Source organism: Sycon ciliatum, chromosome 6 (genome assembly GCF_964019385.1).
Source record: "Sycon ciliatum chromosome 6, ocSycCili1.1, whole genome shotgun sequence".
NCBI lineage: Eukaryota > Metazoa > Porifera > Calcarea > Leucosolenida > Sycettidae > Sycon > Sycon ciliatum.
The window spans coordinates 28,987,104-29,131,282 of NC_088648.1; the positions used below are offsets into that span (position 1 = coordinate 28,987,104).

Below are 144,179 nucleotides of genomic sequence, written 5' to 3' on the forward strand. Positions count from 1 at the left end.
ACCGCCCGGCACCGGCGACGGCTATGGAACAGGCAATGGCGGACGAAGCTGCTCCAACCATGTTCCAGCCTAGGCGGGCAAATCGCAAAGCAGCAGAGAAGGCCCGTGAGCGTATCGCAGAGTGGCTAAGATAACTTTCGTTGTCGGGAATGTCATGAATGTCACCACATCATGAAGACTACTTCATATCAATTTGAAGTTGCAAGTATAGACTCCCGCATTGCATGATCATATCGTAATTAATCAACAGACAGTCCAACTTGCCATAACATTTTATTATCATATTCCAAATACATTTGAGTTGGGACTTACGATGTCCAACGACGACTCTGATTACCCAGCTGATGGCACGCGTACATTGTGAATCCGAGTATTCCCAATGTCGCCTCCATCTCATCATATAATTATACTCTCCTGCATGTTTGTCTCTGCTGCTCATCACAAACTACTTACATCTGAACTTGTTTTCTTCTTCTCTGAATGCACTCGTTGCTAGCTGCCGAGATTTGTTTTCTTGTAGTTGCATCATTGCATTCCGCATGATCCGCGCTTGCATGATGCACGCACGCACGCACACACATACGGTGGTGGTTGGCAAGTTTTGATTAGGGTTGAAGGTGAAGTTTTTAGAAAGGAAACTGTGGTATGAGAATGAGTCTGATGAGTCTGTCTTCCCCTACCGTTCTCGACACATTTTGCAGAAAAGAAAAACAAATCTTGCTTGCCCTGTTGTGCTCTTCCCGACAACGGATCGTGCTTCAGCAGTGTTTCAGGAATAAAGGGCTCTTCCAGACATAGGATCGTGCTTCAGCAGTATTTCTTTTACTTTCATAGCTTTGCTGCCAGCCCGAGTGTCACCTCGACACTGTATTTCTTCAGTAGGTCTGACTTCTGTTTTTGGTGGACAAAATCATCTCTGGCGTTGATTGCTTTCTTGCTTCGACTTCTGCGGCGCCTTTGTTCTCGTACTCCCCTTTATGTACAAGTGTTGTGCAGACCCTACTTTAATATAGTCTGTCTCATTTTGTCCTGAGATGCTTTGATGCATAGTGATTATGACGCTCATCATACGCTCCCTTGTCACTGGACAGTTCTGTCCGTTTGGTGTTAACGAATTCAAATAAAGAAAACAAACAACAAACAAAAACCTAACTGTCGACACTGTCAAGGCAATGCCTTGCCAAGCCCTCCTCGGCGAGCCTTCTCAGCGCGGCTTGAATCCGAAAGGAAACTTAGTAAAAGTATTTACAGGACCGTTTGCTGGCACAACTAGCCATTGGTAGTGAGGTCTGCTCCGGCCAGGATAACCAGCAACATGACAGTGCGGACACAGCTCGCGAGCCCAGAAGCCCGACGTGCACCAATGCATCCTCCGCCAGCTAAGGTGACGCGGGCTCAACGGATCTCTGCGCTCCCGTGCGGCACGAGGTGTAGTCGGCTTTGTCGGCCGCCATTTTATTATTATCGGAGAGCATTGTGCCGCTCCTCACCCAAGACCAAGGCAATGCGGCTGCTGCCGCCACTACGCCAGGTCAAGCTCCTGTAACCCACCCGATCAGCCACCTGCACCAGCTGTACCCAAGGCTGTGCAAGAACGTATCTTGCGAGGGGAGTTCGTAGATTTTTCAAGTTTGTTGCCTGAAATTCTTGCACACTTCCGTCCCAACATTCCGGCTGGTGCACAGCCCAAATAACGATAGCCAGCTAAATATCGTTGAGTCGGATGACGCGAAGCAGGTACGTCGCAAGGTTCATGATAATTATACATGTAGCTACCCGGCTCGAGGCATGGACCACATACATGTCCGTTATCACGGCTGCTGCCCTACACCGCACTGCTGAACTGATGAACTGATTGCGTACCAGCAGTTGATCCTGACTGCTAACCGCCAGTTCTTCCCAAGCGCTTGGCTAGAGTACGGCCGCCAGCTGCGGATGCTCGTGGCCCAGTAACAAGGCACGAAGAGGTTGGACGCCATCCACGTGAACCTATGGCAGATAGCTGTCACAGGCCATGTACACCCAAAATGCGCTCAATGTAAGACGGTCCATCCAGGGGCGGTTTGTGTCCTTTTCGTCCCCAAGCCAGCAGCATTTACCTCCAGTGGTCGCAACCATACCAGCGACGGCCAAGAAATCTGCCGCAACTTCAATGGAGGTCGCTGTTCTTCGTCGTCGTGCCGCTTCTCCCACACCTGCAGCCAGTGTGGCAAGGACCACCCATGCATCATGTGCAACCAGCAGCAGCGCGGAGCCAATCGGCCACCCCGCCGCTCCTAGCAGAATGGCTACTGAATCGCTTGACTCGGTACTTAGCTTCTTTCCTATACACTCTGCAGACACCACACTGCTAGCTGACCACTTTGCCCGCCTGTTACATAACCACTGAGATCAATCATGTGTTGCGTATGTTCTCCATGGCATGCGCCGTGCCTTTACTCTTGGATCTGCCGGCCAACACGAAATTTCGGTTTTCTCTAATAATCTACCCTTGGCTTTCACTCACTCGGCATCTTTATCCGAGCAATTAGCTGCTTCCTGCGCCCGCAGCGAGACCACAGGCCCATTTCCGTCACCTCCATATCAGTTCATGCGCCGCTCTGGTATTGGTGCCATCCCCAAAAAGAACGGCAAGCTGCGAATGATCCACCATCTGTCTAGTCCGGAAGGCACCAGCGCGAACGACAGTATTCCTGCCGAGCCGCTCTCTCTCTGCACTACGCGAGCCTTGACAACGCCATCAACATCATCATGTCATGCCCACAGCCTGTGTATTTGTCCAAGCTCGATGTACGCAGTGCATTTCGGCAGATCCCAGTCCGCGGTCAGGACTTCGCTGGGAAGGCTCCTACTACTACGAGCGCTTTCTGCCTTTCGGCCTCCGCTCCAGCCCAGCCGTCTTTGACTCAGTAGCCACAGCAGTCAACAGGTTCATGCAGCACGAGTTTGCTATAGATCACCGCCTTCATTACCTCGATGACTTTCTTGATATCTCCACTGGTTTGGCTGCAGCCAACCGGCAACTCACCATCCCCCTCCGGGCATTCACGTATCTCGGTACTCCTCTTTGCTCCATCCCAGCTCGAAGGGCCATCACCACCATTGACCTTCCTTGGTATTGTCCTGGACTGCGAGCGCCACGAAGCTCGGCTACCAGAGGACAAGCTGTCCGAGATCCGTGCGCCACTCATGACTACCATCAGCGAGCGCAGCATCGGCCAGCGTCAACTCCAGTCCCTTCTGGGGAAGCTCACTTCTGCTGCCCGAGTCATCGTTCCGGGACACACATTCATGCGTGAACTATGATCATCGTGCCCTGAACTGTATCTGTGTATGCGAGTGCGGTGCATAAAGCCCACCTTGAGAATGAGTTTGCCGGCCCCTTAGTAGATGCGTGGCTTCTAAAGAGGGTGTTGAAGGGCATCCAGCGATGCCATGGTACGGCTGTACTCACCCATCGCCTTCCTATAACTATGCCAATCCTACGACATCTGACGGATGCACGCCGGAAAAGTAGTATCCTGAATGGCCATGACAAGCTGCTCTACCAAGCCTCCGTGCTGCGTCTTTGGATTTCTTCGGTGTGCTGAATTCTCTAATGGCATCACACGGGGCTGTACTAGCTCCCCTGGTGACGGACGCCTGCAACTCTTCCTGCTTTCATTCAAGACGGACCCATTCGGTAAAGGCGTTACTAGTGACATTGGCCCGTCTGTACCGCGGTACTGCCCGGTCCGTGCCATTGTTAGCTACCCATTTGTCACTCGTCGCAAGGGACCGGAGCAACTCTTGTTCGTACTCTCGAAAAGACAGCAGCTGACCAGGCAGTCATTCAAAGTAACAGTATGGTCTCTTGTCGCTGCGGCCGGTGTACCATCCCAGTCGAACTACTCCGGGCATTCAGTCCACATTGATGCAGCCACCACCGCTGCTATGGCTAATGCCACCGACTCCTTCTTTCGAGTGGCAGGTCAGTGGAAAGAGCGATACGTGTCTATGCTACATCCGGACTACAACAAGCGCTAAGCGGCAGCTACCGTCCCGGCTTGCTGCTCTGCCATGGATGCCATGATCCCCAACTCGGGTGAGTAATGAGCTACTGAACTCTAGCTGCGCAATGCTTGCCTGTGCTGACGTTAATTTGACCCTTGCTGTGCGTCAATAGTGCTTAGCTAACGGAGTGCTGGGTTCATGGGTCCACTCTCACAACTGGTGTTATCTAGCTATTTGCTGCGGCTCTGCCATGCGCTATATTACATCCATTTAGCATTGCAGCTCTACGTTGAGCTAACAGCAGCTCTACTTTGAGCTAACAGCAGCTCTACTTCGAGCTAACAGCAGCTCTACTTTGAGTTAACAGCAGCTCTACTTTGAGCTAACCGCAGGTCTACGTTGAGTTAACAGCAGCTCTACTTTGAGCTAGCACGAGCTCTACTTTGAGCTAAGCGCAGCTCTACTTTGAGCTAACAGCAGCTCTACTTTGAGCTAACAGCAGCTCTACTTTGAGCTAACAGCAGCTCTACTTTGAGCTAACCGCAGCTCTACTTTGAGCTGACCGCAGCTCTACTTTGAGCTAACAACAGCTCTACTTTGAGCTAACAGCAGCTCTGCCCTGAGCTAACACCAGCTCTACTTTGAGCTTCAAACCAGTTGTTTCGAAACCAGCACACCTCAATCTAAAGATGCTTCTTTATTGACTTGTTTGTGTGAGGGATGGGGCTAATGGTGTACTAGCTGTGCTAGTACTTGTTAGCAACAATCCGAACTAGCGCACACACACTGCACTGCATTGCTTTGTACTGCATTCAGGACTGACGTCATGCGCTTTGTTTTGCTGCGTAATCACAAATGGCACCAGCCCATTTTGCGGAAAAGAAAAACAAATCTTGCTTGCCCTGTTGTGCTCTTCCCGACAACGGATCGTGCTTCAGCAGTGTTTCTTTTCCCACCATCCCTCCCTATCCAACTTATTCACACCATCATAATTATCGTACCCACTAATCGGGTCCACTCTCACAACTGGTGTTATCTAGCTATTTGCGCTATATTACATCCATTTAGCTTTGCAGCTCTACGTTGAGCTAACATCAGCTCTACTTTGAGCTAACAGCAGCTATACTTTGAGCTAATACCAGCCCTACATTGAGCCAACCGCAGCTCTACTTTGAGCTAACAGCAGCTTTACTTTGAGCTAACAGCAGCTCTACTTTGAGCTAACAGCAGCTCTACTTTGAGCTAACCGCAGCTATACTTTGAGCTAACCGCAGCTCTACTTTGAGCTAACTGCAGCTCTGCTTTAAGCTAACAGCAGCTCTGCTCTGAGCTAACACCAGCTCTACTTTGAGCTTCAAACCAGTTGTTTCGAAACCAGCACTCCTCAATCCAAAGATGCCTCTTTGTTGACTTGTTTTTGTGAGGGATGGGGCTAAATAAAGTTATGCACTAAAAGTACTTGGACAAATATTCAAATTTCGAACTCTCCAACGGCCATGCATTAGCCGAATCCAACCGCGTTAAACCTCATTCCATGTTGACTTATTCCTACGGACCCACTTTACCGCCGTTCTCCTGTATCTGGCGCAGAGACATCCCGTAGCACTGCCGTTCGACCAGGTACGTCTTCATCTCAGGTCCGCATTGATCCAATATTGCCTGCTTTGCCATTGTTTGCAGCACAGGGGCCATTTTACCGATATCCGCGCTGTACTTGGTGTCCACCTCGCTATCTTCCGTCATAGAGAGTGTGGCGCACACGTCGACCTCTCGACAAACACGGACAACGTATTGGTGAAAAGAATCATCTGACCGCTGCTCGCCTGTCCGCAATGTCTTCCACGCTTTATCCGGAGTCTTTCCGAGCGAGGCAAGCAACTCTCGCTTTGCTTCCTCGTAAATATTGCATCCAATACAAATCCTCTCGACTTTGCTACCCACTAGCGTGATGCACAATCGCAGCAGCCATTTGCTTTCTTCGAACTCGTTCTTGGAACAGATGTCCTCGAATAAGTTTGTTTGATTGTTTGTATTTATTTTGATTCGAAAATTCAAACGGGCATAGAACCCAGGCTGCAATAGACATATTCATAAATGACATATCTTCAATACCCATGAGCTACACTGTATATATTATGATATAATTATCATACTCTTTATTATCATCGTTCTAGCTCATTTTTTCCCTGTCATAGTCCTGTTTATCATGTTCAGCATAAGCGAAGTTGTGGATCATGCTTGCATGGTTGACTCCAATGCATACATGCAAGTAATAATAATAATAATAATAATAATAATAATAATTAAAAAGCTTACGTGGAGATAAAAATGTAATCAACGCAATAAATAGAGTAAGCTGCGCACTCAGTACAAACACCATTAGCAAAACTTGTTTTCATGTAAATAACTAAGTTTGTTCCTAAACGTTTTCGTCGCCAAGCTTAGTTATTTACATGAAAACAAGTTTTGCTAATGGTGTTTGAGGGAAAGAGACAAACGGGAAAAGTCTGAAGAAAAAATTGACTGTCACCACCAGGACTCGAACCAGGGACCCTCGCTTGTAGCCAGCGATGCTGGGTCTACGACAGGTCACAGCGAGACAGCTCACAGCGCGCCAACTCACAGCGAGACAACTCACAGCGAGACAACTCACAGTGTCGTCAACTCACAGTCAAGACAACTCACAACCTAGACAACTCACTGCGCGACAACTCACAGTGTAGTCAACTCACAGTGTCGACAACTCACAGTGTCGACAACTCACAGCGAGGCAACTCGCAGCGTTCTTATTTTTTAATCGAGAAATAATAACCTATACAAATGTTTCCAACAATAAGTAAGAACCTTCAATGATTTCCCGGATAAAACAGAATGAAGAATGTAGTTGATATTTGAAACTAGGACGGAAGCAGAAAATATTACAAAAAATGTATTGTCTACGCATGCATCTACGCAAGAATCACCACCAGTCAATTAGGACATGTGTCAAAAGTATTGAATGTTTTCGTTCCCTTCTTGTCAAAATACTACAGGGAATGATGGAAATAAGCTAAACGACTACAACTATAAGGAAAAGAAGTTCAGAAATACATCACTCCAATTATGTCACTTCTACGTTTTGTAGATAATTTTAATATTATAATTGTTATTGCTAATGGTAATGAAGAATTGTGTTACGTATTCGAATACCCGGTCGATGATGAAACTGGCAGTAGCAAAGAGTAATTCAGTAATTTTGCAATGCTACTTTCCTGTAAGAATCACATAATTATATGAAATGCCAAGTTCGCAGCAACTCCTCGTAGAAACTCATCCTTCGTCCTGGTCTCAAACGACCGGAGTATGGCACGAAGTCGCTTGTCCCGATCTTCATACTTCCTCCTCTTCTTCGGAGCCTCATGACCTGCATTTTCCCTCTCCACACACTGCTCCATCATTGCCTGCTCGACAAAAATGCCATCCAGGAATTTCCAGATTGTGGGATGATGGCAGTCGATGGTAGACGAAAACTTGCGGAATATGTTCTGGCTGAGATGGAAGTAGCAGCCGTGAATTTGACAGTCTGGGAACTTCATCTGCATCGCGTTCATTGCACCCTTCTCAAAGTCCATCATCACTGTTTGAGGTTGGATGCCGTCTTTAGCTTGTATGATGACGTCCAGAAGTCTCTCGTAGGTCTGCTGGGTCTTGTTGGGAAGCAAAGCGTATAGAAGCGGCAGGAAGTAGCCATTCTTCTTAACTGAAATGGTGTACAGCTGGTAAAATAGGCGAGGCACCGTCTTGAATGTACCATCACCATACCAGCTTCCACACTCGTCAAGCATGTCGAGGTTCTCCTGCGTACAGAACACAATAATTCTGTTGTCCGCAGTTTCCGGTCCACTGTCGTAGAGAAGGAAGACGTCCCCACCCTTCGTTTCTTGATAGCGCTCCGGAAGCTGGAGGTCTTGCAGGGTGCCTGGGTTCGGTGGAACGTTCTGAACCCGCAGGCGATCTTGTTGCGATTGCCGCTTAAGTGACTTGGAGTCTGGCAGCTGCACTGCCACTGCAAACGAAGCTTCCGCTAGCGCGCCGTTCACAATTTGAGACGTTGACTCCACTGTCTCTTGGCTATGTACAGTAATGGCATCTCTCACAGCAGCCACCTCCTGCCTCTCAGCCTCTGGGGGATGGTTGTGGTCACCGACCAAGGCCACTATTCTCCTGTCCGACATCTTCGCTCTCCCTTTACAATGCAGCTCGTCCTTCCGCTCACACCTCCAGTAACTGATGTCTCTGGGCCCGTCTTTATCTTTCACGTAGGCATATCCACGAAAGACTACTTTCTCTCGTCCTCGCTGCGTTTTCGTAACGTAATCTGATAAAGAATCCATGGTATAGTGATCTCACCATGACACTCGCATCCATTTCTGTTCAAGTTCAACTGTGAGCTTTTATAGCCAGAGCATGTTCCATCAGGGTGATATCAGAAAGCTACATGTCACGCTTATTGAGTTTTCTCGAATTTGCACCTTTGTGTCATTATTTCAATTTTCGCTGTTTACTTTAGCTATCTTCTTTCTTTCTTTTTTTGCGCTGCTTTACCACCTTCTTACTGTATTTAATCCACTGTTCCTGTTCCTTTTCCCTTGCCTGTATTTCACCTGACGAGAAGGCTTGAAAGTATACTTGTGAAGACAAAACTTTCAAGATGTTTGTAATGAGCCTGAAGTGTGTTCTTTTTATGAGTATTATCGCATTTTTGTCTCAGAGGAAACTGTATAATAATAATAATAATAGAAGCCAATAACATGAAAGCGAATATGAAAATTACAATGAGAATGAGAATTAAAATACTTAGATCCTCAGCGTAGAGTCAGCGGTACATCAGAGGGAGATCGGGTACAACAGAAGGAAAACAGAAAAAACTGAAGATTTCGCTTGTCTTCAGCATCTACAGGGCACAGGTATAGGGGATCACCTGTGTACGAAACTGCTGAGCGTGATGGATGGCACGGAGGTCGCTGGGGAGGGCATTCCATAATACAGCACCCTTGCAAGCAAAGCGCCCCCACCCCGCAACCGAATGGGAAACTGGCACGCACAGGCCAATGGCAGATTGGAGCCGAGTAAGGCCGGTTGCAGCGGGGGTTAGCAGGGCTTGCAACTCTGGACTTGCCAGTGCATGACGATACCGCCACATCAGGTATGCTAGCTTCTGATTGAAGACTTCTGCCACACGGAACACTGCCATGCGCTCCAGCAGATCGCGGGTAGACGATCCCGGAGGGCGGCCAAAGACAGCACGAGCCCCACTGTTCTGCAGGACCTGTAGACGGTCGAGATACCTTCTTTGCAGTGAGCTAGAGTACGCGTTTGAAGCGTACAGCAGGTCAGACATGATCAGCGATCTAAAGTTGGTCATGCGCGACTGGTGATTCAGGCAGCAGCGCATTCGCCAGAGTGCTCCGATCTTCTGCGACACGCGTGCAGAACAGTTGTCAATGTGGGCGTGCCAGGACATGCCGGAATCGATTGTGGCGCCAAGATAATGAGCACTTCGCACACCTGGCAGTGTAGTGGCATGGCAGACGACCTGAAGATCAGCTGTGTGTTGACGACCGGCAGGAATAGGCACTACTTGGCTCTTGCCAGCATTGAGCACCAGGCCTCGATCCTTCAGCTAGTCTGCATAGATTGAAACCGAAGCAGATAAGACATCGGATACCTCCTGTGCTGTTCGCCGGCTGCACGCGAGCGCAATGTCGTCCGGGAACTGAACTGCAAGCTGATATAGAGCTAGTCCACGACCCAAAACAGACAAGTTGAGTGCGACCGGATAGGTAGCTGGCGAACCTCTCCAAGGCCGAACCGGCCACCCCAACACTGTGGAGTTCCTGCAATTGCTTGACATGTTGGACGTTATCGAAGGCTTCGGACATGCCTAACAGGCATACACCTGTGAATAGGCCCTGGTCTTTGGCTGTTAGGATGCGGTTTGACATGAGGACTAATGCGTTTTCGGTGGGGTGGCCACGCCTTAACGCAGACTGGGTTTTTGAAAACGATTCTGTTATGTCCAGGAAGGATATGAGCTTCTTCTGAACCAACTTCTCTAGCAGCTTGGAGAGTATGGGTAGAAGGGATAAAGGGAAGAAGATAGTTGGTCAAGATAACGCTCCAATAGCTGCGTTCCATCATATGAGGGGATTTTCATCAACGGTTTATGCCCGCCGCTGTGACTGGGGGCTTCCGCTGTACCTCCCATCGCACTCTCACTGGCGGCTTTACCATCACCCTCGGCTTTACCATCACCCTCAGCACTGCCGTGCTGGGGTAGGTAGATACAAGAAGATTCAGAAAACTAGTCAACACACGGTCTTGTCATGTACTACACTCGTATCAGACGTATTGTACAGTCCAGTAGTCAGAGATCGAGCGTTTCTCCTTGCCGGTGCCGGTGGTGGCGCTTTGAGAAAGAAATTTTAGTTTTCTGCTCCCGCCTCATTATTTTATGCTACAGCGATGAGTGCACAACCGTGACAAGTGACAAAACAGCGAACAGCTCCCGAACCTAGAGCTTTCAGATCCCGTAGCGTTGCGAGCGAAGAGTCGTGCCCGTGGTTCAAAGAGCCTGCACTGTTCTCCGATTGAGTACTAGTAGTCCGAAATATGCCAAGTTCGCACCAAAACTTTACCATGTGGCAGGCTACTGGAGTCTAAGCGAATCGGTATGGAACAACATTTAGAGCACTCGCATCACTCTTCTCCATTTTGGCGACTCTGCTCTCCAGCGATCTGATAATTATATCATCCTCGTCTGCAATACCTGCTGCTTCTTCATCAGTCGGAAACTCAGTAGCGCTCACTCTTGACCGGCCCACGCGGCCATTTCTTCAGCTGAATACCGAGGTTCACAGCCCCTGACCGAACTCATGAAGGTCAGCCATGGCTGCATCCTCACTCTCACAAGGAGTTACGTCTTCGGAGTCGTTGCGTTGCACCGCCCACTATGGGTCGCCAAATCATTTGAAATAGCACTGACACTATTGATTTCACGCACTCCTTTTGACCTAGCTGCACGCTATGACGTTGGGGAGGGTATGGCGCGGCCGCATGACGTCATGGCGCAGCCCCCGAAACTCAGTTTTTCAAACGGAAATATCTCGAAGACGGTTTGTCGGAGACACAAGGGACCAACACCATTCGACTCAGCGGCCGAAACTCTACCGACCCTGAAATTTAAATTTTTCACCAGACTTCTCCTTTAATCCTAAATGCCCGGAAGACACAAGTGCACTTCCTGTCTACGCCACATATTACTGACCACCAAGTCTACTGTGTTAACACTCAACTAAACCACATATGTGACATATCAACACAAAAGGAATAGTGCAGAATGGAGGTGTTCTGAAACTACCAGACACAACTATCACAAGTGCTAAATCATTCACAATGAGAAGGAGAGGTACACAGGAATAGGTTGCGCTAGTTTACACGTCTCAAAGGGTACAGAGGTAGTGACAAAGACAGTTGAAAAGTAGACGCCAAGTGAAAACCAACAAATCATCACAGACGTCTAACGTCACATCTGAAGATTGCTAGCGGCACAAGACAAATACTTCACAAACCTCGATAATTGAAATTCAGCCAGCCAATATCTTTTCTATCAAATAGGATTATTCAGCTAAACCCCTTCCTTCAACAAATGCTTCTCCTCTGATGAGTTCCCCATTATTATCTCTATGGAACTAAACAAGACTAGTCAGGAGTACTTCTGCTTTCGTGGAGTGTGGCTGGTGGACTGTTCGTGATGTGATCTGCAAGCGTCGTGTGGTCTCGTCGGGTCAAATGAAAAAACCTATTACTACTGTATTTGACGGACCTATTGAAGATGGCAACAAAGAATTAAGACAACAGTAGACAAACTCGACAGAAAAATGTGAAAAGATAAGAATAATTACTATAATAGACTATTGGATAGATGATCATGTCCGCGATAGAACGAATAGTTGAGGCAACAGAAGATGGGCGCCCAATTCTGCATAGTTCAAAGTCATAAGTACTGGCGTTCGGTACTAGCGTTCGGGGCCTTCTATTCGGTACTCTTTGTAGTTGTATTTCTGTACTGTTGAGTTATCCGATTTCAAATAAACACTAAAAAATAAAAAAGCGTAAAAATGCTAGGGATCAGGGTAACTGTTTCCTAAAAAACGGGTGGGGTTATCCGCACAGAAAGCTAGAGGTTGTAAATCATTACACAGCTTAGCACATTGGAAAGAAGCGCCATGATGGGCAAAGGCAGTTCTCAGCATGGGCAACTTAAGAGTGCGTGATATAAGGCAGCGCGTTGCAAGACCATTATTTACGCGCTCCCGACTTAATGTGACACAACAGCGGCCTTCCAAATAGCACCACGTCAAATACAGTAATTTCTTGCAATATAAGGTTGCCAAATAATATAGACCAAGTCTCGCAAAAAAAGGACTTGATGTACTACCAAAACCAGTATCGTACACTGAACGCAAAGCTCGCTTTAGCATTCGTGCAAGCCTACCTGGGTTAAAGGGGCACTCCGGGAATTTTTCGGTCGTGTGTTCTCTTCATGGTGGCCTTATATGGCTCTCAAGACATGGGGAATCACGAAAACTAGACCCAAAAAGTCGATATAATTAAGCCAGGGAGGGCCAAGTTTGTCTCCTCTTTTGATAGTTTTGATGACATCAGGTGTGATTAGTATTCAAATTCTCTGCATTTGAAGATCTTAGTTTTTTTAATTTTCTGGTGATGAAGAACGATGTTTGGTCGACATTCCTAAGCTTCACAACTGTGGACTTACTCTAAGCGACCGGACGCCCATCCCACTTGTTAGCCGCCACAAACACCTTGGAGTCATCTTCGACTCAGGCATGAGTTGGTCCCATCATCTGGAGTATCTCGAGCGCCGGACAAGTTCGGCTGTTGGTGTTCTATGCAGTCACATGAGCCATTTACCACTAGTATGTCGTCGGGCTTTCTACGCCTCCTATATCTTACTCATCATTTTATACTGTAGCATTGTGTGGTGCAGTGCTGGAACAGGAATGCTTACGTGGGTTGAACTAATGCATGGCAGGATTTTGAGAGCGATATTTCGCTTACCACTTGACACCCCATTAACAATTCGATATCCCCAATGCAAAACCTGTCCTTTACAAACCATAATTAGCAAACTCTGCTGTAGATTTATCCATCAGATTAAACTGCTGAAGGCCCCAATGCATATTCAAAATGCGCTTAACTGGGTTAACTCCTCTTCGTTAAGTCGTAATAAACTAAGATTCCCTATTTCAAGAAATAACTCAATGAGTCGCTCGCCTGTTTTCATTAGCTATTGTTTCTGGGACACGTTTCCCCGTTATTATATCCATGGAACGAAACAAGACTTGTCATGAATACTACTACTTGCTTTCGCGGAGTGTGGCTGGTGAACTGTTCGTGCTGTGATCTGCAAGCGTCGTGTGGTCTCGTCGAGTCAAGTGAAAAACCTATTTCTACTGTTGTCTGTTATAGTCACCACTATAATATAAAATCCAATCCAATCCACATATAAAAACTGGGATGTTAAAGTCCGGTGGGTTGATATAATGCCTCCGGTAATTCTAGGGTATTTGAAGTTTTGATAGTTCTAGTGTTAAGGAAGAGGAGAATCTGGCTAATGCATTGTCAACATCTGGTGTGTCCATGGGATCAGTTGAGCGAGGAAAGATACATATTTACTGCTACCCAGACAGAAGGTGGCACTTGCGCAAAATTGTATCTAGCTGTCGAACTACATGCAGGATAGCATGGCACTTTCCCTGCAGGTAGGGTCCAGCGGATTCTGCCGGCAGAATTCGGTACTTTTTCTGGTAAGGTTCGTGCATGTTTGGTATGTGGATAAAGAAATGGAGCAAAATTCGAGGAATTGCCCGCCATAAGGTTTGTATGGTTCTGCCAATTTTACTGCTTTTCGAGCAGAATCTGCCACCTTTTTGAGCAGAATCCGCCGGCCCCTACCTGCAGACGTTCGGGTTACAGTTGTGTCGAAAAGGGTGGTAGCTATCAGTGAATGGTCGAACGCACCAAGCGGGGCAGCATCGTCATCAGAAAAGTTGGGGATGATTAGTAGCGAGCAAGTCTAGGCACCACAGGGTTCCATTAGGAGAGGTGTGAGTGGGAAAGTCTACCATCTGGGGAGACCGAAGGTAGAGAACATTATGCGAAAGTTCCTTTCAAGCGCGTGATGTAGGGTCACCGTTCCAGCAGTCAGAGGTGTGAGCATTGTAGTCACCAGTGAGGAATATACCAACGGATGAGATTTCTACAGACCGTAGAGTATCCGACATCATTTCACAAGATGAGGTACGCTCAGGTAGGGATTGCCAAGGAAGGCGATACTGACAGCAAATGAGTATGGGATTAGCAACCAGGTCTGCAGGAACTCCAAGATTAACCCAAGTGGTCTCGCATTGGGGAGAGTCAAGGTCTGAGCGCTGGGCTGCATGCAAAATTTCCAATTTCGTACAAAGAATGGCAACATCACCATAATCTCGGAACTGGGCCCTTTGGTTCGCTGGTATTGGCCTATCTCGACGGAAGCATGTACCGGGTACACTGAGCATATGTTTTCGGGCAGAGTCAGGTTTCTGTCAGACATAGAATAGTCGGTGTGTTGGATCGACCTAATGCATTGAGTTAGGGGATTTTGTTCGACACATCCTTGATGACGGCCAGGATAGGTTGGCTCTTCTCGCAGTTTGATTGCACAGGCGCAGGATCGACCAAGCCGGGGTCGTCCGTACGGGTACGGGTTTTGTGCTGTGCAGAGCCAGAGGCCACGTCGATCTGCCCTGATTGTTGTCTATCGCCTGCATCGGCTTGGTCGAGCTGACGCATTGAGATCGCGGGTCCGAGGACTCCACACCGTATCCGCTTGATAATTCACCCTTTCTGCTCTTCAGTTTTCCAGCTAGGTTGGCGGCTGAAGGTCGACCTCAAGGCCGTTTTTTTATTTCGATCAACTTCTCGACGATCTCTTCTGTGATCTTGATTCAGCGGCCGCCACATCGTGAACGACTGCGAGAGAGATCAGCAAACTGGACGGAGCGATTGTGATGCTTTGTTGTTGTTGTTGTTGTTGTATACTTTATTTATAGTGCACGAGTTTCTGGATGACGCATTTGCTGAAATTCTGCCATGGAAACAACGATTGCCAGGCGATTTCAATCCGCCAGGAAGCACTCGAGAACGATCGCCCAGGAGTTTCGGGTACTGAGTGACAATCACAAACCGCAGTGGGGTGTTGATTTCAGCACCATGCCTTCTCTGTGTTGCGCGAGAAGCAACAGGACTCCTCTGATGACAAATGTTGGACGCAAAAATCTCGAGTCGACTAGGATCATGAGCCGCTGCCTCCTTAGGAGTCGGAGCCATTTTCTTCTTCAACATCACAAACTGACAATTGAAGGATAGTGTTAGGGAGCTGAAATGTTTATTCCGTCCTGAGATTACTTGAATTTGTTTGGTTGACGTTCGAAGCGAAACGAACATTTTAATAAGTCGGATTAAGAATATAATCTGTTCAGGTTGCTTGTTTGTCAGGATTGAATTGCTTGGATTTATTCTCTCTATAGCATGTTTTGCTTGTAAAGAGCTCCAGAATGGTGGTTACCATCCTTTGTACATGTATATCTGTGTGTCTGTGGGTGTGGTTGCTATATGCAGAGATCACATGCACTTCTCCATTAACTGCACCGGCAAATGGTGCTGTAACCGTCGGTGCTAATCTATTTTCATCAGTGAGTCAGTACAGTTGCAATGAAGGTTATCAATTGAGTGGTACGAGTTACACAATATGTCAAGCCGATGGGTCTTGGTCAACTGCCAATCCAATGTGCACACGTGAGTACCATACTCTCCACACTATTATTCTTCGCATATAGCTGGTACTAGTATCCTGTAGAGAGTGACTGACGAGAAGCAAGGCCCTGAGCATTAAAACAAATCAAAATTTGCACAACAGGAGAACGAATGAAGGAGATGGCGAGGTGCTTCCGCGACGCTTTCCCGTACTTCTCCCTAAGAAGAACGCTATCAAACGTTTTGCCATGGGTGGACCAATCAGAGCTCAATATATAAGTTGCACACTGTTGGTTCGTGTATTCCCGACAGTATGCACTTTGTAGGAAGATCGGGTTCAATATCATAACATGAGTAAAGAAAATAGTGGTAAAGACTTCGGCGATGTTTACATAGCTTTTCCGTTGACGTGATTGGAGGAAGTTAATTGTATGTTGTCATGACTGAATTTTAATCCCATTGCTATGATAGCTATCTGAAAGTTGGAAATTGTTGCAATATGCTTGGACTTCTACTCTGCATAGCATGTTGTGCTTGTAAAGAGCTCCAGAATGGTGGTTACCATTCTTTTGTTGTACATGTATATCCGAGTGTCTGTGGGTGTGGTTGCTATATGCAGAGATCACTTGCACATCTCCACCAACAACACCGAGAAATGGTGCTGTAACCGGCAGTGCTAATACATTTGCATCAGTGCGTCAGTACAGTTGCATGGAAGGCTATCAATTGAGTGGTACCAGATACACAATATGTCAAGCCAATGGGTCTTGGTCAACTGCCAATCCAATGTGTACAAGTGAGTACCATACTCCCCGCACTACTATTCTTCGCATTTAGCTGGTACTTATATTCTGTAGAGAGTGACTGATGAAATGCAAGGCCCTGGGCAATCCAACAAATCGAAATTCGCACAACAGGAGAGCGAATGAAGGAGATGACAGGGTGCTGCAGCGACGCTTTTTCTACTTCTGTTCATTATTTGCGAATGGGTGGTGCTACTGATGTCGTATTTCATGGGTGCGTGGGTGATCACATGAAGAACTTCCATGATTGCTTTCCCATTGCTTTTTCGTCTTCAACAGGAATTCTGTGCTCGGCACCGATCCCATCACTAACAAACGGTGGTGTAGAAATGGGAGGGACCACATATTTGACAGTGCGTGGATTTTTTTGTTACCCAGGCAACGCCCTCAGTGGAAGTAGGTACACTGTCTGTCAGGCTGACGGTACATGGTCAACAGCAACTCCAAATTGCACAGGTAATGATATTTGGGAAATGTAATTTGGGGTCAGCAATTCAAATGCGATGGTGCATACTTCAAGTACATGGAACAGAGAAAAGGCCAATAACGCGTTCCGCTGAGATGTGAAGTTTCTTGTTATCTATACAAGTCTCTAGATAATTATATCTCATTGCCCTTATGTCCACAGCAAACACATGCTGGAGTCTATCAGCCCCTAGCAATGGATATGTATACATGGATGACACGACTTTCGGTTCAAAGGCAAGTTTCAGCTGCATTGCTGGATATCAGCTGACGGGTGTGTCCAGTGTTACGTGTCTCACCGATCAGACCTGGTCTGCAATCAGTCCAAGATGTACAAGTAGGTAACAAGCACTATTCGATACATAATGTTACACTTTTCTTAACATTATACTAGTGTGAGAGCAGGTTCAAAGACTACCCGGTGTCAGTCACAACAAGATACAGACCGAGTTAATTCACCCTGAATCACCTACAACAATAAAAAGCCCAAGAAATGCAAGTTGAAGATCAAAGGGGAATTTAACGTACGCCAGGATTCCCGATGTTAACAGGTAACTTTGACAGAACGTGTCTAAACGCATTATTCACCATATCAATGGGTGCCTTCCTGAATGTGCGACCAAACAAACGTTTGAATTTTTGACATCAACCAAAAATGCCTCGTCATCTACAATGCACCTCCTTCTTGGGGCTCTCCCTTTCGATCTATGGGTGGGGACACCACACACCATGGTAGGTTTCTACCGGCAGAAATGTGGGTGGCGTCCTTGTGGCCTACTCGCCCCCTGACGCCTCCTCTGATCAGCACTGAGTCTGATTATGTACTCTGGCTACTAGATACCAGGAGCTTATAGAGATTTTTTTCGTATGCAGGAAGTACACCTGAAAAGTGTAGGACTGGCACCATTCGTGGATATTTAAAAAGGGTTCTAAATTAAGCCTACTTCGAAGTAGTTGACATTCGATTCAACTGTCACAGTACAGGATGCAAGGATCCGTTCGGTTTGATGAGATTATGAGGAAGATATTGCACGGTTTGCATAACAGAACATGTAGCAGTTGTTGCGATGTTCAACGTCGAACGGCCTGAATCATCGATCATGGTCCGTGACAGAGTGACTTTCGAGCTTACCTTGCTTTTTTTTTAAATTATTTCTCTTCCAATGATGCACGGTAGTACAATAGCGCTCTCATTTCAAGTGTTCACATCAGGCGCCGTCAGAAAGTCCCATCGGTTCCCATAATCACCTATATCGTGTCCAGTTGCAATACTTGGAATGTGAATGATGCAGGCGGTCTTTGGCGGAATTTTACGGTACTGTGGGGATGAGGTTTGTGGCATGTATGTAAAAATGAATGTATGATTTCAAAGATTAAATTGAGTGGCGTAACCAAACTAGATTTTCTGGAATGGTGTCAGGTGTAGGGTCATTGATATGGCGATTCTGGAAAACAAAATACAGTGGTGCTCAGTGAAATCCAGTCGTGTCATTCAGGTTTGCTCCTTGTATTATTCTGCAGCACAGTGTTCGCAGGGGCTGCACCCCGCAGGCACGTACTTGAGTGGTGTGACTGGATTTCATTGAGCAACACTATATATTGTGTGTATCAACTTGCAGAGATCACCTGCCCAGTGCTGGCTACACCACCCAATGCAATATTATCTCCTGGAACAGTGGATTTCCAGGCCAAACGTACATTCTCCTGCACTGATGGATATACCCTGTCGGGGGATTCACAACTGGTCTGTCTTTTGAATGGATCTTGGTCTGCCCCGTTTCCAACTTGTTCCAGTAAGTGCTTGTGGACATTCCACTCTCACCTTTCAATCACATCAGGATTAGTAAATATTCTCGCATGACACTGGGTATGATCCTCCATGTGCTGGGGCCTTAATTTAATTTAGTATGCATTTATTTATTTATTTCTGCACCTCGTGGCATGTTAAGACAGCCAATTCAATTGAGGAGGTGAGACCGACCACGGAAGAAGAGAAAAAACAAATGAAGAGCACCTACACAAAGTGGGAAGGGATTAGCAACTTACAAAGCAATGGGATGCTCATCGAGCTATGCACCGGAAATGGGGACTGTGACTTTGTTTACTGGGAGATACTGAAGTGCTGTCTGATGAGGGTACGGAATTTGGGCAGATCTGGACCTTGTCTAACACTGGGAGGCAGTTGGAGCCACGTGGAGTAGGAGGAAAAGAAAGGGGAATTTACGCAAAGGATAAACCTAGCTAGGGGGAGACGAACGCAGCTTTGGGTGGTGCCACCTGAATTGAACCAATTAGGGGACTGTAAATGAGTAGAGTGCTGGTCAAGAAAAATTGAAGGTGCCAGGGTGCACTTGGAAGCATCAAGGTAGTGTTGCAGAGTGGTAGTGGATGCAGCAGCATACAAGTCTAGATTTGAGATATAACGATCAGTTAGAAATATGGTGCGCAGTTTACGGCGATGGAGAACTTCTAATTATTTACCTATGTGGGTTTTGCTAATGGTGGACCAGGCAGGGAAGCCGTACGTGAAGAGTGGAAGAATGTATGATTTATAAAAATTAATCCGGCAATTTTGGGGCAAATGGGACAAGTGACTTGACATTATTCCGACCGATCGGCATACTTTGGGCGACACATGATCAGCATGGTGAGACCAAGAGAGGGCGGAATCTATGACAATGCCAAGGTGTTTATGGTGGGGCGCTACAGAGAAAGGGTATAAACCTGAGGGACCGATTGCCTTGTCATGGATAGTGAAACTGGCCGAAATGGATGAAAGGCACAACCTGACATGCTCCATGCGAAGGTTTGGTTTGGATGCAGGGTACAAGGATAAAGCCCTATCTTTTTTACCCGGTTCCATTGATCTCGCCAGGGATGATTATAATCTTAGGTGGAAAAGCGAGGCCCTGAGTTGACTTGCATCGAGTGGATTAAAACTCTCAAATGTCCCGCTCAGCGGTAAATATCCATGGTAACCACGTTCTTTGCAAATTTTCCCTCAGTGTGCCCTAACTTCCACTGGCTTTCTTTGAGTTTCCTTTTTTTTTTTATTGCGCTATGAAGTGGAGTGATACCCTAGATCTGGCCTGATGCAGCTCTGGCCCATGAGCGGCGTTGACAGACTGCCAGAAGCGAATGGCGCCAAAAAGTAGCTTGTGCAGGTCAGATTGTTTTCATTGTGCGTATCCAGTAAAGCCGTGATGAAAAGTAGGAAGAAAAAATACTTCCGGTTTATGATCTGAGGATTGTTCCCTCAATGTGATTGAACCCTTAGACCAGCTTCAAGAATCAAGGTACAGATGCAGCTACTAAAAATTTACATAATATACGGAAATCGATTAATGTTTCCTTTGCATGGCTTTCCGTGTCCTCTAGAAAATGTAATGGCATTAGGATAGCAATAGTGTCAAAAGTATCACCGAAGTCGTACCAACCTCTTTTTCACAATGGTGACAAAGCCTCCAAAAATAATTATATATCACACAGGTGACCCCACATTGTATTTGCTTGTGTGTGCGTGCATTCATGCCCGTAATCGATTTCTCCTCCTTGCGACGGATTAGAAAGGGGGAAAGGTCTTCACTGTGACCATCAGTATGCGTATATGTTTTTGAATGTGTACTAGACTGATAAAACAGACCCGCTCGTTTGACTATTCAATTTACCTAGACATGCTCTGGCCCTTTCCGGACTGATGCCGCACATGTGGGTCAAAACGTCACACCCTGATTTCCTGATGCCGCATATGTGCGTCAAGTAAAAGCGCATACTTGTACAGTGCATATACATCACTGTTCAAATTGTCGCAACTCCATTGTCCTGTATCCGATTGTCGCGAATGATGGCTCATTGGAAAGGTGAGAGAATAAGCTTTCCAGTGGTATGTCGGTGCGGCATCACTGAGTATCGAAGAACGAAACACGGATACGCTTGAAATTGTTTCAAAAATTTGTATGCAGAGCGCTTCAAAGTGCGTCGGCGTGCCTCAAACGGAGACTTTCTCAGTGACTCATCGCTGCACAGCGCATGCGAAGTAGAGATCAAATGAATCGCATGAGCTTCATGAATCTGCAGGACTTTGAATCATCGTTCTACGTTGAGCAAAAATTGAGAAACGATAAAATTTGTGGAGGTGGGTACAGAATCTCGCTCAGGCGCAATAGGGCAGCTCTCAACAGGCTTGAAGGCGATTCTGTTGCTCCTGCCGGATGTCTAGTGGCGATAATCAGAGAGAGAACATCTGTAGCTTTCCAATGCGACCAAAAAGAAATAATTACGAAACTGGTGAGTGAAATTAGATAATTTTCAAATGCATACTGGGACTATTGCGAATGGCAGGGCGGCCGGTGGCAGGAATCAGGGGATTTAGCACCAGGGCGCAAAAGGTTAAATCCAGATGTAGTGTTAGTCAGTGATATCACTGCGCAACACTACATCTGGATTTCACTGGATTTGTTGCTTACCTGCGAGTGATCGGCAAAGTCACACAGTATCTTCATTATCTTCAATTTTGCAGACCATCAAAAGCAAGCGCGGTGCAAAATAAAATCGATGCATGGGTCCATTTGAAATTGAGAGCCAACAATGTTGCTGAAAGTTTTTATTACTTGTTGAAAGTTGGCATAAATGCGTGAATGTGTGAAAACGCAGTGTCTGTTCATACTTATAATGCATATGTTATGTAAATTTACATAACTTTCTTTTTCTTTGGTACAGAGTTGGCCGAATGCGCTCCGCTAACCATTGGCAATGCCGCTGTATCCAGTGGCCCATATAGAGTGAACAGCATCGTCAACATCACATGTAACGCAGGCTTTGAGCTCTCAGGAAGCGCAGTGGTCATATGTCTGGACAGCTTGAAATGGTCTTCCTTGCCGATTTGCAACCGTAAGTGCCGAGTCATTACTACTATTCGAGTAGAAAAGTGTGACATTCATATATCCCTCTTAATCTAATACTTCCCAACGACCTGTTTGTCTTGTTCTTGTTTTGTCGACTTAAAGGAGTACCACTACTACCAGAATGCCCTGTGCTGGTTGTTTCCAATGCAACTGTGTCAAGCGGCTCAAATAAAGTTAACAGTATCCGCAGTGTCTCATGTAATGCCGGCTTTGAGCTCTCGGGCAACTCAATGGTCATATGTATGGCCAGCAAGAGTTGGTCCACCTTGCCTGTTTGCAACAGTAAGTGTTGTCTCTCTTCTGTTTTGGGGACATGTGTAATAGGTGTATGTATGCTACGACCTGAATACTCACTATTTGTATTTCCCGCTCGTTCCCCTTGGCAATGAGCCACTCACATAGAAGAGCGCATGCTCCAGGTTCTGTTCTGTTGTAGTCTAGTCTTGAGTGGTCGTTGTCCTGTTCTCCTTGTCTACACTCTTCTCGAATACTTCTATAAATTATCCAATCATATAAAACCCCTTGTGTTCCGGTGTGAGGGGGCATCATTAGCCGGGAGCAGCTAACACTGGTGGCAGCGGAAAACGTCCACCACTACATCGCTGGCGGAGTATGTACGCCTTCGGAGATCGCCGAAGGCCCACGCAAGTGAAACCATATCCTCATCCACTCTCTTCGTCGATATTTTCCTTTCTGCATTGTGTTTCTTTCTGCTCGTCGTTTTCTTGTTGCATGCATTGTTTACCATGGTTTACAGAGTCCATAGGTCAAGCATTGGCGCCAACCTGTCTGGCCAAACATTTTCGGAACATTTTCTGTGTCCGTGTTTTGTGCATACTGGCTGCCGTCTAGTGTCTTGTTAGGATATCTGCTAGCTGGGTAGTAGAGTCTAGCTACACTGTGTCCGTAGAGTACATGTAGTTGCCTATTTGGAATTGTCTCTGCCAAATTTAGTTGTTTGCCGCTACGCACGATAGGTTACGTTGAGATCGATAGTCGATCGAGTCCACGGGAAATTTTTGCAGATAATATTTTTTTTCGAAAATTCAAAAATACAAAATTTTTTTTTTTCACAATGGGCCGTTCAGCGAAATCCAAGAGACAAGAAAAGCTAGAGCGTAGCTTCGCTGAAGCTGGCTGTGACATGAGCATTGCTGAAGAGCGCGAGAGTTCGCCGGTACAAGGGTTGTCCCATCGTTTTCGTTTGCCGGACACAGACACACCACATGCACGTCCACTGCCGAAGCCAGTCTTGCTTCCTGAGACATTCGGAAATCAGCCAGGCCAAGATTTCACCACGTACATGAGGCATCTCGTCCACACATGCGAGCTGAGTGGGTACGACGACGACCAAAAGCTACGGCTACTACCTGCTCGCCTTGTTGGTACAGCTCATGAGATGTTCACCGAAATTCTAACTCACACGCCTGACATAAACTTTTCAGACGCAGTCGAGGCTCTGCATGTCCGTCTTGAGCCGCCCCAGCAAGCATTAATGCACGAGGCCAGTCTTCGCCAGCGAGTGAAGCTGGCGAGTGAAACTCAGCACGGGTATGCCACGGAACTTCGTCGGCTCGCTCGTCGAGCCTACCCAGGACAACAAGGTGCACTGCTTGATTCAATGCTTTTGCAACTTTGTATTGATGGCCAGGCATCGAAGGATTTGCGCTTGGCGTTGGCGTCACCTCGGCCCACTGATTTGGATGCGGCGGTCCAAAAGGCCATCGAGGTAGGTGCTATTTATGCTCGCGAGCAGGCCCGCACCGTACCTCACCAGTACGCACAGCCCGTATTTGCTGCTGCTCCGGAAGTGAAGCCCGGTCGCACTGCTCATGGTCGTGACCCCTACACAGCAGTCGGTCCACTGAAGTCGGAATCTGAGCGAGACCAGTTGGCTTCGCTTTTGTCGAGATTTGATTCGCGTCTCTCTGCTTTGGAGGCGAAAATGGAGAGCGTGAGTCTGTATCGCCCCACCCGACCCCAGCAAGACCATGTACGTTTTGTTGCTCGTGGTGCTGGTGCTGGTGCGCTTAGCCGTGGTCGTGGCCAGAGTTTTGCTACAAGGCCTGTGCGTGGAGTGTGCCATGGATGTGGTGAAGAGGGCCACTTCATTGCATCTTGCCCGCACGCAAAAAACTAGGTTGGACTGGTGACACGGGGCCGCCGTCAGTCGTCCGAGTGGAGCCCCTCGAGGAGGTATGTGGTGCGATCTCACCCATTATTGTGCACGTTGATGTTTGTCTTTCGTCTTCGTCTTCGTCTCCTGTTGTTGCTCTTGTTGATTCTGGTTCAAGTGTGTCGTTAGTGCATTCTAAATTGTTGCCTAATTTGACAGAGCGACCTCCTCTAGAGTCTGCTCCGCGGTTGTGTGCAGTCAATGGCGCACAACTTCCTGTCGTTGGATCCATGGATCTGTGTATGTCGCTAGGAAATCTGTCTTTCCAGCACACGGTTGTTGTCTCTCCTGGTATTCACTGTGACATGATTCTTGGTTCCGATTTTTTGTTGCAGCATGGTGGTGTATTAGATATTGCTCGTGGTGTTGTGATGTTTGGCGATGTGTCTGTTCCGTTGCATGTTTCTGGTTCTGGGTGTCCTCCGTCACGTACGCCCTATGATCGTATTGTTCCGCGTAATACTTCCCCCTCATGTAATACTCATACTCCTCATTCTGATGCATGCTCCGACGATGTACCTGTTTCGTCGTATTCTTCTCGTGTTGCCCTTGACGATTCATTGTCTGCACGGGTTGTTCACCCCATGGCTCAACCTGGCGTTGTCCCGGCGTGTGCGCCCGAAAGTGTGGCCGACCCTGTGGTATACTCATCTCGTGTGGTGTTTGAGATGGAGTTGTCGGTACCTGCAGGACATGTTGTCTTGGTGCCTTGTGCAGCTGTTGATGTGTGCACGGTTGCGATGGATTGCGTGGCAGATCCATTGGAGTCCTTTATGGCGAAGCATCCAGATGTGGCAGTGACTCCTAGTCTTGTAACTGTTGGCCCTAACCAAACACGTGTGGTTGTGGCTGTTGAAAATCATGCAAATCATCCTATACTCATTCATAAAAATACCAATGTTGCCGAACTTCATCAAATTCCTACAGATTGTGAACATATTGACGACACTGAAGCTATGGTTTCCTCAGTTTCACCCCACCCGATCCCGCTAACTGAGCAACGCACGAAAGTCATCGATGAATATATCAACGCACAAAATCATCTCTCCACAGAACAGTCTCGCACGCTCACTGAACTACTTCATGATAACCACGATTTATTTATCTTGCATGATGATGACTATGGCTACTGTGACATATTCCCTCATAAAATTAACACAGGACAAAATAACCCTATAAAACAACACAACCTACCAGGCGGATTCCATATCACCGCCGGAAGGCTCTGCAAGATCTACTGAATACGCTGTTAAAGCAAGGCATAATACAAGAATCGATTAGTCCGTGGGCATCACCCATAGTATTGGTGCCAAAGAAGGATGGCTCTCTTCGACTCTGTATCGACTACAGGAAGTTGAACTCTGTCACCGAGCCTGATGCTTACCCAATTCCCCGGGCGGATGACATGCTTGATTCCCTGTCTGGCTGTCGGTATTTCACGTCCCTTGACTTAGCGTCAGGGTACTGGCAAATAGCAATGGAAGGAAGCGACAAGGCTAAGACGGCATTTACCACGCCACTTGGCTTGTTTGAGTTTAATGTTCTGCCGATGGGCTGCAGGAATGGCCCAGCGACATTTCAGCGCGGAATGGAAGCAGTCCTGAGTGGCTTATGTAACACACCGGCTCAGCCATTCTGCCGTGTGTTCTTTGATGATGTCCTGAATGCCAGCGAAACGCTGTCTGGTCAACTCCAGATTCTGCTGCCCGTGTTCGCGCCAGTTCGGTCCGCTGGACTGCGGTTCAATCTGAAGAAATGCTCCTTCTTCCAGGAGGAGGTCACTTTCTTAGGACACCGCGTGTCAGCGGAGGGCATCTCCCCGGATGAGGCCAAACTCATTGCGGTCAGGAACTGGAAGACTCCGAAATCTGTCACAGCTGTCCGCGAGTTCCTTGGCTTCGCTGGATATTATCGCCGCTTCATCCGTGCGTTCGCCCAGCGTGCTGCTCCGCTGACTGCTCTGACAGGCAAGAATGCTCGCTTTGCGTGGTCGAAAGCTTGCGAAGCGGCGTTCCAGGCTCTGAAGCGTTCGCTTTCCAGTGCGCCGGTGATGGCGTACCCCCAGTTTGAAGATTCAGCAGGTGCATTCATTCTGGACACCGATGCGAGCAATGTGTCGATTGGTGCAGTCCTCAGCCAGATCCAGGATGGATCTGAGCGACCAATTGGGTACGGCAGCCGTGTACTGACGAAAGCTGAGCGCAACTACGATGCTAGTGATCGTGAGGCCCTTGCTCTGGTCTATTTTGCGGAGTATTTCAGGCACTACTTGTTGGCACGACCATTTGTTGCCAGGACAGACAATACTGCGTTGACTGCACTCCGGAACCTGAAGGAACCCCGAGGACGGAAAGCACGTTGGCTTGACTGTTTATCCGAATATGAATTCCGAGTCGTCCACCGTCCACGTCGCCAACATCTGAATGCTGATGGTCTGTCGCGCTTGATAGCCGAACCTGAAGCACATGTGCACAGTGAGTCTCCGCCACTGGCACCAACGCCGCCGCAAGATGCTGCCCCGTCTACTCCGCCGAGTCCGCCGCCTCTTGCCCGTGATGTTCCGCTGTCAGCTGCTGATGAAATGCCACTTGTTGCTGATGTTCCTCCGGCTGCCGAGATTCTTCCTCCGGCCGCTTTTGTTCGTCCTCCTGGTTCCTCTGCCGCTGGACCGTCGTCGCCTGATTGTTTCAAGCCTCAGAGTCTTCTTGCTCCGTGTGCTGATCCTGCTCTGTCTGAGTGTTTCACCAGATATGATGCTGTCACTGGCAAGTTTGTTCGACCGCCTGAAGCTGTTTCCCGTCCTCTCGACTGTCAACCGCCTGCCGTTACTGCTTCTAGTCCTGACCCGCTGCCTGATGATGATTTGCCGCGCTGCGTTCCGCCGCTACAGCCGCCGTCGTCTGATCCGGTCCGTACTTCTTCTCCTGTTTCTCGTCGTTCTGGCCGTGTCCGCAATGCACCTGCTCGACTAGCTGACTATGTCCTGGACTGAGTTTATTATTTGGTTTGTTTTCTTTTGTTTGTTTCCTAGGTATTTCGTTCATTCCCGTGGACGTGAATTTTAGCTAGGGGGGCACAGTGTAATAGGTGTATGTATGCTACGACCTGAATACTCACTATTTGTATTTCCCGCTCGTTCCCCTTGGCAATGAGCCACTCACATAGAAGAGCGCATGCTCCAGGTTCTGTTCTGTTGTAGTCTAGTCTTGAGTGGTCGTTGTCCTGTTCTCCTTGTCTACACTCTTCTCGAATACTTCTATAAATTATCCAATCATATAAAACCCCTTGTGTTCCGGTGTGAGGGGGCATCATTAGCCGGGAGCAGCTAACACATGCCTATTTACTGTGAAGTGCATTGGAACTTCATAAAATCGAAATTTTCGGGCAGGACCAGTGTAAAACTGGGGCAGGTGGGTAAATTTATTAATTTTTTTCCTAAGTATATAATGCATGCGACGCTGTACCTTTTTACCGTATTTCCCGGTAATTTTATTAAGTGTTTTTATACAAAACAGGTATGCGGTTTATCCGTTCAATTTCTGTATTTTGGCCAACGAATGCCCTGATCTGTACATCAGGGAGTCATACAAGCCCGGTTTTGTGTGATTGCACGTCACCCATCTTCTAATATGATCAGAACTGTACATAAAAATAAATTAAAAATTAAAAAGTGGCGTTGGCTCAATTTTGGTACGGGAGGGCCCGGGAATCTCATTTTTGTAGGTCTCGCCCACATTCTACATTTCATTCACCTTTGTTGACAAATAATTTGGGTGAAAAAACATCTCTTGTTTGACTATCCAGGGGTTACAAGTAGACGTGAGTAACGGTTAGGCTGTCATCACACAACTGTACAAAGAGTTTTTGAGGTTGTATTCCTGCACGTGGTGAAAAGAGCAGAGGATGGGAATGCGTAGACGTGGCAGAGTGCGGTTGGGGAATGATGGGGTTACACAAAAAACAAACAGAATAACAAGCATATCACACAAGGAAGTGACAACGAATACAGGGCAAGAACTGAGCATTCGTGACGACACAGGGAGTCAATGAACGTATTGTGATGATGGACAACACTATTAATTTGTTGCAACTCATTCCCCATGTGACTGCATACTTTACGCCAAGCAAAAATACAAACACGTTATCCTACCGGTGTGAGGGTTGGCACTAGCAGAATATGTACTATGCTGTATTTTCTTTTGATCTTTTGTGTCACAGGAGTACCAGAATGCCCTTTGCTAATTGTTAATAATGCGGTCGTGTCAGGAGGCTCAACGAGAGTTAACAGTATTCGCAACGTCTCATGCAATTCCGACTTCGAGCTTTCGGGTAGCTCTTTGGTCACATGTCTACCTAGTGAGGAGTGGACTACCTTGCCAGTTTGCAATCGTAAGGATTTGCTATTTTCCGTGTGTGCGAAATAACCATGTTACCATATTTTCAAGCAGAAAATATTTTCAACCTGGAAATAGCTCAGCTAGATTGGGATAATGATTATGAACTTCCGTGCATGTATGCAATAAGGCAGTAAGTGTGCGATCCCTGTTACTTTAGCGGGATTTACACAACCGTAAGATGGTCAGGCAGGCATAGTGGGATGGTCTAATACCATGATTGAAAATTTCACGGTTCGCGTGAGACTCGGCTGGAAGCCGGGTTTTCCGCATCCGTAGGAACGCCACCACCCTTCAAGGATCAAGGCGCAGATGCAGCTCCTAAAGCGGTGGGAGGTGAGTAGATCAGCTCACCAGCAAGTGGTCAAAGACCGAAAATCCCATTCACTGCATCCATGTTTTCCTCGTGCCAGGCCACGAGTTCCCAATTACCTGTGGGTCGCAGCACGGCTGGAAAAAATCCTTCCGCTTCCAAGCAGGACTTGAACCTGGTACCCTCTGTTTCTCAATCATGGTATTAGCCGAGTCTCACGCGAACCGTGAATTTTTTTTTAAAGATGGTCATAAGAAGCGGGACAAACGTAGCATGTTTTAGGACATGCGACTGCCAAAAAATGCAAAACTACGCTGCTACGACGGTGGTATCGCTTAGGGCCTTTCCTTTAGATCTGATGCTCGAAGCTGATTCGTGGAACCACCAAAACATACTTGAAGTACCTTGGCAGCCATAACACTTGCTTCAATTTTAGAGTCATTGAAGTAGCTGAGGAAGTGAGCAATCGGGCAGCTGGTTGTAAATTTGGCATTGGTTGAGTTTCCATACATGAGCCCCGGCCTGCGAAAACCAGCACTTGTGTACTTGATATCAATCATCAAAATGTGACGTCAAAGTTTGGGACGCGCAGTGAGCTGGCTTTTGAAGATTCTTTTTCGATCGAGTGGGTGTCTTTGTTGTCAAAGGAGTTTCAAGTGTCTTCAAATGTCTCTGGTCAATTGATTTCAGCGCTACTTGAGAGCTCGTCACAGGGAGGTTGAGTTTCGACACAGCGATGGCGACAGGTGTCGCGACAAGGACTTAGGTCCAGAGTTGTCAGCGTGAGACTCCCTGTACGAATCGGCGCTGAAAGTTAGTTCGCGATCGGAATTATTTCTCTGGTGGCGATCTCGCTGAGTTTGTCCAGCAGTGGCGAGTCTCATATGCATAGCAACGAAGAGCCCTCATAAAATCGACACTGGATACTGGTGGCGACGATAGTGAGTGCTGGAGTAATAGCGACGGCGAGGAGAAGCTGAATGTCGACGCTGAGCGATCCGTATTTCTACATCGACAACAATGATGTTGCAGACACTGATGGAGGGCTTCTCACGGCGCAAAACAGAGCGTAGTATTATCAGTACTCTACCTTACCAGACGACGCCAAGCTGGCTGCTGCCTGTGCTGAGAAAAGGGATCCCTAAAAAGTCAAACCGGCTGAACGCTTTGGGGCAACATCTTCACGTGCTACAAAACGCGAGTATTCGCTCATATCATTGAAATACAATTATGCTGAAATCATGGTCTGAGTGAAAGTGTGCAAGGGAGTGGATGTCAGTGGTATTGGTCAGTACATCTATCAGTATGGCAAGCTTTGGGACAATGCTCAAACTGCCACCACAGAGGTCCCTGCACACATTTTGGAAGGCCAGCCACCAATCATCGTTTTGCACTCTGGCGTTGTAAAGAAGGTAGTGGTGTACATGTATACGGAATATCGTCACACTTCTGAACTACTCATGCCTGCAGCACCAAGAGGGCAAGCCTGACTTGCATTCCATTTACTTACATGTACCTGTTCCACATCACAATCAGAAACTGTAGGATCAACTTGCATTGAGTCACTGGGCATGGATGCTGTGCCAACTGTACGGAATCTTGACCTGTGTGACTTCAAACTCTATTTTCCTTGCTTTCGCTTATCAGATTGTCACCAAACTTGATAACTTGAATGATTAATAGTGTAGAATCAATTTCGAGCAAAAAAATAATTTTTGAAAAAATTACACATGTTCAGGTTTCTGCTGGCTGGGGCTCACATTGTATGCATTTCGTGACAGAACGCTGTCACTATGGCAACATACTGTGTGTGCAGCAAGTGAAGGAGGCAGTGTGCACACGATTATGGTAACATATCTTTACTTCCGGATTAAACTGGTCAATGTAACCTCTTGTATCGTGGGTCAATAACCAACCCAGGTGTATCAACACCAACACGTGAACGAAACCTCTCCTCAAACCCACTTCCCATCCTTCTGCTACGTTAAACCTTACACAGGATATTCCAAAATACGTTCTCTCTGCTGCATACGTTGCTATAGTATAAATTATAAAAAATTGTTATGTTTAGTGACATATGCAGCAAAGATACCCTATATTGTAGTGGATGTACCCTATGTGTAAGAGGCTGCAATGGAGTCTGCGGGTGGTTAAAAAATGTTTTTAGTGATGTGAGGAATATCAGAATTATTCGCACATTATGAAATATCAACACCAGAAAGAATACTCGGATGCAGGCAGCATTGATCGATATTCGAAAATTCCAAAACTTGTCACTTTTTGGTTGTGGTATTTAGCTCCAACCTTGGTCTTCTGAACAGTATTTAGGATGATAGTATAGAAATTAAGTATGTTCTGAGAACTGGGAAGCTTGTTCTTGGGAAAAATCTACTCTGTAACCAGTGGGAGTGATATCTGTATGCAACATGAATCTTGAGTCTGAAGGAGTGCAGTGATCGATGCACAGAATGTATGTTGGACTCAGAATAGAGTCCATGCACTGTATGATATCCAGCACTTTATATACAGTTCAATGACCAAGTCCAAGAGTCCGTTCAATATTGATCAGCTCCGTCCAGCTGCGGAATCCCCTATAAGGAGCACACTTTTTTCTACAAAACCCTATTCACGGTCCAGGGGTCCAGTTTATCCAGCTACGTCGTCCTGTGTGTAGTGCCAGAAAGAGAACAAAACCTTTTCAGTTTTGCTTGCCTCATGGCAGCGCATTCCTTTCTTCACTTCAGCCATGGCTGCCAGTTCTGCTGTGCAGTTGCCGACAGTAGTCTGTCTCGAGGTAACCAAGGAGGAAAAGGAGACGTTCAAAATCCAATCTGGAAAGCGTCTTGTGTTTCTCTGAAGACGTTCCAACAGTGCCCGGGATGAAAGCAGAAAGTTCAGCACAGTTCCAATCTGACGACTCAGTACACTGACATTCTCTTTCGTTCGACGCCACCGGGATACCCTGTTTGACTGGGCAAGAGCTGCCTGTACCACTGTGTCAAAAGGCTGTCCAAATACATTGCGGACGATGACTGAGGTAAGGAAGCTTTTAATCTTTTCGATTGGTCTGCTGTTCTGTCGTTATGCTTGAATTGGTTTTCCATTCTCAAGGAGTGTACGCGTTTGTTTGATGTTGCTTAAATGAATGCCCAGAAAATAATCAACGACTTCGTAATAGTTGCGTGACAACAATATCAGTTCTCAGGAACTGCAAGGGCTTTGCATCAATCGTGTATGATCGTCTAGCTATCATCAATTATAAATATTATTTCATGAGAAATGTATTTTTATCCCTGTGATAATTATGTGAACTCCACGACACTCTTTCTCACGTATGATGTCAAATACAACGAGATCCACAAACGCATTGCCGGTGTACAAATAGTAGGAGGAATATTGCTTGTATGCCGATGACAAGAAAAACTTCTCAAGATAATACTCGTATTCCATGAAGTAACCGTTTTGATGTCACAACATGACATTGTGTCAGTGTAATTGCCTCTTGACAGCAAATCATTGCATTTTCATTTGGGGAAAGACTGTTTGACTGACAGTACCGCTGTACAGATTGTTTAAATCATCTCATTTCAATTTAATTTCAGTGGTGGTAAACACTGTGGAGTACACTACATGTATGTCTGTGCGTCTTGAATGTGCACAACCGATCTTATTCCTCGTATTATTAATAGATTATTCTCACCACCATTACCTGTTCACAGGTCTTTGAGTAGATGGATTTTCATTGAGCATCACATTCGTTGAAAACTTAGTAGTTGCGTGCTCCCATGCATCATTACGGTAATAAGCGTATCCGTGTGCTTTCTATTTGTTGCAGGTGTGCTGATCTTCAGAAGCTTGCGGAACAGAGTGCTGCTGAACATTTGCATGGTCATGAGCAATAACGAAGTTTGATATTGCACTCTCGGCATGTGCTAGTATTATGCTGACTATTGCACTATGTTACTCTCTTACACCACTACATATGTAAACGTGTGTGCACTCGTCCACGTATGCATTTGCTTCATATAATTACTTGTTATCCCTCTTAACTTTACGTGAAAATGGTCGGACGTTTGCATGGCTGTTGGAGCTAATCTTTTTGCGGTGATTTCTTGGCGTTGTATGACTTTGTGTGTGTGTGTGTGTGTGTGTGTGTGTGTGTGGGTGTGTGTGTGTGTGTGTGTGTGCGTGTGTGTGTATGTGTGCGCGTAAAACTATTGTGTACGCTTGCGTGCACAATATAAAGGGGTTAAGCCAATTAGCTTGACTCAAGGGTTGATGTCCATCTAAACTTTGAGCTCACTGGTAATTCCAAGTTTGGACTCTGTACGTTGGATTTTGGACCGAAGGACTTTATATAGGGGCTGGACGCTCCACTGAGTAGGCATTTCCCACATCGGCCGGCCGAAAAATTGGCCGAAAACAGTGGTTTTGAAGAAATCACAGATCTATTCGTGGAATACGCAGTTTTCTTCTTCAACTCGCCAAAAACCGATGTTTTAGTACCTCAACAGCATGCAAATACAATTTCTGTAGCCATTATCTGCGAAAAATGATTGCGACTTCAGGCATTTCCGAACACGGTCACCAGGAAAAGCCACCGAAATCAATGGCTGCCACGAAATCGTCGATAATTGCACCGAATTTACAAATTCGGCGGGGAATTCCCCGTAAAGGGATGTTATAGTGCCTCCACAGCGTGTGTGGTAACGCAAATGGTTGCTGCGAGAGGTGACTTCAAGAACCGCTTTGAGCCGAATTCTTACTTTGGGGCTCATAATATGGCCAAATTTGGACATTTTCTTTGCCGATCGAAAAGCCCTCAGGCAAAAATCGGGCCGATTTAGGAAATGCCTACTACTGAATCCAAGGTATAGAAGATTCGTTCGTCAAAGCAATATTCGAGAGGATATTCGTTCGGAGAAAACACAAATCATTACATCACTATGTTTTAAATCCTGTGAATTGAAACCAATATATTTTGCATGATCAAGGGCCAAAATCCATAAGGGAGACCGTACTTTGTCTTGGTCTCTTGCCTTACAGGAGTGCTTCAATGTCCACCGTTAAGCGTTAGCAATGGAATCGTGTCAGGGGGCTCAAATACAGTGAACAGCATCAGCAGCATCACATGTAATGCCAACTTTGACCTCTCGGGAAACTCAATGGTCATCTGTCTACCCACCGCGGCTTGGTCTTCAACTCCTGTGTGCAATCGTAAGTGTGTGCTATTTTCTCTATGTGAAACGTGCCCATCTACATTGGAACTTTTTAACTCCTTTGCTAAAGTCACAGTCCACTTTTTGTGTGAAAACCCACTAGCAACCTGCCAGCGGATCATACGTTTGCTGTTCATTGTTTGTCCGTATTTTGTGTGCATTTCGTGACAGAAAACTGTCAGCGATGCAACAAACCGAGGCAAGTGAGGGAGACAGTCTGCACACAAATTATAACTTGGTAGATGTTTGTACTTCGTGACTACAAGTTTCGTGCGGGTGGTATAGCGACCCACAGGTTTACCAACAACTCATATAATTTCAACTGTTCTAGATGAAACCGCAACTCATGTGTCTTCAAGTACCGTCAGTATATACCAGCAGACATACTTGAGCCCATACAGAACTAAGCGTATTTTAGATTTGTTTGGCTCTAAGCTAGTTTCCAACATAGCGAAACACATCCTCTTGACAATCCATTTCCCTGCTGTAGCTTTTGAGGAAGTAGAAAGCTATTTGCTAATATTGGTGGTGCGGCACTAGGCTACAACAAATTAAGGGTTTAAATGCTTGGGGTACGGTAGGATGTATCCAGTGTGCTGACAATGCTCAACACCGCAAATGCTTTGAGTATTACGAATCCGCTTGGTTGATCACTCTTTCCGGTTTCTGTCAACGTTGTCTGCATTCATGAAAAACTCGCGGTGCCTATATCAGCTAAAGCACTCGGACCTTGACGCATCGAGCTTGTTTACACGCCCTGTCGTTGATTAGACGTCAGTGCGAACAGGTCGGCCAGTAACTTTAAACTTCACTGAGGATATCTAAAAAGATTGCAACAAACAAATTGCACTTTGAATGCTCATAAAGAACAACTTCCTTCTTGGCCCTGAACCAGGCTCGTTATTCGCAATGTGATGGCGTTTCTACTTATTCTGCTATGGCAGGAGTGGTAGAATGTCCGACGCTCACTGTTAATAACGCAGTACTGGCAGGCAGCTCAAATACAGTGACTAGTGTTCGCAACATCACATGTAATGACGGCTTCGAGCTTTCGGGTAACACAATGGTCACGTGTCTTCCCGGTGCGGAGTGGTCTTCCACACCATCTTGCAATAGTAAGTGTTGTGTATCTTGTATTTGAACTGCTTCCACTCGGAGCATGCTATATCCATCAACAGTTGTTCTGGCCACTCTTTGATCTGATCAAAGGAGTTCGGTTTGCAAATTTTCCACATTTACGAAAATGACAGAAATAACCTGATAAGGCACGTCAACTAATAGGCCGCTCACACGACGTGTAAACACTTTCACGTGTTTGACCAAGATAACACTGGCAAACCGGGTTCCAGTTCACGCGGTCTTGGGCAAACTTTGCAACCGTCAATGTTTCCAGGTTGCTTCTCAGATACAACTCTATTCACCGGTATATTTCCAGTCTCAGGTTTATGCTACTTTTACATTGAGATTGATGGCGAAAAAGCACGCTTTATGTTATAGAGGTCCTCTCTGCGCACTAAGTGCTCAATGCCTAAAAGAGCAGATATTTTCCAAGGGAATAGGTTACGGACTTGCACCGAAATTTTGTTCCACCTTACTTCTTCCTCTGGAAACGATAACTTCGTGACTTTTTGACATGACTTTTCAAAGAGTTACGTGTTCCACAAAAGTGTTCTTTTGGGAGAGAAACACTTCAACATAGACAATCGACGTATCTACTGTTTTGGGTGTATCGCACAGCAACCATCCAGGTCCGACAACAACAGAACTACACACACCGAAAAAGCTTCTACTTCATTTCGTGCAAACAAACTCCAAACTAATGAAAACCAGAATAAGCATGATCAGTTCCTCGCATGCGTACCTGAGAGGCCCGCATGCTCGGAGTGTAAAGACCACATGGCGGGCGTGAACACGTGTCGCAACGGCATGTGCATGCATACAAGTAAAGTGCGTAAAAGAGTTCATACTAAGTCTCCCCCCTCCGGGGAACTAGAGGAACTAAAGATGGGAAAGTGAAAAACATGCGGAACGGTAGAAACAATACTGAGTAAGACGGCGGGCCAATACACATGAGAGAACAAGGACTCTTGCAATGTGTTATGATTGAGCGACCCGGAAATAGGAGGTTGAGAGTAGCGTCCTAATCCAGGATCGTCCAACCAGAGCGCGAGGAGTCAAAGCCTACTATTCAGCCGCGTAAAGGTACTACTTCGAAGTAGCAATAGGAATAGAGAGAAAGCGAGAGAAAGACAGACACATATCGGCACGCACACACAAACGCACGTGCATACGTGCTCGAACACACAGTGAGAAAGTGACAGGAAGAGAGAGAGAGTCAGATAGCGATCAGGTGATGCCGGGTTCGTCGTACTTGTCCGGATGACAACTGGATTATATAGGATCGGGGTTCAGCTGATCTTGCTACCACTGTACCCCTCTCCCGGCGACCTGGAGTCGAGACATCGATCACGGCCGCGCCTGAGGGGAGAGCGGGCAGGATAGTCGCTCTGTGCCGCAGGTCGTACTGAGCTCAGGACTTCTGGCGTTGCGCTGTGTCCGCTGCACGGAAGGCATCCGTGTCCACTGAGCTGGGCTGGAGCTGGGCTGACTGTGATGGAACCGGCGTTGCGAGGCGGCGACCCATGAGTAGCTCCGCCGGGCTGTACGGCGGGAAACTGAGGGGTGTCGACCGATATGCCAGCAAGGCATCATGCAAGTCAGCTGCTGAGGCGGACTTCTTCAGGAACGCCTTCACGGTGCGGACGGCACACTCAACCTCGCCGTTTGACTGTGCGTAGTGAGGGCTACTCGTGATGTGATGGAAGCCGGCCCTGGTTGAAAACCGGGCAAACTCAGCGGACGAGAACTGGGGACCGTTGTCCGATCGAAGGACTGCTGGAATGCCATGTCGGGCGAAGATGGAGTGGAGATGGTCGATGATCCGTGCTGATGTCGTGGAAGTGAGGGACGCAATTTCTGGATAGCGGGAATAATAGTCCACCACCACCAGGTACTGAACGCGGTCGAGCTGGCAGAGGTCCACGCCAATGGTGTGCCACGCGCGAGGCGGTGTGGGGTGAGCGAGCAGTGGCTCGACCGGCGGCGGGCGGAAGGCCTTGCAAGTGATACAATCTTGCACGAGAGCCTTAATGCGTGCGGTGATGCCAGGAAACCAGACTGACACTGTGGCGTGTTGGGTTGTACGGGTGACGCCCTGGTGACCGGCGTGAAGACGCTGAAGAGTATCGGCCACTAAGCACTGGAGAATATAGATCCCGGAGCCTTTCATAATCAGGCCATCGAGCAGGACGAGGTCAGAGCGGACAGGCCAGAACTCACGGAGGGGCTGCGGTACATCGCGGATAGCGGCGGGCCAGCCGTCGAGGATGAGGGTTCGCAGTTGCTGACATGTAGCGTCCTGTTGCTGGGCGTCTCTAACCTGCTGCGTCGGGACGGTCTGATCGGCTAGATTCTCGACTGCGATAGTAGCGAACACGTCGCACTCAGCCTGAATGGTGATGTCATCCCGACTTGGGGAGTCGTCTTGAGGGGCGCATGAGAGAGCGTCGGCGCTGGTGAGGTAGCTCCCTGGAACGTGAATGATCTGGTAGTGATATTGTGCCAGGCGGAGTCGGAAGCACAGGACTCTCGCTGGGAGATCGTGTAGGCGCTTCGTGCTGAGAAGAGGTACGAGAGGCTTATGATCCGTCTCGATGAGGAAGCACGCCATGCCAAGCAGGTAAGTGTCAAAGCGGGAAACAGCCCAAGTGATCGCGAGAGCTTCCTTTTCGATTTGGGCATAGTTGCGCTCGGCCGATGTGAGAGACCGGGATGCGCAAGCGACGGGACGCCACTCAACAACTGAGGACCGGCGCTGGTAGAGCACTGCGCCGAGGCCATAGGACGAGGCGTCGGCAGATAGTTTGGTGTCGTAGTTGGGGTCGCAGCGCTGCAGACAGGCTGGCTTGCAGAGCTCTGCCTTGATGTTGTCGAAGACTGCCTGCTATGGTTGATCCCAAGTCCATGCGCGACCTTTAGACACCAGCTCTCGCAGTGGCTGGCTGAGGGTGGCGAGATTGGGAGAGAACTTTCCCAGTTGGTTCGCCAGATCCATGAACCTGCGGACGTCTGAGACGGTTTGAGGCTGACGGAAGCACTGGATAGCAGAGGTCTTGCTGTCACCTGGTTGAATGACGGCAGAAGTGAGCCGCACTCCCAAGAAGGACAGGTCAGAGGCGGCGAACTCACACTTCGACGGATTGAGGGTGAGCCCTGCATCCATCAGGCGTCGGAGCACCGCGTAGAGACGACTATCATGCTCGGCACAAGTGCGGCCATGGACGAGGATGTCGTCCATTTGGCAAACCACGCCATCCAGGCCAGCAAGGATCTTCGACATGCGCTGCTGGAATATCTCAGGCGCAGAGGAAATGCCGAATGGCAACTTCGTGTAACAAAACCGACCAGCGGGGGTGATGAAGGTGGTTAGAAGCTGGTAGGGACTGTCCAGCGGGATCTGCCAAAACCCGCTGTTGGCATCGAGCATCGTGAACACCGTTGAGATGGCCGATTTGGCCAAGAGTTTCGTCTACTGTTGGCGGCTGATGGTGTGACCGTCGGACAGCTTCGTTCAGAGGTTTCAGATCAGCACAGATGCGTACCGTGCCGTTGGACTTAGGTGCGGCCACAGTTGCAGCACACCAGTCAGTGGGCTCCACGACAGGGCGGATTACACCAAGCTGGTGCATGCGCTGAAGCTCGGTAGCCACTTTAGAGCGGAGCGGCAGTGCGATGTTTCGCGCAGCGTAGAGACACGACGGCTTGGCATCAGGTGAGAGCTCGATGTTGTACGGCTCGTTGAGTGACCCAAGACCAGAGAAGAGTGACGGAAATTCCTGCCGTATGTCTTGTGGGATAGCGTTGCTAGGTGTCGTCAGAGGCAGAGGTTCTGACCCGGCGGGAGCTGAGGAGTAGCTACCCGGCGCATCGTCCGTGGATTGACTGGGCTCCGGAGCGATCGAAAGTGGTGTAGCGGACGCGGTGTCGCTGGAGAACAAACGTTTGATTAGACCAAGAGCGACGTAGTCAGGGCCCCCTAGGAGACATACGCGCAGGCCTCTGGCAACGTACACGGTGCAAGTGTGTGAAGAACCAGAGGTGGGAAAGACGAGCCGCGCGGAGAAGATGCCCAATGTCTCGAGGTTTTGTGTTGGCTGCACTGACGAGAACGTGCCGGCAAGGCTGGAGCTGCGGGGATGTGCTAAGGGAGTTGTAGACCTCCTCGGAGATGACGGACACATCGGCACCGGTGTCGACTTTGAATGGAACGGTGGTGCCATTGATGGTGAGCTGAACCTGCCAGCTGGGAGGGTGCGCGGATACGGCACCAACGTAGATGGGGACCAGATCAATAGATTCCTCAGACACGGAGCTGGGAGAAGCGACGGCATCGGTGCCCGGCGAAGACTCGGCCGATAGCGCACGGGCTTGGCGAGATGAGCGGCAGACAGCGCCGTAGTGCCCGCGCTTGTTGCACTTATTGCATGTATCCTCAGGCGGTAGAGGTGGAACCACGTTCAGAGGACGTAGGTTTGCCAGACGACACACGATGCTGGACGGCGTGTACTGTTACTGGAGCACCTCCTAGCGGTGGAGCAGTCCGGCTCAGGTCTGACTGCGCGCGCAAACGCGTCAGCCAGCTTTGTTTGTTTTGTTTGTTTGTAAACTTTATTTAGAGTGGGAAGTCCAAAACAGGCCCTAGCCTAATAACAATGGTCCCACTAGTGAGGGAATGCTGTATATCTGTGCATAAGTATCAGTGAGTGTAACAGCAACTAGTAGGGAAAGAAAAAGAGAGAAGAAAAACAACTCAAAACAGGAGTTGCGACTTGCATAGGGAGAAAATAACGTAAAGAGCAGTGCATACAGCATTTGTAAAAAGGCTTATTTATCTGGTAAGCAAAAAGGCAAGAGCCATTGACTTAAAGCGATTGCGTTTTCTTTCTTGCCTGACCGCAGCGGGGAGCTGGTTCCATAAGATGGTCCCAGCATAGGTAACACGTTTGGCAAGATATGCAGTTGGGCTGGCTGGGACAATCAGTAAATTACTGTGCCCACCACGAGTTTGAGTGGAATTACTGCGGCTGAAAAAGTTAGCGAACAACATGCTGATGTTAGAGGAGTCATGGAGACAACGCCAGATAAAAACCAGAAGGTGCATGTTGGCGTATGTGGTCAATGTTTGGATGTTCATGCGCGTAAGAATATTGCTTGTGGGTGTCCCGGGAGGTACCCGACAGACTGTGCGTACAGCACGCTTGAAGAGCCCATTAAGCCGTCTACTTTGATACGCCGTGAGAAATGGTAAGTAAGCAGAAGCGGCATACATAAAGTGTGATAAAATGAAAGAACGAAAATAGGCTATGCGACATTGAAAAGGCAGGAACGTAGCGTATCGTCTGAGCACGCCAACTTTCGACGCGACGCCCCGTGCGACGTGGTCGACCATGGTGTTCCAGCTCATGTCCGCATCAAAGTGGAGACCTAAATATTTCGCAGAGCGAACAGTTGGCAGAGGCAGTCCATTACATTGCACTTGCAAGTCAAATGTTTGAGATCGTACTGGCGATATCGACATGATCTGTGTCTTCGTTTCATTCAAGATGAGACCGCGGTTCCTAAGCCAATCGGCGAGGTGCTGGACAGCACTTGAGAGATTTTGGGACACCTCATCCGTGCTCATGCCGCTGGATCTAATTGAGATATCGTCCGCAAACTGCAGGGTCGCAACGTTGTAAGGGGACAGCTCTTTCGCAATGTCACGGACGTAGAGAACAAACAACAGGGGCCCGAGAACTGACCCCTGTGGTACTCCGGAGAAGCTGGTGTATGGTGAGCTCTGTACCTGACCGACTTTGACATACTGTGTCCGATCTGAGAGGTAGTCTGCAAGCCATTGCAGCACCGTTCCACCAATTCCAACCTCGAATAGGTCCTGAATAAGGGTTTGGTGCTTCACCTTATCAAATGCTTTTGACATATCTACGAAAGCAATCCCCGTGAAGTACTTTTTTGTCTGGGCTTGGCATATGCCCTCAACGGCTAATACAAGGGCATCACATGTGGAATGATGTGAACGATAGCCGAACTGAGTTGGTGGAAATAGATCATGTCGGCACAAGTACTGAGTGAGCTGATCATGGATGACTCGCTCCAAAAGCTTTGCAACTATCGACATTAGAGACACGGGTCTGTGATTCTTTGCTATGCTGGGATCACCACCTTTAAACAGAGGTGAAATGCTGGCCACCTTCATAGGAGCTGGGAAATGTCCCTCCCTCATGGATTTGTGGAACAGTAAGGCCAATGACGGCGCAAGAACATCTGCATGAGCTCGAAGAAGGGCTGCAGGGATGCCGTCACTGCCAGTTGCCTTCGTCGGATTCTGTTGCTCTAGAAGCTTCCGGACTTTTGCAATAGATACAGGAACAAATTCCACAAAACTAGTTGCCGTTCGTGGCCCTTGGGGTAGGTGAAGATGAACTGGGCGGCTTGGATCTTCCACGATCTTGGCGAAAGCACTTCGAATTGCCTCAGCTGAGCACTGAAGCGGTGCCGATTTTCTTTGTTTCCCCGTCAACTGGTTGATGATTCGCCAGGTTTGTTTTACATCACAAGTCGCAAGCTGAAATTTTGTACTGTAGTACGCTTCTTTCAGCTTCCGGTTACAGGTAGTGGCCTCCCTTCTCGCCGCTTTGAATGTGGCGTACCTTTGCTCAGATCTGTCTGACAGCCACTTTCTGTGAAGCCGGTTGCGCTTACTCAAAAGGTGCAAGAGCTGGCTGTCCATCCACGGTACCGATTGTCGCTTGTGCTGCTTACAAGATCCAAGAGGGGCATGAGTGTCAAGCACCTGCAGGAAGCGACTATTCCACTCCGTCCACATGTCTGTTGGGCTGCCTTCGATGCTGCAAAAATTCTGCTGAATCAAGTCAGCTTTGAAGCGTTCATGATTGATCCTTCGGTAGTTCCGGCACAACATTGATGTCTCGGGACTCCTTGTCGGGTCAAGGTAGAATTCACTTATGACCGCTGCATGGTCGCTGAAAGCCACGGGATGGATCGTTGCCACATTGTGCTGGTCAAACGTATTGAAGAACAGATCCAATGTGGTGGGTGTGGAATTAGATGCAAACCGTGTCCGCTGATGAACGCCCTGGTGGAGACTGTAGCTTGCCGTTAGATCAGACCGGAAATGGAGCTGATGATCTGGAGCCGTTGATGGATCCACATTCACATTTAAGTCACCGCACAGTATAACGTTCCTGCCCGGAGTGATAGCTGAGTGTAGAAGACCATCAAGGCGATCCCAGTAGCCAATAGGTTCAGAGGGAGGACGATAGATTGTGCCTATCAAGCAACTCCCACCAGTACAGGGAATCTCGCCCCAACAACTCTCAACCCCAGCAGCAGCTATATCGCATCTCGGCTGGAGAGGCAAGGATGTTCGGGAATATAAGCAGACACCTCCACCAACCTGATCCTCTCGATCAGCACGCAAAACATTGTAACCTGCCAACGTGATTTCTCCATCAGTAATGGAACTATCCAGCCATGTCTCGTTCACACAGACAATATCAGGACAATGCTGGCGGGTGAGTTGTGCTAGGTCATTAATCTTGTTTCGAAGGCTCCTGATGTTTATCAGTAGAACTTTCAGCTTAGCGTCGCCACTCAGTCCTCCCCTGTCTCTGAAAGGTGCTTTCGGATGGCGCAATCTACCCGGAAAGAAAGTTGGAGCCTGCGCATTCAGTATCGAGGTGTTCATTGCGCCTCTGCTTGGTCGGACCTGAAGCGCCAGTCACGGAGAGTGTATGCAACTGTTTCAGGCCAGAAAGACTTTTCACTAACTTTGTTCACGTCCTCAGCGTCAACTGTTATTCTCGCGGAGGCCGTTCTGAAGTATTCAGAAGAGTATATAATACATTGCACTATCTCCACGTCCCGATCTCTGCACCATTCAGCGATGGACTGTGCCTGGCAACCATACGGGATTTGCCCCAGGTAGAGAACTTTCCGCGGGCCTCTGGGGACGGTGTCTAACGAAGGTGTCGGGTTGCTATCGGACGTACGTTCCCGGATGTAACGTGAAGACTCGTGGCGGCGGATGGGATTTGTCTGCGTTTTGCGACTGTCAGTCTGCCGTTCTGCAGGACTTGTAGCCTTCTCCGTCCCGGAAGGTTCTGATGCTAGCCGCCTCTTGAAGCGTCGACGCTCTTTCCTGGACATGACATCCTCGAAGGGCGCCTGATCAACCGATATGTCCATTGGAAGGTCGATTGGGGCAGCATCTCTAGATATGGCCTGTGAATACAACTCCTTGGGTTCATTCCTGGCAACGTCTTGAAGCATTGATCCTTCACCTGGGGATGTGGCATGTAGGTCTCTTTGTGCTCTTCCAATCTTCGAATAGCTCGCCAGTGGAGCAGTCACCTGCGGCCGGGCATGCTTGTGCTGTTTCCCGCCGCTGGCCCTCTCCAAGTCGCCTACTCTGTCAGAGAGAGATGCCAGTTCCCGCTTCACAATCGCTTCAACCTCTAGTAAGGGGATACCCTTCTCCTCTGCAGCCGTGATCTCCCGCCCCTGGCTGTCTCTCAGCGCTGCCAACTCGTCACTGATGCCAACGACAATCTGCATCATCTCACCCAAGCGCTCAACGACTCCAGCAGCTGATGGGTGTAACACACCCACACCAGCCTCGCGAAGTTTCCCGACCACCTCCGCGCGAGCCATACTGTCCAGGCCATCAATGCTATGCCGCCGAGCTAAACCTCGCAGTTCCTCGAAAGTGAGAATGGCTAAGTCTACAACGTCACCCAGGTTCATTTTGCACCAGACTACCGCAGACACGGCCGCAGCAAGTCGCGAAAATAGCGTCGTGAAGACAAACCACCAGTGTGAACAGAGGCGCGAGCACTCCACTCCAGCGCGTGATCCAGCTCGTGAAGCAGCGATGTAGCGATGTAGGTAATACAGCTAGACGCAACGCACAACCCAGCCCTCGCGCTAAGGATTAGACGAGACCTGGACCAGGACTTCATCCAATGGCAGGGCACTGCCAACTCAGCCAAACTGAAGATATAACAGCAGCCCCAGTCAGCTCCAGACCAAACAGCAACCAAGCAACTCAGCAGCCAAGCAAGCTTCTTCCTCCTACCAGAGCGTCCAAAAGTCCAGCTTGGCCGTGTCAGTAGCACTCACTCGTGGTTGCTCCTGTACATGCCGGCGCACTTCCGCAGGCAGGGTGGAGAGCAGCTGCTCGCGCACTTTCTGGTCAGTCAGTCACGAACGGAACATCGACTGTGCCCCCGGACGCAACTGCGTGAGTGATCCATTTTTCGAACAAATCCCTCTGCCGGTGGTGGAGTTCCATGTACGTCTCGCCAGGCGAGGACAAATTTATGGACCTGAACATACTCCTCCGCGTCCAATCGGAAACGCGCGAGTACTGCAGTTCTGATGAGAACGAAATCCTTCGAGTCACCCACGGGCAGATTATTGTAAGCACTGCAAGCTTTGCCCTTGAGGTGGGGTACGATCGCCAAGGCTCGCCGATCGGGAGGCACGCCGTAACCAATGAGCAGGCGTTTGGCGGTAAGGAACCAAGCCTCCGCATCGTCGGTGTCCTCCAAAGGCTGTAATTTGGGAAAATTCCCGGGAGAAACCGAAGCCGGAGCGGGAGGCTGACTCGGCTGAGACGGATGCTGAAGTAGAGCAGTCGAAACGGCGGTCTGCTGCTGGAGGTGTTGCTGCTGCTGTTGCTGTTGCTGTATCAGAGCCTGCAGGAGCTGAGGCAGCTGCGAGAACGCGGAGATATCTACGGCCGGATTGGCGGAGGCAGTTGCGACGGAGGTAGAACCTTGAGACTCCGAGTTGTCAGAACTCATGGCACCTGGACGAGGTGGATTTACTTTCGTGACGTGAGGCTTGGATTTTTTCGGACCCATCCGCGGAAAACGGAGACAGAAAACCGAAAGCTAGCACCGCGAGAACACCGCTGCCACCCTGTTTTGGGTGTATCGCACAGCAACCATCCAGGTCCGACAACAACAGAACTACACACCCCGAAAATGCTTCTACTTCATTTCGTGCAAACAAACTCCTAACTTATGAAAACCAGAATAAGTATGATCAGTTCCTCGCATGCGTACCTGAGGGGCCTGCATGCTCGGAGTGTAAAGACCACATGGCGGCCGTGAACACGTGTCGCAACGGCACGTGGATGCATACAAGTAAAGTGCGTAAAAGAGTTCATACTACAATATCTACAGGGTTGATTAGTGGGAGTAGAGTCTCAGTCTGGGTGGCCATCACTCGACTCAGTAACGCTGAAACCGTTCCAAGTGGCAGGTCGATCGACGCAATGTTGTATGTCACGGAGAAGCTTCTCTGAGTCCCTGATCATCTTCGCTGTTACCTGAAAGCTTTCTCCAACATCTCGGCCGAGACCATGGTAGCGCAGCAGAACTGGTACTCATCACCGCCTCCGCTCTCGCTCGAGGATACCCAGGAACAAAAAAACAACGAACATGACAAAAATTTAAAATTTCCTCCCTGGGATATCATAGACGTACCAGCACTTCCTGACTGCAGCGAACAGATCTTGTCTTCTCCTTTGCAACCAAGGACACATCATCGAGGCTGCTCCAAAAGGCGAGATCATCCACGTTGAGGTCTGGGCTCTGCAGTGGCTGAGCGAATACTATTTTGAGCTTGTTCGTCTCGCTCTGCTGCGCAAAGTGACGATTGTCACATCTCTGCGTTTTGGAGTTGTGGACCCAAAAAAGCGTATGAACTCCATTCAACTGCATCATAAAGTATGGACGGCTTCTCAACTGACAACGACTGTTTCAGTTGTTACTCATTCTCAGTAAAACAGCTGAGTTATTATACAAATATTGAGTCTTGATCAGCATAAGTAGCACCTGGTTAGAGCTGTTGTCAGTTGACAAGCCATTCTTTCTATTTTCTATGTGTATACGTGTAGTTTGGACGTAAAGTACTGTTCCTGTCCTCATTGAGGGTTTCACATCGGACGCGTTCCATCACGCAGGTCCATCCATTTTATAATTGGTTACGGTGCACGCGCCAATCGAATACACAAAACTCTCCGCCAACTCGCCAGGCAGCCTTATGCGGCTGCACCACACATCGGAGGTTTAACGTGTAACGCATACACTATACTTCACGCTGCCCGCTTTGCTACTTCACATTTGCCTTGGTTGGGTCGTGCGAAGAACACAAGTGTTCTCATTTCTCATTTTCGGCTTCCGGATCTTGAAACAGGCTCACCACTAGCCATACCTTGACATAGTAGTAGGAGGACTCCCGTTCCCGAGGAAGTTGCCTATGCTTCCTTTTAATTTTCGAGCCTGGCCGATGCTCGCGCAATGGATCCGGCATTGCCAAGGAACCTTCCGTCAGCGGCGTCCGTTTTCCTGAGCACGTATGCTCCATAGGTTGCAGCGCCCGGACCCCTTGGCCTCGCACAACAATCATTGATCCCTGCCGAAAGCCTGCGAGCCACGATCACAAAAGTGCTGACGGAAACACTACCAACGCTTGTGGACTCTCGTTGCGCCATGGCTACACTGGCTGCATCCGCGATCATCAATCCCATAACAACCAAATGTTCATTGGAACCAGTCGCAGCTGCCTGGCAGCCACCATCAACAGCCACAATGTACCGTTCGATGACACAAATTTCTCTGTCAATTCTCGGAATCCAATTCCGTCAATTAATTACTACTTCCTCCGCGTCATCGAAATTGTCGCAGTTTGACTTTTGATGTAAAACGCGGTATTTACTCACCAGCACTCGTACCAGAGGCAAGGAATCGGACATAGGCGATAGCCATCAGTATGGGGTGACGGCAAAGTTCTATTTTCTGTTATTGGAAGCTTGAATTTTTGAACTAGACGCAGTTTCTTCGCTGATGTCGCTGCGCTGGTAATTTCGACTCGCTGAGATCAGTCAGGCGTTGCAGCCTGCACATTTCTCGAGCTTATGGCCATTCACTCAAGCCCCATCACTGTTTTACCTTAGCTGGGGTGAGAATGGCTTCGTGGAACAAGTGGCAGCGCTTGGAGAAACATCGAGGGGTCGGCAAACTAAATGCCTGCAACAATATTTAAAAAAAAAACAGCGATACAATTTGTCGCTCTGGCTGAGACACTCAGTACCAGTACAGTGAGTATCGTTTATAAAGTGACCGGGTGTAACGATATACCGGCTATAATGATCGAACTCGCCAAAATCAAAATCAAATCACAAAAAATACAGCTAAAATATCACTATACACACTATTATCGGTTATACCGATATATCGCTTATTGTGATGGGTTTCAGGAAGCAAACCATATCAAATGCACAGGAAAATATCGTATATACTGATCAAGAGTGATGATCACAAAACAATTGTTCTTCAAATTTAGTTCATTTCTTCCAAAACTGATCCAGTGTTGCCTGGATGCATCTGGCAGCAGACGTGATTGAGAGAAAATTCTTCCCTGTATGCTGTACGCAGCCACATGTACACGTGGCTGCTTTTCATGCTTTTTCCAGCGTGTACGCATCATTTCATGCACAGTCATGTGCCATGTGTCAGTCATACATGCAAATCGGCTATAGTGATGCACCGGATATAGTGATAAATTATCGAAAATCAAAGGGGCACGTTATATCCACTATTTACTGTACATGATTGTACCTGCAAGAGCCGTGTAGACCAAGTTATGTACTCGCGTACAGTGTACAGAGCGGATGCAGTTTTGAGAGCTCTGCATCCTTTTGTGAATGTGGTAGTTTTTGGATCCTTATAAAGCATATCTAGGGCGTGCCCTTATAACCTTACCACCAATCATGGCGAGCACTGGTAACTCGAGACCCCGATGGATGGCACTGACCTCGGAGCAGATGCGAGAGACGTCCGGGAAATTCGATTGCCCACTGGGGACCAAAGTGGTGGATGTCGCGAACGCACTGGGAGATGCTGGATACAACGACCTCACATCTGTTCAGATAAGTTCACAGCATGAGTGCATTGTAACCTTCATGTCCACTGCGAGTCTAGAGCGTGTTGTCCGGGAGGGCTTTTCTCTATTGGATAAGACTATTTTGGTTTCAAACGTACTGGATTCGATCCTCCAGCTGCATATATCTGACCTCCCTGTCTGGATCTCGGACATTGCATTGACAGACGCTCTCAAACCGTACGGTAGTCCCGCTTCAACAGTTCGATACGGGCAAGTCACCACAAAGCATGGCTTCGATGTTACAACCGGGGTACGCTTTTTAAGCTTCAAACTAGGGAAACAATGCCCCTCCATTCCATCCTACGTTCAAACGGCAGGGGGTCACGTCTTCGCCGTACGGTATAAGGATCAACCACGCACCTGTAGGGTATGCGAGTCCCCAGGCCACCTGGCCGCGGACTGCCCCACCAGGCCACGCACCCCTCGTGGAACGTACGCTAACAGGGTCAAATCGGGACCCCAGAAAGGGCGCGAGGATCAGCCACTGCATGAAAGCCTAGCCTCTGCAGTCAAATCGGGACCCCAGGAGGTCATCGGTTCAGACAAAGCGCGCGAGGATCAGCCACAACACGAGAGCCTGGGCGCTTCTCCAGCTGGTCAGGTCGACTCGAGACCCCTGGAGCTGGAGGAGGGCACGGGTACACATGGCAGTCAAGACTCAGCTTCTGCCGTAACTGTCAAAATGCGACCTGAGCATGATAAACAAAGCAACCACGTGGAACTTGACCTGACTCTGTCTCCTGACAGCAGCTGGGCCGAGGAGTCGGACTGTCCACCTGAGGGGAAACTCTCAGGGGGCGATGAGGCTAGAGCATTGGCGATATTGGCAGACTGCTTTCACAAGAGGCCGCGGGAGTCGACCTCCCCATTGGTAGTTTCTAGTGATAACCAGAGGAAGAAGAAGGCGAAAAAGATCACTGCGTCAAGCAATAAGCAGATAACTTGGCGCAGATAACATCTTCTCCCCTGTGTAGCCCTAGGTATACAAACACAATCTGGTTTTCCCTGTCCTACTTCAACCTCGTGTCTTCCTCCAGCTTCCTCATTCTTATCTTTAGCTTGATCCTTTTAGGTACTTCATTAGATTTTAGGACCCTTAGCCATACATGTAACTATGCACCCGCTTACGCCAAATGTCCCTCCCCTTTTTTAATTACTTCCTCCTGCAATGAAGGGTAGCAAGCATCTTCGCATTCTCTGCACAAACGCTTTCGGCCTAGCCAGCAAACTTCCCGACCTACAGCACGCACTCCTGCAGCATCAGCCCGACGTAGCAATTGTGACAGAAACGAAGTTCACTGCGGAGAAAGTGCTTCCCTCTGACATTAGCTTCCCTGGATACAGCTCACCACTTCGGTTGGATAGAATGGCACATGGGGGAGGGGTAGCCATCTGGGTGAAGTCGTCACTCCCCTCCATGCTCATCCCTGAACTCATGTCCCCCGCACATGAGATCATCTGGGTTTCTCTCCAGCTGGCCCCAGGTCTCCGCACCGTCTTGGGAGCAGTGTATCGGCCGGGGTCCTGTGCCCCTGGCGATCTTACCTTAATCGATCATCTCGACAACATCCTCCCAGAAGCTAGACACCAGGGCTCCCACATCATCCTAGCTGGCGATTTCAACGTGCACAACCGGGCTTGGCTGAACAGCTCGAAAACTACGCCTGCAGGCGAGGCTCTCGAAGATACCTGCGCTGCCCATCTTCTTGTCCAGCATGTCACAGTACCGACTCGTGGAGACAACCCGCTAGATCTCATAATGTCAACGTTCACATCCCCAGTAACTACACGTATACTTCCGCCCCTCGGTCGATCTGATCATGCAGTTGTACTGTCAGACTTTTCTTCCGTGCTCCCTAGACGTGAACCCCCTGTTAAGCGAACAGTATTTCGCTACAACAGGGCAGACTGGAATCGCCTCAGGGCGCACCTTCGCAACGTGGAATGGGGTGATATCATCACGGAGGACCCAGAAACTTCCTGTGAGCAGGTTACCGCTTCAATTACTGCAGCTGTTGCACAGTTTGTCCCATCCAAAGTCCTGGAAACGAGGCCTTCCGATCCGGTATGGTGGACGCCTGAATGCACCCAGACCGAGAGGGAGAAGGAGAAGTGCTGGCGCGACTGGAGAAAACACCCTTATGACCCAGCATTTCAGCAGGCATTCACCGATTCCGTGACTGTAGCGATCGCCACCCAGTTCCGATCACGACGTGCAAAGGAGGACAGCCTCCGTCGCAGCCTCTCAACTGGGTCCCTCAGAGACAAACAGTGGTGGACGAAGTTGAAGAACGCTGCTGGCAACCGCACACAGCCCGAAATTCCCCTAATTGTCGACTCTGATGGCCGCGAGTGGGCAACGAGCTCAGAGAAAGCAGAGGCATTCGCTCGCTTCTTCTCGAAGAAATGTAGCGTTGCCGGTCCGGACCTTGTGGAGGCTGACCTACCGGACCCTGCTCCCTCAGAGGCTCCACCTCTTCGCACCATCCGCTTCCGCCCACAGGCTGTCCGCCGCCTCCTGGCAAGGCTCGACGTCTCCAAGGCTACCGGGCCTGACGGTATTTCTGCTCGCGTCCTTAAGGAATGTGCTCATGAGCTCGCAGAGCCACTGTCCAAGTTATTTGCTTTATGCTTCCGGTCTGGAGTGCAACCTAGGATGTGGAAGACGGCCAACGTGGTTCCGATCCACAAGCGATCTTCCCGTTCAACCCTTAAGAACTACAGGCCCGTATCCTTACTGTGCATAATCTCGAAAGTAATGGAAACTCTTGTAAACAGACACATCGTAAACTATTTTGAAGATCATCATCTGCTCACGTCGCACCAGTTTGGATTTCGCAGAGGCCTCGGAACATCGGACGCTTTGCAAGCTCTCCAAACTGCCTGGGCAAGCGCTGTGGGCTGTGGAGGGGCGGCTCGTATCCTTGCTGTGGACATCGCAGGAGCGTTTGATCGTGTCTCGCATGTCGGCCTCCTCCACAAGGTACGTAGCCTAGGCATAGATGGTCCGCTTCAGAGATGGCTGGCGTCATACCTGGACACCCGCTCCCTACAGTGCCTCGTTGGAGGGCGGACGTCATCTAGGTATACGACCTCCGCTGGAGTCCCCCAGGGAAGCATCCTTGGACCAACGCTTTTCCTGGCCTACGTCAACGACGCGCCAGATGTTCTCGCTGACGGCGCCAGCTTGGAAGCCTATGCTGATGATACAACTTTGTACAGCTTAGTCACCTCCCAGCAGACCCCAACAGTCGCCGCGCAGTCACTGCAGGTGTCCGTTGACCGACTGCACGAGTGGGGACGTACATGGAAAGTGATGTTTGAACCGACCAAATCCCAGGCCATGACAGCCACCCTCAGACGCACTGGCTTAGATCTCCCCCCACTCCTGTTTGGTGGCACACTGGTGCCCGAGACAACCACCATCACCCTCCTTGGTGTGAAGGTGGACGCAAAGTTGAACTTCAGCGATCACCTACGCTCCGTAGCCACCCGTGCACGCCAACGGCTTGGGGTCCTAAACAGAGCCGCCCACATACTCACCCCCGCCGGCCGGACGACCGTATACAAGGCGTTCGTACGACCAGTCATGGAGTATGCGCCTCTTGTATGGATGGGAGCTGCGCAGAGTCACCTCCAGCGTCTGAACAATGTTCAGCGCCGCGCGCTTCATGCTATCGGCCCTGGGGCACACCTACCCAGCCTGGCCATCCGCCGCACTGTTGCCTCGCTTGCCTGCCTGTACAAGCTGCACTACTTGCCTGGTCCTCCGCAGCTGCTCTCTGTGTTGCCACCGCGCCACATCATCTCTACCAACCCCAGAACTCGCAGCGAGCACGGTGCTGTCAGTGGCCATGACCACCAGCTCCAACACCAGCTGCCTGCATCTGCCCCGCTGGCACTGAAGCGCTCGTTCCCACACTGCAGCATCAGCGATTGGAACTCCCTCCCTGCCGCTCTCCTATCCCAGCCTCCCCACAGCAAGAGAATGCAATCATTCAAAACGAATGTTTACCGCCATCTTCGCAGCACAAACTGGCTCTGGGCAGTCGATTCCCTATGAATAGTATGACGCTAAGACAGTTTCTCCCCCACAATCGCTCGTGTTAAGCCTTGGGTTTTTGCATCTTTCTCACCTGTACAGCTCTATCTTCTTCTTTTCTCATTGTTTTTGGTGCGTGTTTTTGGCCGTGACGCCGAGACCTCAGGTCGGCAGAGTCATCAATGCCCCATCATCACTGCTGCGTCTCGGTGTAGCGCCTGCTCATTAGTTGTCACGTTTGTCCTAGTCTCCGTACCATTGTCTTTCCTTGTTCTTTTCGAGCTGGTTATGTGAACGTAAAAAAAAAAAAAAAAAAAAAAAAAAAAAAAAAAAGAGGCTCTACACGTAGTTTTAGTGATGCACGCGCAGGTGCCGTACCATGGCCAGTGATGCTGAAAAAGAGGACGCGCCGGACGTGATACTACACTTACCTGCATGAGCTGTGGACATGCCACGGCTAAAAAAGTTCATTTCAAGGTCGAGGTGATTCCGAGGTGATTCCGCCGACGGTAATCAACCGACCTCGCAACGATCGTGTATTCTTACTAGGCTTCGTTGGTGGTGAAGTAGAAATCATCCAGAGCTAGCAGACAACAAGCATAGCAGCTCTTGTCCTGTGGAGAAAGTCAAAGCATTTGAGATGAGGCGCGACGAACTTTCAACCTTCCTTGAAATATTTCGGAACGATATTTTTGCGTCCATTGACATCAGCGACGACGAGGACTTCATCTCTGCATGAAAACTCTCAGTCCAATTGTCCTGGAACATTACTCTAGTCTTCAGACTATCATACTGTGTAATAAGTTTTGAATGGTTTAGTTTATGGAGTTGTCAGTAACAAAAGACAAGTCACTAGTCAAACGGCGACAATTTCGATGACGCGGAGGAAGTAGTATGCAGTGAGTGCGAGATTTCTAATTCTCCCGCCAGAATTTACGCACTTGCGCTACACTCTTTTTGGAGGCACGCGCACCTGCTGGCCATAACGGAGCTTGTTAAGTACCACTCAAACCAAGAGCTTGGGCATGGAAAACAAAACAGCTTTCTTCTACACAAAATCTGCAGCCTTGCCGAAGCGCTTTGCGGCAGGAGAGATTCGTCCTACTGAGCTCTACGGCTTTCACTTGACTCCCTTGATGAGCAATCACCGTCCCAGTCTGTCATCATGTGTCGTGATTGGCGTCAACAACGATTGATGCGCGTGGGTTATTCGCGTCCCGCGATCGTACATATTCCCCAGCAAAGCGCAGGTACGTGGAGTGTCCCAGTCGTGTCCCTTCATTGGCCTGGGGCTTGCCTAGCTAGTTAGTAACTGGTAAACAAACAAACATGGGCTTGTCAGGTGTAAAGAAAGGCTAGTGACAAGAAAGACAGAAAGGTTAGGATGGAAAGTGTCTAGGTCCGCGACTTTTCTTTCGTCCGTCTTCAACGTCACTTTTTTTATCAATATGATATCAAAAACAAGTGATGGTTTTCGGTGATCCTGGCTCGTGTGTTAACGCTGATTGCTTTAGGCACCTGGAGAGGTCTTCTATGGTCTTCATTAGCAAAACCAGCTTATTCAGCTAAGCGACCTGACTTGTAGCCCACCGAGAAATCAAGAGCACAGTAAGGGACTCTTGGTGATGAGGCCATGATGCTACATCGTTGCTTCATCGTCGTTATGTAACTTCTTACCTCCAGAACTAAACTAAAGGCATAATGGATCATGATGTGCACGGATAAGACATTTATTATGATTTCATAATCCCATTATTTTTCGCGGTTCAAGAAGAGCTTGGACGCTAAATGATATAGAATAGTGCGTAAGACTTCGAGATCTTACAATAACAAATACTAGTAGAGTTTCAACAATTTAATCATCATCCCAAAATCATGATTAAGAATATATTGGAAGGCATGCCAACACCTTGGAAAATAGCAAGGTCTTTCATCCTTACAACTGTATCGCTGTCACTGTCTATCAACTCGCAATACAATGATGTGCACAACCAGTCGTGAGAATAAAAGATTTCAACCAGCATCCGTACGTGAATTTACTCGCCCGCATGCACATAGTCACCAACACATGAGCCGCAATCTGCGAAAATGACCCTTAGAGATTTCAATTTTTTCCAGACAAAGGTCGATTTGTGACGTTCAACGATTTTTGATCGCGCTGTTCGCACGACTTCTTGAACTCCTTGCTTGAACTTGAAGTGATTTATTTTGAAGTTGAAGTGTCGAGTGGCGACTACAGTGTTTCTTGATCTTGTTGCGATGGCTGCAGACACCAGAGCTGTTCGCAGAGCACACACAACAGTCATTGTGTACAGCTAGCTCGAGCCTGGTGGCGAGTGGATGCTAAAGTAGCCGCTGAAGTTCAGAGTCAGGATGAGACATTGTTTTGGTCCCGACATCGATGTCGACAGCGAGGCGGAATCGCAGCCGTCATCTCCTGCTGTGATGCGGCTCAAGGTAGCCGATGACTCGTCAGAGTCGGAGGATGAGGTGTCATCACCTGAGATAAATTCTGAGGCTCGGGCTAGTGACGGCAGCGACGTCGTGTGTTCAGCTGAGGAGGAAGAAGTCGAAGACGAGATTGCGGAACGACTCAACGCAGGATGTAGCTGCGAATATGTCGATCATTTCTCCACACTCATCACCTATTCTTTGTTATTATAGCCATTTCAAAAGTATTCAAGCTGCCTACCCACCTTCGAATGCTGAATAGTCATTGTACATATACATCGTATACATAGATTACACCAACTTGGAGTACATTTTGTATTTTGGTTTATATGTAGGACTCAGTATAGAGTCCATGCACTATATGATGTCCAGCACCCTATATAGAGTCCATTGGTCCAAAATCCCCTATACAGAGTCCAGGAGTCCACTCAGTTTTGATCAGCTTCATCCTGCCGCGCAATCCCCTATAAGGAGTACACTTTTTCTAGAAGTCCCCTATTCACGGTCCAGGAGTCCAGTTTATCCAATCACGCCGTCCTGTGTGTTGTGCCCGAAAGAGAAAACACCTTTTCAGTTTTGCTTGCCTCATGGCAGCGCATTTCTTCACTTCAGCCTTGGCTGCCAGTTCTGCTGTGCAGTTGCTGACAGTAATCTGTCTCGAGGTAACCAAGGAGGATAAGGAGACGTTCAAAATCAAATCTGGAATGCGTCTTGTGGTTCTCTGAAGACGTTTCATCCGTGCGCGGGATGAAAGCAGAAATTGCAGAACGAGAAAAGTTCAGCACAGTTCAAATCTGACGAGTCAGGTACACTGACACTCTCTTTCGTTCGACGCCACAAGGATCCCCTGTTTGGCTGGCCATTAATTGCATTGCTGCCAGGAAGGCGTTTGAACGGTTTCATCAGAGCGAGGGATGAAAGCAGAAAGCGGAGAACGAGAAAAGTTCAGCACAGTTCCAATCTGACGAGTCAGATACACTGACACTCTCTTTCGTTCGATGCCACAAGGATACCGGGCCCTGTTTGACTGGACAAGAGCTGCCTGTACCACCGTGTCAAAAGGCTGTCCAACTACATGGCAGGACGATGACTGAGGTAAGGAAGCTTTTACTCGTTTCGATTGGTCTGCTGTTCTGTCGTTATGCTTGAATTTTTTTCCATTTTCAAGGATCGTATCGCGTTTGTTTGATGTTGCTTGAATGAATGCCCTAACAAGTAATCAACCACTTCGTAATAGTCCTCAAGGACTGCAAGGACTTTGCATCAATCGTATACGATCGTCTAGCTATCATCAATTATTATTTTATTACATGAGAAAAGTATTTTATCCCTGTGATAATTATGTGAACTCCACGACACTCTTCCTCTTCTAGGCTCTAGTATGATGTCAAATACAATGGGATCCACAAACGCAGTGCCAGTGTAGTAGTAGTAGTAGTAGTAGGAGGATTTCTTGTATGCCGATGACAAGAAAAAGCTTCAAGCTAATACATGTACTCGTGTTCCCAGAAGTAACCGTTTTGATGTCACAAACATGACATTGTGTCAGTGAAACTGCCTCGTGACAACAAATCATTGCATTTCCATCTTGGGGAAGACTGACTGACTGCGACGCTGTACAGATTGTTTAAATCATCTCATTTCAATTTAAATGCAGTGAAGTGAAACACTGTACACTACATGTATGGTGGTGTGTCTGTGCGTCTTGAGTGTGCACAAACGATCTTATTCCTCGTATTACTAATAGATTATTGTCCCCACCGTCACCTGTTTACAGGTCTTTGTGTGGATGGATTTTCATTGAGCATCACATTCGTTGAGCACTTGGTAGTTGTGTGCTCCCATGCATCATTACGGTAATAAGCGTGTATCCTTGTGCTATCTACTTTTTGCAGGTGTGCTGATCTTCAGAAGCTTGCGGAACTGAGTGCTGCTGAACATTTGCATGGCCATGAGCAATGGTGAAGCTTGCTATTGCACTCTCAGCATGTGCTAGTACTATGCTGACTACTACACTATGTTACTCTCTTACACTAATAGGTGCGTGCACCCGTCCATGTATGCATTCGTTTCGTATAATTATTTGTTATCCCTCTTGACTTTACGTGTCAATGGGTGGACGTTTGCATGGCTGTTGGAGTTGCGTGTGTATTGTGTCTCTACTCTTTTCTTGGTGTTTTCTTGGCGTTGTATAAGTTTGTGTGTCTGTGTGTGTGTGTGTGTGTGTGTGTGTGTGTGTGTGTGCGCGCGCGCGCGCACAATAATTTGAAAACAAATAATTAATCCTTGGCTCTCCATTATTCTCTTTCGATTCTTGGTTGTTTCTAGGTATTTTCTTGGCGGTGTGTGGGTGTGTGCATGTGTGTGTGTGTGTGCGTGCACAATATTTGGCAACACTACATGATTGAGATATTGTAATTTGCAGCGTCTGCGAAGAGACCACTTGATTTGGTGTTTGTAGGGTTTTTCATGTAATGAAGTGGCTACAGGGGCGCCTCAATACTTATTTTTTATCTTGAGAAGTGAATGATGTAAAGGATTAAAGGGAGAGGCGTTTTCTGGTTAATATTCACTGCTTTAACACAGCAGATCCTATGTCTAATTTCGAACTCTGGATAGGGGATGCCTAGTTGGCTGGACTTTATACAGGGAGTGTTGTCCACATAAAGACTCCTTATACATGTAGTTGATTTCAAAGTTTGGACTCCATACAGTTGATTTTGGACAAATGGACTCTATATAGGGGTGAAGCCAATTGGCTGGACTCTATACAGGGAGTGATGTCCATCTAAACTTTGAGCTCACAGTTGATTCCAAGTTTGGACTCTGTACAGTGGATTTTGGACTCTGTACAGTGGATTTTGGACCAATGGACTCTATATAGGGGTTGGACATCATATAGGGGCTGGACGCTCTACTGAGTCCAACATATACACCCGCTTAGAATCGGAATATTGAACTTTTTCTTGGCTGAGGTTCTTCAGTAGATGTGTTTCGACAAATTTCTAACCAAAAAGGACAAGTAGAACAGCGGTTCTCCTTGGCCGATTCTCACCATCGATAGCTCATTTTCAAGGTCTTGGGATTTTCTATCGGTTTACCGTCCCTGATTTCTAATTTTCTCTTCACTCACTTGTTCGCAAGCCTTCGAAGTTTGAGTGATTTCACAATCCGATCTCAGCTAAAGAAAGCCCAAATCGAAAAATTCGAGACGGGAACCCTCCAAAGACACACCTTCTGAACACAAATCCACAATGGCCTAATGTCTAAAACCAACGAATACAGCCAAGCTCCACTCAGAAAACACCCCACAATTGCAAGAAACAGCCTGGTTTGCCGTGCGCTGATTGGTCAAATCCAAATGACCGTTATTGACGCTTTATTCCCGTAGCTATGCAGAAGACGTTACTTCAGTAACGTCTGGCGCTAGGCAGGGTCCACACAGCTTTAATTTGGTGTTTGTGTGTTTGTTTGTGTCACGGCTGGAGCTATCCCGTATCTGTCCCGTATCTGTCCCGTATCTGTGACTACAAAGGCTCTACAGGAGTGTACATAACAGCTGTCCACAATATTTGCGGGCTCCTGTATCTGTCCCGTACCGTACCAATATTCGTCGTATTATGTATACGACTCCCTGATGTAGAGGGAGATTTGGAAAGAAATAGGGAGACGAGGAGGAAGTTAAATTAGAATAGACGCCGAATAGGTGATAGGATGCGTCCGCATTAACATACATGTACTTTGGAAGAGAGATCCCGTCGTCTCCAAATTAAGCAAGAACGAGCGATTCAGCGCCGGTCACAGGAAACGTCGGAAGAGAGATCCCGTCGACTCCAGGACCCCCGTGATCGGCAGAGTCCGCCGGTCCCAGGCAACGTCAGGACAGACATCCCGTTGAGTCCAGAACGCCCGTGATCGGCAGAGTCTAAGCCGGTCCCAGGAAACGTCAGGACAGACATCCCATCGAGTCCAGAACGCCCGTGATCCGCAGAGTCAGCGCCGGTCCCAGTGAACGTCAGCACAGACATCCCGTCGACGGGCAGAAAAACTAAATCTGCAGCCTCTTTTGCCGTCGGACAGGCTACATATTATAGGAGACTGTAAAGTTATGTAATGTCCAAATTTCCACGTGAGCAGCAGGTCACTTGCGTTGATTTTTCGATGTTCGAGCCAAATAACGCGATCTGAACTTTCGCGTCGCAGACATCCAGTCGATGCGCAGAAAAACTAAATCTGCAGACTCTTTTGCCGTCGGATAGGATACGTATATTACGAGACTGCTAAGTTATGTAATGTGCTCCACAGGCAACCATGCATTCGGCGTCGTCATTGGCTCAACAGGTCAATGTACATGTATTACTACAAAAAGGCCAGAAAATCCGATTACTGTATTAAAATCAACTAATTTTTGTTCGAAGAGAATTGGTGAGCACACATGCTCATTCCCTGGGCACTGCAAATTCACAACTCATTTCATTTCACATAATCATTTTCAACGTTTCGGCAAATTGCCATCATCAGGATACTATATGAAGTGGAAGTCTGCCAAGGAGCAGTTATATACACTAATTTGTGTTCTTAGGTGTTGATAATATTTTTTTTATAATGAAGCTGCAGGATGCCTCACCGCTACTTCGTTCGTAATTTTTGCTGCCAATTTAATTTCGCTGATTTCGCCATTTGGTACCAACCGGCCAAAGTAAATCGCAGGCCAAAGTTTGTCATATAGGCAAATGATGCATGATTGAGCAATGGAGGCATGTGAGAGCAAAAATACCAATCGATTTCAAAGTTGACGTGAAATTGCGCGTCATGTCGAAAATATCGTGCATCTTAACCTCTCTGATAGAGAGGTTTCTATTTCTCATCGGCCAAAATTTGTTGATTTACAGAATAAGGAGATAAAAAGAAAAGAAGGAGCAAACCAAAAGTAGATGATTATTAGAGAAATAACAATCCGCAATAAATTCAGCAAATACTTTTGCCTCAGTTCTTATAACATGTACGATGAGCTAGGCAAAAAAGCATAAAAGCATAGCGTAGGGCCCTGAGCTTCCAAGCTCTCTCGTTTATTTTATTTTATTCCAAGCAATACATGGCTGGGGTAGCCAATGACCACTTTGCGTGGCGATTGCAGGGTTTTTATAGCCAACTATGGCTAACATGAAAAAGAGTAGAAGTCAAAAAGAAAAGGAAAAGAAGAAAAAAGCAAATATGGACTAAAACTGAGGTCTACTGGTAAAGCAAGGCGTTCCTGAACGCTGTTAAAGTAGAAAGGCCCTTTGTCTCCTGGTGCAGCTTAAGCCAATGCAAATAGCCATTGAAAAGGGGGGAGTGCAGCAATGCAGAAGAGCGGGCTAGAGGAAGGGAAAGTTGGTTCCTAGATTTGTACGGTCGTGGTGAGCCCTGACATTACTCGCTGAAAGACTTGAACTCTTCTAGTGCGGGCGGGCAAAATATCCCATGGATGTTCATGCTACCATGATTGCCGGCCTGGCTTTTGATTTCGCATACCAGTCACGTCATCAGCAGATTTATTTCGCAGACATAAGATATCTGTAACAGTATGCCTGGACGGTATTGGCACACCCCAATGATACTGACAAGACCATCACAAGAAGCTGGTTACTGCTAAAGGTTTCGTCTTCTTTCTTTCAAAAGGTGGTTACCGGTAGTGGACATTAACAAATATTGACGGGGCTCGCGTACCGGGCAGGTCAAGAGCAAAGAGTCGTACAACTCCCTGGTCAAGAACCACCTTTCTGCTTCCGTGGACGCCACCACCCCATGCTCAGGCGTCAGATGCGGCTCCTAAACGGTGGGGGAGGATAGGTCAGATCCACCAACCAGAGGCCAAAGGCCTCGATCCCATTTGCCACATCCACGTATTTCTCATGCCAGGCCACGAGTTCCCAATTAACTGTGGGTCGCAGCACGGCTGGAAAATATCGTCCGCTTCCAAGCAGGACTTGAACCTGGTACCTCTCGTTCCTCAATCATGGTCTTAGACGAACCCACAGACTTTTTTTTAGGATTGATCATGGCCATACACACAACATTGCAGGAAAATAAATTAATAATCATGAGAAAAGTTGAACCAACAAGTTGCACCAATCAGGACTAGATAAAAAATAACTTCTCCCATAATAATTTCTAATAGAAACCTCACTTTGTAGGCGGATTATCCTTCTTCCCCAATTATAGTACTCACTCTTGGCCATGTTTACTTCAGTTACTGCAATAATTAGTCATGATTCTTATTATTGCTAGTATTCTGTCAACTCCATACGTCAGTTAGATGAAGGCGTGCTGTTCAGTAGAAGTAAAGGGCATTGATAGATCGGAGGGACCAGACTGTTGGGTGACAAGAAAGGGAACCACACTGTATCGTGTCATAGGCAACGTACGGGGTGTGGAGTGTACATGTGTTATTGTTGTTTCTTTATTTTACTTCAACATATGAACAGGCACGACTGCCTTCTCACCTGGGCTATTGGCCCACGGCTCTCCCAATAATTATAATGAAAATGTTTAAAAATGTGTATGAAGAAGAAAGGAACGGAAAAGAAGATGAAAGGAAAGGAAAGAAAACAGAAGGTATTAATAATTTTATGAAGGGGAGGGGTATGAAATGGGTATTATCACAGTTGATGAGAGAAGTATGATATCCAATATTCTTTTTCTATAGACTATTTTAGTACAGGCATTTCATGAGAGTCATGCATGGGCAAGGCAGGATTTGGACTAGGATAGAGGACAAGAACATAATTGAGCATCTGTTCAGGCAGAATCTGTGAAGAAGACATAGTAGGCACAACATAGGAAGAGCTAGTTGAGGAGGGAGATAACGTAACATGTGGTTGGTCGAGATGGTACAGAGGGAAGAAGGGATGTGACATGGTCCCAAGCAGCAAAGTGTTGACGTGAAATTTCTAGTAAAACAACTTCAGCTTACAGTCCCCCTTTACCGTTTGCTGATTGTTGCAACTCTTGTGCTGCTTCAGTTTGGTACCAACTATTACCGTACTGGTCATGGTGACAAACTACACGTTAAGCTAACAAATGAGCATACATGGTCCCAATATGCATGGAACGTCCACCTTCTGCCGCAACTTGGGTTGTACGACTACCTGGATTACATGGCAGTGCAATATGGTCAAATGTACGGCAAGCAGACTAGTCGACCGGTGCGCAGCAGCAGGCAATGTTCCAAAACCATCTTGATTAGGCAGTCTGAATTCTGACTCCTGGAACCACTACACTTTATCATGTAGTAAATTCAGTTAAAATGTGTTTCAATTAACATGCAAATGTTATAGCTAAACGGTTTGCGGACTTCAGTGACTTTGTCGGAAATCTGTTAACGAGTCCACCACAGCAATGATGGGCTGAAGCACCTCATTGGATTGAATCCAAAGAATACAAATGGCCGCGACGATGCTGCCCCTTTCTACAGACTATTTCTAAAGCATACTTTCTCAGCAGGCATCCTTTTCGGAGCAACTTAACGACAATCACTACCAATATAGCAAAGTTTTCTGTGCTGGTTTGTTGTGCAGGACTTGTTCAGTGTGGGTCTCTGCAAGTGTCCAATGGAAAGGTCTCGGAAGGAGAAAACACTGTCAGCAGTGTGCGTACCGTGACCTGCAATCTTGGATATGAGCTGGGCAGTGATCAGACAGCAGTGTGTTTGGCGAATGGCACTTGGTCCAGCAACCCAGTGTGTACAGGTGAGTATTAGATAACCACTCGGCATGTCATCAGGAATCCAATGCCATCCTAAGCAGATGGTGGAGAGCAATTAGTCTGAATTTCTGCTTAGTCAGATCATCATCAGGTATCGTCCAATGCACATAAAGGGCCGCCGGCGAGGGGGGGGGGGGGGGAGGGGGAAAGGGGGGGGGGCATGTTACACGGACATCGCACGGTGAAGAACACATAGCCAATATGTCTCTAGCAGCGTATATATACCTCTGTATTTTTAGTTTTTTTTAAACAATCACTACCCATTACTATACGTTCCTTTTTCTCTTGACTGGAATTTCGTGCACAGTCATACGCTACAAAGTTTAATAAGGCCATTTAGCCAAGGCCATTTATTACTTTTCATAACTTCTGTGCTTGTCTGACAACCACTCGCTTTACATGGGCGAAGTTAATACTGGGTATTGAGATATTCCTGTGAATACATAGAAGTTTGGGGCAGGAAAATTTCTCTACTAGCTAAAAGAGCCTTGCTACGTCAAAACTAGCCAAGTAGGAATTTAATCTTCACTTCTTAGTAGCAAGTAGTAATTTATTCGACCAGCATAATAGAGCCTCAATGCAATAAATATCACGAATAATTTATTCACTCCAAAGTGCAAGGGGTGTCTATTGGTGCCGTTTACTTCAGCCATATGCAACTGTTTTTTTTATTGCTACCGCATAATGCACGATGATCTAGGCAAAAGGCATAGCGAGAGCCCACAGCTTTCGGGCTCTCTTGGTTGGTAGTTCCTTCGGACAATTAGTGCGAATTACTTAGCAAATCGACGCCGAACCATTGCGCTAAATGGAACCTTTTTTTCGGCCGCACGTCTTCACACAAACGCACACACACACACACACACACACACACACACACACACACACTCACAATTTCCTGTCAACATATCTTAATTTACAGACGGCACAAACTCATGCCCTAAATTGCTCGCTCCAGCCAATGGGCGGATAGACACAGGGACTGAAGACATCGGCATACCAAGAACGTACTCCTGTTCTGACGGGTACATAATAATGGGTTCACCAACAACAGTGTGCTTGCAAGGTGGAAATTGGTCTCATCCAGCTCCAGCCTGTGTTCGCCCCTGTTCTGGTAAGTAAAGATTGGGTTTCTTGTCAGAAATGTTAGTAGTATTTAGAAGTAGTAGAGGTTTGTCAACTGACAACCGCTCTTTTTGGATGCAATTTACGCTTGGCGCATGCGCAGGATGAAAATTCAGCATGTCTGAGCACACAAAGTATGTGCGCAAGTGGATCTCTCCGATTCCGCTCTAAATTTGCAGGTAGGTTCCCTTTGGGGTGTGGATCGATTGTATAAAGCCCTTGAAAAAGTTTCTAAAGGGAACCTTGAAGTTTTATTGCCCCTGAAAGATGGCCGAAATATCACATTATTTATGGGTCTAGAATTCCTGGAGCAGTACCCCTTAGCCACTCTAGGATCTCAGAAGACGAGGTCCATCACCCCCTGACGCCACAAATGATCCTCTTGAAAATAGCCAATTTACAAGCGCTGGCACAACAGCCAGCTTCGTCCTCAATTGACCAGAACTATACACTGGCAGATAGTAGAACACCTCTTCTAGCGCTGAGGATATGTCCCCCTTGTTCCTTTTGGGGTTTTCTTGAAATAAAATATTTTAAATTTTTCCACTCGACCATGCTGAAATATGGTCCAAGTCATACATGCGCAGGAAGGCTCGCCTCTCCGCGACGCCTCCTCAGCTATTTCTACTCCAACACTACTCCCAAGGCCGCAGAACAAAGTGCATAGTTGACTCTGACAAGGAAAATCAGCGGTGGTCACTTGTCACTTCAAACGACAAGCTTCCCCTTGCGCAACCAATTTTTGGTGCAACTGTTGATGCAAAAGTGACTGAAGTCCCGAGCGCAGTTTTTCAAGTTTATTACAAGATGCACGGTGAGATCGCGCGCTCTGTGACGTAGTATGGCTCTCCCTGGATCACAACACGTCGACACGTGGCCATCGATCGCGAACCTGGCTGGAATGCTACTCGGAACAGACCATGATGGCAGAGGTGAGATGAGCTGCATTTCCTGCTTGATCTGCTGAGAACCCCCACAACCTGTCCTAGGAGTGTTGCAATGGCAGCAAGCAATTCAAATATGCCCCCCGTACAGCATGGAGAGTTATTCATCTTTCACACTTACCTCCTGGAACCCTGAACATAGTACAACAGTAAAAGTGCCTTGTTTTCATGTCGATGCTCAACAAAAGCTGCTAGCTCAGTCGCTTTGTGTTGACTGGCACGCGAGCATCACTGGCTGCACGCACTTGTTGCGTGAATTGGATTAGAGATTTATTACATCATAAAGAATGTGATTTCATCATCTTTCTCTGGTCTTTGACCTACATGGTCAGGGAAAGTCCTGGTTCGTAGGCCTACAACACGGTCAGCGTGTTCTTGAGCGCAGTAACAACACAAGTGTGATCACTTCCAGACCAACGGGCGTTCAAGGCGAGTAACAAGCGCACTTGACGAAGGTGACTCTGAAATCTCGCGAACCGTGATCCACGCGACTTGGCATTCTTGCGTCACAAGGTACGTGATTTCACCGTGCCTCTTGTGGCCAAATTCAAGAATTGCGCTCATGCCTTCAGTCACAACAGTCGCACAAATAATTATTGGTGGCGCAAGGAGAAGCTTGTCGTTTGGAGTTACAAGTGATCACCGCTGCTTTTCCGTGTCAGACCCAACAATACACTTTGTTCTGCGGCCTTGGGAGTAGTGTTGGAGTAGAAATCGGTGAGGAGACATCACGGAGGGGCGAGCTTTCCTGCGCCGTATTTCAGCATGGTCGAGTGGAAAAATTCAAAAAAGGTATATTTCCAGAAAACCCCAAAAGGAGAATGGGAGATATGTCCTCAGCACCTGAAGAGGTGTTCTACTATCTGCCGGTGTATAGTTCTGGCCAATTCTGGACGTAGCAGGCTGTTTTGCCAGCGCTTGTAAATAGGGCTTGAAAGTGACGACGTCAAAACGGCCAGGGAGTAGTAAGTTGACATCAGATTTCTATTTTTGGATCCACTAAGGTGTGACTTTGCTATTGCCTAAGTACGTGGGTGCATAGCAACCCACTCATGTCGCATGCAGGTGTGACTTTTATTTCGCCACCAGTTGTAACCCCGCCCCCAGTAGCCAAATCAGTCAGTTTCACTGGCTACATCACCATGCTGTGGGTAAGACCGCTTGAAATGTGCTTGGATCCATACAAAAACTGGATCCAAGTGGATCCAGTTTTTGAATTTTTGAAATTGTTGCTATGCTGTGACGTAGCACTTTCAAGCCCTATTGGCTATTTTCAAGACGATCTTTTGTGGCGTGAAGGGGTGATGGACCTCTTCGTCTGGGATCCTAGTGTGGCTAAGCGGTACTGCTCCAAGAACTCTACTAAGGTGAGGCAATGTTGGCATAATGGAGTTTTGTTCGTAGCTTGTTCGTATACGCTGTGGCGTGACTCGTTTCTAGACCCATTAATAATGTGATATTTCGGCCATTTTTGAGGGGTATGCAAGTTTCAAGGTTCCTTTCGGAAACTTTTTCAAGGGCTTTGCACAATCGGTCCACACCCCAAAGGGAACCTACCTGCAAATTTTGGGCGAAATCGGAGAGATCCACCTGCACACATACGTTGGCCAGTCACCCATAGTCAGAACAATTAACCAGGGGCGCACCTGGCCTTTTACAAGTAAAATGAAAGCAAGCATGAGCGTATGTATGTCCATGTACAAAAGAAACGAAGCACACAATAGCCGTATGAAATTGAGTGTATGAATTTGCATGTACAACAGACACGGAGAAGTGTGCTGAAAGAGTGGGTATGGAGCAACTCAGCAGAAAAAGCGCGGGAAATGTGTGTACGAAGGTGTACATCTCAATTACTATGTGTACAACCCTGTAAAGACACAGCAAGATTTATCAGTTTATTTGTGAGGGTGCTAGCGCCTTCAATGGCCATCCGAAGGAGATATTGATTTCAGGAGGACGCTCTCGAATCTCGAGGGAATCCCTGATTTTTCTTTTGGCCATCCGTGTTTCCACAACCTTTGGCCCCAATAGAAATCACATATTTGCTCGTGATTGTTCCATGCTTCTGGTGATCAGTACCCATGTATTTACCCCTCGGTTAGTCGAGCATCCTGTGACGTGCTTTTGTAGTGGTGCTACTCGAAACGATCTCATGCAACCCGGAAGGTCTCAACGACACACCGCTTGCGACACAGTGCACACTCCATCATGTAGATTATGCCAGGGGAATTACACATGCAGCTCGGCAAACCAGAGGAGCATGAGATGCAGGCGTTGAGCGGTCTTCCTCGCCTCCCCTGTTCTGGACGCGTCGCTCGTTCTACAAGTAGTGTCACCCTGCAATTTGTTTTATTCAGCGCTGACTTCACGAGGGAATCCTTCACGAGTGCGTTCGGGCACAACATTGACCGGGAACCCCGAGCGCTCAACTCATGCTTCGCCTTCCGCTGAATGTCTGCGGTGCGAAAGGGTAGCTGAAGTATAGAGGAATCTTTTTTTGATGTGTGCCTGACGTCGTTGGGCAGTGTGGCAACCTTTCCGACAATCTCTTCTGTAATTGCCTCGGGATAGTTGTTGTTTCGCAGCAATCTCTTCGTCATACCGAGACTCTCACATGCTTGTGTCCATGAGGACGAAATCTTTTCAGCTGTGACGAAGTGCTGCTTACCGACCGCATACTTGACGGAGCGAGGCACTTGGGAATGGAAGTTCACGTAGATGCCACTGTCATTAGGCTTCCTGCACAGGCGGTTTGTAATGGTGCCGTAAGGGGTTATCTAGACGCGCGCATTAAACAAATGGAAAAGGTCCATTTTCACTGTTTTCGTAAGTGAACTTGATATTATGGTGCTCTAGTTTGTCGCGCTGGAAACAAAACGTCTCTGTAAGTTTGTATCCCTGGTGATGGTTTGGCCTGGAGAGCAGTATATAAGTGGTGCTTTTCAGGCACAATCTTCCTCAGCCTACTCAAGCTCAACTGATGAGGAGTGATAATCCCCAAAATACTGTGTATTGAGCAGGGAGTGGTGCTTTCTTTCAGGTTTGCCGAGCAGAAGGTGCGACGTGCTCCTCGTGTACTCCGGATGGCAGTCGTGAGTCAGTGAAGTGTCAAGTTCGGCAAGAAGCGTGTCCTCCTCGTTGGAGCAACCAACTTCATTACTAATACCGCCGAAGTCGCAACTTCTAAATTTGCATAATTAAATGTGTGAAAAAAGGAAGTGCTACAGCATTACATAATAGGTGTCAACAACAGTGCTAAAATATAAATACTAACTGAGTCCAAACCCAACGCAGAAGGTGATTCAGTGCAACATACCACGAAGTACACATCTGATAACCAGCTATGAGAACAACTTTAACGCTACATGCTTCTTTTGTTTACATCCTCAAAAGATTCATTGAAGAGCGGAACATGAAAATCGATTTTGAATAACAAAAATCCTTTAAAATTCCATAAACTCGTTGTTGCCTGGCCATGTCTGCATCTATTATACTCTTTATTGCACTCATAAAACTGCTTTCTCCACGCCTACTCTTTAATATAGGTTCAAACGGCATTTCTCTCGCCTGGATAAGATAAACCTAACTCGCCAAATTGGCAATTGTATGACATACATCGCCATAGAGACCAGCACAAGGATGATGTACGATTGGCTTAGCTCCGCCAGAGGGAAGGCCGATTACTGCCGAGTTTTGTTAATTTCCAGCCTTATTTTTCACTATGCAAAAGAAGTGGTGGGTTCAATGTTGTTAGTGCGATGGATTTTTTTATCGGCACTCTCTTGCATTTCCCGAGGCTGACCTTGGCCATTCGCCATCTATATGGAGAAATTCTTGGCAAACTTTCAGAAAAGTACAACATGTTGTTGTTCGTCAATATCCATCACCGGTCATCTCACCTCCCTTCAGAATATTCTACGAGAGATAATGAAGTCGCCAGCAATCATTACATTCATCCACCATGAAGTGGAAAGAGCAAACGGCATGGTCCTTGGTTGGGGTATTTGCTGAACGTCTGATTTGTCCCAACCAAGATTTCTGCACTTGGTTTGTCTATATTTTTCCGGTATCTTCTATTGTCTCCACAACCAAGCGTTGAGGATGTCGATCGTAACCAGAAAACGATTCCGAACACTTCTTCTCCTTTTACATGTACATTTCAAACGCATCTATACAGGCCAGCATGATGTTAGAGAACCTTAACATGTACCGGTTGGTTCGTTCTCAGCGGAATCGTCATCAGGATTCCTCGCCTCATTGATCAAGACGGTCATCCAGTTTCTGGCAGATTCGACAAGGCTACTGTCCTCAACCAGCAGTTCGCCTCCGTTGCTGTGCCGGATGATCCCTCGCTATCACTTCCAGCTCTTCGTGCCCACAGCCAACTTCATGAAACATTTGGTCAGGTTATGACCACAACTGCGGATGTTATGAAGGCTATCGCCCGACTAAGGTCTCTCAGCAGTCCTGCCTTGGACACTATTACGAATGATGTCCTGCAGAAACTTGCCAGGTCGATATTGTACCCCCTCTGCTGTATTTTTAATGTGTCCTGCTCGACGAGTAAATTTCCAGCAGCATGAAAGCTCGCGAAGGTTGTTCCGGTTTACAAGAGCAAAGGCTCCAAGTAACAAGCCAGCAATTCCCGTCCTATCTCCTTGTTGTCCTGTGTATTGAAACTATGTAAGTGATTATTCTTTGATAACCATTATGCTCATATGTCGCCGGCCCTTGCCCCAGTTCAATCTGGTTTTTGACGAGGAGACTCAACCACCATGCAGCTGACACGCCTTGTACAGGACATTGTGGCCCTTCGTCATGACCAGCAACAGGTTGGTATGTGTTTTTCGACCTTGCAAAGGCGTTTGACACGGTATGGTTCCATGGACTCTTAGCTAAATTATCTGCGATGAACAAGGTTTCCGGAGCGTCTCTGGCGTGGATTATGGACTACCTAATAGCCTTGTCACACGATGGTTCGTGCTCACGACTGCTCGATGCCATAGTTCTACGATCCACGGCAAGACACTTCACACGACGACTAGCTCTGCCGACACGGCGCACGCGAGTCGGTCACGATTTGAATGTTGCCTAGGTAATTGTAATGGAGGCACGTGTTTTGATGGAAATAAATCAAATTTTTTTTCCATGCCTCCCGGGAAAATTCAAACTCTCTTTGCCTGATGTTGGAGTAGTACAGGACTGAAAAGACGTCGTTGATGCTTTGGCGTTGTTGACTGTATTTCTGGGACCATGGATTTGACAAATCCGCGTAGCTTTGCTCTATTTTTGCTGTTAGTTTTCCGTGGCCTTGGGCAACTGGGTCCGGACAGAGCAATCGGCTCACAACCTACAGGGTTTGGAGTGCCTCGCTCGATTTCCCAAATCCCTTTTGGCCGTTCAGCCGTATTGTTGCTTTGTTTTCTTTCGCTGCTCGCGTCATCAGCATTTTATCAGTCGATTCAAGTAGGGAGCAGTAGATTTCGATAAGCATCCTTTCGGATTCTGGGCTGAATGTCCGCGTGGCCATTGTTCAAAAAGTCGGACCTGTGCTGCTGTTCAGGAAACGCTCAGTGAGAAGACGCGATCGCTAACACAAGCCAAACCAGTACAGGAAACACGAAATCGAAAACGAAAACGCACAGCCAGAGTGTCGCGGGCAGACCGTCGGGTCTACGGATTCAGATTTCCCGCCATTTGATGATCGCCTTGGTGATCCGCCCGCGAGCCTGAATAGACGTGACTTTGTCCCGTCGTGTGAAAGGTCTATAACAGATAGAACGCAAGCAGTGTCCGTCGAAGGGGTACTCTCAGACCCACTGCCTGTGAAGTGGGGAGTCCCTCAGGGATCTATACTGGGGCCTCTACTATTCTTGTTGTATATAAACGACCTACCTGATTATATAGATGGTTTGTCGCTATTTGCTGCTGACACAGGCCTCATTCAGTTTGACGCTGACATTGAAAACCTGTGTACGAAGCTTCAAAATTGAATCAATGTTCTTCATAAATGGATGTTGTCATGGAGTCTGAAACCCAATATCTTGAAGACAGAAATAGTCTTTCTCCCTCATCTAGACCACCCTCCCACATCTACCCTTCCCGGACTTGATTCGACTATTAATATTGTAGATAAGCACAGGCATTTGGGTGTTGTATTTGACTCGCAATTGTCCTGGAATTCTCACGTAGATTTTGTATGCAACCAAGTTAGCAAATCTGTAGGTTGCCTGATGTGTCACTGCTCCCACTGGTCCCCCGAATGGATTCGTCTCTTTTACAAATGCCACCTTCTTTCTATCTTCCTGTACGGCGCCACTGCTTGACATTCCCCGCTTAGTAAATCCGCTGTACAGGCACTAAAAATACATCATAAACATGTGTTGAAAAATATTTTTCGTAAACCCTCTCCATTTCCCTCTACTGATCAATATAGTTTGGCCTCCACCAGCCCCATCTCTATCCTGTCGCAAAGACAGCCATGCGTTCTGATCCATCGTATTAAAATGAACATTTACCCTGAACATCTCAGCAAGTATACTTGGTTTACTTTCCCACAGGACACTCGCAATGACATAGTACTTCTCACAGCTTTGTCAACTATGTTTACCAAATCTCCTATCTTTTCTGCATATTCGTACTGGCTCAAGTAGCCCATGGAAATGAAGATAATGTCCAATATATGACAGTTCATAGACCATGTTAAATGTCATGCCTCGTTGTAGGCCTGCTCACCACTTGTGCTAGCTTATCTCGCCGCTCTCCGCCATGGTCAACATAGTGATAAATTTCACCCCGCTGATGCATTCTCTTCTTCCTATTATCATATTCTTTCCTTCTTTCTTTCTTTTTCTTCTCTTGCCATGGCTGGCTAACGCCCTCTCTTTTGCATTGGCGTCTGCCGTTGGACAGTGAAATTAAATGAAAAACAAACTAATTTGTGTGTACAGAAGGATAGGATAATTGGGTTGAAATTGTTCAAGTGCCATGTTTTGTGCGGCCAAGCTGGGCCGTTAAGCTTCTAGGTGTAATGTACTGCTGTTATTTGTTACCACTTTGTCCTTTTCTTTTCTTTGTTCAGTTTTCAGTTGCAAGTTTAGTGTTAGTGCATGCATTCGTTATTGCTCTCGCTTTCATTAATAAAATTCAGACTTGTAAATTTCACTGCTGTTGCTCCTAGTGTTATTTCTCTATCTTAGATTTTCTATAATAGTTCAATTTTGTTTATCGGTTTATCGGGTGTTAGTGGCCGTCATGAGTTTCCTTCGGGAACGGATACGATAATTTACTTTTCACTTTAGTTCAATTTTGTTTTCATTGTCCTTTAGTACAACGAAAATTCCTGATGAGTGTTGTATGAAAACTTGTTTGAATCCTCATTTTCTCTACACCATTTCTTCACATTGTCATCGTTTTATTGCACATTGTCTCCACAGTTTTACATTACATGAATAAAGTGTACACAAATGTCGATCCAGCTTGTATTACTGATTGCGTTTATCAAATTATTGTCTCCTCGCCGTTTGTTCAAAACAAAAAACACTATGATTTCTCTCTCATGTTTGTTACTATTCTAATAAAGCATGATTACGGCACAGGTAGTTGTTTTGATTGCCATACTAAAGCTGCTGTCCCCCAAGCGACTGTTCACCAAAGTTAAAATGGTTGGTTCTCAAATATGGCTTAATCTATGAGCCGGATTGGCCCAACCCTTCCTGGTTTCTAAGGCATGATTTCATTCGATGACATGTGCATTCCTTGTTCACGTCAGTATTGCACTGTATTGAATTCATTGTACTTCGGTGGCTCAACAGGCCAATGTACTACTGCACTACAAATATGCCCGAAAAGCCGATCGTAAGGAGATAAAATGTCAGCCAAATTGTTATGGGTGTACCAAAATGTATCATTTGAAATTTTAGCTCTAGTGAAGATTGAAGGTTAGAATAATGAGTTTTTTTATTCAGTTTGGTACGGCGATTGCAGTTGTTTCTGGGAACTAAAGCTATCAACAAGTCGTATCCGGCCAAAAAGCTTGATGGTGACCGCCGGTGGCTGCTTGGGTTAATCTCCCTCCATTTTGTGAGGGGCAAATACAGAGGTGGGGAAGATTAAGAATGCCATATTCGGTAGATGAAACCACTCCAGAAAGGCGTTGTCTTCAACGATACTAATGTGTTATTTTATGTTTCATGTTAATATGCTGGCTTGATTTTACTCTGCAGAGCAACAAACACCGGCATCTTCCACAACGTTCACCATTGTTGCAGGAGCTATTGGGTTTCTTGTCGGCTTGATTATTCCGGGCACTTTTATGATAGTTTATCAAGCGCGACGCAGAGGCCTGGCTGAGATCACCACGGTAAGAGAGACGAGCAGCAACGAGCAAACAACGGTTTTTGCGAGCAAATTGACAGAAAATGATGCTTACGAGATGACCTCAACTGCAGTGGAAACAAACCAAGAGCCCCAGTACGAAACAATGTGCCAGATTTAACCATACATGCTTTCTATATTTCTTCCTCTTCTCTTCTACGTTTTCTGCATCTGGAGCACTTACCACCATTTTGCATATTCTTTGCATACAGCCTATCGCCCGTTGGAATTGGCAAAACTTCGGATATTTGAGAAAACAAGGCGCTGTTTCCCCATTCCTTACTTACTATTTCAATATAATATTTAGCTTTATTGTTAGAATGTGTAGCCCCATTGCAGCCCGGGCATCTTTTGCACTAAACCTCCAAGCCGTAACACATGGACTGTACGATTTTCTTTCATTATTTCACTAAGAAGGGCAGCATAGAATGGACACGTTCGGATCGCAGCACTTGCCTGAAGACGCCCATAGGTTTGGTAAAGAGTGCACAAAAACGAGCCGCTCTGTGCCCTTGCGAAGCTGTGCATTGGAAGTAGGTGGCAGAATACAGCATATTGGACCAACTGACGAGCATGCTGTGCTCGAGGACTGATACAAACCAGACTGTCCTTGAAAGTCGCCTATTGGACATTATAAATTCTCGAATACAATCAATGTGTTACTTACTGGAGGTTTAGTGAAAGCAGACCATTTGCTGTTCTTTTATTGCCGGCATTTTTGGTACATTTCAAGAGCAGTGCGACAAAATTCAACCACATCTTCTCTTGGGTTTGACTGTCTTTAGCCTCTATGATACCTAAGGCCAAATAATGTTCTTAATCATGCAACCACGCTATCCTTTTATACATACACAGTGTGAATGTTTGCAATAATTGTTCATTGCTTAGCCTGCTTGCAACATTTGCGCTTTTCCTCGCCTTTTCTTATTGCTCATAGCTGGAGACAGTTACTCTAGTCTCTGATTGCTCCTCTGCAAACTCACGTAATAATTATCTTCAATTGCACCAATGATTATTCAAGTTCAGTGTCTCGCTATTACGTTGCAACATGGGGAAGCCGCGGTCTTCCAGAGGGTCTACACTATAGAGTTAGTCGTACACTAAATAATACCCTGGAAAAAAGCCATAACTATAGCATGAACAAAAAATGGTCTGTTGCCAATAGTGATAATTGCAGTCTGGCCAGAAGGACAAAAGTAAAGCAGAGAGTACCAAAGGGCTGGGAATGTTGAGATAACGGTCCTTATACAGAGAGGACTGGTGGGTTTTTACTGGGAACACAGCCCTATATATGTATGAGAATATGGGGAGAACACCAATGAAGGGAAGAAGTATGACTCTGGAAGGGGAGGGGTGGGCGCGCAAACTAATTTGTGTAGCTTCCTTCGGTTTTATGGAGTACATATCAAAAAGATACATTCATTCATCTCCTTATGAATAAAATTCCTTTTGTTCTAGTGTGAGAAGTTCAACAATCGTACAGGACAATCCAGGTATCTATACATGTCAATCAAGTGATCCATGCCGGACAATCAATTTATCCATCTTCAACTACATGTACACGCTGCCTTCAGTATAGTATTTCAATAATGACGGTGCCAGCACACAAATGAACCACAACTCAGAGTTCTGTAACGTGCCGGACGTCAGTTAATGATATTTCCAATGATGTCTGAAACAATGAAGCAGTTCATTCTATGAAACACTTTCCCTTTCAATTCCATTAGCTTAACCACTAAAAATGCACCACAATCAAAAATGGTTCTAGAAATGGACTGAAACTTCAGTGCACTGTAAGCGAGTCTAGCTAAACAGTACTGGTCAAAGACAACTTCGTAGGGCAGTCTCTTGGTTTTTCTCATAAAACGAAGTATGTGTATGACGACAGAAGTGCAGTATGGAATGACGTGTGCGATTAAGCATAACAAGAACCACTGGAGCATAGACTATTCTATACCTGATGAGGGAACCGGAATATTCGTGATGTCAAAATAATAGACTTGTTTCCGGTCGGTAGCCACTCAAAAAGGAAACTCGGTCAGTTGGAATGAAACTTTTTGGGATACATTATTTTGGTTCACCAATGGTTGTGTTATTGATAGACAAGAGCACCTACACAATGTCATGTACAAAATATTATGTATCATGGCAAAGAGCAATGTCACATTTGACTGACTGCTCTGACACAGTCTCTAGTCTTAGATCCTGAGAAATGAAGCAAACTGATCGAGTGCTTGCAGCTCCATTATACTAGCTCGTATCGACCCCAGTCGTAGTCTGGTACCTCGTACGTAGTTCAATTGTTAAATTCAGTTGAGATTTGACTAATTTATGACTCTTTGAATGAACTTGCACCCATGGCATTGGCCCCGGTCGTATACATCTGGAACAAAACAACATAATATAATAATAATAATATGAACAGGTCACATATTGCCCGCAGGGAAAAATCATACGGGGTCATGCATCTGTCAATGATCGTTAACCAGAGTTGCTTGTTGGTTGCGAGGTTGAGGCATTCCTGAATCGGCACCTTCAGAGGTTCAAGGTCTTCTCTGATGTTGTCGACCCATCTCTAGTGGGGTCGTGCACGGCGGCGCCTGATGTCCGACGTATTGACGGCTAGCTGCAGTGCCTTGAAAGAGGCCGCGCCTGGTCCTTCCCGGGCAACGTTCCCCAGCCACAGGAGGCGCCGCTCTTTACATGTCTCGTTTTTGTTTGTTAAAAGTTCTGATTTTGCCTGTACTCTTGTACAACTGTGGCCTATGGACACTAACGAAGAAGCTGAAGTATCGACTGGATGCATGGTATCGTCACAAGCTCCGATAATTATATTAGGGACCTTTCGCATTTGCTACGAATCGAATGCGAAACGAAAGTTTGATTCGGCTTGTAATCGTTTCGGTGAAAACAGAATTCAGGTTTCGCAAGTCGTAATGCAAATCTGCATGGCAACTACGAATACGGCCGGTACCTTGGTACTACGGGTGTGTTCGCGCACACGTGCATGGATCATCGAATCAAGGAAAAAAATGTATACTTGGCAAAACATGTGTACCTTGCCAAAAAATGTGTACCTGACGGATTCGGAGCGTGCCACGAATGAAGAGGCTTTCATTCGTGAAAACGAGCTCTCCTCGGCGACTCTGACGAATCCTCGAACCCAGGTGACGAATCAGAATTCGTTTCGTATCCGTCCGCGTGGTGCGAACGGTCCCTATTATGAATATTGTCCACCCTTACCCCATATCCAACAAGAAGATTCACCGAAAGACCAATCAAGGCCTGATCTCGCAACATATAAGAATTGGGGAAAAATCGTCCTCCTCGAAACAAGGTCATTACTAGTATCTTGTTTTGGACTTACGGCTACATTCGCAGTACACACGATAGGTGACCACAACATTTTGACGTTGTCTTGTCATAAAAAATGTAAGTACACATGTTACAGAAATATACATGTATACCGGTAGTTCGTCAACAAAAAATGATTGGGGCACTGGTGAACCAGGGAAGTATCTGATGTGATAGGTCCTACAATAATTATAGTTGTAAAAAGTAAACGGTGGGCACAACAGTTAGGCAATCGAGTCAGACGTGCACAATCTATCTAGCACGAAATTGACAAGGAAAACTGCGGAATTCCACGAATTAACGTCAGCTTGAGCACTGCTCGATAGAGTCAACCTACGGCCTTCCGACTTGGCAGGGTCATGCACATTAGTGCTAATTCCAAAGTGGGTGAAGGTAAGCGCCATCGAGCCGAACACAAGCTACGTATGATTCCAAGGCGTCATGGATTGCTTGCTTGGTACGATAAAGGGCTCGCAAGAAAAGACAGAATAGTCAAACCAGAATAACATTATTCAAAGACGCAAAGCAACAACCACCCAACTTGGTAGGCTCAATATTATCAGAGGTTAAAATATGAAGGGGAAGCTTCATGAGGTCGAATTGTAACGTCTCAGTACTCCCCGTCAGTTTTGAGCTAGATTGTGCAGCTCAAAATCTGGTTTAGTTGGCTCGATAGCATAACCTGTGCCCAAAAAATAATTTTCCATAATACAGGTTTTTACTTGGCTTACCATCTGAATAGTCATAGTCCTAAAAATTCCGGGGGTGGTTGTTTTATTCGCTGACAGGGTTACTGAACAGTAGCATTCGCTAGACAGGAGTTCATGACACGATTGTACTCTGCAATCTTCTTTGTGTCAGGCATAGGATTGGCGGTTGCTTGAATCCACCTGTTTGCCAAATGTTGATGTGATTATCCTAGTAGTGGGACATGTACGGCGTTCAGATCCTCAATATGAATTATACTAAAGCACGTGTAGATTAATTAAGTGAGTACAATCACATGGTCCGCTTCCATCCTATCCATTGTGAAATCCAACCGCGATTTACAAATACATTCAGCCCTTGGCTTGTGATCCCAGATAACTTATGGTCAGCCAGACTTCTACAAGGCGGCCTCTGACTGCCCGCTTCAACTCAAAGCGCCCTATCTGTGGGTCATTAACAGTCATGCGCGTTGCTAGTGAGGTACTCGCGCGGCCGTGCCCGCCTTAGAGTCTCCTGCAAACTACCTGTAGCCCTGGGCAGCTCCTTACTGTTGTTTATTATGTCTAGTGTAGCTGCCACTGCATTACTACTTTCCAGATTCACCAAACCATCTGCAGTACAGTGTAGGAGTAGCACCTGACAGACAGACGAGCTGTTTGGTTACGATCATGTCGTGGCTTGCATGCGTCAGGTGATCCTAACTTCGTCAACTCGTGTGTCTCTTCGACCGACAGTAATGCATTTCAGGAAGTATAGTTCCATTGGGACACATGTGGATATTGTAATTGTGGAAGTAAGTGGCATACCCCAGTGCCTAGAAGAGTAACACAACCAGACTAATGTTATTCTATGCTTTTATAGTGTACTATAATCTGTGGCCGTGCCACCGAGATATTCCGGAGCATGGACACATCATATTTTGGTTCAATAACGACGTGTGAGATTTTCTCATTCAATCTCTTGATTTTGGCTATTTTCGAAATTCTTTTGATGGGAAAAATACAAGTTGGAGTGTGTTGCCTGTCTTCAATCTATCAAATTTCTGAGACTTACCTTCAATCAATAATGAAACAGAAATGGATTAGGGTCTAAACAGGGCAAATATATTATTAACATTTCACATTATCGCCACCGTACATCTACATTGACCTAAGGAACGGTCTACATACGTTTCAGGTACTCCAAGTACATGTATATCTAACCAGCTCCACCGGAATTATGCGGTTTGTCGTATTTACTTTATGGCCAGAAACAGTCCTTTTCAAGGCAGTTAAAAGTCCATATCAATTTTGAATCGTCACACTTATAAGATTGGGCACTTCCAGGTCTTTGCATGTGCTTTCGAAGGATTTAACCCTCATTTTGTGAGTTTGAGTAGGCTAAGGACTATGTTGTGCTGAAATCAATACTCCTATGGTGATATGAGGGACAATAAAATAACACCTTGGAAAGCCGATCCATCCAGGTCAGCTAGAATACTAGTACCAAGGTTCCCCAGCATGTGAATCATCAGATGACAAGTGTTCAGCAGCTGTCGCACACTGTGTATTGAAATTGGCTTCCGTTTTTTTCTTGTTTAACACATGTGAAAGCGGCCTTGGCTTCCGAAGAAAGGCAAGAATAATGATTGAGAATGTGTCAAATATGCACGATCCATATGAACAGTAAGCACGTTCCTCCCGCTTGCTTAGAGGAGGATGCCGCTGAACGAATTGCAGTAAAATCCCGGTCACTGGAAATATGTGTTACGAGTGTTGAACTGAATATAAGGGAGCGGTTAATTCTGCTATTTCCACCGACTCTGCGAAAGATTCTCGTGGCTTGAGCTGAACCACTGCGTCGCGCGCTGACTCACTCTGTACGTATTTTATACAATTGTGCTGGTCCTGTTACGTAGAAGGGAAAACGGAGCTTGGTTGGTATTTGAAACTCGCCTGCAACTGACACTTGCGTTCGATATCCCTTAGAATTTCTCACCTTGGTCCCCAATATGTTTATACTGCCCGTTTTGCCCTTCGGCTGATGGTCGTAGTAATAAGAAACTCAGAGTTGCGACACCGCTTCCAATGTCTCTTGTGTATTTGACACAATAGCGATTATCATGTGGACTAGATCTGCAGTCAATAACAGTTGGTTTTCTCGTACTTTTGACCTCATTAACTACAGTACTGAATGATGTGTGAAACCCGTAGTTACTGGAAGAACACTTTTAATCCTTAGTTTGTACAAGATTCTGCACATACCCAAAATAATAATAATGCGAATGGAGCGCTCTTTCAAATTGTTGCAAATCATTTCGATCATGTACATGTATGTTTGCATACTTGCATGTATGGTTTAATTCACGATATCAAGGTATCAACAATCTGTGCCCAGCTGGAGCAGTCTGTATTTCATGCCTTGGATAGATTGAAGAAGTGAATGTGTTTTCGTTCAGAAGACATCAGTGCGATCGGTTCGTTCAGTTATCCTGAGCTTCCCTGACGAGATCTGACGGGGTACTTGTAGAAACAGCTCTCATTCGGGATATCGAGTTGATAGTTTTTGTGCCGGATAGTTCGTGTTCACAGGAAAAGCAGAGTGGACACTCGAATCATTCACTGCCTCTAAATTAATCATTACCTGTCTACAGCACGCAAACGCTTACCCAAACACTGCCTGAATATGCCAATTGAGGCGCAGTCAAAATCGCTAATGTGTTTTATCGACTATGGGTCGTGTGCCAGCCGTTGCACTAGCCTGCGGATAAAGCTATCTACAGTCAATGACAGTCGCGATGGGTTGGGAATAATTGAGCATGTGACAACAAAATTATTAGTTACTAGATAGGGTGTAGGATAGCAATTGTTAACGTTCCTGGACCTTACACGCAGTCCCTACGGACAGAGATAGAATTAGTAGTAATTTGGAAATTGGTTTGTTTTGATGTCTACCTGTTCGGCCTAATGCGCGACCGCCATAGCAAGCAGTGTGATACATGCTGTTGTTAGTGGTCGTTTGAAATTGGAGGAAATTTGGGAAGCGTTCGCATTGCCAGCCAGTGCTTTTGTTCTGGTGATTAGATTCTTCTGGGTCTTTTTCTTGTAAATATGTTTGATGGACACCGCGGAAACAATCTATGACGAGATCAAATTGACAAAAAGTCTAAATAAGCCCCCATTTCTAAACCATCTATTTTGGAATTATAAATCCTTCTATATGAATGTGGTCTTTTCTGCTCTACTGCTGAAAGGACATTCTCGCTATGGATCAAATTCGTAGGTTCTTCACAATATTGTTCGCTCTAAGTGCAACCTGGGTGGAGATTAATGCTCAACTCCACATGTATGTTGGTAAGTTTAAGTTAACGGTGGATTTGATATGCCAACGACGGTTAGTGAAATGATAGGGCGACTGTTGATGCACTGAAGAGGAGGTCATCTTACTCGGGGTAACCAGGTGTACTTATCATAAAGCCATCAGCTTTTCTTTCAGATACTTCAATAAGTAACATACACAACACGTCAAGTTCTCTACTTCACCTTTTGCCTTTATTAATACCTTTTCTATATCGCTCTCTTGTCCATCTTACTCCAATCGGCTAGGTCTGTCTCTTTGTGTATGTATTATCTCTCTCTTTGTCTCTCGGTTCCTCTTTCTCTACCTCTCTCTCTCTCTCTCCCTCTCTCTCTCCCTCTCTCTCTCCCTCTCTCCATCGCTCCATCTCTCCCTCTCTCCCTCTATCTCTCTCTCTCTCTCTCTCTCTCTCTCTCTCTCTCTATCTCTATCTCTATCTATCTCTCTCTGGTGTTACAACTCCGGAAAATCTTCTGTGCACTGATGCAAGCCACCTCTACTACAGTTACACGTTTTGAGGACGAACACTGGCAAGGCAAACGTTCCAATAGTATGGACTAGGTTGTCTTGTAGGTGACCAGGGATCATATCAAGTCCAAATAATTCGATTGTCACGAACTCCTCTACAGCGAACATTCGCGAAAACGGACTTATTTCAAGCATAATTTGAAAAATATCAATGCAGAGTACGAACTACTGGCCGATTAGCGAGTGCTGGCCTTAAATTTTCCTGATCCTTCTAAGAGCAAAACAAGGAGGAGGATATGCTGTCATCAATTCATTGCATATACCACTTGCCTGTCCCTGGCTTACGCTATGAATAAATGCTTTACATGTGCTCCAACATATACTAGTACCATTACATCAATACAATCCATATGTATGTAAAAAGAAGGCACTCTTTCAGTCACGTGTACCTCGTAAACGGCAATGCTGTCACTGCCATATATAATATGAACAGAAAGGTGGCGATAAGGTTTAAATCACCCAACGAAGCAAGGATATCCACTATAAATCTCCTCGGAATCAATTAATTAGCAGTATGCTAATGCCGAATTTCGACCACTGTGGACGGATCACGATTGAGGAACGAAAACCTAGCACTATAATATCGTTGCAAGGGTTTTGAACACTATGTGGAGCATGGACTTGAAACATTTTGTCTAGAATTGTGTCGACACAGTTTCTACTTTCTAGTTTCAGCCAAAGTTTGAAAGGTCAAAATTATCGAGTTGGAACTCTGATATACGATATAATGCTGTGCTCACTTTTGCATTGCATCACCAAATTCGCCCTTTCGTACATTTTGAGGTGTTAAGGGGTCTAATGCATCATCAGCCCATAGCTAAGTGGAGTTTCCCAATACCAAGGACGACACATTACACTGTGGTGCCATCCTAAATTCTCTTCCTCAACCGTTTCATGTAATATGCGGCCTCAAGGAGAGGGGAAGAATGCAGGGGAAGGTGAAGGAATGTGCGACAAAGAAATAAAAGACCTCGTAATCCAGTTGGGGCCCGTAGTACGGATATATCATAATTATGTAAACTTTTCCTTGGCAACAGTACATTGAGGATACGTTCAGGAAAAGGATTGTGCCAAGCGACACATTTCTCTGGTGCCAAGGCGTCGGGTATGCAGGATTATCAGCTAATGGTAGGGATGCTTCCGTGGGTTAGCCATCATGACGCGAAATTTGGACATGATGTTAATTTTGAATGTTATTGTTGTTGTTGTTGTTGCTGTTGCTGTTGTTGTTGTTGTTGTTGTTGTTGTTGCTGTTGTTGTTGTTGTTGTTGTTGTTGTTGTTGTTGTTGTTGTTGTTGTTGTTGTTGTTGTTGTTGTTGTTGTTGTTGTTGTTGTTGTTGTTGTTGTTGTTGTTGTTGTTGTTGTTGTTGTTGTTGTTGTTGTTGTTGTTGTTGTTGTTGTTGTTTTTGTTGTTGTTGTTGGTGTTGTTGTTGTTGTTGTTGTTGTTGTTGTTGTTGTTGTTGTTGTTGTTGTTGTTGTTGTTTCAAATCTTTATTCTCACGATAGCCAGTGGCCAATAAGAGATAATAGTGTAAGAAAGGAGAAAGAGTGAGGAAGAATTGGGTGGGCAGGGCCTAGGGGTTAATGACTACTTAAGTGTACGGGCAGGGGTGGTCGCCACACGAGCATACAGAGTTGCGTACTTAAGTGTACGGGCAGGGGTGGTCGCTACACGAGCATACAGAGTTGTGCAACAGCAGGGATATCTCGGATTTGAAGGGAGTACGAGAAGGGTTTTCGCGAAGCTGGGTGGGCAGGCAATTAAAGTAATGAAGGGCCTTGTACAGGGGAGAATGGAGACAGCGGTCAGTCCGCGGAGTTGGCAAGTGCCAAGTACGAGAGCGACGTAAATTATACGAAGGTTGCACGTTGCTAGCAGTATGCAGCGAGAGTATATGTGGTGGGGCATAATTGTGGCGCAGAGAATGCGCGAAGAGTATATGTTTAACTTTAAAACGTGAAAATAATGTTGGCCATTTGATGCGATGCAAAAGGTGGGAGTGTTCTAAGTGTGTGTAAAGGGGAAGGTGGAGACATATTCTGGCGGCTTTCCGCTGGAGTCGTTCTAGCCTGTCAAGGGAAGTGTGGGACAACGGTGTGAGAGCAGTGCTCGCATATGAGAATATAGGTAGTATGTATGTCTGATAGATGTGAGATAAAGAATCACTGGTGAGTGTAGACCTTAGTCTAAAAAGAATATTGAAAGACTTGAGTGATTTTTTGACTATGTATTCAACATGCTCCGTCCAACGGAGGTCATGCTGAAAGATTATTCCGAGGTGTTTGTGTTTTTGTGCTACGGTAAGCGGACTATTCCTGAGGGTGATCTGGGGTAGCTGTTCAGGGGGGCGGTTATTGTGGTAGAACGGGAGGATGACTGTTTTCTTTGTGTTAACCAGCAGGTGCCATCTTTGAAGCCAGTCTCCAGCTGCTGTGACACTCTGTTGTAGGTTTCGGGTGCAGTCTTGAAGAGTTCTCGCTATGGAAATCAGAGCGGTGTCATCTGCAAACTGGCTACAGGTGGTGCCGGGATTCTCACATGCATGTGGAAGGTCTATGGTGTAGACGAGGAATAGAAGCGGCCCAAGAACAGATCCCTGAGGGACGCCGGCAGGGATCTCGAGGAAAGGCGATAGGTCGCCATCCACCTGGACCCTTTGCCGACGCCCCAACAGGTACCGTCGGAACCACTCCAGGGCGTTGCCCTGGACACCATAGTGGGAGAGTTTTGCTAGAAGGCCTGCATGCCACACACGATCGAAGGCCTTGCTTAGATCGAAAAAGCAGGCATTGACGTGTTTCCCGTCGTCTCTCGCAGTGGAGAGGGTATGGACGAGACGGGCGAGCTGCTGCTCAGTGCCGTCTTTCTCGCGGAATCCGGACTGCTGGTTGGGCAGGTGGGGTGTGATGTGCTTGTAGAGGAGTTGATGTGCAATTTTTTCTTGGATTTTTGATGTAGTGCTCAAGAGAGAGATGGGTCTATAATTTGTTGGTTGGGTTGGGTCACCCGGCTTGGGTACTGGAGTAATGGTGGCATCTTTCCACTCCTGTGGGATTTCTCCGGTTTGGAACGATAGATTAAAGAGGGACGATAACGACGGTGCAAGTTCCTTAGCCGCTTCTTTGAGGAGGCGGTTTGGAATAGAGTCAAACCCGGGGCTTTTGTTGGTATCAACTCCTCGGAGGAGTTTTTCGACCTCAGCTTGGGAAGTCGAGATTTCTTGAAGGGGACTGAGGATGTCAGGGGTGGTGTTGATGGCTGGAGTTTGCTCATCCGCATTGGCCACGGACAGCTTGCTCTGTGAAATGAAGAATTCGTTGAGGGCAGCGGCTTTTTGTGCTGGTTGTTGTTGTTGTTGTTGTTGTTGTTGTTGTTGTTGTTGTTGTTGTTGTTGTTGTTGTTGTTGTTGTTGTTGTTGTTGTTGTTGTTGTTGTTGTTGTTGTTGTTGTTGTTGTTGTTGTTGTTGTTGTTGTTGTTGTTGTTGTTGTTGTTGTTGTTGTTGTTGTTGTTGTTGTTGTTGTTGTTGTTGTTGTTGTTGTTGTTGTTGTCGTTGTCGTTGTCGTTGTCGTTGTCGTTGTCGTTGTCGTTATTGTCGTCGTCGTCGTCGTCGTCGTCGTCGTCGTCGTCGTCGTCGTCGTCGTCGTCGTCGTCGTCGTCGTCGTCGTCGTCGTCGTCGTCGTCGTCGTCGTCGTCGTCGTCGTCGTCGTCGTCGTCGTCGTCGTCGTCGTCGTCGTCGTCGTCGTCGTCGTCGTCGTCGTCGTCGTCGTCGTCGTCGTCGTCGTCGTCGTCGTCGTCGTCGTCGTCGTCGTCGTCGTCGTCGTCGTCGTCGTCGTCGTCGTCGTCGTCGTCGTCGTCGTCGTCGTCGTCGTCGTCGTCGTCGTCGTCGTCGTCGTCGTCGTCGTCGTCGTCGTCGTCGTCGTCGTCGTCGTCGTCGTCGTCGTCGTCGTCGTCGTCGTCGTCGTCGTCGTCGTCGTCGTCGTCGTCGTCGTCGTCGTCGTCGTCGTCGTCGTCGTCGTCGTCGTCGTCGTCGTCGTCGTCGTCGTCGTCGTCGTCGTCGTCGTCGTCGTCGTCGTCGTCGTCGTCGTCGTCGTCGTCGTCGTCGTCGTCGTCGTCGTCGTCGTCGTCGTCGTCGTCGTCGTCGTCGTCGTCGTCGTCGTCGTCGTCGTCGTCGTCGTCGTCGTCGTCGTCGTCGTCGTCGTCGTCGTCGTTTTTCCTGTTGCTGTTGTTATTGTTGTTAAAGTAATTGTTGATACCGTTGATGATTTCTTTATCTCTATGTGCAGCTCACTTCAATTGTAATGACCCTCAAGGTCTCTATTACATCAGCAACAGCATATGGAAAGGAACACCCGCGAGGGATGCTCTAGGACGTTGTGCCCGCTTACAATATGCTGCCTTGCTAGCTTCAGAAGCTAATTCTACTTGTTTCCGGAATTACCTTGCTCACATTAACTCTGCTCTTGGTACCAATAATTCAGCGTATACAAATTTGAACGGACAAGTGTCATGCTATCCGAAGGCGGACCCATGCCCTACCTCGGGCCCAGTTGTTGTTTGCCGCAGTACCCGATCTGAAGCTAGCAATGGTAATATTTAATGCGAGTAAAATTGAATAATAAAGACTGGATCATCTTCCCGATTGCGCTCAAAGGTTGCAGGCAGTGTCCGAAGGCCTGCAAAATCATGAAAATGACCCTAGTAAGAGCGTATGCACGCTTTGAAACTGGGGAACACATCTCTAAAGGAGTCATTTTTGAACAGTCATAGCGGGAAATATTTAAGGGGTATTTTTCGGAACAATGCACTGAAAGAAAGTGGAAATATTGACTTCCCTGACTGTAATCTTCAAGATCACGCTACTACCAGTGACTATTCCCTTGATAAACATTTGTTCCCACTTCGGAAAGTTGACGGGAAAAGATTAAAACAGAGCACATCACCAGCATTCTCTAATCTATGTTGATCATACTCTGCCAACTAACTGTGTCTTGGACTGCAAAGAAGCGTCATCAGTGAAGCATTTGATCGTGTATCAGTTGATACATTGTAACACACGCCGAGGGACACAATCTCCACTGGGTGCCTATCATCTGCCTGAGTTGCGTGCAGCCACGCGTATTGGATTAGATTCGTTGTCTGGCCGTAATTATCGACAGTAATCAGCTGATCACGTGTCGAACATGTTAAAGAACGGCTCAAAGTCTCAAGCAAAGCCGTCAATGTAAGCCACATAGTTCGCCATGTACTATGTTCAGTTGCAGCCTGAGGACCATTGAATATTGCTAACCCTTATTTGCTCCACATCTTTCTGCAAGCAGACAAGACCGTCTCTTTGTATTTTCGCTTTGGGTATGGCCCATTTTGTGTAAACCTATTGTGGATCCCCTCTTAGCAAATCTGACTCTACAAACATTTGAACATCGTTTCTTAATACCTATATAATTATAAGTATATTTTGTTCAAATTTGGATTCTATCTTGAAAAGACAACCCGTTGTCTAGTCCCTTTACACCGCTTCGTGTTGTGACGTTCCTCTCGCGGCCCAGAGACTCAAAACCACGAGTTGATATTGCATCACTTCAAGATACGCAGACATCCTGTTCATGATAAGCATCGATCCTCGGGATTTTGATAATAGCTAGATACGATCGACCTCTCCAGGAAATTGGGTATCGACACTAGACAGTAGCGAAACATTCGCCAGATGTCTGCGGCGCAACCAGTCGCAAATATTTGACATACATTATCGTTAACCATTGTGGGTCTCTAAATAACAGGCAGTGATTGAAAATCCATTTACAATGAACTGCAGAGAATTATTATTGCGTTCGGTTTATCCACAGCTTCCATAAACTCAAGGTGTCGAGAAAATCTACAGATTACCAATGGCAAAGTAGTCTACCCGTCAGGAAATGTCTTTCCATCTCAGGCATTCTACAAGTGCAACCCAGGATACTATAACGACGGCTTTAGAACTGCTGACTGCGACGGGGGAGGCGCATGGAACGGTGGAGCTTTCAAACATTGTACAGGTATAGCAGTTATTTTAATGAATTAAGTTATTTTAATCACTTAAATTAAAGTAGAAAGGAAAAAGACACATGGAAACGAGTTAAGAGTAACTCTCCACCACTGTAACTGTAATTGTTATTGCTTTTTAAAAGAATATTTTAACTAATCCTTTTAGAACTTAGAAGTTGCGACTTCGGAGGTAATAGTCAGAAAGTTGGTTGCTCCAACGAGGAGCACACGCTTCTTGCCGAACTTGACACTTGACTGACTCAAGACTGCCATCCGGAGCACACGAGGAGCACGTCGCACCTTCCACTCGGCAAACCTGGAAGAAAGCACCACTCCCTGCTCAATACACAGTATTTCGTGTAGTCCTTTTAGGTTGTTATAATTCACATTGCCACGGTTACTAGCGTATTCATGTGTTCACTTGCGGGATGGTCTCGTTGTTTTAGACAGCGTGGGGTCATGTCAGCATACCAATGTGCCTGTGTTTTTTGGTGTGCGTTGTCACTTCTAGCTTACAATTGTCCTGCACCGAAACTAACTGATGGTATTATTACGGGTACTTCCCCTCTCTACACCGCATCATGCAACAAAGGATACACGCTTTCTGGTAGCAACAATGTCACCTGCGTGGATTCAGCCACAACCACATGTCTACCAGCATGTATCCGTAAGTATTACATCTTTGCGGGATGTGTATGTGTGTGTGTGTGTGCGCGCGTTTGTGTGTGTGTCTGAAGGAAGGAGAAAAGGAAGGTATGAGGATGTGAACTTCCCAAGACCATGGGCCAAGCATCATTCAATATCAACTACCCTTTGGCGGACACGAAAGTCGCTAACACTTGCTAGCCGTGTGCTGTTCTTCAAGGCACCTATCATGCCGGATCTACCGTATGGGTCTGTTGCGTTTAGCGCAGGTCTCACCCAGGCCCAGATCCATCGGTTCCAAGTAGCACTAAACCGTGGGGAAAGAGCAGTTTATGGCCGGCCATGGTTCGCTCGTGTCAGTGATCCCCTGGAACGCATGCAGGTGTTCAGGATTGGAGAAGTACATCTGCAGAATGTCCTGGTCTTTGTCTGGAGGTGCATACACACCAGTGTGAGGCCTTCCCTCCAGGAGCTCTTCGTACGCTGCGCGGATCTTAGGATGCGCCTGGATCTCGCCCTGGGGCTCCGGCTACCAGCTAGACCAGCCCCCGCCGGGCGATCTCGCCCTGCCTCTCAAGGTAGTGCCCTTTGGAACGTCCTACCGGATGCAGTCAGAGTACTGTCGTCTCTCAGCAGTTTCAAAGCTGCCGTGGTACCGTATACCCTCCGATCCTCTTGATGTTATGATTATAAACTTGCCCTGAGACAGCTTCCTGTCTGTGATTGATTTTCACTGTTTACCATTATTATTTGCCATGGCGACACCCATAAGTCCGTAGCTGGCAGGGCAGGGTTGGGACTTTTTCCAAAAAAATCCTCCCGATTTTAGTAGCAAGTACTCTCGTTCGCAGTTAGTACTTAGTTTTTCTTTTCTCTATTTATTCTCTTTACCAGGCGTGCGCCATCCCCTGGACTATCAAAAAGTGTGCTTTATTACTATTTTTCTGTTTCTGCTTTGATAACAGTCCATTGCACGCCGAAAAAAAGTACTTACAAGTAGTTTATTAGGCGGGTTTCAGAACTGTCGTTCGCTGGCTTACTGGTAGTTTTGATAACGCTTCGCTCTTCATTGAGATATCTGTCATTCTCTCTTTTTTTTCCTGATCTTCTCCCCAACCCTCCTTCCCTGTAACATAATAACGTTTTCGCTGCCTTTGTAGTATCCCTGCCCGACCAATACGGAAGCAGTACGGAACTAATACGGAGCTTTGCCTGATGTATATTTTAGTGTATCTCAGTATGTAAGCGTACGGCGTCTGAAGCATATAAGCGGCTGCGCATTTCTGTTTTGATGAAGATGAGAGATTTTGATAATAACGAGCTATTCAACCTCCAGGTGTGCACCGGAGAGAAAGTCAGTTATTTTGCCGCTTCTTCTTTCACTAATAATTATATCTCAGGTGTGTACCTGAAAGAAGTAGAATAAAAGTAATTATTGTTGATTTCACCGCGCCTACCACTCGGCTACCCATTACATTGGTGGCAGCGGTGTAGTTTTAAAATTTAATTAATAAAACAACGTGATTCGACCCCAGACCCCCATGGCTCAACCCGCTGCAGCTCCCTGCGACGAATCAAGGGAGGGTATTCCCCAAGACCAGCAGCGTTTGATTTTCGCCGGCACGCAATCGGAAGCAGGAGCCCACTCTTCACTTTGGTACTTCGCCTCCGTGGTGGGATGCAGATTTTCGTCAACACTCTTCCTGGCTAGACCATCACTCTTTACGTCGCGCAAAGCGATGCTATCGACAATGTGAAGACCATGATTCAAGACGAGGAGGGAGGTTATTTCTCTGCCGCCGAGCTAGCCGCTCTGAGTGACCGACTCAACGAAGATGAAGATAAAACCTCGCTCGCCCTCCGCCATAGCTCCAGCCGCCGCCGTGGTGACTAACGCTGATTCCAGGTATGGCATTTTCTTTCCTGTCTTCCTTCAGTCTACCTGTTCTCTTCAGTCTTCCTTTATGCGAGTGTGTGAATCCAGTTTAGTTTGGTAGGCGTCTGATCATGGTGAGCCACGGTTTACCCAGCTAATGTGGGACAATGTGTGTGACAACGCCCCTTATTGTTATAGTGTATTCTGTTCGGTTTTTGAACTGCGATGTTCCTGGCGGGTTGTGCCAGCGTTGTGCAGCAAGAGTGCTGTGGATTTTCAGGTCCTATTTGGAGGAAAGTTCTTTCCTCTTTTGACCCCGTGAGATCGTGTGAACCTGGTGTGCTTCTACTTTATGATTTGTTATCAGTTCATTTCTTCTGTTTACTCTAAACGTTATCATTCCCGATATATTATTTGCCATCTTCCGGTTGACGCTGTGTTCGTAACTCTTCACTAATTTTTTGAAAATCACGAGGGCGTGATTATCTGAAGGAAGGGAGGGTGTAGTATCCCTGCCCGACCAATATGGAAGCAGTACGGAACTAATACGGAGCTTTGCCTGATGTATATTTTAGTGTATCTCCGTATGTAAGCGTACGGCGTCTGCTGCATATAAGCGGCTGCGCATTTCTGTTTTGATGAAGATGAGAGATTTTGATAATAACGAGCTATTCAACCTCCAGGTGTGCACCGGAGAGAAAGTCAGTTATTTTGCCGCTTCTTCTTTCACTAATAATTATATCTCAGGTGTGTACCTGAAATAAGTAGAATAAAAGTAATTATTGTTGATTTCACCGCGCCTACCACTCGGCTACCCATTACACCTTGTCATCAAGCATTGGTGCTCGTTTGGATTAACGAATTCAAATAAAGTATACAAACAAACAAAACTAAAGAGTTGGAAAAGGAGTGAGCGTACGAAGCGATGTGTTGTTTCAGACTTTACTACTCAGAATTGCGATTTGACCACGAGGAGAAATAGGTTCTACTGTTATTGCCCTCATGAAGCCAAATTCCCGACCGGTGAAATCAATGTGCAAGACTACTGCACAAGTAAGTGTGGTTGATGAGGTGCCTGAATCTCGGCCAGTAGGAACAAAACGTTGCCCAGGATAACAATGAGTGTCCGCGACGCCTTAACATTATGCCCACACTCTGTGATGCGAACAGTCATAACCCTTTGAGAGCCGATTGAAAATTTCAAAATTCTGCATATTTTCATGTTCTTTGGGACGAAAATTCAGTTTCACTCACTCAATCTTCACAATCTTGGGCTTCCTGAAAAGGTCTCCGGGAGAGAAAGAGACTGAGGTCACGCATGATGACCAGGACGCCTTATCTCCAGCGCCGGAGAGCAGCGAACTAGCGAAAACTGCTTGAAATGTGTGCACTTTCGTCCTGCTCCAGCATTTACATTTTTCTTGATCGCAGAGTTTGGATTTTTTCGCTGTGTACCCTCGGAAATACTACCAGTGAAACCCACGCAAATTTGAGTAACTCAGCGCGAGGAAAAGTCTCAAAATTCTCAACTTTCGAGTTGCACTCCCACGCTTTTCAAGTGCCGCGATCGCGGCTGAAATTACGAGCGATTTATCTCAAGAAATCGCAGCGCGTCGCGGATGGGTTCTACGGCACGCTGAGAGTTTTCTCTTCAAGGTAGATATTTGGATCGTTGAATTTGAGCTAGTTTTGACCGAGTTACGGCCAGTTGAAGTCTCACAGTCGAGTGTGTAGAGAATTCTACACATTCAAGTATGGGTCGGCTCTCAAAGTCGCATAATATAAACAACCCAATATCTTTCGGTGTTTGTGTGTATGTCTGTGTTTGTGCGTGTGTGTGCATGTGTGTGTATGTGTATATGTATGCGTTTGTGTTCCATATGGTGCAATCAAATGAGCGGCGATTTCCAATAGAGATGTTGCAGGTTCGATTCCCGACGAATCCGATCAAACACGCCTTTCTTCTCCTTCCCAGACTCTTCCTGACTTTTCTATCATTATCCTTCGTAATTTACAACAGCCAGTGCATGCCGTAGTGTGTGGTGTGAAATGTGTGCGGGAAAAAATATAAAAAATGCGTAAAAATCGGGATTCAATGGCCAGAAAAAGCCACTTCAGATCTGTGCGGTGTATACCAGGCTGATTAGTAGTGGTCAACTCTTCAGTCGTGCAAGCTGATGAATGGTGAAATACCAGCACAAGCTACAACGGCTTCTGCGGTAGCATCGCTTTCATCATCTATGGCAACGGGCGTCAGAATGTCCAAAAGGTTCAAAATGTGTGTGTGTGTGTGTGTGTGTCCGTGCGCGCGTGTGCGTGGGTGTGTATTATGTGTGTGTGCGCGTGTGTATGTGTGTATGCCAACCTGTCGGAAGGCTACCTTCTTGCAAAAGCATTAAAGTTGGACTAGTTTCGGCTCCACAATCTAGTATGCCGTTACTAGAATATAGCTTTCATGGCTGAGGTTGTTGGTATGTCTGTTGGCTCTGGGTTCCCAGTACTCCCAGAGGCTGGTTGGTAAAGTAACTTTAATTTCACATCAAGGTACCAGTGCATCTAGTGTCTGCTTCTATCATAGCAGCGTTCTGCCTATACTGGCTACCCCAGCAATTGTAGGGTGTGCATATGTAGCTGTCTCCGCCGTTTTATGCCGATGTACTCAGTGTGGTGTAGACCAGGTGTGCATTGGTGGTCGATTCACATGGCTTCGCCAGTTGTGTGGATTAGACAGTTGTCTGGCGCAAGTCTTGATCTGTCTCATTCAGATCTTGTTCGCTATCGTTGCTATAAGAGAAAATCCGTGGGTGCACATCCAGTGCATTTGCAGATTTGCGTGCTTCTCTTGCGAAAGGCGTATACATGGTACATGGTGTGTGTATGTGTATGTGTGTGTGCGTGCGTGTGTCCGTATGTATGTGCGTGTGCGTTTGGATATGCGTGCATGTTGCTATGTACATGGAAATCCGCCCGGTGCTTCTAACCAGCAATCAAATGCCCTGCATCTTCATCAATCACTAACGGCTATCTCAGTACAACCATCGCTAGTTTCACCATTGGAGGTACAGCCAATGTCTCCTGCTTTCAAGGATACCAAAGAATGGGACCAGGTACCATCACTTGTGACAGTAATGGTCAGTGGCTAACTGGAACCTTTCTTCAGCATTGTACATGTAAGTTGATTCAAATAATCTGCACGGGCACAACTATATGATTAAAACTATTCACAGAGGTGTAGACTAGGCATATGCGGATAATGCAGGCAGAAATATTGGCAAAAGTCGGTACTATTTGTCGTAAGTTTCATGCATTTTGGTGTGTGAATAAAGAAATGGCGCAGAATTCGAGGAGTTGCCCGCCATAAGGTATGTATGGTTGTACCAATTTCACTGCTTTTCGATCAGAAGTTGCCACATTTTCGACCTTGATCCGCGAACGCCTAGTGTAACGTTAGACAACAAGCCTTTCGGCAGAGTTGCCCACCATGATGCAAAGGCGGCAACACAGACATTGAGATGAATAGTTGCTCTAACGCTAGAGTGCTCAACTACGAAAGGTAGCCAGTGTGGCGTAAGGGCTGAATTTAACATCTTTAAAAATATCGTTCTGTGTCACGAGGCCGCATCAAAGAATCATGCAAAATGCATCTAAAGAATTATCCGGTACAATACCCCATTTTGTTTGGTAATTTTCGTATTATGAACATTTACACGTGCCGTTGGACAATTTTCATAGTTGCTCTCTTCTAACCACCTTTTCAGTTTACAAGTCGGATGCAGTTTTTGACGCTCCTCTGTAGTGTTTTTTTTTCCTTAATCGTTTTGCCTGCCAATTTCATATGTCATAAGTCCAGTCTATCAGGAATCAAGAAATGAACAACGAGGAAACGTTTCCGGTCTGGAAAGATGTGCCTGCTGAACAGCTGAAGCAGAACTCCGTGAAGTTTGTCTGCCCCCGGAACATCAAAATCTTGGATGTGGCTGAGGCGATCGCGGCCTCCGGCTATGATGACCTCCTATCGGTACAGATAAGTGCAAATAGTCGATGCATTGTAACTTTCCTGTCCAACGAGAGTGCGATGGCCATGGCAGATCACGGCATTGAGTTGGACGGAACCGCCATTCTTGTCCATTTTTTCACGGAACCCCTGGTTGAAATCAGAGTCTTGGATGCACCAATCTGGGTCTCTGACCAAGATCTCATTGTCTGTTTGGCGGGGTACGGGACATGCGCAGGCACGCAGGGAGTACGGCATGGGCACATTGTCACGAAATCTGGCTTGAGAGTTGCTACGGGTATACGACATTTGACCTTCAAGCTAAACAAGGGCACCCACATCCCGTCCGTCATAAAAACCCAGGGCGGGCTGACTGTACGCGTACGCTACGATGGTCAGGTGCGTACTTGCAATGTGTGCAACAACCCTGACCACCTCGCAGCACAATGCCCAAATAAGGGCATAAACGCACGTGCACCACCCCGTACAGGGCGAGCCCCACCACCACCAGCTGGGGAGGCGTGTAGTCAAGGCCCGTCTGGCAGCACGGAGGTAGTTGAGACATCCACGACATGCACACCGCCACCAGCTGGGGAGGCGTGCAGTCAAGGCCCGTCTGCCAGCACGGAGTTAGTTGTAGCTGTACCACCACCAAACACGTACAGTCAAGCCCTGCAAAGTCCAACCGCACGCGCACCACCTGCCAGCACTGAGGTACCACCACCAAACACGTACAGTCAAGCCCTGCAAAGTCCAACCGCACGCGCACCACCTGCCAGCACTGAGGTGGTCGCAGCCGCAGTACCGCACACAAGCTTGACCCCAGCGAAGCCAGCAGCGTCGCCAGCCGCCAACACAGTCGCCTGCACCCCAGTCACGCCGACGACTGCTCTGGCCACCTCCAGGGGGAAAACCACACACCCATCACCGGACACTGAAGACGATGGCTTTACTCCAGTGAAGAGGGGAAAGAACTCCTTTCCAGGTAACAGTGCCACCTCGGAATGCCAGAACAACGACACAGACCCACAGGTCACGTGGGCTAACGAAGTCAGTGCGAAAGAGGTCGAAAACCTCCTCAAGCGGATCCGCAGACGCAAGGGCAGCTTCTAACCGGTCTACAGCCACAGGCGTGCAGCCACCACTCTCCCCTCCTCCTCCATCAAACACTTGTAAGTTACCCCACACTAGCCTTAATGTAGGAACCCTCAACATTTGCAGCCAAAGGAACAAAGTTGAAGAAGTCCACCACGTTTTGCATAATTTTAACCTAGATGTATTAGCCATTACTGAAACTTGGCTCAATGACACTATAAGCGATGCCCTAGTTGCAATACCTGGCTACTCTATACTTAGATCTGACAGGACTAGCCAGCAAGGTGGAGGAATATGTTTTTATGTCAGGCACTCACTCACTGTCACTGCCATCACCTTCTCAAATCCAAACCAGCTTGAAGTATTGTGCATTGTGGTGCAGACCACAAAAACTGACCAGCTTACACTGACCTGTGTCTACAGGCCCCCAAACAACACTGTGGGCTTTTGGCAGCTTCTTACAGATACCGCCGATCATCTCTACAATCCACGTGCACCGATGATTGTTCTGGGTGACCTAAACTGTGACACACTGCGAACACCACCCACATCCCACCTTCACCATTTCAAAGAGTTCTGCAGCTCACTTCACCTTGAGAACATAATCTCCTCTCCCACACGATTTCCCAGCCAATCATGTCTAGACGTTGTACTGGTCGATCAACAGTTGCTAGGTCGTGCGCCAGGCAGTTCCAGAGCTTTCATCTGGAACCAAGCTGTACATCCCGTAGTAGACGTCAGTGATCATCACCTTGTAACTTTCTCCTACAGCGCCCCTGGTAGAGCTTCATCACCCGCAACTACAGGGATACGACATATCCGCCGACCACCTCTGTCTTCAATCAGCCCTGATATGCTGAAAACAGAAATCGCAAAGAATGTGGCCGAATCGACGAGCGGCACCTCCCAATCGCTGGATGAATCAGCATCAGCGTTTCGCGAAAGCGTCCTGTTGGCCGTAAACACGCTGTGTCCACTACGGCCCTGTCGCAGTCAGAAATCACGGAAACCTAAGCCATCCCCGTGGTGTACACCAGCGCTAACAAATCTCTTCCACCGTCGCAAACATCTTCACCGCGCGGTTATGAGAAACCCGACTGACACCCAGCTCTTGCAACTGTACCGTGCAGCAAGAAGAGAAGGCACGCTGCTTAACAAACGCCTAAAGAATCAATATTTAGTAAGGGAGTTCTCAGACTGCCGAAATGATCCTCGCCGCCAATGGAAACTGCTCAACAAACTCCTTGGTCGGAACACCACTCCAACACCTCTCAAAGCCGACGTTTCCAGCCTCACCAACTTCTTTGGATCGGTCGTCTCTGACCCAGAGCGACCTCCTTCCCTGCAAATCCCCCAAGGCCCCCGACAGCTCACCAGTTTCGCAAATTTCACCCCTGTCACTACCACTGAAGTCTGCAAGCTCCTCAAGAAGATCTCCCCTTTCAAATCCACCGGATCCGACGAAATCCCACCCCTTCCTCTGAAGATCTGTGCAAAAGAACTAGCCGGTCCCCTCTGTCTCATTTTCAACGAATCACTCTCCCTCGGTTCCTTTCCAGACATATATAAAGTAGCGTCTGTATTCCCCCTCTTCAAGAAAGGCAATCCAGAATGTCCCTCTAACTATCGCCCCATATCTCTACTCCCCATCGTATCCAAGCTTCTAGAAAAGATCGTCCTTCATCAACTGCAGCGCTATATCAACACCCACCCACAGCTCAACATTCTTCCTCCCCAACAGTTCGCCTACCGCTCTGATCATTCCACAGAGGATGCACTTTCACTGGCTATATCAAAGTGGCAACAACGCTTGGATGACGGTCAGAACACCGGAGTGTTATTCTTGGACATGAGCAAGGCGTTCGACCGGGTCAAGCACCAGCCACTCATCAACGAGCTCTACTCCTGCGGTATTTGTGGCACAGCACTGTCTTGGTTCGCCTCCTATCTAAGCGCTCGTCGACAGACAGTGACGAACCCCTCCACAAAAACATCCGGCGACTCCGTGACCTGTAGTCGAGGGGTACCTCAAGGCTCTGTCCTGGGCCCCGTTCTTTTCACAATCTACGCAAGACACGTAACAGACGTCACACCAACTCACACATCTAACATACTCTACGCCGACGATATAGGACTCTACACATCGAGCAGCTGCATCAACACGATACAGGACCGACTATCAGAGAGCTTCGATGCGGTTAAATCACACCTCACGGAACTGGGCCTCCTACTGAACCCCGACAAAACTCAACTATTAATCGTCCGCCGGAAGACAACCCCATTTCCACCTACCTTCACTGTCATCTGTGGTAACTTCCCAGTATCCCCTTCCCAGTGTGTCCGTTACCTTGGAGTGCTAGTCGACCAGCACCTTGCCTTCAAGGAGCAGGTCGGGAAAGTTGTTGCTGACGTCAACCGTAAGCTGGCCGCATTCCGCAGAATACGACATCACATCACCACCCAGGCACAACGTTCCTTTTACCTAAGCATTATCCAATCCACCATGGAGTACGCCAGCAACTGCTACGTTCACACGATATCAGCAACCCTATACAACACACTCATTCGATGCTTCAAACGTAGCCTCTGGATAACATTTGGCTGCCCACCATGCCACCCAACCGCCACCATTTGTCAACGCCACAAAATTATTCCTGTCGCCATCCGTTATAACCTAAAGATATTGTGCCTTGTCTATAAATGTGTGCATGGCCGCCGCAGCCCTCTACTTGCCGAGCTTTTTGTACTTAGATCAAATAGCAACCATACCAATGCCTTGACCAGGGGACAGTCCGCCCTGGCTTTAGCCCTGCCTAATGCTTCGTCACGGTACGGTTTCTATGCTTTGCCTCACCTGGCTGCTGACAGGTGGAATTCGCTTCCAGCAGCATGCCGCCAGGCAGCCTCCTTTGCAATGTTCAACAGTACTCTTCGCAGCCTCTTTTGCAACACATAATGGCACAGTGTGCAGCCACGGTTTTCTTTTTTCTTTACTCTATTTCACGCACTCACGGCTTTCTTCATTTAGCTCTATTTCACGCACTTACCTAGGGTACCCTGTAAAAAGACTCACAGTCTGTGGGGATTGCCCTAGTAAAATAATAAATACTACTACTACTACTACTAACCTTTCATACTTTCATTCTTCAACTAATTAATTTACGCACTCAATGTTTGATTTATGAATAGAGTAAAACCGATATATCAAAAAGCAGCATGACACTTGTTCTAAATGTACAGTGTTCCTGAATCGATCTTCTGTTTCGATCTTCAGTGAAATTTCGAAACCCAAGGTACAATTGCCATACCTAATTATCCATCATGAGGAAATCCTGATTTTGTTAGTCAGGAGCTACAGACCCCTACATGACATTGTACATGTATGTAGTGCGTATGTGCACGGCGCGCTGAGTCGTTTGACACCCAACTCGCATACAGTGCATGCAGTATCGGTTATAGTAATATATCGCTTATAGTGATAATGAAGTGTGAGTTACGAAGTCTGAAGAAAATGTTGAACGGCCTCTGCTGGGATGACGACTACACCATAGCTCAGTGGTTAGAGCATCGCTGGCTACAATTGAGGGTCCCTGGTTAGAGTCCTGGTGGTGACAGTCAATTTTTTCTTCAGACTTTTCCCGTTTGTCTCTTTCCCTCGAACCAGTTAATAATTTATGACTTGGGGCTCCCCGCGTGCTAGTTTGTACGTGAAGTGTGTGGGTTACAGTGAGGGCTGCGTCCCACCCGGCTGTGTGGATTCACAGGAAGTGTGAGTTACGAAGTCTGAATAAAATGTTGAAAGGCCTCTGCTGGGATGACGACTACACCATAGCTCAGTGGTTAGAGCATCGCTGGCTACAAGCGAGGGTCCCTGGTTCGAGTCCTGGTGGTGACAGTCAATTTTTCTTCAAACTTTTCCCGTTTGTCTCTTTCCCTCAAACCAGTTAATATTTTATGACTTGGGGCTCCCGCGTGCTAGTTTGTACGTGAAGTGTGTGGGTTACAGTGAGGGCTGCGTCCCACCCACCTGTGTGGATTCACAGGAAGTGTGAGTTACGAAGTCTGAAGAAAATGTTGAACGGCTTCTGCTGGGATGACGACTACACCATAGCTCAGGGGTTAGAGCATCGCTGGCTACAAGCGAGGGTCCCTGGTTCGAGTCCTGGTGGTGACAGTCAATTTTTTCTTCAGACTTTTCCCGTTTGTCTCTTTCCCTCCAACCAGTTAATATTTTATGACTTGGGGCTCCCCGCGTGCTAGTTTGTACGTAAAGTGTGTGGGTCACAGTGAGGGCTGCGTCCCACCTACCTGTGTGGATTCACAGGAAGTGTGAGTTACGAAGTCTGAATAAAATGTTGAACGGCCTCTGCTGGGATGACGACTACACCATAGCTCAGTGGTTAGAGCATCGCTGGCTACAAGCGAGGGTCCCTGGTTCGAGTCCTGGTGGTGACAGTGAATTTTTTCTTCAAACTTTTCCCGTTTGTCTCTTTCCCTCAAACCAGTTAATATTTTATGACTTGGGGCTCCCCGCGTGCTAGTTTGTACGTGAAGTGTGTGGGTTACAGTGAGGGCTACGTCCCACCCGCCTGTGTGGATACACAGGAAGTGTGAGTCACGAAGTCTGAAGAAAATGTTGAAGGGCCTCTGCTGGGATGACGACTACACCATAGCTCAGTGGTTACAGCATCGCTGGCTACACGCGAGGGTCCCTGGTTCGAGTCCTGGTGGTGACAGTCAATTTTTTCTTCAGACTTTTCCCGTTTGTCTCTTTCCCTCAAACCAGTTAATATAAAGTTGATTGTTCATACTAGTTCCAGTAAGTTCCAGTAAATATAGTGATAATAATAATAATAATAATAATGAAACAGGTCGCGTAATGAAGCAGCATAACGATAGATGTGCAAAGTCATGATGCCTGGTCCGCTTCTGTCCTGGGTTCACTACCCCGTGCGTTGCAGCCGCGAGCAAAACCAGCTCAGGCTGAGAGTTCCCTCCATAATTGCTTGTCCAAAGCGCGCATTCTGAGCCCACTCAGATCAGTCATGGTCTTAAGTGGAATGTCTCTGGCAGCTGTGCTTGCCTTGGCTGCCATGGCCAGGTTCGATTTCGGGCGTCCACGCACACCACACCAGTGACATCTCGACGGAAGTAGTTGTCCATTGCCTGCTGTGGCGGGGCATCTGAGGGCATCCTCGAAACATGACCCAACATCCGGAAACGGCGGACAGCAACGGTGTGCGAAAGTGGCTGTGTGTGTGCTCATGAATATAGATCTTTGTTGGAGATGATGGCAGGATACCTAATTCCGAACAAGTTCCGTAGTTGACGTCTATGGAAGGCGTTCAGCTTCTCCAGTGCAGCCTCTGTCAGTCCCCAGGTTTCGCAGTTGTATAACAGTGTTGGTAGTGCGATGGCATTGTAGAGACAAAGCCTGGTTTCCTCGGATACAAGTTGACGTCGTATCCAGAGCGAATACATGCGGCCATACGATGTTGATGCTTGGTCCATTCGTCGGCTCAAGTCCTCCTCTTCCCCCAAGAGAGAGTCAAGTTGCTTCGATCTTCGCCATTCGGTGGTGGAGGCAGAGATGAGAAGCCACTCTGTGTTGCTGCTGTTAACGTTGAGTGACCAGTCACCCAGGCGTCAGCTATCACGAGTATAGACCCAGGCCGTCAGCTATCATGGCTTATAGTGATAAATGCTCAAAATCAAACACCAACGCTATAGGCGATACTGGCTGTATACTGTAGCTACTTTAAGTTTTGAAGAAGTGCTAGCGATGACAGGTAAAATGTGTATAAGCGCAGCGAAAAGTGCATATATTTAGTCCCACGGCATCAATAGGTGTCGACATTTACAGGACTGTATTCACTTTTGGCTCAGTATTCGAATTCGACTGTTTTTTGTTTTATTTTTGTTTTGTATTGTGCACGCACTCATTATCTAAGCCTATTAAATGAGGCGGGGGCAATTACGGAATATTTGATATATTTTCTCAACCATACTGACATACTTCCCAACTCATACCTGCACAGGAATGTTTTCCCTTCCCATACCCTTAGTCAATCATTTTCACTCTAACAATACTTAAGAGAGCATGTCTGAGAAAACCAGAACATGTGTGCAAGTCGATCTCTCAGATTTCGCTCAAATTTTGCAGGTACGTTTGCTTTGGGGTGTAGATCGACATTTCAAAGCCCGCACAAAATCTTTTGAAGGGAACCATGAAATTGGTATACCCCTCAATATTGGCCCAATATTGGCACGATTTATGGGTCAAAAAACGAGCCAAGGCACAGCGTGCAAGAACAAGCTACGAACAAAACTCCATCAAGCCATCATTACCTCACCTTAGAAGAGTTCTTGGGGCAGCACCACTTAGCCACGCCAGCATCCCAGAAGACGAGGCCAATCATCCCTTGACGCCACAAATGATCGTCTTGAAAATAGCCAAATTACAAGCGCTGATAAAACAGCGAGCTACGTCCTCAATTAGCAAACACTATACACCGGCAGATAGTAGAACACCTCTTCTAGCACTGAGGACATGTCCCCCATCATCCTTTTGGGGTTTTCTTGAAATAAACAATTTTGAATTTTTCCACTCGACCATTCTGAAATACGTCCAAACTCATACCTGCGCAGGAAAGCTCGCCCCTCCGCGACGTCTAGTCAGCAATTTCTACTCCAACACCACTGCCAACGCTGCAGAACAAAGTGTATTGTTGACTCTGACAAGGAAAAGCAGCGGTGATCACTTGTCACTCCAAACGACAAGCTTCTCCTTGCGCCACCAACATTTTTCGTTGCAACAGTTGATGCAAACGTGACTGAATTTTTGCGTGTAGTTTTTGGATTTTACTGCAAGAGGAATGAAGAAATCACGTGGATCGTGACGTAGAATAATGCTTTCTGGTGCACGACACAGTGCACACGATCACGATCGTTCCTGAGGCGCTATTCGAAACGGACCATGAGGGAGGAGGTAAGATGCATTATATTTCTTGCATGCTCTGCTCAGAACATGCAGAAACTATCGTTATAACGCTAGCAGTATTGGATTGGCAAGAATTCTTAGAGATATTTCCTCTTGCAGTAAGAACAGGGATGCATTATTTCACACTAACCTCGCTCATCCCGAACATGGTTCAACAGGAAGTACGGCTGGTTTACATGCTGATGATCCACGTAGATCTGCAACAGCAAGGAATGAGCGTGGTCCATGCCATCAAGGTCGCTTGGACCAGCGCCCGGCCAACACTGGTTGCATGAAGTATGTGGCGCGCCCACATGGCAGATTTCTTACGTCATGAACAACGTGATTTGACCCTACTGGCCCTAGCCTAGCCTAGGCCACTGTGCTGCATGTTGAGGGAAAGTCCCAGCTGGAAGGTCTACAACACGACATGCGACGATGCGTGTTCTTGAGCAGGACATCAAGATGCACTTGATCCGATCTAGATCAACGGGTGATCCACGTAAGTGCAGGAGCGCTTGATCAAGGTGACTCGGAACAACTGCTGAACCGTGATCTACGAGACCTGGCATTCTTGTGTCACAAGGCACGTGATTTCATCATTCCTCTTGCAGTAAAATCCAAAAACTACACGCAAAAATTCAGTCACTTTTGCATCAACTGTTGCACCGAAAAATGTTGGTGGCGCAAGGAGAAGCTTGTCGTTTGAAGTGACAAGTGATCACCGCTGCTTTTCCTTGTCAGAGTCAACAATACACTTTGTTCTGCAGCGTTTGGAGTGGTGTTGGAGTAGAAATTGCTGACTAGACGTCGCGGAGGGGCGAGCTTTCCTGCGCAGGTATGAGTTTGGACGTATTTCAGAATGGTCGAGTGGAAAAATTCAAAAATGTTTATTTCAAGAAAACCCCAAAAGGATGATGGGGGACATGTCCTCAGTGCTAGAAGAGGTGTTCTACTATCTGCCGGTGTATAGTGTTTGCTAATTGAGGACGTAGCTCGCTGTTTTATCAGCGCTTGTAATTTGGCTATTTTCAAGACGATCATTTGTGGCGTCAAGGGATGATTGGCCTCGTCTTCTGGGATGCTGGCGTGGCTAAGTGGTGCTGCCCCAAGAACTCTTCTTAGGTAAGGTAATGTTGGCTTGATGGAGTTTTGTTCGTAGCTTGTTCTTGTACGCTGTGCCGTGGCTCGTTTGTAGACCCATAAATCGTGCCAATATTGGGTCAATATTGAGGGGTATGCCAATTTCATGGTTCCATTCAAAAGATTTTGCGCGGGCTTTGGAATGTCGATCTACACCCCAAAGCAAACCTACCTGCAAAATTTGAGCGAAATCTGAGAGATCGACTTGCACATATGTTCTGGTTTTCTCAGACATGCTCTCTTAAAACGCTGCGGAACAAGTTATCGATTTCCATCACCTAAGCTTCTTTTATAATGCTTCCACCGGTAAAAAAAATTGTGATGGATTTTGATGGATTTGAAAACGCTTAGAGTAGCTAAAGAACAGCTTGTATCGACTGTAAACCACTGGACGAACGTAGTTCAGCCTATGTACAGCGTGTTTACTAGAGAATCTTTTGGCGGAATGAGCAGACAGTTCAGTTTGCGTCGCTTTCACTCGACTCATTTTTGACCCTGCGTCGCTGTCGTCATCTGCTGCACGCGAGTCGTCATTTCTCTCTTGTAGCTGTTCAGCTCGTTTCAGCCTTGACTCGGCTTCTTTGATCACCCTCCGCTGAACTTGATTTCGCTGTCGTTCAAGTAAATTGACTCTCAAGCTGCGTGATCCACCGCGGTGGCCATTACTCGCTTCCACCAGGAGTCATGAACATATTTTACGACTCCCTGGTTTCATCATCGCCTCCACAACTCCCCGAAACGAGGAGTAAAGGCACAACCAAACTAATTCCATTTTCACTAATGGATACCCCTGCCAGCACTGACCGGCAGCGGCTAGCAAGTCCAGTCGACTTTCTTTAGCCACGAGACTCGTATCGGGCTACTGACTTCTGAAAGAATGCATGGTCATCAGCATTTGAATCTGGGCTTTGCGGCGGTTGAACAAGAACTTGAGTTCATAATTATTAAATTGTGCCGTGCGATCGGAGCAGCTCCTTGTTCACTCGGTCATTGTGTGGGCTCACTGCCTCTTTCCGACCCTCTCCATCACTCTCACACACAATGCTAGAGTAGTAGAGAGCCCAAGCAGCGCATTATTTGATTAGACAAAATAATGGTAATTTAGTTTCGATCCCCGTTACTGTCATAACCTATGTTGCCACATCGCAACCATCGATTCCACACGCCTTGTTGTGAAAGGTCGCTTTCCTTGCATGGAACCTCTTTCATGGCATACAAGGGAAGGTTAGGAAAGTGATTGCGACATATTTCACGACAGTTTGTGAGCAAACAGGTCCCTCAAAAAAATCCATCACGAAGTATTTGTTAACGGAGGAAGTAGAAAAAATCACATCGAATCGAGGTATGAATTATCTTTTCCCGCCTGAAACAAGATAAGAAGCAGTTAGAAAGTGCGATAACAGGGCATATACATGTTCACATTCAACGACCTGAGACCTAGCTTTTCACAGACCTCTAGAGCGCAAACCAACAGCCTTCCAGATTGGATGGTTCATGGTTATAATTATAATATTATATTCCTTGGTTCAGCATCCGAGTTAAAGCGTCTTTTAAGCTTCTATTTGCGCGAGCAACACGTTTGTTACGACCATTGATACAAACTTGAGTGCATTCTTGCTCGCACATTTTGACGGGAAGAGGAAAAGTTGTTTTTGAACAGCCCCCTCCTCTACTCCTCAGTTCTATTTGTATCTGTCCCCTCCAACCGCTGCAACTAACATTCCAATTACCCGATTCCAGGGTTTTGCATGTACCATGCACAGCACTGCACTGCTCTCAAAAACAGTTTAGACGCACTGGGTAACCATTTATCGGAAGCCTAATTTTCAAAGTCTCGGTTGCGACATACTCATCTGGATGCACCATTAACCTATGTTTACATATACTGTAAAACCGGAAAGTCTAATGACCAAAATGTTTCACGAATTTGTAATTTTGGCAGGATAACATGCAGAAAATTAAGCGATGGCTACCTGGCCACCAAGAATATGCATCGATGTATGCGCATTTTCACACACTGGGTTCCGGATAACGTTTTTTCAAATTGCGAATAAAAATTGGTCGTGAAAACGTTAGACTTTATGACTCGTTAGACTTTCCGGTTTTACAGCAACCTTGTTTGTTGTGATCTCGAGCGATCTGGATTTCGCAGACTAGCACAGTTGCTTAAACGTAACTGATCGTGCAGTCTAAAAATCGAGACTTATCGGTAGGGGTGAAACAATTATAATGAAAACTCGAGTACTCGCTCGGTTTTTTCAAAAGTAATCGAATTTGGAATAAACCAGAGTACTTGTTCATAGATGGTACGGGCATTTACCACAGAAATCTGCAGTTTCAGAGCAGCAGTCGGCAGATATTGATGTACAGAGTGTGTGGTGAACATGTGTTCACAAGTAGAGAGAGCCCAAATGACCTACCAATTAATATCCCCGAGAAAAATGACTTCTACTTGCTTTAATCAGGGTTGTATCATGTGATTTTAAGGACCTTGGTGTGCACCTTTTAGGAGATGAAGGATACTCGAATACTCAAATATTCGATCGGAGAAAATTAGAGTACTCAAACTCGGGATCTCAGTGCCAACTTTCACGTCTACTTATTGGTTGACGCTTTTAACTAGCTGTTCGTCGCTCATTTTTCTTCGAAACGGCGGTGTAAAAAGCGGGAAAGAGCTACAACTTATAAGGATGCAGATAGTGTCTTATAAGTTTCCATTGAATGTTTTTCTTATCTATCATAGGTTGAAGTTTTTCATTTTGATTTTTTCCCACGTGCTTATCACAGTAAGGTCATGTACTCAACTTAACCCACCGACGAATGGTTCAATTGTAAGCAGTTCCACATCGCCATATGGAATGACCATATTCGAGTGTAATAATGGCTATCAACTGACGGGAAACCGGGCATCTGTATGCTTAGCAAGCGGTACTTGGTCCAACACAGTACCTACATGTACAAGTATGCTTTTTTGTTGTTATTAACCGTAATCAAGGGTTTTGATTAAATTTCTCACTGTGAAAGAATTTTTCGGACTTCTCTACCTCCCTCGAACGTATAACTATTGTTAGCATTGGGGTTTATTTAGGGCGGCACCGCATTGCTGGCCATTTTAATGAGGTTTGCTGGGTCTATACCAATTTATACCTGACCCATACCCAGCTTTCCAACTCCGTATCAATAAGTAAATAAGAGAAAAAGGAATTATTATTCTGATTCGTAACAGAGGTCGGTGGGAGGTGGATGATGATAGTATGGAAATGAAGCTGCATTCAGGTCCTTAAGAATTCTCTCAATTTTCCACATCCTTTCAGATCAACAAGGCTCGTTTTGGTATGTACCGTTTTGTTCCTTTCGCTTTAAAAGATAGTGAAGAGAATGGCTCAAGTGGGAAAAGGCTATGACGTCAGTAAATCAAAACCACTACAAAACCAATAGCGTTAAGATCAACATAACTACACTTGTGACAAGGTGGCCATTTCTGACAAATTTCGAAATAGCAAATTGTGGATTGATTCTCTGAAAGCTTAAAAGGCTGTTAAAAGAAAGTTCAAACATGAGCTAAAATGAAGATTTCATTACTTGAGATAGAGTCCAAGTGAAGTCAAACATGTTTTTGTTATGCCGGAAAACACCGCGCCTCGTACTTCTGGTATTTAATGTTATTATACATCTCGTTTGTGAATATAGAAGTCCTTGGGGTAAAAGGTACCTTTTAAAAGGAACACCAATGACAGTTGCACTATATTGGAGACCAGCAGCTGGCAGTGCGCACAGCGAAAGGGCGACCTCTCGTCAGTTTACGGAGAAATAAAAGAGCATTTGCATGCCATGCTCGTCCTGCAAACTCTACATTTCAGTCCCTCACCCCGGAGATGGCTGCTGCTTGGCCAGCTTGCTGGATTTTTCTCAGCAAGGTTGGTCATTCTTTGACTGCTGTGACAAATACGAGCGAAAGGAGAACGTGGTGTCGCGACTCATAGCAAACGAATAATTTCCGTTCGAGGTCGTGTTCGGCGACCATCTTCGTGTTCAAACGTCAAGTAGCAGAGTAGTTCCTGGAAACTATTTTTAGGGATTTTACTTGATTATAATAATTATTATGGCGTCCATTCCTGTCCAGCCGTAGCGCCGTCGGCAAACTATACAGAGGATGCCTCTTGCGGAAATTTGCGAAACCAATACCATGACATTGCCTTCACTCAAAGAAGAGTCCTCTCATATTTTCCCTCCTACCTTGTGCCCTTGATCATGACATGGATCATATTCTGGTCAATAAATGCAAGTGATGCATCTGCCCCATCTTCAAAATTGTGAATATCCCGGAAAAGCCCGCAAACTTCGGAAGCAACAGCCTGTTGCGAGCATTCGCGCTTGGTTGGTGCAACAAATTTCCACTATCTACCAACTTTGCCTGAAAACCCAGTTTCATGAAGGAAATCCTGCCCGAGTTTTGGAGATTGATGTTCTGTTATGTGTATGGCTCCATAGCTTTATCACAAGCATTATCCGCTTGCTCCCTCGACTCGGGTCCCAGATCAGACTGATCGAGAAGCCAAGGCAATTAGTATCCACTCATCTTCATCTGGAGCATATAACTATGTGTTTCTGTGTTCGGTCACGTCTAATTGCTCGCGCACAAAGCTCCAGGCACTCACCTCGCATTCATCCCCAAACTCCTGGCCAAAACATTCAAAATCAAATGAAATGCTTTATCGGCAGCGACACTGTGCCTGCTGAACATGGCTTCCGCCAGACCAACGTAAACTCAAAGGAAGTACCTAGAATATTTTAGCTGCCTTGGCATTTCATATCGTTCTATGCTGCATATAACATAATGGATCACTTTCCAAGCTTCGGACGAACAAATTTGTCTGTTTCGGCACGATTCAGGAATACGATTATTGACCATAACGACACGTGAAATATGTATATATACAAATCACCACCTTCATGGTCCCCAATCTCCTTGCTCCCAAAATGTATTCCTCTTTGCGTTATTCACGTGTGGTTCTAAGCCAAATTCGCCCTCTTATTGATGCCTATAGTATGTGGAAGCATATGATGCCGGCCGGGACTAGGTAGCACCCCCTGGCATTTCGGAGCTTTACTGACTACTAGTATTTGAAAACATAACCCACTGCCACTAACAAAATACAAAATAAATAAAAGTCACCAAATTTGGGGAAATTCTAAGCCCCCTAATAACGGCAATCCCATTTTGAAATTCGCAAATGCATCATATGATTCCTCCTCTCATCAATGGTGCAATAGCCAGCAGCACGCATGACCTTGGCGGTGCTACATACTACACCTTAAACGCAGGCTTTGCAATGATGGGGAGAAGTGAATATGTGTGCACAATATCTGGATCATGGTCGCAGCCAGCACCGACTTGCCAAGCTTACGATATTGCATAAGCACAATTTCTCAATTGCGGAAGCCAAAATTGCATTACTTGCAAGTAGCATAGAATTTTTAACAATGGTTGCTTCCAGTAACTTCTTGATATCTATCCCGCTTACTGTGTGAAGCAAAATTGTGCCGGGCCTGAAATTACCGATTTGCAAATATTGACCCAAAGAGCGAGTCTTAACGGCCCTGCCAGTACACACCTGTAATTAATTTTGCTTTCCGGGTCTTTTGTTTTGTCTATAGAACTACGTACAACGGCGTCTCTCACCACAACCAATATTGTGGCAGCATGCATAGGCTTTTTTGCTGGTTTGCTTGTTCCTGGTTGTCTGATCCTGGTTGCATTAGTGCGACGCCGACGCAAGTCCACGTCCAAAACGGTAGCAGAGACCAATAATACCCTGCCAACTGGTGTAATTGGTAACCATATGACGAAGAGCGAGGCGTACGAGATGACCCCAGCTAGCACTATAGCAACCCAGGAGCCCCAGTATGAATCATTGGGGCACATCTAATTGCCAATGTGTGCTTGGTTTGTTTGCGTCTCACCGACGCGTGTGCATCCACAGAAGATGCAAGTGCGAAGAAAAAGACTGACCACAGCTTGGTCAAATGCGCTGGAAATTGTTGTCCGGTTCCTTTGTCTCAACTTCTCCTGTGTTTGGAATCTGTCTCTTTCGATCATTTGCCACTTCTCTGGCCCTGTTGCCCATTGCCTCTCTGCAATTTCAATGCCCGTTTCAAAAGAAAAATGCAAGTAACAATAAGCCAAGTCCGAACCCGTTAACTCTCGGTCACCTATCCGTTCGCTTCACATTTTTGTGCTGCCGTACGTCAATTGTTTTGATCTATCGCATAACATTTCACCTTTCCTGTTGCCTCTGCTGACTCTAATTTAAACATCTTTCAATTCAATGCATCATGCATTGCACCAGACTGACATCGATAATTGTTGTCAATGGTAGCAGCTGCCATTAGTAAGTTTTTTCCCAACACTTTCAAAAATATATATGGCAACGAATGGCGTGTGTATTCAGAACTCTGATCTTCAATGTCATCGCGGCGTGAATATCACTCATTCACGACGTTTCTCTGTCCATATCACCGCTATCTCCTATAAGGTTCGCTGTCAGTTCTCCTATTGCGCCGCATAGCCTTATTTCTTTCTGCACCAACTGTGAACGTTTCTTTATAATTATAATTATGTTATGTGCAATACTCGTCAGATTGTGCAGTCCTGGGTTGGTTGTTTGCCGTTTCCTTCTCACTTACAATGGATTCGCTGCATTAACATGTGCTTTTATCATCAAAACATTTCAGTACGCAGCAGTTCTCGAGTCTCAATGGTTGGTGTGAAGAGGTGACAGTTCTTGTACTTGTAGGATTGTTTAGGTACTTTCCCTGTTTCCTATTCTTCGGCTGCGTGCGTCTAAGCAACTCATCAACCCAGCTTGTTCCTCATTCTTTCTTTCATTTGGTCGAAGCTACAAATAGTCAAGCTTGGCTCGTTATGTCAAGGCGAATAGCTGACTATACAAAACGATCCACTGATTTGGGGAATGGAAAAGGGAAAAGTGTAAAGAGATTATGGACTCCATGACCTACCACTGACCTATCCATGGTAGATCTGTCATCCGACCAGAGCCTGTTCAACATCCTCTGCAGACATCAAATCTCCCATTTCCTGTGAACCTACACAGGCTGGTGACGGGCAGCCCTCACTGTATGCACACATTTCACGTTCAAACTGCATGAATGTATGAATATTCCAGACGACACAGAGCACCACGCATCATGCGTTGAAAACACATTAATTGTCCGATAATAGCCTGTGGGCAAGAAATTACTACCTGCAACGACTGAGGCGTGGTGATGTTTTTCATGCGAAAGATTACTCTTATTATTCTCATATCCGAACACAGTGGAACTTACAACTACATACTTGACTGCGAGCATGTATTTGTGAGAGTGGAAAAACAAATTGAACAAGAGTCTAGTAATAAAAGTCAACTTTAAATGGCTGAGCAGAAAATACTCCATTGTTTTCTCTCATGGGCATAACTGCCGATAAAATGCAGAAACCTGTAAGGCGAACGTTTGGCTGGAGACTTGTGGTGAGGTATGAGGGGAAGTCAGTCAGTGTCGTGCATTGTTATCGCATGAGTTGATTGTTTAGTAACTGTTGGCGTTAGTGGACATTATAATGTAAATTGTAGTTCCTTTGATTCACGAAAAATACGGAAAATATGTCGACGGATTTGCGTACCGAGCAGGTCAAGAACAAGGAGTCGTACAACACCCTGGTCAAGAACCACCTTTCCGCTTCCGTGGGACGCCACCACCCCATGATCGGGCGTCAGATGCGGCTCCTAAACGGTGGGGGAGGATAGATCAGATCCACCAACAAGAGGCCAAAGGCCTAAATCCCATTTGCCACACCCATGCACAAATCCAAACTGGACCTATTTATCTTTTTCGTGTGAAACGCCCTGGACTGTGTGCATTGAACACTTTGCCGGCAATTGACAAAATTACTCATTTGTAATAGAATACTTATACAAACAACATGTCTGGCGGAATCACGTGAATCACGAGAATCATGTTAGGTGCGGCTTGCTCCACGCCATGTCTTTAGGTCCACTGCCATTGTGCGGACTGCGTCATCATCTAGAGCGGTTCTAGGTCAGTACACCGAAAACCAGCTCGCCAAGCGACATTTTTGTTGCCGGAAACTGGTCGAGAACGGCGTCGATGCTCGGACAATTCTCGACAGGTGCACTTCGCCGAATGGCTGTTTAGGCGAATTCGTGTATTTTCCATACCTGGTGCCATATTATAGTGTAAATGTTATCCTGGCCCTCAGATTATCGAAAAGACCTTGAAACCATGATAACGAATGCCTCCCGCCGTGCATTTTCACTAGTGTACATGTCCAGTACCACCAGTGCCCAAAAGTTAGCTGATACCTGTACATGGTGTTGGTGGACCACTTGTCGGCTGCATTTCGGGCTCTATGCTCTGTTCGCTTCAGAGCTGCGGAAAACAATAAGCTTGCCATGGGTCTGGCTTTTCCCCAGTGACCCCGGGACGATCCCAGGATAGGCGATCAGCCTCTAGCTAACTCTGGGTCACGTCCGATTCTTTTGGGTTATCGCATGTTGATGGTACTCCTTACCTGAGTCCTGTAGAACGTATCCATCCGCGCGAGCTCCGACATCCGTAGGCCCCAAATGCCGCAGTGGTAGGTAAGAACAGGGATGACGTAGGCGTTGTTAAGACTCCGCCGAAGACCTTGACTGGTCTGGCATCTCCGAAGGGCAATAAAATACAGTTAACAACCACACAAGCCGACCTGTTTGGGAGCTATTACGCGTTGTATTATCAGGGCATAGGCAACAATTGCCGCATGCAGTATGCAATACTATGGACCAATGCCGTAGTATCGCAGGCAACAATTGCCGCATGCAGTATGCAATACTATGGACCAATGCCGTAGTATCGCAGGCAACAATTGCCGCATGCAGTATGCAATACTATGGACCAATGCCGTAGTATCGCAAGCACCAATGTGCGTTAGACTGGCCAATGCCAGGGCTAATGGGGGCAACAATTGCCCGGCGTGTCAATACACGCATACGGTAGGGATGCACTTGTGAGCACATGTAGGCGCACTTGGCTCAATGCCGGCCTGACCCACAATCCCTACCGTTCTCCCTTCCGGGATGGCTTAGAATAGAATGATGGTTAGAGATGATGGGGTGGGTGGGTGGTGCTCAAAAACTGGCCAAGGTTGTCAAGCGATCTGACTGTTGGCGCAGCAAGGATGAAGAAGAAGCAGCATCGAGAGCCGGAGTAATGCGCATGCTCCGCGTGGTCCCGTGCCGGGGCGCGGGAGTTCGGAGTGCGTGTTCTGCACGGGCACGTGATGCGCTATGGCAAGTACGTGCAAATTATGTTAGGAATGTAATTGTTGGTGGGTTGCTAACTTCACTTACCGTGCCATGCACGGAAACTTATATTTCTTGTGGAACAGGGCCTACATTATGTGGATATGCTGTATTTTGCAAAGCTTTGTCCAGGTCACAAGGCCACAGGTGTTTTCCTCCTGTCAACCAGTTTGTTTATTTTGCTAGTAGTAGACTAAAGTGTATTTCTGGACGTGCGCGAAAATGGCGCGCATCTTGACGTTGTTAGTGCGGAAGCTAGTCAAATGCGCGAGTGTTTCACATCAGCATAAAAATCATTCAACATTACATTTAAATAACGTAAAACAATCTCTCCTTTCTATTCGTTTGTTCTGTGTGCTGTGCACTAGTAATTCGGCTTTTGATCACTCTCAGCCATCTGATCGTGTTCTGCTGGTTAGAGTCATACTGTGTAATCAATGCTCTCAAACTAGCCCAACAAGTCGGTCTTGTCCGCTGCTTGTTGCCGGCACCTGGAAAGGTCTTCCATGGCGTGTTTGGCCAGCTGTACGCCCTATGGCTGCGTAAAGATAAACCAGCAGAGAAGACACGCTTACGCCTGTACAACGCTATCGCACTGGCAATATTCCTGTACAATTGTGAGACATGGGGATTACTGTCAACAGCAATGGCCAAGGCAGACGCATTCCACCGGCGTCAAATGCCATCATTACTTGGAAGAGGAAAACCCTGACACATTCTCAAACGACGACCTATACCGCAGAACCAAGAGCAGCCCTTTATCAGACACAGTTGCATGTAGGCGCTACGAAGGGAACCATAACGGAGCACTAAATGCGCAAGATCACCTTTATGCCCCACGAAATGCTACTGGCCCTCTAAGGCCAAGTTGCAAGACTAGACCATCACCAAATTTCAACTCTGTTCCTTCTCCTTTACCCATTTTATACGACACAGTCCACTAACGTCCAACCACAGCGCTAAGCTTGATCAATATCCTGCTCACAAACAGTGCCCCGCAGCCTTTTCTATTTTCCAACCTTCAGCTCTTCTCGGACTGCTGTCAACTCGTTTGTTTTATGGTATTCCCGCAATGGCAGCAAATATGAAGTATTTTTATCGGTAATAAGAGGAGCAAGGAGCTAGAAGTCAAGCTATACTGTCCAGTAGCACCACCAGTTGCTGGGCTATCATATCATGAGATAAGTGGATCGTGGACGTTTTTCTTTCCTAAAAAATCATCCTTCGCTCTCTACCCGATTCAAGTATGAGGACGTTTGAATTCGTTTTTTTCATGCCATACAGCCGATATTCTCAGCCACGCGTAGAACTTGTGTAGCACAAAGCCGATGTTATCAGCCACGCGTAGAACTTGTGTAGCACAAAGCCGATGTTCTCAGCCACGTGTAGAACTTGTGTAGCACAAGGACTTATTGTGTTTCCGATTATAGTGGTTGAATATTTTTGCAACTTTACAGAAAAGAAAAGTAGCCAAGGAGCTACAAGTTACGATGTAATGTCCGCTAACACCACCAGTTATAATCAGCTCATGCGATAACATTGCACGACACTGCCCGACGGGAATGACGTTCTAGAATTAACTAGCTAACAGGTCTATCACATCTTTAATGCGCAATATTCCGTTGTCCTTTTTTCTTTTTACTAAAATTATCCTTCGCTCTCCATCCGAGTCATTTGTGGAAACTGGGAATGTTTGCTGTAGAACTGCTTTCAGACTAATTCTTTCTCATCCTATTCATGCTCAAAGATCATCGGATGAATTTCCAGAAACATTCTGTATTGAGATGTGTGTGATGCTTTCTTTCACTTTAGCTGATTAATGTTCCATGCACTTTTGGTGAACCATGGATAGTCCAAAGTCAGAAGCCTGTCACGCAAAAATCAAAGGAAAATCGCGAACGTGCGTGTAGCGGGCACCAAATCTAACAACATCCGACCAACTGGAATTCCGAGATATAATTGCAGGTGAATCAGCACACGAAAAACGCACCAGCTGGGTTACACGATGCACAAAAATTAGCTTCCGTTTTTTCTCCATTGTTATCATTTACGGGCCAGAGAAATGGCAAGGTTAAGTCTAGAGAGTGAGGGCAATGTACATGTAGATTTTCAGTTGTGTACTCTCGTTTCTTAGAGAGGAGTAACATTGCCTGAAGTTACACCAGAGTGAAACGGGCTGCAAGTGTTCGACTGAAGCCTATCGAATACTAGTGTCTGATCACGCCATTGTTGTGGTTATTGAAAACAGGTTCTGCCAAACTACCCATTTCTTATGCTGAATGACTGGGTTGCGCGACCATCCAGCACGTATGTATATAAGGTGTATTTGGTGCTAGAAGGGAGGTGAAATGTGTTATGATCTATAAGCTTTTATAGGGATGAATAACACTCCTTTACTTGAATTTATCAGCAAGGAGGTGTGTGGGAGGTTTGTCGGATTGAAGAATTCATCCTTTGATAATAACTGATGATGATTAAAGAACGCCGGAACGTGTTGATTCAGGAGCCAATTTATCTAAAATTAGTGAGGGGAAAAGCATATCCCACAGACTAACTCTGGTGTACCATGAAATAAAGTGCTTTTCGAGGTACTCTAATGTCCTATGTATATTTGGATAGACTGTGAACTACCTCCCCCCCCCCCCCCACCCCGCACCCCCCCCCCCCACCCCGCACCCCCCCTCCCCCACTTCCTTTGGGCAGAATCAGACTCTGGGATCTTATTCGCTCATGCATGTACTTGCTGGACAAGAAATACAAGTATCATATCGAATTGTTCTCTCTCGGACGAAGAGCGAACGACAATTATAATATTATCGAAAATAACAAGGCTCATGGAGTGCCCATCCAAGTTGATAGCTAGTTAGTTGTAGAACCTCAGCCCCGTCGGTCAGTGGCGTGGAATGTTATCGCATGAGCTGATTGTTTAGCAGCTGTAGCTGGTGTTAGTGGACATTATAGCGTTACCTGTAGTTCATTGCTGCTGTTGTTTATCGCGGCTTCTATTTGGCAAGGAAATTAAAGTTTCTCCGTACTTTGAAGTACAATGTACATGCAACTTTGCTCATTTGCTTGGGTTCATTTCTTTTTAGTTCGTGACAGTTTTACTCTACAATACCTTACAATATCATAAATAATCGCTTTCGTGTCACGCAGCTCCATACACAACTACGCCAATCTTGCAGGATTCTCTCGATCCTTAACGTTCCCAGGAAGAGGCCATATAAGGGATACAAGTATTACTTTTACAACTCCGAGCCCGTAGAAAATCCGACCACTTTGCCGCTAAGAAAGATTGGTGGAGTTCTTTCCCTTGTTTCGGAACAAGTGACGAGAAGCTGTGACATCTGGGAGCCACTATGCACAACGATTACCTTCCGTTTTTTCCTGTAAAATTACTGTAGAAAGTGCTACACCGACCTAGACAGGGCCAGGTAACACCTTTAAAGTGACTCATAGGTACAAGTGGATTTAACCCTGTCCATGCCATGGACGCGAATACGCGTTTTTTAGTATGAGCCGATTGGCCATTGACGCGTTTACGCGTTCTGCCTACACTGTACAATGTACACTGTACAGTAAATGTGTATTGCGCGCTATAGACGAGTGTACAGACTGTCATAACTCCGTCAAATGATCTTGGACTGCTAAGGTTCAGACACCGCTGGACAGGTCTTGAGCTCAGCTTTCAAGTGATACAAATTGCGCCGCGATACGACAAGGTATGACCGAGCGGCGACAAATTGAACGGCCAGTATGTGCAAATTTCACTTTTTGGCGATCGGTTCAAATATTTTGATCGCGAATTCGTACGTATACGGGCTAGGGGATTTCCCCTAGAGACAGCGCGTGCGCACTCAGCTTCAGCAAACGCGCTTGAATCTCAGCTTTCTAACGCAGTTTAAATTGTGGAAATCAGTTCACAATGAGCAAGGAGACAAAAGAAGGCATGAGAGGCAGTCGTTGTGTTACTTTCAGGCATATTAGGGAGAGTTGGAGAGGGGGTGGAAGTGGCCCTGGTATGCCTGTCACGCTGTGAGTTCCTGAAATGGCTTCCTGTGGTCCTGATCTTTCCTACAAGCCATGGATCGTAAAAATTCATCAAGGTACAGTGAAATAGCAATACATTTCGTTCTGAGGTGCGCGTGCAGCTTGGAACAAAATGAGCTTAGCGCCTGAACAATGCGTGGCCAACACAGGAAAACATGCTGCCATGGAAAGTGTTAAATTAATGAAAATCAACTGTGTATATGGTCGATATCCCCCCCCCCCAGGCTGCAATTACTTCCCCACGGGAGAGCTGAGGTTAAGTCATTGTGCAATTCCACAAGTCTAAACTGACTATCTCAGGACTTGGTTTTGCTATGACATTTCGTGCGTGATCGCTGCCAGTTGCAGCTATGGATAAGGGGAACAACACATTACACGGTTTGAAGCTGAGTTCGCTTTAAATCGTTCGGCATGAAGAGCATAGTTGGCTCAGAGAACACTCTTCGCGGAGGACGACACCCTCTGTTGACATGGGTTACTAATACGCACGGTTTGTGACGCCATTTTCTTCTGGTTCCTCGTTAGAGCTCGGCGAACACACCTTCAGCATTTACTTGTACACGATCGCAAGGGTTCACTAAATGCTGCTCAGCTACCGACGCTTCTATGGCCCACAAGCCAAAACTCGTGCCTTTTTTTCTAAACGCGGTGCAAAACGCGGTGCAAATTTCACGTTAAGTGTAAATTTTAGAGGTTAAGTTACACGTGCGACGTGACGTGAAATTTTGCCTGGCAGGGTTCTGGTTTAGGTCAAACAAATATCAAATCTTGCAACAGACTCGATAAAACTACGGAAACTCACGCAAGTTCGATCAGGGTAACCAAGCGAAACTTCCAAAAATCTCACATCAAGAATCTACGTACGCTACAGTCAACTATCGTAAAACACGTCAAATTAAGCGTGAGTTTTTTTGAAATTTTCAGCTAAAAGTTCATGGACATAAGAATGTTACTTGAAGCTTAACCTCTCTTTTAGCCGAGTCTGATGCGAAGGGTGATTGATTGATTGATTGATTGGATTTTATGTATAGTGTGGGATACAACAGACAATTGCCTAATAACAATAGACCCACTCGAGGGAAAGATTTAAAGAGATAATAATATATTGACTGGTTTGAGGGAAAGAGACAAACGGGAAAAGTCCGAAGAAAAAAGATAATAATAATTAATAATTACACAAGAGAGAGAGAGAAGCTTTGTTACAACTCTGAGTTTCACGTATTACTACGATCATAAGGCAAGTCAAACTCAGAGTTGTAACAAAGCTTCCAATCTCTCTTTTATGTACAAGGCTCTGCCCTACATCTTTCCTGCTTTTATACCTCGATATTTAGGTACTTGTTTCCCTTCTTCCCATGCTTCATCTTCCACTCTCCTCTCCCCCATTTCTACATTTTTCTTGCGATATTTATATGGGAGACTTCCGTGATAAGCATCCATTTGCTTTTGGAGAATCCTTTTAAATAAATACAATACAATACAATACAATACATGGGTATTGAGCACTCTTCGGACAGTGAAGCACACCACTTGACTACGTAATTAATACTTGTAATAGACTATTGGATAGGTGATCATGTTTGCATTGGAACGAATGGTTGAGGCAACAGAAGAAGGGCGCCCAATTTTTGCATAGTCATAATAACTAGCGTAAAAAGGCTAGGCATTGGGAAACAGTTTCTTGAATTTTTAAATACACAATTATGCCAGTACAATGACATCAGAACATGTCACGATGCATGGTTATGTAGCAAGGACTGGAGTGGTGGGGGGGGGGGGAGGAGTAAGGGTGATATCTTCTATGGAAATGTACATAATAATATTTTATACCCCATGCCGTAGGTCCCAGTACACAAAAGTGCTCGCCTCCAGGAAAACGTTTCTATTTCAGCATTCTTCTTCGTGCACCATGTATATGTACACATGGTACACATCCAAAACTGTACTACAGTGAGCAGGCATGTGGAAATGAACTCAGAGATTGATGTTTTTTTCCTGGCCTCGTCTTCACCTTTTTTGAAAGGCAGCTCTGGTACATTGTCGGCAATGATGCCCAGTTTGGCATTAACTGTAATACAGTATGCCATTACCAACAAGTTGCCTACGGGAAATCCCGGATGAATCGTTGCAATACTATTAGGGGCACTGCTTGTGCGGCCACTAAAACAATAGAGAAGTTCAGCTACACGTTTTTTGGCCAAACCTGTAGACCTGTCACTTCGATTCGAGGATGAAAAGTAAGCTGTGAGGAGCTCGCGACTTGACATGAATCTGGCGATCTACAGGGATCGCGCTCTGCGAAGAAGTTTTCAAGAACCACTGGTCTGCGCAGCACACGAGTGCCGGAATAAGGAACACCATGACATCACTGGAGAAAACCCGAGAAGTGAAATAATTCGATATCGCCATTTTGGTTGTCCCAGGGATGTGCCTTGGCTTGCCATGATGCGACGCCAAATCAAACTCTGCTCCGGCGTAGCTTTGCTATGTGTAGCCAACGCTGTCGTCACATACGCGTACGCGTTACTTGTAGCCGAACCTCTCTAATAAACGCAACTTATCAAACCTTAGCTTCCACGGGTGGAGGGGGCCCCAGAGTCAGCAGCTTATTATTGTAACATTCACGTACTCACCGTGATGCCCATTAGGTCGACCAGGCAAAGGGTTCTAGCAGCAAATATCTGTTCTTGCATCCAGTGGCCTGGGTGGCATTACGTCTTAGTCAAACAGAGCTCAAGAGGCTTTGAAGTGTTGAGTTGTCAACTGATGCAAATGGAATAGTTACCGTCCAAAGCGTTCTACTAGTTAACTCTCGTGAGCTGCGTATCTAAACTATCACGTGTCACTCTGTCGAACTGGTTTGTGTAACATATTATTTTCTGATTGCAAGAGCACAACATGTGTTACAACGTTCTGTGACGACCAAATATCAACGGGTAAGTGCAGGTTTCTGCACCAGCACGATGGCAGTACTGCGGAATCCAGCCCCCGCCGCGATAGCGGCAAGGCCTGGATGAACATCTGTACTGTCCAATTATGAGTGACTGGAACATGTTTCCCGTGTACACACAAGCTAGTTCGCGATCTAATGAACGTAGTGGATTCCGTAATGCCAGTCGTCAAGTGACGGCGGGCAGTCGAATCCGTTCCTGGCCGTCGTCAAGTGACGACGGACGGTGTCAATTCCTGCTCCTCGTCACTTGACGGCGGGCAGTGGATCCATTTACATCACATTTGAGCAGGCAAGACTGCGCTTTCCAGCCCGTGCAGTTTGACCTGTCATTTGTCGAAGCCAAGGCGACAATCAGGTGACATACGGGAAGGCCTATTATTATTATTTTTTCTTATTTTGTTAGGGATTTTCCAACAGGCAATGTTGCATTTTTACAGGGAACCTTAAATGAGACTTTATGTGAGCGCAGCCTAATTTCCGAATTCGCACAAAGTTGGCTTCTTTTATACCTGGGTGACCTCATTCATCCACTATGACCGTTTGGTTCAGAAACCCTTCGTTCGATAAAAACACGAACAGAAACACCATGAAACAAGGTACACGCACGAGGGGTCACTGATACTCACATCAACACAGCGCAACCAAACCAACTTTGTTCGCACACTGATCCAAGTTACCTCGTTTACCAACCAACGTTCGACTGGAAACGTTCGGAGTCCCTCCCTACCATTCATTCTGCCGAATGCCGGTTATTGCCAATGGAATCTTCAAGGACCAGTAGCAGTGAGGTAAGGTCCTGAACATGGTGGGTAGACCGCCACCATAGTTTGCTGCTATGCTTTTGATACCGAGCGGTAGGCAACATGAGCCCTCTGACATGGATAGGCAAACTGTCCATTCCCAGGGTCCAAAGACTGTAAAGCATCTGGATACAGCAAAAGGAATTCAAGCCAGCAGTCTCTCGCTTGGAGGCGTCCTCCAGATCAACGTGGCCGCCTGGCCCGGGTCTTGCTAACCATGTGGGATTCCGCCGCAAGAGATAAGCTGGTCGAAAACAAATCTCCAATTGGAAGGCAAGCGTATCGTCTTGCTGCCAGGAGATGGCACAGTATCTACCACCCCTGTTTATATCTATGGTTGGAGAATTTGGAAGAATTGTCGGCAATATCGATGTTGTACTTCTTGCCAACCGAGGCCTGCGAGAAATGATTTCTCGCGGAACATTTTTGTTTGAAAATATAGCATCTGGTGTGTTCATTATCTTCGTTTCTTTTCCTCGCTGCTTCAGTCAGTTTTGAGTCTCACCAGTGTCCTTGCCCTCCCCCCTCCCCTCCCCCCCCCCACCCCTCATTGCTGTACATCTTATTATTGCAAACTTAGAAGTTGCGAGTTCGATATTAGTCCTGAAGTTGGTTGTTTCAACTAGCTACACACGCTTCTCGCCGATCTTGACACTTGACCGACTCACGACTGCCCTTCGGAGCACATGAAGAGCACGTCACACCTTCCACTCGGGAAACCTGCAAAAAAGCACCACACCATCCCCAATACCCAGTGTTTTGGTGAATTCAACCCTAATCAGTTGAGCTTGAATAGGCCGAGGAAGATTGTGCCTGATAAGCACCACTTATATACTGCTGTCCAGGCCGAACCATCACCAGGGATACAAAAGTACAGAGCCGCTTTGTTTCTAGCGCGACAAGTACCTCGTGAAGCTTCATGTAGCAGCGTGAGTCACAACGAGGTGTTTGTCACGCTGGGAACTAAGGGTATCTGTAAGTTTTGTATCCGTGTTGATGGTTTGGCCTGGACAGCAGTATATAAATGGTGCTATTCCCTCACAATCTTCCTCAGCCTACTCAAGATCAACTGATGAGGGGTGAATTCCCCGAGACACTGTGTATTGAGCAGGGAGTGGTGCTTTCGTGCAGGTTTGTCAAGTGGAGGATGCGAGTTGCTCCTCGTGTGCTCTGGATGGCAGTCGTCAGTCAGTCTAGCGTAAAGTTCGACAAGAAGCGTATATTCCTAGCTGGGACAACCGCCTTCATGACTAATATTGTGGAAGTCGCAACGTCTAAGTTCGTAATGTTGTCCCTCACGCGGACGTGCCACCTTTTGTTGGAGGCGACAGCGTTGTTAATAGCTACTGGCTCTCAACTTCTATTTATCACAACTCCATGAGCGACTCTGACTAACGCTGCTACCTGGGGCTTCACGAGGTGATTGTCGCACTGGAAACAAAGTGTCTCTGTACGTTTGTATCCCTGGTGATGGTTTGGCCTGGAGAGCAGTATATATGCGGTGCTTTTCAGGCACAATATTCCTCAGCCTATTCAAGCTCAACTGATGACTGGTGAAATCCCTGAAACACAATGTATTGAGCAGGGAGTGGTGCTTTATTGCAGGTTTGCCAAGTGGAAGACACGAGGTGCTCCTGGTGTGCTCCGGATGCCAGTCGTGAGTCAGTCAAGTGTCAAGTTCGGAAAGAAGCGTGTGTTCCTAGTTGGAACTACAAACTTATTATTGCTATCTTATTAATCTTTTTGTGCTTTACCTATATGATGCCAAGTCACCGTTGGGGATACACTGTAAACACCGTTTTTCCCCTCTCTACTACGTCCTTTGACGCCAGGGTGTTTTTCCCGGCTGGCTCGGTCCAGGAAAATTACAATGACATCCCAGTATAGGACAGCTCGATTTCAAGCATCCAACGCAATCCGCTGGAAAAGAAACGCTTTTTTTCACCAGACAACGTGAACAACACTGCTATGATCCCAGGAGAATTTGGTCAGCTTTGCACGCGGTGACCGGCCACTCCAAGGCAAGGCACCATCAAGTGTGCGACGTTTCTGCGGTGAGCAGGTCTTCAATAGTATTGTCACTGATCCACGTTTTCCGGACACCCTACAACTACCCCATGGTCAATGCACCCCCACCTCAATATCAGCTCTCAGGCCAACGACCTGTCCCGTAAGGCTAAATCCTGACAATGATGCAGACAGTCATGAGATCCCTGGCCATTTGCTGCCAGCCTGCAGTGATATTTCTGTCCTGCACTTCTACGACCGTTCACACGCCTTTTTTCAACTGTTAAACGCATCAAGTTGAAGTGGTTTGGAAATCTAGCAAGGCATCAGGATAGCCACTCCAACTATTTCTTGGATGGAATGGTGCGTGGGCATCACGATAGACGAGCACATTCGATTTGACGAACACGTTACCAATGCTGTAAAAAGGCCTCGCAGTATGTTGGAACACTCTGGAGAGTCCGCCGTTGCCTTAAAAGAATGTCCAGAGAACAATACAAGAAATCTGTTGTGATACCATATTTGCTCTACGGTTTCATGGCGTTCTCTGGCTGCCTTCGAGAAGACCAGCGGTCCTGTCTTCAAGTCCAGCAAAACAGTGCAACACGCGCCGTATTCGACTTGCCACCTCGCAGAAGCGCCAAACCTCTGCTTACCCTCCTGCAGCTTTATTATATTATAGTATAGCCATAATAATATGGCATTGAAGGGCTCCACAAGAAACATGCCTCTTGTGATGATCTGGCGTTGCTCGAATTGTCGTGCAATCAATGCACTGCAAGCCCTTCTGGAGCGTCCCAGTACTCGCAAACGCGTGCGAAACGCAGCTCGGGCTTTTGGCTTCCTAAATCTGCCTCCAAATTCGGCCATGACCGTCCAAACGCCCGCGGGTTCATTTTATTGAACAACCCGCCATACGACCTGCGTGGTATTACCCATCACCGCCAGTTGAAACATGCCTGCCTCTCTTTCTTTCTTGGTAGCAATAGCACCCACTACTAAACACTATAGGTGCCTTTGAAAATATGCCGAACTCCACAGTAACATTCGTGTGCTCTCTACCGCCCCCCCCCCCCTTGTGCTTTGTTCTTACGTTTTGCACTGACTGTGTGTTCTTTCTTTTGTACTACACCCTGCTATCACGGGTGACACTGCCTATTTGGCTACAAATTCAAATTTAAATGTACATCCCTATAATTATGTGTGTATGTCTGTGTCTGTGCACATGGTGCGGTGCGTCTGTCACAGATCTGTGAAGAAAACTGATATTCAGTTAGGCTAAAATGAAGTCTTGGTGTCTTGTCATATTGGCCTTCAGCGCAGCGGTGACTTCTGTGAATGCACAGCACTACAAGTATGTCGGTAAGGAAATTGGAAAGACTCTTAGCACACATTTCAAAAAACTAATAAAAATGTGAATATGAGAATACCTCATTCTCTCTCTCTCTTTCCGTTTCTTTGTCCCGCTAAGTTTCTTTGCCTCCGCCACTATTACTCTCTCCCTATCTCTATCTCCCTCTACCTATCTCAATCTATCTATCTCTCTTTCTTTCTCCCTCTGTCTCCCTCTTTCTCTCTTTCGATTTCTTTCTGTCACTCACTGGTCCTCCTGCATCTTTCTCGATCTAATTATCCTGTCTGAGATATACAGAAAAACTGGGCTCGGCCTTGGCTCCGATTTCGCTCAAGTTTTGCAAATATATTTCCTTTGATGTCTACAACAACCATGGAATCTCGCGCAGTTACAGACACCTTGAAACTGGGGACCACCTCGAAATGTGCCCAAACTACGACTGCATTTTGAGTCCAAAAGGAGCACTGGTACAGCGTACACAACAGAACTAAGAACAAACCACCACCATTTAAACATTACTTCACCCGGGAAGTCTTCACATTACCATCACTTAGAGCCACGGCTACATCACGGAACGCAATGGCCATCCTCACCAGAAATCAATCTATTTATTTCATCAGACTTTTCCCGTTTGTGTCTTTCCCTCGAACTAGTCAAGAGTTATTTCATCGCTAAAATAACTAAATTTGATGGGCCATAGTGGGAACCATTTACGGCGTCTATTTTCCTTAACGATGCACTGCTGGTCAGTGGACTATCTCCACTATCACCCGGGAAATGTCTCGTAAAAAGTGTTCAACGTTCTCTGAAAATGACCAAATTTGAATACTGTCATTTCACCACATTGCAACATTGCCTGAAAATTTTCTACCCGGGCCTGAGAATCAATTTGCACTGAAAACCCTTATCACTCCAAACAATAAGCATTTACTGTCCCGAGCAACTTGAATATCTCTAGCAGCAAAGCCCTGCAGAGGTGCAAAACATATTGAACAAATCTCGATTTGTTTGATCCAAGCACTGTATTTTTTTCGTCCAGAAACTGGCCGTGCGCTGACCACTGCGCGGCGTGATGTGACAGATCAACGAATTCCGAGTTGATCGACAATGACCCAGAATTTAAATCTCGATGACTAAGGCTAATCAATAACACGATTTTGGCGTAGATTAACATGTAACCGAGTTGCCGGAGTTCGCAGCAAGCGGCGAGGTGTGCATTTGCCGCCGGCTCGGGGAGGAGCGAGCGCAAGTCTGCTTGGTATGGCTTGTTTTGTCGAGCAACTAGTTTTTTCTAAACGTTCGACACTCTAATCTCTGAGTGACAGTGCATGGTTGCTTGACCAAGCACCGTTAGGTCTCACCGCGACTCCATCGACCTTAGCAAGGAGGATATTTGCAGCTTGCACGGCAATCAGCCTCTACTTTCGCCTCAGCATCATGATCTTGATTCAGCTATCTTTGTACTTGTTTGCGTGCTTGTTTGCACTCATATCTTGGAATAACAAGTTTCTTGGTTTCCTCCCCTTCCTCCTCCATTTCCTACCCTTAGAGTTCTTGCTCTCCCGCTCCCCGTCCTTCCACTCCCCTTTTTGTTTCCTTTGGTGCACATGTGCTGCTGTGATGCCGACACCCACTCCGTACTGCTGGATATGTACCATTGTGTCGAGTTCTCCTCCTCATTTTAGTTCATCATCCAGCGAGTGATCAATAGTAAAAACAAAGCTCGTAATGAAAGTACGATTTCTAGGACTTGGATGACTTAAGCTCAAAACACCAGTAATGCGTTGAGCCCATTACGTTATCTGGTTGCAGGAATATAGACCAGCTGGGAATGGAGACGTCATGTCGATGTAATTCAGCAGAATTTTCTTTGTCGAACTATTTCGCTCCGGGAACAGATGTCATCCATGCGCGCAACCCAAAACTACTGTTGGCATCCTCAAAAAATGCACGAAACACACTCCAAAGTACCAGATACATAAAATAGCTGTGGATGCATTTGCTCAAACTTGTGGTGACTACGTGGTCGAAATGTGAAATAAGCTGCCTGGACATCAGGTTGCAGCTAGCCTTATAGGGTGAAGTCCAGTGCTTTATGCCTCTTCGTGGCTCACACAAGCAGCATGTCAGCATACACCACAGCATCGTACAAATCATTTTGCGGACCAACGTGATCGTCCGGATTTTGACTCTGGTCTTAGTTGTCAATCAACTCTGCTATGTCACGCGTAGGGCGGCGCCCGGCCAGTATCAGGAGGCAAGAATATCGTGCTATGATCACACAAATCGAAATATGATAGCAATGAATAATATACCAGTGAATATTCGCCCATATTCATTTCGCGTTCAGTTAATATTATAATAAGTTTTTATTGCTATAATCTAGAGTGCGGATGCAAGTTTTTGCGCTCCGCGGTCGAGTTTGTTTCACCGGTGTAGCTGCCGGCAGGACCGCACCTACACTGATTTGTTCTAGTGTTGATGTATGACTCAATAATATGGCGACTAACGAAGATATGGACTTAGCTCTGCTGACATACGAGGAGCTGCTCACAGTTGCCCGAGCTACAGGACTGACCAACCCGGAGACAATGGGCCGACAAGACTTGGTTGTTGCCCTTCGCAAGGAAGGACTAGGAATACGGAAGTCACCAGACCAAATGGTAAGCGACCTGCTCTCCACTTTTCAGCTGCTTAACGAGACTATAAAAGGTATGGCTTCAGAAATAGAATGTCTTCGAACGAGTAAGACAGACGCCATTGTCTCCTTGCAAGTAGAAGTTGCTCAACTGAAGGGAGTAGTAGAGAGAATGCAGTCCACAAATCCCGTACCCGTAGCATCCCCAGCTTGCACTGACCAAGAGAAATTGTACACTAACACTGCAAGGAAAGCTGCCTCACCAACAGGCACACACACCAGCTCGGACGGTAGTACACGTACTACTACAAGAAGTAGTGCCCCAACGGCCAGACCTGACCTGCCCGCCAAACCTCAAACGCAAGATACAAGCACAAGCGACAATGGGTGGCAAAACCCACACCGCCGCCGCCCTGCACAAGCCGACACCAACACTACCGGTAGTCCACTGAAACGCACTATCACAAGCCAGTTCACAAAAGAGCCAGCCCGTACCAAACGCACTGACCTTCAGGGCGTGGAGCGGGTGAAGCGCACGGCTTTCTACCTTGGCAATGTAGACCTTGGATGCGATGCTGCCTCAATTGAACTGTGGTGTAAAAAGAAAGATGTCGAAGTTTTCCACTGCTCAATCTCAGAATCACGGTACTTTGGTACAGCTTATGCCCACTTGGTTGTGGGAGAGAACTGTGTAGACAAGATCCAAGGGCCTGGTTTCTAGCCTGACAAAATTAGTATCCGGAAATGGAGGTTCCACACTGACCAGGCTGAATCTGAACAATGAGTAAACCAACACCTCAACTTGACCCTAACGCAACACCCTTCTATCCTTCAGCGCCCCTAGCCTCCTTTCCCGTAGCCTGTATCAATGCACGTTCCCTTAGAAACAAATCTGCTGAGCTATCCGACTTTCTCACGACCAGCTGTCCCCTTGTTGTTTGCATAACTGAAACCTGGTTGTGTCCACAAATTTCCCTCTCCTTCACAGGCTATGAATGTTTTCGAAGGGATCGACCCACCTCCGAGAATAAAATTAACACCAACGACTTCCTGGCCTATGGCGGTGTTGCTATCTTAGTAAAATCAAGTGCATTTGGTCCTATTACCCACCGTACATACCTACATCTTCCGCAATTCGAAGCTACCTGGGTAGAGATATCGCCATCCACTGGAACCTCTGCTTGCCCCACGCGCCAGCAGCCCATCCAAATTGCGGCTGTCTACCGCCCACCGTCCACCGACCCGTCGGTGATAGTTAACTTTTACGCCTCATTTCAAAGCTGCTTGACTAAAATACGGACCCCTGGCTCGCCAGTCCTCATCATGGGAGATTTCAATGCTAAATGTTTCACCTGGTATGGAACAACAACAGACACTGCAGGCCACCACCTTTCATGTCTTCTTGACATGTTTGCCTTGCAGCAACACGTCACATTTTGGATTGGTTTATTTAACGTCGAATAACAAACAGGCAGTGTTGCCTTATTACATGAGATCGACTAAAGACAAACAGGCACACAAATGTAAGGAAAAGATTAAAAAGAAAAAAAAGAAAATAGAAAAAAGAGTAGGATTTAAGACAGCAGCTAGCTAGCAGAGGAAAGATTGCATAATTATTTGATCAGTGAGCAACGTAAGTCGGTGAATTTTTCAGGTGGGGTAAGAGAGCGGTCCGGAATTGACCTGGTTTCTTCAGTGATCGTATAGATGCAGGCAACTTATTCCAGAGAGCGGGACATTGATATGAAGGGCTGCGTGTGGCAGCGGCAGATATGATCCTCGGGAAAAGAAGCAGGGGAACATCTGTGCTCCTCGTTCGACGGGTGTGTGACAGAGGTGTGACAAGGTCATGAAGAAGCACACTACAGTTATTATGAATTACACGAAATGTTAGCAGGAGGAGTTTGCGGCAATACATTGATTGCAGGGGTTGAATGCTGAGGCGTTCAAAAAGAGGGGCAGTTGGAGACAGGAACGGAGCAGAGCAGACAACACGCACAGCTCGCTTGAGAAGTTTCTCAAGACGATCACGTTGTGCAGAGGAAAGGGAAGAGGAAAAGCTGTTGCATGCGTATTGGAATGTGGGTAAAATTATACATCTCAAGTAGTTTGAGCGGCATGGCATTGGGAGGCACTGCCTGTGGCGGAAGAGAATGGCAATCTTTGAGGACACTGTCTTGGCTCTATGGTCAACCATTGTGTTCCATTTCAGGTCGTCATCGATGTGCAAGCCCAGGTACTTGGCGCTTGTCACTTGCTGGAGGAGTGTTGCTGCACAGTGCACATTCAATGTCTTGTCGTCATGACGATTGGCAGGAATAAACAATATTTGTGTTTTTCGACTATTCAGGATTAGGTTGCGCTCACCAAGCCAGTTGCTGAGATGGGTGATGGCTGAAGACAGGTTGTGTGACAGCACTACCTTGTCCTTCCTGCTATCGTGTAGCATGATGTTGTCCGCGAATTGGGTTACCTGGACGGCAAACTGATCCACTTCACTGGCCACATCCCTGACATATATGACAAACAATAGTGGTCCCAGTACAGACCCTTGGGGAACCCCACTTGAGCACGTGAAAGATGAGCTACTATCGCCGCTGATGACGACTTGTTGTTGACGATTTGAGAGGTAGTCGCTTAACCAGTTCAGGGCTGTGCCGGAGATTCCAAGCTGGAATAGGTCTTCGACAAGTGTCTGATGCTGGACCTTGTCAAAGGCCTTTGACATGTCCAGGAAAGCAGCGCCAGTTGACAGCCCGTCATCTCGGGCTCTTAGGAATTTGTCTGTAACCATTGTGAGAGCATCCTCTGTAGAGTGCTGGCGTCTGAAGCCAAATTGACAGGAAGGGTAAAGATTATGTTCAGCCAGGTATTGACTGAGTTGCTCATGGACGATACGCTCAAGCAGCTTGGAGACTATAGGGAGCAAAGAGACAGGTCTATAGTTGGTGGGTTGACTGGGGTCACCACCTTTGTAGACGGGAGTGATGTTGGCGATTTTCATGTTCGGTGGCAGCTGGCCTTCGGACAATGATTTGTTGAAGATGAGCATCAGTGAGGGTGCAAGAAGGTCAGCGCATGATTTAAGAATCGTTCCGGGCAAGCCATCACTGCCAGTAGCTTTTGTCATGGCTATTGACGATAGGAGCTTACGCACACGGGCAATGGTAACAGGCTTAAAGATTGAAAGGCTGTTCGGAGACATGGGGCCTTGAGGTAGAGTCAAGGCTGGGGGACGTTGAGGATCATTGACAATGCCTGCAAACACATTACCAATGTCATCCGGGGAGCATTTGGGAAGAGTGTGGACTGGCTGCCGTCCGCTCAGCTGATTCAATACACGCCAAGTCTGCCTTGGGTTCCCTGTAGCGTTCACAAATGCTTCATTGTAATGCTGTTCCTTCAGTGCTCGGCTAGTGCGGGTAACCTCCCGTCTGCTCTGCTGGAAGCTGCGGTAGTCCACATCAAGTCTGGTTCTCAGCCACTTACGATGCAGTTTGTTGCGCCTGCGTACAAGCGCTGCGAGCTCCGAGGTATACCATGGTGCGACATTGTGGGCACGGTGCTTCCGAGGCCGGAGTGGTGCATGTTGATCTACGAGTGACATGAGACACTCGTGCCACTGGGTCCACATTTCGGTACAGGTTCCCTTCATGGAGCACAGGTTAGCACACTGGATATCTTGCCGAAACAGGTCCACATTGATACGTCTGATGTTCCGTGTCTGTGCAGGAGCTGCAGGAGGAATTCGAATTGGAACCATGTTGAAAGGGGTTGTCACAGCATGGTGGTCGCTGAAGGAGATAGCATGAGTCGTAGCAGGAGAAGCACATCCCATTGTGCTATATACTAAGTCAATTGTAGTTGGTGGTCCTCTTAGTCCAATACGAGTGGGGCTGCGTACATGCTGCTGCAGTCCATAACTTGTAGCAATATCGGCCAGCCGCATATGATTATTGCAATTGCGACTGGTGTCAACATTAAAGTCTCCACAAAGTATTGTCTGCGTCGTTGGGCTGCAGGCTTTACTCAGCAGGGCTTCAAAGGAGTCCCAGTATGAAACAGTGCACCCTGGTGGCCGGTATAAGCTCCCAATCAGGCATGGCTGATGGCTGGTTTTCACTTCAATCCAACAGCATTCTATGCCTGGAGAAACGAGATCAGGCCTGGGTTGGCAGTTGAGTTCAGCTTTCCAATAGATGCAGACACCACCACCAACATTTCCGCTGCGATCTAGCCTTTCTAAGTTATAGCCTGGGAGGTGGAGATCGCCAGGAGTGACGGATGAGTCCAGCCATGTTTCGCAAATTACAAGTATGTCAGATTTTGTTCCTTCAGCAAGATCCAGAACATCACGCAGTTTGTGGCGCAGGCTTCTGATATTGATGGACAGGATATTCAGTTCATGAGCAGCAGGGTCGTTGCCTAATCTTCTTCCAGTCATTGCACAGATATATTATCCACATCCTGACTTAGAGATGCAAATGCGTTGCCAACAGTGACACTAAACTTCGCAGCTTGCGTCTCTGGCGGCGAGTCACGCTGATAGCCCCGTGATTTCTGGCCTGGAGTCCGGGCCGGTGCTCCACAGGTGTCATCTAGGATATCGCAATCCACGCTGTATCCGCTCTTACTGTCGTCCGTGGGGCTGCTGCTGCTGTTGGAGGTCGTGGTGCTGCTCTGCGCTGTTTGTTGATCTCCACTGGCATCAGACTGGGTGTACTTCTCGAAGTTCCACTCTCTTGTGTACACAGGCCTTGGCCAGAAGCGCTTGTTGCTGAGAAACGATTCGTCCGCTGCACTGGCAACAATACGCGCAGTGGAGGATTTTTCTTTTTGAAATATTTTTACGTCAAACACTTGGACATTGTGGTCAGCCTCAGCTGCTCTTGCTGCGATAAACTCCTTCAGCTGGTCTGCAGTAATTGCATGCATCAGATTTCCGACAAACAGGACTCTCTTCTTCGCTGTCGGTTTGGTGGAGGTGATGAGTCGCCATGTGGCGTCCGAATCCTCACTCATCTCTTCAAATTTCGGCAAGCGATCCACACGTGGCGGGGTCAACTCCGAGCTGGGTCCGGGTGAACCATGTGTACGGGAGTTGGACGGCTTGTTGTTTGAGCTGTCAACGTCGGATCTGACACTGCTGGTCGACATGGTCAGGTCCATCTCGGGATCAATGGGTCGTGAACTCTCTACGGGTACGGCGGACTGTGAACGACTTTCTGTGGCTGTACTACGTTTCTTTCGATTTCGGCGCTGCCTCTGGCTGGTTGTTTCTTGCTCTCTCTCTAGGTCTGCAATGGCGGAGGAGTTTGATTTACAAGACGCACACGTAACATTGCCGATGTCCAAATTTTGGCACAGGCGAGTGTCGGCCAGGTCCTCTCTCAGCTGGGAAAGTTCGGAGCTCAATCCACTAATCCTTCGTTGATATCGTTTCTCCTGGTCCTGGAGTTGGCTTTCAAGACGAGCTAGAGTTCTCAGCACTTCTACAACATTGTGTTCGATGCCAGGCAATGAGCGAAGCTGTGTATGGACCTGTTCGGCGGTCACCAGCTGCTCAGTGTGATCTGGGCTAGCCATCCCACCCAGGCTGTTGGGGCTAGTCCCCAAAAGCTACCTAAAAACTACGGAAAAACGGGAGCCTCAAAACACGCAACCTACTACATACACCCCTTACATTCTCGACCCGCCGCTCCCACAAAGGCAATGAGGCTGCTCTGGACCTGATGATCACTGACACTGCAGCCAGCAACTGCGATCCGCGCCCCTCAGCCCCTCTCGGTCAGTCGGACCACTCAATTGTTCTCGGTCGTTTGTGCATCCCGACATGTACCGCATCACCACCTGCACCCAACACTACACTGCCCTCCCATTCCTTCCAGATACCTGACTTCAGTCAGTTTGACATCTCCTCCATTCTTCCCACTCACCTAGTTGCTCTAAATGAATCCATTGCTAATTTGAACTGGCATGCTGCTCTCCAGTTGAAGCTTGGAGATCCAAACGTACTGCTCCAGCATTTTATGACATCCTTCATGGTCTATGTTCCGCTTTCCTACCCACCCGGTCGCGCTCTTCAGCCCCTAGACGACGTACACCAAGTCCCCCGTGGCTGACACGTGCTGTTAAAGCTCAGCTGAAGAGGAAGCGAGACTCGTACAGCTTGTGTCGCAAGTATCCTACCCCTAGCAATCACGAGCATTACAAGTGCGAACGTAACAGAGCACGAATCCTATCTAGAGAGGCTCACCGCCAGTATGTGTCCTCCATTAGCACTAACCCCTCATCCATTATTGCATCCACCCCTAGTTTGTTCAAGTTCGTTAAGCAGCTTCGTTCGCCGACCCCTGTTGGAAACCCTATCATCACTGAACTCCATGAAAATAACACAGTACACAACGACCCTACCCAGATTGCCAATGCTCTGAATCGCCAATTCATCAGCTTTGGAACACCGGATGACCCTGCATGGTCTCTCCCTGGTATTCCACACCACGGGCTCCCATCACTACCCTCTTTTAGCACTACTCCCACCGCCATTGCTCAACACATCCGTCGCCTAAAGCCCAAGAAGGCGGCAGGTGCAGATGGCATATCCCATGAACTCCTAAAAGCCCTGTCTCCTAGTATAGCTATCCCTCTCAGTCTAGTTTTCAACCAGTCCTTCGCCACCGGAATCTTCCCTGATGTCTGGAAGGCAGCTGTGGTTGTGCCTATTTACAAGAATAAAGGCAGTAAACTGTCTGCATCCAATTACCGGCCGATTTCACTCCTTTCCACCATTTCAAAGCTCTGTGAACGTGTGGCATTTGGCCACTTATACCAACATGTGAACCCGGTCCTTGACCCGTCACAGTCTGGATTTCAGCGAGGCGATTCGACCGCCTGGCAGTTGCTGAGGCTTGTGCAGAAGCTATATGAATGCAAGGATCAGAAGCAATTTAGCCTCCTATGTTTTTTCGACCTGAGCAAAGCATTTGACACTGTCCGGACAAGGGGTCTCCTCCATAAGTTAGCAGCGTTTGGCGTAGCCGGGACGTGTCTGCAGTGGCTCACCAGCTATCTCACTGAACGTCGACAGAGTGTCCGAATTGGACATGCCCTGTCCGCCCCTCTAACAGTCCACTCTGGAGTGCCCCAGGGCTCTATCTTGGGGCCTCTATTGTTCATCGTATACGTTAATGATTTGGCAGGTTTGGATCATACCTCACTCTACGCGGACGATACAACGCTCCATATAACCGAGCCAGGCTTATTGCAAGCCTGCGACTCGCTACAGTATCACATTAATCAAGTTGTGCGCTGGATGTCGAAGTGGAAACTCCGCCCCAATGTGTCGAAAACGGCAATCCTTTGTATCCCCCCACGACCCTCCAGTGACCTCACCCTCTTTGCGACTCGGCTTTTTACTTTCCCTGATGATCCCCTTGCTATCAACATTGTTAAAAATCACAAACACCTTGGTATATTTCTTGATGAACACTTGTCCTGGGATTCGCACGTAACCTATATTGAAAAGCGAGTCTGCTCCGCGATAGGCTGCATTTCTCCTCACATCTCCCATCTACACCATGGTTGTCGAATACAAATTTATCACTCTTATGTTCTTCCTTTGTTTGATTACTGCTCTCTCGTTTGGTCTTCCGGTCTATCCTCCGCTCTTATGCATCGGTTAGAAGTCACCCACCGTAAATTACTTCGATTAATATTTCGCATGCCCCCTCTGACCTCCTCTCAGACGCTATACATTTTGACTTCCTCCTCCCCTCTCTCAGAACGCTTTCCCCACTCCGCATGCAAATTCATTCACCGTATTAAGCTTCAACTTGCTCCTCCTCATGCACTTGCGCATTTAAGCTGGTTCAATAATAGCTCGCGTACTAGATGTTCTCTCCATTTCCCACTTGCCAGGTCATCGATCCTTTTAAAATCCCCTCTGTTCAAGTCCTATTCTCATTGGTCTCGGCTTCCGCAGGAGGTAAAGTCTCGTGACACCTTCGCTGCATTTTGTTCCATTCTGCCCGCGCCTAAGTTGAATTGAATTGAATTCGTTGTTTTCCATTGCTAGCCTTATCTTCATACTGCTCTCTTCAGGTTCCTATAGTACTCCTTTTGTTTTGTTTTGTTTTCTCTTTTTCTTCTCCTTCTTTTTCTCAGTTGTCCCCACCATGGCTGGTTAAAATCGCCCGCATCACATGCTTATTGGCACTATGTCATCGTGATTGTGAAAAATAATAATAATAATACTCGTGTATGTATATTATACATACACGTGTATACTAGCACTTCAGTTTGCATCGTGTATCGCGGTGAATAGATCAGTATAAAAACTTTTGGTTATCTGTGAAAGAGCTCCTGAGCTCCACAAATGACATACCGATTAAAAGATCTGAAGTGTCGGTTTCCAGGGATATAACGTTGTTTGGGATAGGATAAAGATTGAGTGAGCGGCGACAAATTTAACAGGGAAATCACGACCTGGAGCACTCGCGGACTTTTCTGTTCGTGACTTCGCAGTACTTTCGAGCATGACAGGGCATTTTCCGTTTGCGCCGCGCATGCGTTATGGACATCAAATGAAGCGGGCGGGTCTCTGCTTTGCAGAGCAGTTTGAATTTTGAAAATAGGTTGTATTTGAGCAAGGTGCCGAAAAAGAATGTGTGACTGAGCTGGTGTATTGTTGCGAGACATTGTGGACCGGTTTGAAGAGGTCGTGATTGTCGCTCTGGTGAGTCTATGGAGCTGAGAGCTTCCAGAATGGCTTCGCTTGGTCCTGATCTTTCATTCAGATCTTTCATCCAGGTGAACTTAAATGCTAGTAAATTTTCCACAGCTGCCCCGAGTTATGTAAATACAGTACAATGGAATTTTTAATCATAGTTTACACTGCTTTTTGAGATTTAAACTCGGATACTGAGCCAGAAATAAAATGTACAAGTAAAAAAAGGAAAGAAACACATGAGAACGAGTTATGCAGCAACTATCCACGACTGTAACAAGATGATAAACGGTCAACAAGTGCGATAATAGGGCACAAAACTGACAGGCTACGGAGACATTCAGCGACCCGAGACCTAGCTCTAACACATCTCCAGTGCGCAAACCAACAGCCTTCAAACTTGGAAGGTTTATGGTTACGTAGGACGGAAGGATCGGCATTCCTTGTTGCCGTGGGACTTAGCATGAGCACATTTTCGCTGCGCTCACCTTCCCATCTTCGGCCCTACGTAACCATGAACCTTCCAATTTGGAAGGCTGACGGTTTGCGCACTGGAGATGTGTTAGAGCTAGGTCTAGGGTCGCTGAATGTCTCAGTAGTCTGTCCGTTTTGTGCCCTAAAGGGGAGGTTCCGGGGTACGATTTTTCGTGCCAAAATCCGTAGAGGCGCTACGGAGGACGGAACTTATGTGTTTTCCGTCATTGCCTAGGTTACGATCCCAAACACGTACCATTCCCTTGCTATGCCTTTTTATTATGAAAATTTGTACGCGAAAAATCTTTCTGCACCCGATGACGCAAAATCTCCATACAAAACATGGTTCGTGTGAAAGCCAGTCCACACGGATTCTCCGTGCCGAAAAATTGTATGGAGCACGCCTGGAAAAAATCCGTAGTGCCCACACGGTTATGTGGACATAGTAAAAATAAAATAAAAAAACCGATTTTGGCGCGGAAATTCGTACCCCAGAACCTCTCTATTATTTAATTGATTGATTGATTTTTATTTCACGGATCCTCCAGAGGCAAATAGATGCCTATCGAAGGGAGTCTCCTAAGTAAGTATGGAAAATGAGAAAGTATGTTTGTAAGCGAGAAGAGGTGGAAGATACATTAGAATATAGAGTAGAAAAGAAGTAAATTCAGTACTTCGGGGAGTACATTGCATGCTAATCATAATGAGAATTAGAAAAGCAGCATTGCGGACTACTATAACTGACATATACACAAACTATTGATATTATCATAGATGTGGTTAGCCTAGACACAAAAGTTAGGACTACCTTTCAAATAAAACATAGATTGCGAATGATACCGACGAACAGCAATACTAAATTTCGCTGATGTAGAGAGTGAACGAATATCTTCAGGAAGTTTATTTCAGGCAACACTAAAAGAGAAAAGGTTGATCTACGAAAGGAGGTGCCAGCTTTAGGAAGAACTATGGATGAAGGGTTACGACTGCTTTGGGAAGAGGGTAGCTGGAAGTGAGACAACAAGGAGGGGTATTGGGAGAATACATGGTGGAAATAGACAAGGCCAAGAATCTGCCGTCGCCATGCTAAAGATTCCCAAGACGAGAGAACATTTAGGTCTTCTTTTGAAGTCGTCCAGTCAGACCGACGCTTGAGTTTACTATTTAAGTATGCTCTAGCAGCAGTAGCCTGCAGTTTATCAAGGGTTGGGGACATGGTGGCTGAAACGGAAAACATCCAAATTGGAACAGCATAATAAAGGAGGGGACGAACATAACATTTATACAAAAGATTAACAGCGGAAAAAGTAAGGAAGTTGGACATGTGGTTTAAAAGAAAAACCCAACCTCGAAATTTGCTTGTTATGTGTTGAATATGGGGGGACAGATTGAATGAAGGAGTGAGGATGATGCCCAAATGGCGGTGGGAAGAGGGCTGGGTCAGTAACGTACTGGCCATGGTGACGGTCCTAGGATAAGATGGGTTTGATTTAGGTCTGCAAAAGGGAACATGGACACATTTGTTAGCATTGAAAACTGCTTCAGCTTTATGGGACCAGTTCACAAACTCATCAAGGTCTAGTTGTAGGGAGGTAGTGTGCGCGGCGAGTACGACAATATGCGGAGAAACGCAGACCATGTTGGAATCATCCGTAAACAGAGTCAGATCGCTGGATTGTGGAATGCTGGGAAAGGAGTTGATAGAAAGGTTGAATAATAGAGGGCCTAGGCGGGAGCCTTGTGGCACACCAGCGGTGAGCGACATATGGGTAGGCCTCGGCGGGTAATGCTAGTTATTTCAGCTCAAAATGCTTTTAGCATTGTTAGGTATTCGGTCATATAATGCACGTTAGAATGCTAATTTGGACTTGAAATGCTAGTTGAAAAGGCAAGGTGAACCACTCATATGGCGTTGTGTCATAATGTAAGTCACACTGCACGGCATACTGCTATTGGAAGTACCTAATACTTCGAAAGTAGATTATAATGGTGATGCTATTTCGAAATGATGTGGAACTAAAGTTGCTATCATGAACTACCAGTGAATAACAGTAAATCATTATTTTAACATGATGAGTCAGGGTAGCGTTTTTTTCAGCTCGTAGATGTTCGTCCTTTGGATAGCCCAGTCGGCATCAGGCCGGTCTGGAGGTACCGGTAGGGTCTTAGCAGTGGTTGTAGTAGTCCAGTGTAATAGGTAGCAGTAGTAGTGTGTTGCCCGTAGTCGTAGTCCTAAATTTTTTTGAAATAGGCGAGCTGACAGGCGAGCCAACAAAACTGCTCTGCTCTCTGCCTGGTATTAAGCAAAATGTGGTTAGCTTGCTGCAGACTTTGACAACTTTTGTCAGCGAGTCTAGAGACCGGGAGAGGTGCCTCCTACGACGCTTAGATGAGCCCTCTGCACAAATCGTGGAGTTGAAGGCGGAGGTTCGTGTCTCCCTTGAAAAGAAGTCCGCCATTACAGCCGTGGATTCCTCCTCGGAGCTGCCCGGCAGTACCCATACTCTCAACAGCCAGCGTACACGCCGTACCCGTACCAAAGGCAAAAGCAAGCAGCAGCAGCAGGATCTGCAGGATCAGGAAACAACTGGAACGCACGTGGAGGCCGTATCCTGTAGCGGCACTTTCGAGAAAGTGATCGAGGACAGTGGGCCCTCAGGCACGGAGTGCTCGGACGCAGAGGACTTTCAGCAGCATGGAGGATGTCGATCCGGATACATGCCAGCCAAGCCTGTGCCCAACGCAACCCCTGCATTGGACTTGGAGGCCATCCAGGATGATTCTTGGCAGTTGGTGGCTCAAGAGCCTCACCGCAAGAAGCGAGTAGTTGTCTTTATTGGCAATCTTAGTTCCCAGTGCAATGACCAACGGCTAAGCGAGTTTATCACAACACGCTCCACCGCAGTACACCAGACAGTTGCAGTTCATGATTGCAGTGTCCGTGAAAACAAGAAGGGAATGATTGATGCTGATGCCCTCCCCACAGTCACCTCTGTAAACTTTTGGCCTAGACCACTGTATGCGAGGGAGTGGACATTCCATGAAAAACGTCATGGGCCAGTGCCAGGAAAGGGAAATGGACAGTCTGTGCTGTCGAAGAAGTCAGGCAAGGACTCAGCCACTCACAGCTCCGACCTGACACCATTGCCTCCCGACCGCAAGCGGCGGCATGGGGATTCGCCTGACTCCGGCATCCCACTGCTCAAGAAACTGGACGAAGACCACCAGCAGCAAGAGTCTGCCGAGCAACAACAACTGAATGCAGACAGCCAGCAATCATGAAGCTCCTCCTGACCAATGCAGGCGGGCTGCTGTCCAAATTCGGAGAGTTTCAGCACACCCTGTTGCTCTCCGGTGCGGATATTGCCATAGTGACTGAGACGAAACTAACAGTGGATAAATGCTCTCACAGTGCATCTATGATCCCGGGATACTGTGGCCCGATTCGCCGAGACCGAACAGAACACGGAGGTGGCATTGGAGTCTGGATCAAAGCCGGCATCGCGTACCAGCATCTGGATCAGTACCAGTCTGCTGAATTCGAAACAGCCTGGCTCACAGTTGGCCAGTGCAACAGCAAAACTGTCATAGGTGCAGTCTATCGCCCTGGTTCCTGCGCTGACAATGATCTGGCTCTACTCGAGCACTTAGACCAAAACATAGATACCGTGCGGCAGCATGGTAAGCACATGATTCTGGCTGGAGATTTTAATGTTCACAGCACGTCCTGGCTTGGCAGCTCTCGAACAACAATCGCAGGGGAGTTCTTGGAAGAAATCAGTGCAACACACTGTCTTGTCCAGCACGTGACGCAGCCAACCCGTGGGCCAAACACATTGGATCTCGTCTTGTTCGACTTTTCTGGCACTGTCCACACAGCAGTATCATCTCCCATCGGGCGCTCTGACCACTGTGTAGTATTGTCTAACTTTCAGGAAATCACTCCTGTACTGGAGTGGCCAACAAGCAGGAAAGTATGGCGTTATGGCCAAGCAGACTGGGGCAGACTGAGGGCACATTTCCGCAGCTTTGACTGGGCTGCTGTCGTCTGCGATGTCCCCGAACTTGCATGTGAACAACTCACAACTGTAATTATGGATGGAATGGACACGTTTATACCATCTAGGACCCTGACAGTACGGACAATAGACCCTTGTTGGTGGACACCTGAGTGCAGCACTGTAGTTCAAGCAAAGACTCGTGCATGGAAACGGTGGCGTCAGCACCCCGATGATGGAGATTTGCGAGCTTCATTCATCGACCTAGTGGCCCGAACAGCTGCTATTCTGCTGCGCGCCCAATCATCACATGATGCTCGTGTCAAAGCTAAGCTCAGCTCAGGCTCACTTAACTGCAAGCAATGGTGGTCCAACATGAAGAGAGCTGCTGGGATGGAACGTGCCTCTGAGATACCCCTGCTGAAGGACACCGACGGCACAGAGTATCCAACTCGCCAAGCCAAGGCCAATTGCCTCGCCAGGTACTACTGCCAGAAGTGTAGCCTTGCAGATGATGACATCTCTCCAGACGATCTGCCAGAAATGCAGCATTTGGACCGCCATGGTCTTGACCGCATCCATTTCCGGCTTGCTGATGTACGCCGCCGTCTAGCCAAGCTGAATACATCGAAGGCAACAGGACCTGACAATATTCCAGCAAGAGTCCTAGCTCAGTGTTCCAGTGAGCTTGCAAAACCAGTCACCAAACTGTTCTCACTCTGCTTTCGCCACGGTGTTCAACCTACCAAATGGAAGCTGGCCCATGTGGTTCCAGTCTTCAAGAAGAGCCCCCGCTCGGATCCCAAGAATTACCGGCCAGTCTCACTACTATCCATCCTGTCAAAAGTAATGGAGAGCATAGTAAACAAGCAGCTCGTGAATTATCAGGAGCGTTTCAATACTCTGCCCGACAGTCAATATGGCTTTCGGCAAGGAAGAGGCACGTGCGACATCCTCACTGCTTTGCACACTGAGTGGGTCAAGACTGTCAGCGATGGAGGGTACGCTCACATGGTGGCGGTGGACATAGCAGGAGCATTTGATCGGGTATCACACTCTGGACTGATTTTCAAAGCCAAGAACGTTGGCATTGGTGGCTGCCTGCTGCACTGGCTACAGGATTACCTCCTGAACCGCAAACTATCAGTCCTGGTCCACGGCGACTCATCCTCTCCAGCGCCCATAACAGCAGGTGTGCCCCAAGGTAGTATCCTTGGCCCGACACTTTTCCTCTTGTATGTGTCTGACCTGGACCAGTGCCTGTCTCCCGAGACGCGACTAAGTTCCTTTGCAGACGACACAACACTCTACAGCCTCATCCGCACGCAGGACAATATGCATGACATGACTGCCGCCTTGCAATCCAGCCTCAAGCGTCTTGAAGAGTGGGGAGAACGCTGGCGCATCAGATTCGAGCCCTCTAAATCACAACGGCTGCTGATGACTACGAAAGCCACACACCCTGCTGTCCCTGACATCAAGTTTGGAGGTATCGCGGTTCCGGAAGCCAACACAATCAAGCTTCTTGGAGTGACATTTGACGCCAAGCTGTCATTCCGGGATCACTTGCACTCAATTGCGACACCGATTGAGAGGCTGAGTACTTTTATGACTCGAAACTCAGTGAAATGGTTTGAATGCTATCTCAATCAGAGAACGATAGCTGTCGGGATTAAGGAGACGATCTCTCCCCAATATCTTTTGAATTGTGGTGTCCCTCAAGGCTCACATCTTGCACCCCTGCTGTTTTTAACCTACATCAATACCCTTCCCGACACATTGACCCACAGCGCCCCTTATCTATTTGCTGATGATGTTACACTGCTCAACACTCATAACATCGGTTTACCTGTTGGTGAGAATCTGGCCAATTTCCAGTTGGATTTAACAAGCTGCCAGCGCTGGGCTAGAGGCATTCACGGGGAGTTTTCTGCGGCCAAGACCACCATGTTCTCCAACTATGCTCCTCCACCCTCTTCGTCTGTCCAAATGGACAACGTACCACTCAATGTTAAAAGTACCGTAATCGATCTAGGCGTTGAGATCAGCACTAATCTTAAATTCCAAGACCATTTCACTACTGTGTTCAAAAAGTTTCGCCAACGTGTAAATTTGTTATGCTTTATGGGCCGTCATCTATCGCATGCACATATTGCCCTACTCTACAAGTCATATGTACGACCCACAGTAGAGTACGCTATCCCTGTCTGGTGCTTCAGACTTACTGCTAGCCAGCTAGAATCGCTTGACATTTTACAAGCAAAGATCTGCAGATGCCTGCTGCGGTCTGCGAAGATTGATTTTGATCGCTATGAATCGAAGAATAATTTAAATAGGCTGTGTAATTTGGAATCCCTTCACTTCCGACGCACTTACATTTCCATCACCGTTTTGTTCAAGTATATCCATTGGCACCCAGATTATCTATCCCGCTTTGACATCAATATCTCTTCTAGCGCACGCCGACCAAACAAACTGATTTTCAATTCTCATGGCCGCATCTCTTCCTCTCTCTTTCTGCATAAGATCGGAAAGCTGTGGAACTGCCTTCCACCAAGGCTGACATCCCAAGATTCACTTTCTAAATTTCAGCAGCAATATCGCTTGCACGTGAAAAGTTTAAAATTTGACTGTAGTGGTATATCCCTGGACATTTAAATTAATTGTTTTATTTTTAACAACCCAGCCCTGTGTTTATTGCTAATTTATGTAGCATATACTGTAACACGTGTAGTTTTCCTCACTGTTTATTTCTATTGCATGATTTGCATCAGGAGATCCCCTCGACAGGCCATCGCCTCTGGGAGATCCTTTAATAAAGATTATTATACACGTGGCTGCCAGAGACTGGGTGTTCTCCGTCGGGCTTGCCGGGTGTTAGATTACTATGGCCGGCTTTGTGCGTACAAGGGATTTGTGCGACCCATCCTCGTGTATGCTCCCCTTGTGTGGATGGGAGCTGCATCCAGCCACCTCGCCCGACTCGACCGTGTACAGAAACGTGCAATGGCCATTATTGGCCCTGGTGCCCTTCTCCAAAGCCTGTGCCACCGCCGGATTGTATCTGGGCTTGTATATCTGTACAAGCTCCAGTGCATCCCAGGACCACCCCAGCTCACCGCCATGATCCCCCCTCCAGCCAACCATGTAGAAGCTCGGCGCACCCGGAGTCAACCCCCTCCTGGCCAGCAGCACCATGTGCAGCTGCAGCAAGTCCTGGACAGGAGAGCACCTGCCTATGCTTCTCGCTCCTTCCCGTTTTCTGTAGTCTCAGTATGGAACAGCTTGCCAAGCGAAATTGTAAGGGCTCCACTCAGCTTGAAGCGGCTCCACACGTTCAAAGAAGATGTCCATAAGTACCTCACGCACCAACACTGGCTGATGGCTACCGACTTCTACGGATGAACTTCTGACTGTGGCACGGGTCATGTTCCTTGGTTCGGCTCTGCTGATGATATTGGGCTTCATTTACCTTTTATTATTTAAATTTTTATTATAGCAATGAAAAATATCAATTGTGCACTCATAATCATGTATAAACAATTAAAATGAAACAATTCCAGAACGTTTTCGTGTGACCATCATCAGTGGAACATCGTCACATAGTAAGAATCACTAAAACAACCAGTTATATAGCTAGAGTAACATGAAAAGAAGCGTGAGAATGCAGCACAGCTAGCGGTTATGCATAACGCGTGTAGTGTGAACCTTTGCAGTGTATCTGAGAATGGTAGCAGTAGATGAATGTGGCAGCTGTGAGTGCGTGTGAACAAAAACTGGTGAGTGCGTATTATTTAAAAAGTGTGAGTGCTACAACATTTTCTTTTTGCTTGCATAGAACAGGGTCACGTGTGCGAATATATACAGCTTCCAACACCTGCAACTGCTTAAAGAAACGCGCGCGACAAATAACACTAAACCAGGAATCGTCAAACAACTTACGACAATCCGGACTGGACACCAAATGCTTGTAGATGGCAGACTTGCTCTTGTCGATGTCGAACTCCTCCTCGTCCGTATCACTCTCATCCTCCACTTCCCGTTCCTGCTCACCCTTACTTTCCTCCTGACCATCCTGTTCATCCCCATCATCATCCTCCATCTCCATCTCCTCATGCCATCGCTTCTTTCTCCTTGACGTGTTCACTGCTGCGCCCGTACTTTCACCTGCCACTACTGGTTCCGCCTTCTCCATTTTTCTCAGTCGTGTCTCCGCTAGTCTCTGGCTTCTCCTCAGATTCGTTTTTCCTCCATTTTCATTTCGTTCTCCTGGTGATCTTTCCGTTACCGCCATCGGGTTTGTTAATGAACGGTCGTCCGGTGGTCTCCCATGCCGTGTTGTTGTCGTCAAGAGTGACACCAGATTCGTGTGTTGCGCTACTGTTGAGTCCGGTGTTGTATCCGTTTCTGGTTGTGTTGTAATACTGACAGGCGTAGTAGTAGGCAACGGGTGTTTTCTCGGCCTCCCACGCTTTGGCCTGCCTGCCCTGGCCGCTTTTGACAACAAGGACAATGGGACGTGTTGTTTGATACGTTCGGACAAGTGTTGAAGCGTCCTGCCAACATACCGACTACCGCACTGTCGGCATTCAAAATGATAAATGAGGTGACTCAAATGATGGGTCGGCAGGACGTCCTTCAACACCGTGAACGAACGTATCGTGGTGAAGACAGTTACTACATTCACTGCATAGTACGTCTTCTGGACAATAGACTTGACAATACGACTGACTTTTGTCGACTCCGCGCCTTTCCAAGGCAGGCACAGGAAGACACGACAAGGAGCCGGGCCGATTGTCAGTTCCTTACGGGGCGCATTGTTCGTGAGTAGTTTCGCTAATAGTGATCCTGGATATCCGTTCTTAAGAAAGACAGAGCGAAGGAAATCAAGTTCTGCTTGCAGTTTACTCTCGGAGCAAATGCGTCTTGCCCTGTCAGCTAAGTTTCGGACTAGATTGGTCTTGTATTGCGAAGAGCAATATGAATCGTACATAATATACTGACCAGTGAATGTAGGCTTACGATACACCGATGTCACACCACCCTCACATGTCTTTTCCACGAGTACATCTAAAAACGACAATTTGTTGCAATCCTCGTGTTCACATGTGAAGCGTAATGCAGGGTGGACATCATTCAACTCATCTAGAAAGGCTTCACTGTCACGTCTTGTTTCGAAATAGGTAAATGAGTCGTCCACAAATCGAACGTACAACTGAGGCCACTTTATTTTG

At 47.0% G+C, this 144,179-nt stretch overlaps 4 protein-coding genes and 1 long non-coding RNA gene across 5 annotated transcripts in view; 4 read left to right on the forward strand and 1 right to left on the reverse strand.

The window, feature by feature from the left end:
* Positions 1-134, forward strand: part of LOC135820188 (uncharacterized) — a 6,111-nt gene extending 5,977 nt beyond the window's left edge. The window contains exon 1 of the mRNA XM_065333500.1: positions 1-134. This exon is cut by the window's left edge and continues 5,977 nt beyond it. Within this exon, the coding sequence (XP_065189572.1) occupies positions 1-134 (134 nt within the window).
* A 15,589-nt stretch (positions 135-15,723) lies between these two features.
* Positions 15,724-73,934, forward strand: LOC135818940 (sushi, von Willebrand factor type A, EGF and pentraxin domain-containing protein 1-like). Its single transcript, XM_065332116.1, has 13 exons — positions 15,724-15,894; positions 16,472-16,648; positions 16,935-17,111; positions 17,284-17,457; positions 18,740-18,913; positions 21,840-22,010; positions 22,127-22,306; positions 28,419-28,589; positions 33,954-34,124; positions 35,071-35,241; positions 62,273-62,443; positions 63,382-63,573; positions 72,754-73,934. The coding sequence occupies exons 1-13, from the start codon at positions 15,885-15,887 to the stop codon at positions 73,023-73,025; spliced, it is 2,211 nt and encodes a 736-aa protein (XP_065188188.1). The 5' UTR covers positions 15,724-15,884; the 3' UTR covers positions 73,026-73,934.
* On the forward strand, positions 55,730-57,155 carry LOC135818939 (uncharacterized). Its single transcript, XR_010553830.1, has 2 exons — positions 55,730-55,808; positions 56,609-57,155. It is a non-coding gene; the product is annotated as an uncharacterized LOC135818939 (long non-coding RNA).
* Positions 73,935-82,023: 8,089 nt separating the features above from the next.
* On the reverse strand, positions 82,024-82,398 carry LOC135820190 (ataxin-8-like; the record flags this gene model as incomplete). Its single annotated transcript, XM_065333501.1, has 1 exon — positions 82,024-82,398. A coding segment is annotated over one exon (375 nt), but the record flags the coding sequence as incomplete, so codon positions are not given.
* Positions 82,399-85,089: 2,691 nt separating this feature from the next.
* Positions 85,090-109,322, forward strand: LOC135820191 (sushi, von Willebrand factor type A, EGF and pentraxin domain-containing protein 1-like). Its single transcript, XM_065333502.1, has 6 exons — positions 85,090-85,417; positions 86,675-86,863; positions 87,364-87,519; positions 92,358-92,543; positions 105,372-105,545; positions 108,243-109,322. Exons 1-6 carry the CDS (start codon positions 85,090-85,092, stop codon positions 108,512-108,514), a joined length of 1,305 nt encoding a protein of 434 aa, XP_065189574.1. The 3' UTR covers positions 108,515-109,322.
* The last annotated feature ends 34,857 nt before the right edge of the window (positions 109,323-144,179 follow it).

Excerpts from the sequence above, each read along its gene's own strand:
- LOC135818940 (XM_065332116.1), top strand. Across the intron at positions 22,307-28,418 it reads CACCTTGCCTGTTTGCAACA|GAGTACCAGAATGCCCTTTG; the intron begins GTAAGTGTTGTC and ends TTTGTGTCACAG. Across the intron at positions 34,125-35,070 it reads TTCAACTCCTGTGTGCAATC|GAGTGGTAGAATGTCCGACG; the intron begins GTAAGTGTGTGC and ends CTGCTATGGCAG.
- LOC135820191 (XM_065333502.1), top strand. The coding sequence starts at position 85,090 with ATGATTTCTTTATCTCTATGTGCAGCTCACTTCAATTGTAATGACCCT. Across the intron at positions 85,418-86,674 it reads CCGATCTGAAGCTAGCAATG|CTTCCATAAACTCAAGGTGT; the intron begins GTAATATTTAAT and ends GTTTATCCACAG. Across the intron at positions 86,864-87,363 it reads AGCTTTCAAACATTGTACAG|CTTACAATTGTCCTGCACCG; the intron begins GTATAGCAGTTA and ends TGTCACTTCTAG.